Source organism: Dasypus novemcinctus, chromosome 27 (genome assembly GCF_030445035.2).
Source record: "Dasypus novemcinctus isolate mDasNov1 chromosome 27, mDasNov1.1.hap2, whole genome shotgun sequence".
NCBI lineage: Eukaryota > Metazoa > Chordata > Mammalia > Cingulata > Dasypodidae > Dasypus > Dasypus novemcinctus.
The window spans coordinates 2,324,222-2,468,400 of NC_080699.1; the positions used below are offsets into that span (position 1 = coordinate 2,324,222).

General features: G+C 41.5%; 2 protein-coding genes across 3 annotated transcripts in view; both read right to left on the minus strand.

The window, feature by feature from the left end:
• Positions 1-3,327: 3,327 nt before the first annotated feature.
• Positions 3,328-109,551, minus strand: MTMR2 (myotubularin related protein 2). 2 transcript variants are annotated; one of them, XM_023585967.3, is made up of 16 exons: positions 109,272-109,513; positions 98,864-98,934; positions 73,339-73,444; positions 54,888-54,963; positions 50,274-50,368; positions 49,990-50,100; positions 44,059-44,160; positions 42,924-43,007; positions 20,691-20,840; positions 19,720-19,908; positions 15,314-15,499; positions 12,918-13,124; positions 9,799-9,891; positions 7,052-7,165; positions 5,601-5,777; positions 3,328-3,738 (listed from the first exon to the last, which is right to left on the minus strand). In XM_023585967.3, the coding sequence occupies exons 4-16, from the start codon at positions 54,931-54,933 to the stop codon at positions 3,577-3,579; spliced, it is 1,716 nt and encodes a 571-aa protein (XP_023441735.2). In that variant the 5' UTR covers positions 54,934-54,963; positions 73,339-73,444; positions 98,864-98,934; positions 109,272-109,513; the 3' UTR covers positions 3,328-3,576. The 2 variants fall into 2 exon arrangements, with proteins under 2 accessions (XP_023441735.2, XP_023441736.2); XM_023585968.3 differs by lacking the exon at positions 98,864-98,934 and having other exon boundaries at positions 109,272-109,551.
• Positions 109,552-142,960: 33,409 nt separating this feature from the next.
• Positions 142,961-144,179, minus strand: part of MAML2 (mastermind like transcriptional coactivator 2) — a 309,818-nt gene continuing 308,599 nt past the window's right edge. The window contains exon 5 of the mRNA XM_058289121.2: positions 142,961-144,179. This exon is cut by the window's right edge and continues 1,971 nt beyond it. The gene's annotated coding sequence lies outside the window, so the exon portion shown is untranslated.

Genomic DNA, 144,179 nt, shown 5'->3' on the forward strand with positions numbered 1-144,179 from the left:
CCCACTGAAGCTTGTGACACCTTCAGGTAAGAACTGAAAGTGAAATGCTGCTTCAGTTCCTTATCTGGGATTTATAGCCAAAGACAGGTTGTCATCTATCCATTTCTGTTGTAGCAGAGATTTACTGTGATGCATTTCCAAGACACATCTTTGTATGTCTAAGATGCTAACAGGATGGTGGTAAACCTGAATTATTTCAGTACAGTGTTGAATGTAGTGGTCACAGTATGTGCACATCGCTATGAGACCACAGAGAAAGGAGGGAGCATGGTGGACTGGGGCATGATGAATCAGGGATTAGTTCCTGGGGAAGGAGGAGGAGGCCAAACTAGAGAACAGGAGTTAGCCCCAGTGAGAACATTTGTTCCAGGAAGACAAGACAGATCAACTTGAGCAGGGAGGTAGGAACCTGCCGTCTACATAGAAGGTGGGTGGCAGAGACCAGGTCACAGGAGGCCAAGGAGGTTGGACTTGATGCCACAGGTCTCCAAACTGCATCTCTGATCAAAAACATAATTGGGAACCAATATTTATAGAGGTACACATACAGGCATATCTCATTTTATTGTGCTTTGCAGGTAATTGGATGTTTTACAAATTGAAGGTTTGTGGCAACCCTACATTGAGCCAGTCTGTGGGCTCCATATTTCCAACAGCATGTGCCTACTTTGTGTGTCTGTGTTGCATTTTGCTAATTCTCACAATATTTCAGACTGTCATTATTATGTAAGATTACTGCTGTAATTGATTGGAGACACAATGAACCACACCCACGTATGGTGGTGAGCTTAGCTGATAGTGTGTTCTGACTGCTACATCAGCTGGCCTTTCCCCATCTCATTCTCTCTCCTCAGACCTATTTCCTGAGATAAAATGTTGAAGTTAGGCCAGTCAACCCTCCAGTGACCTCTAAGTGATCAAGGGAAGAGAGTCTTCATAAGGCTGTAGCTTATGATTGCTGAATGAATGAACAGACTGGTTGCTCTGATGGATCTGGACAAGTAAATTGAGAACCTCTGGAAAGGATTCACCATCCTAGATGCCACTAAGAACACTGGTGATTCATGGGGGAGGTCGAAACAGTAGTAACAAGAGTTTGGGAGAAGTGGATTCCAGCCCTCATGGATGGCGTTCAGGGATTCAAGAATTAGTGGAGAAAGTAACTCCAGATGTGGTGGAGAGAGCACAAGAGCTAGAACTAGAGGTGGAGCCGTAATCGCTGCAAGCTAATGATAAATAAAACCTGAATGTTTGCCGAGTTGCTTTTTATGAAAAATGTGGTTTCTTGAAGTGGAATCTACTGGTGAAGACACTGTGAACGCTGCTGAAATGAAAACAGGATTTAGAATATGACATCAACTTGGTTGATAAAGCAGGGGCAGAGTTTGAGAGGATAACTCCAATTTTGAAAGAAGGTCTGTGGGTAAAATGCTGTCAAGCACCATCACCTGCTACCGAGGAATGTGCTGGGGCAGGAAGAGTCAGCTGTACAGCAGGCTACACTGTCCTTTTACGAAATTGCTACGAGCTACCTCAACCTTCAGCAAAAAGATGACTCACTGAAGGATCAGCTGTGGTGGCATATTTTTTAATTGAGATAGGTTCGTTTTTCTTGTACATAATACACTGCACACTGAATACACAGTGTAGTGTGAGAACTTTTGTAGGCACTGGGAAACCAAGCGACCCGGGACGCACTGCATGGGCTGGGCTGGCCTGCAGTCTCCGAGCGTGCCTAGGTATGTGTGTATGCTACGAAACATCCAACTGTCACTCCAAAGGTTAGTTTTATTTATGTAAATATATAAAAAGTATGAATTTTCTCCGCTTCACACATCCCAAGGCATTGCCTGTACCCTATAGTGGAGACTCCTACAAGGTAAAGAGGTGTCCCAGGAAGGTTTTAAGCAGAGATGGGACAGACTTGCCTTAGATACTAGTTCTGGCCTTGGAATGGAATTTGATGTGGATGTGAAAGTATTAACACTGGAAGCTTTAAATTTTAAGGAGCTGGTTTTTCATTTCCTATTATCTTGACCAGTAGGCTTAAATGAGGACAATGGTGGAATGGAGAGGAGAGAATGAATTTGTGAACTAATTGAAGTAGGAAACTTTGGTCACTTAAGAAAACATTAATAGGGTACTTACCACAAATTTCAAGTAGCTAAATCATTTTATCACGTTTGCTAACATTGACTACTATTAGACAGGACTTTCTCTACAAGACCATGAGCAGGGCTACGGTTCAGATGACAGTGAATTAACTGAACAAAGAATACTATATTCTTGACTGCTGGATTTGGGCATTGGGGGAAAATGGCTTCAAACTGAGTATTTCATTTCTGGGTAGGGCGCCAGAGACATCTCTTTCCTCACAAAATTTCTAAACACTTCTGCAAAAGAAACTTAAGGCAAACAACTTAGGACAAAGTTTTAATTAAAGCCCCAAGGGACAAGAAGCTCCCTGGCTGTAGTACATTCTGTATGGCTCTTTATATGGAGGGAGTCAAAAGTTTACACCAATGCTGGGTCTTACTGGAGCAGACCAGCGAAGCAAGGTTTCCTTTACTGAGGTTGAGACTGACATCTTCATATGCAAGGTGTTCTTTGGTAGATAATCATTCAGTGGAATTAAAGAATTTGCAAAGGGGAAAAGTAGTAAAATAGTTCATGTAAAATAAGAGCATAGTACTTCTTCTTACCATACACTATTTATAGAGACCAGAAAAAAATCAATTCTAGTGAAATTTTTAAGTATTACCTCAAAATTTATCATTTAACTTCTATGGACAGAAAAAAATGTAAGTGAAATGAAATGGAATAGATGATGAGTTTCTTAAAATAGCTTAGATGACGTTTCCGATAACTGGACAATGGGAGCTAACGTGAAGGGTGAAAGCAGGATTCTCTGAGCTCCCGGGCGGCCTCCAGTCTCCCTTCACCCAGCACCACCTCCTAGAAGACGTCATTTTGGAACAGGTATCTAATGTGCCTTAAATACGTATATCAATACCAGCAATCATTCTTAACTACCACTACATGAAAATGTGAATGTTGGAAGTGATCAAAGGTAAGTGAGTTACAACATAAATTACAACAAAACAGCAAACCCCGTTATGGGGAAGGGGTACCAAGAGGCCCAACAGGTACGATACTACAGAATCTCAGTGTTGATGGTGCTGATTTGAACACTTGTGATTCTACTTCCTCTTTAATGACTGTCCTTTTAAGAGGTACATTTCAAAATAATTTGTATTTTAGCTTTACCAAGTGTCAAAATTTCTAAGACAGTATTTTTCTTTTAAAAAAAACTTGTTCCCACTCAGATCCAGGAATGAAGCATTTTAATATCCTTTGGGTGCCTTCTAAGGTTAGTGTTATAGTCATATAATTATATATCAGGTTATCTGACTTAAGCCACCTGCACTGCTACAATTAAACACATCCTAGAGAGATTTAAAATAAATAAAGTGACTGAACTCTCTCTCACAGATGGGTTCCAAGTCCAGAAGACTTTCTCCCAAAGCTGCCGCTGTCCTCGAGTCTGTAGGTGGCACGGCCCTGTCTAAAATGCTTTCAGACAACGGTCTGGACGGGAGCGGCACACTGTGCAGGGGAGCTGGCTCTTTCTGAGGATGAGGTCGAGCGGTTGGAAATCTCTCTCTGTAGTTCCTCTACTTTTTTTTGAAGTTCTGCACGTTTAGCAAGAAGTTCTTTATATCTGCTGTGAATGGGCTCCTAGAAGAGCAAAACGGCATGAAGTAGGTCAGGCAGTCATGAACAAATCCAAAGTCAAATCATTTTCTAAATGTTTCAGATGTTCTAATGTGTGTTTTCTCAGCTGTGGGGCCCAATACCCACATTTCCTGTGCACCGGTGGAAATTATTACGTTGGTGCAAAAGTAACTGCGGTTTTGCACTGTTTGATATTGCAAATACATTCTTAAATAAATGTGGTTGTTATACATCATTTTAATGTGCATTTCTCGCTTTCTTTTTTTGCTAATGACTTATTACTTGCTGTTTATTTTATATTTTAGACTATGGAAATGGTGTTAGACAAAAAGCAAATTCAAGAGATTTTCTTATTTCAGTTCAAAATGGGTCGTAAAGCAGCAGAGGCAACTCGCAACATCAACAATGCTTTTGGCCAGGAACTGCTAAGACGACGAGAGCCTTGAAGATGAGGAGCGAACTCGCTGGCCACTGGAAGTCAACAAGGCCAACCGAGAGCAATCATCGAAGCTGCTCCTCTTACACGACACGCGAAGTTGCCGAAGAGCTCAATGTCGATGTTAGGTATTTGAAGCAAATTGTAAGGCGAAAAAGCTTGGTAAGTGGGTGCCTCATGAGCTGACCGAAAATAAAAAAAATTGTCATTTTGAAGTGTCATCTTCTCTTCTATGCAACAACAATGAACCATTTCTCGATCGGACTGTGACATGCAATGAAAAGTGGATTTTACACGACAACCAGTGACGACCAGCTCAGTGGCTGGACTGAGAAGAAGCTCCAAAGCGCTTCCCAAAGCCAAACTTGCACCAAAAAAAGCTCGTGGTCCCTGCTGGGTGGGCTGCTGAGGTCTGAGCCGCTATGGCGTTCTGAATCCCAGGAAACTATTACATCTGAGAAGTAGGCTCAGCAGATCGATCAGCTGCACCCAAAACCGCAAAGCCTGCAGCCGGCATGGGTCAACAGAAAGGCCCAAGTCTCCACGACAATGCTCGACCGCACGTGTCACAACCATCGCTTCGAAAGGTGAATGAACTGGGCTACAAGGTTTTGCCTCATCTGCCGTATTCACCTGACCTCTCGCCACTGACCACCACTCCTTCAAGCATCATGACAACTTTTTGCAGGGAAAACGTTTCCACAGCCAGCAGGATGCAGAAAGTGCTTTCCAAGAGTTCATCAAATCCCAAAGCATGGATTTTTATGCTAAAGAAATAAACACACTTATTTCTCACTGGCAAAAATGTGTTGATTGTAATGGTTCCTATTTTGATTAATAAAGATGTGTTTGAGCCTAGTTATAATGATTTAAAATTCACGGCCCAAAACCGCAGTTCCTTTTGCACCAACCTAATAAATTCAGGGACTTACAGACTGTTGAGATCACATCTAGGTTATTGGTATTCCAATACCCCGAGGTATTTCCAGAGAAGGCAGGTATTAAACTAAGCTAACAAGGTAATTTAAAAGCTTATACCCAAAAATTCCCTCATTTAGTTGTACATTTTTTACTTTTAAATAAGTACACATTCTACAACATATTAATATTTCAAAATGGACCAGAATTGTGTGAGGCTTTTGACTACAACACAGTAAAATGACAAGACATCTAGAACTTATCCCATCCAATACCTTCATTTTACAGAGGAGGGGAGAGGAGATGCACTTTGTCCAAGCACAGACAAAGGAAAATGGTGTATACTGACATCCCATTGTGGGCGCTTTTTCTACTATACAATTTAATTTTTAAGGGGTACAGGGGAAAGTTTTAAATAAGCACACATCAACTTCCCAGCTGCTTTACAGGGGACAAACATAATTCTAAAGTTGCACTAATGAAACCTCCCTTTGTACACTGGAGAACGTACCTGCGGCTTCATCCGTGGATTCCACCGTATGTAATAGCCCACCCAGAGCTCTAGGTGGCGCATGCTGGCCACGGGGTAAAGGACGTGGCTGGAATAGCTCCCGTAGAGCGGGTTGGTGAAGTCTTCAAGGTGGCTGTTTATATATGACCACAGTGACACCGTCCTTTTGGGAAGATTCTGTAAGAAAAACTGGATGAGGATTCTCCCACACAAACCATATTTTAGAAACATCAAACAGTTTGTGATTATCAAAAATCTCTACCTGGAAGGACCTTTGCACTTTAGTGAGAGCCCTGCTTATATTAAAATTTGAATATCGGAAAACATTCTCCAGTTCCTCAAAAAATTAGACATAGAGTTACCACATGACACAGCAATGCCACTCCTAATTATATATCCAAAATAAGTGAAAAACGTTTAAACCTGTACCCGAATGTTCATAGCACAATCTATAATAGTCAAAAGGTAGAAACAACCCAAATATCCTGCAAGTGATGAATGGATAAACTGGTATAATAAACATTTTTCAGCCCTTGAAAGGAATGAAATATACATACTACAAATGGAGGAATCTTGAGAACAGTAGGTTAAATGAAAGAAGCTGAACAGAAAGGCCATGCGTTGAGTGATTCCATTTTTATGAAATCTGTGGAAGAGGCAAATCCATGCAAAGTAGAATGTTTACTGGGGGCTGGGGAAGGAGAGAATGGGGAGTGTCTGCTAGTGAGTGGGGGGCTTCTTAGTGGGGAGGGGCGGTCATGATGAAGATGTTCTGAAATCAGATCGTATTAGTGGGTGTATAATGGAAAATTCAGAGTCAATTTTATGGTATGTAAATATTTTTAAATTTTTTAGAATTCAGGATATAGCAAATTCCATTAAGGCATCTTAGCTACTATCTAACATTCAATAAAGTATCAGTGCCTACTATGCAACGAAATAATCATGGCGATACGAGGGATGAAAAGATGACTAGAAGGAGCTGATAGCCTAGGACACAGCTAATACCTGGCGCTACTTGTGTGCTGTGCAGTTCATCCTCACAGCAGTAGTACCACCAATCCTGTTTTAAGGAGGCAGAAGTTAACGTGCCTAAGGCGCAACCACATGACAGTTCCAAGACTTGAGCCTGTCTCTGGAACAAGCATTCTTTGCCACCATCTTGCAGAAAAATAGGAATGAGCTATTTTCTATCCACATTTTTTACAATGAAAATTGATCCCTAGCGGGAGACACCAATCCAGGGGACTCCATGCTCTAAATTCTCCGAAGCAGAGAAGGAAGATGGCCCATCTTCATCCATAAGAGACCAGCTTCAAGTGCACAGAAGGAAGCACGTGAAAGAAAACAGCAGGGAAGGACCAAGCTCGCCTGCGCAGCTGGGCCCCCGCGCAAGGCGCTCTAGGGGAAAGCCACGGGCGGAGGGGAGAGGCGCACGGCCCATTTCTTACCTCTCTTCCTCTCTGCTGCTCACTGTTGCAGAGGAACGTCCCAAATAAACAGCTATAGAGGTGGTCCAAAATAGTAATGAGAAAATAGTCATTGAATTCAAATGCTGTAGGAAACTGCAAATTGAACACCACAAAAACACAAAATTGAGACATTTTTTTCAAGTATGTGCATCCCTGTACATGGGCAGATCCTTTGTATAGTTCTTAAAATCAAGCTAAATGCTATGGAACCTACTTCTACGGCATGCCTGCATTGCCTGTTTGCTTTTCTGTTCAAAAACCTCTTTACCACTTTTGTAAGCACAATTTTCTCCCGCAATCTCTCTTTCACAGACAGCAAGGCTGTGCATGGTTTGGCCAGGCATTTCCATACCCTCTATCTGCTGGCCCTGAACTTGCAGGCCGCTAAGTTTATACCTGAGCAATTGTGGCAACTCTGGTCTCTCTGCCAAAAATGACCATAAACAACATAGTAAGATTTTTTTAAAACTTCCAACAGCACAGTTTTGTTCTCAGGAATTACCAAAAATAATGTTCCCAGAAAATGTCAGCAGTCCACTAACTATCCGTGGCAGATGTGCAGAATTAACAAGCTGGCCTCTGTGTCTTCACAGACCTTCCAGCCAAAGTGGACGGAGTCCCTTTGCCATCTAGAATCCTAACCAGAAGGAGATTCGCCCTCCCTGAACCCAGGAGAGCAGCTCGGCTGAGGGTCTTAATTTCACACCAACAGCCTGATACTGGCGACTCAGCAAAGGAAGACTTTCAGACCCAGAGAGGTGGAACCTCATCCATCCTCTCCAGCTAACGTGAAATGATTCAGAAGCTTCTGTGGAAGCGCGGACCACTTTAAGGGTTGTGAAAAGGAATTTCTGGATTGTAGACTGGGAAAATAAACATAGTTTTCAAGTATTTATTTCCTAAAAAAATGTTAACAGCATGAACTGCATGCAGAAGGGATAGAGATGAAAACAACCTGACCTTGAAAGTTACCTAACTTTTAGGAAGCCATAGGTGGGTAATACCAATTTGACAAATGGGTTGTTTAAGTCTCTATACTGGCATTCAATTATTTATAAAACTGGTCACTGCTAATTGTATGACTAATTTGTTCTATGTTCAGAGAGAAAATATAAAGAAAAACATAACTAGAAGACTGATCACTATAACCTATCTTAAGTACCATCAAACAAGTTAAACTAATTTTCTATTTAGTAATTTAAGCTTAAAATTAGGATTAAAAAATGAGTTTAGATATACAGCACTTAAAAAGTTAACACAATTACAATGGAAGAAAGGTATGTCACACACTCTTCTATGTAAACACTGAGTGTAATTGGTAAATGTGATCTAATATAATATAAGCACATTGTCCCCTTCAAGGAAGCACCTTACAAGAGAGTAGCCCATTGTTCCAAAGAACTGTCCTAGTCCTTTGATGACAGATTTCATTTTTTTCAGGAGGTACCAGAGATTGAACCCAGGACCTCGTACATGGGAAGCAGGTGCTCAACCACTGGCTACATCTACACCCAGCTTTGATTTTTAAAACCAAATATGGCAATTGTCAAAGGTGAATCCTAGTTTTGAACATATACCTGCCCCCCCCCCCCCAAAAAAATTCAGGGAACCTGTTACAGGCTCAAAGGCAATTGATTCCAAAGGAAAAGTCCCAATCTCCTCCAAGCAGTGAAAGTATTACTCATGCACCACCCTACACATCTCTCCCCTCTGCCCCACGCACACACCAGAGGCCTATTTTATAGAAACTGGTAGTATTTTCAGAACATTTGTTAAAATACCAGCTTCCGCACATGGTGGATATGTTTACTACATCATTTTGCTTAGCCTATCCGTTAGGATTTGGAATAATCCACCTACCCAGGGTCAAAAAAAAGACAAATATATAACTGGTATAACTGATGTACCTCATCTTGAGGATCAACACTTTCTTTTAATGAAACTGTCTAATTTTATTGAAGTAAAACGTAGTCCTAAAGCCAAATAGAGCCAGCATATGTCCTACTTTATAGTCAAGTGGCAGTCTTAAAGACAATAAATCGGACATCCCATTGTTTGAGGGTATTTAATTAACTTACATACCAATAAGTAGCAACCAACTTTTGGGTTTTGAGGTAACTTTTCTTGAGGAAAGTCATACTTTTAGGACACAGACCCCCTGCCTCCTTAGAGAATGACCCCAGAAGCTCCACCAGTATCTTTACAAAAGACTAAATTCATCTACATTAACATTTCAAATGCAGCAGAAAGCTGATAGAAGGTCTAAAAACAATAGTTCTCTCCTAGCCTAATAACAAGAACGGAATCTATTACATAATTTACTTGTCTAATTTCTACCTAAACACATTTTCCCTCTAAAATAATTAAAATTACATAAAATAGGATCTTATTTTGCTTGAGTTACCTAGGCAACTCATGTCTTTACCTCCCCTAAGGATCAATGTAAAGTTGAACTTCTAAAGCTGAGTGTGTTATTATTTAACATTAATTGCTGAAAACAAAGAACACTCTATTATCAATGCCACTCAGGTCGAACTGCTAAAGGGGTCAAATTATCAATTAATGCTACTCCCAAATAACGACCTTTAACTTAATTCACATTGTGACCATGAATGCAGCACCACTACCTGGAAACCTAACAAGAACTTCCACTTTAACTGAAATGTGGGGTAAGAGTGAGCACGCCTCCCGACTGAGCGCTGGGGCGCCGAGCCCCGCTGAGTTACCTGTCTCGTCATCTGCCAGACACAGTCGATGAACTGGAGGAAAACAGGAGACCGGTCTGCGTCTGCGTGATTCTTATCTCCATGACCGACTCTCTGAGGCAGAGAGAGCAAGATGTGAGCTTTGTTTCAAATACAACTAAACATTTTTATTTCCCAATGAAAAGAACATTTGTGCAATATAAAAAAAAGTCAGAAAAATGTTTAAAAACATTGCAAAGAAAGTAAAAGTATCCCATAATCCTATGGAGCAGAAATCTCTGAACATTTCGTCGTACACTGCCAGACGGTTTGACCTGAGATGTTACAGCAGAAATCACCACGCTGCTAATAAATGAAGCCAGGCCCTCGCAGGGCAGGAGCGGTCACGCCTGCGGTCAGGAAGTTGCCCCTGAGACTGAGCCCCGATACAGGAGCTGCCGCCGCCACAGGAAGACCCTCTCCTCAATACCCACGTGGGGCGTGAAGCCCTGGGCCACCTCCGCCCTGGATGCCTGCATCAGCAGGAGCCCAGACCTTCCAGACTCTAAAAAGCCTCTGGACATCGCCCTCCACAGGTGCTGGGACCTGCCCTCTCGGTTCTTTCCCACTCTGAGGACCTTTGTCCCAGGCTGAAGGGAGGGCCTGCCTTCTCCAGGTGAAGGAGCTGCACTCCCACCTTACCCTAAACGTGTGGCCCGTGGACCTCCCGGGGCAGGGCGGGGGCGGGGAAGGTCCACGAGGTCAGCGCTCCCACAATAATATTTAGACATTATCTGCCGTTTTCAGTATTTGGGCATTTGCACTGATGGTGCAAGTGATGAAAAGAGCCTCTGGCACTTGAGCACGGCTGAAGCCACTGTTTGCACAGATTATTTTTACTGGAAAGAACTAACAGATGAATTATGGTTAAGGACCTGGCTATCTGGCAGACTTTTTCTTTTTTAATGAACAAAGTGAACCTGTCACTTCAAGGAAAGGAATGGACAGTATTTGCTGCCAAATCATATTCAAGCTTTTGAGTGAAAAACAGACACATAAAGACCTGTCTGATAAAATCAGGAGACAGTAATGTGATTTTATGATATTGTATAAAAAAAACTTTTGAAATTATATAACTCAGTGAGCCAGTATTTTCTAAATAAGGAATACATGATGTTACAAAATCACACATGGGTAAAAAAATCTATTAAAATTGCAAGACAAACTAATGGAACATAAAGGAACAAAATACAAAAAAATTCATCAATTTGGTTTCAGATTTCATAATGTAACTAACCTCTAAGAAACTACTACTTGCCAAATTTTGGTGTAGTATCAAAGATATAAATATCCACAATTATATGAAAAAACTTGAAATATTCTTTCCTTTGCTACCTACTTATCACTGTGCAGTCAGCTTTTCTTCATATATGTGAACCAACAAAACATAGCATAGCAGACTGAATGCAGAAGCAGAAATGAAAATTCAGCTACCCTCCTTAAGGCAAAAATTAAAGAAATTTGAAAACTGTGAAACAATGTCACTGTTCTTTTTAAACTTTCTTTCTGTTTTGGGAAAGTTATTTCTCATTAAAATGTTAACATAACAGACTTATTTTAAGTTAATATTTAAATTTCTTTAAATTCTAATATGGCAAATATTGACAGGTATAAACTACATTAAGTTCCTTGGGATTGTAAACAATTGTTAAGGGTGTAAAGGGGTCCTGAAACCAAAAAGTTTGAGAAATCACTGCCCTATATTACCAATGAGAGCATAATCTTCTTATTGGATGCCCTTTAGTAATGAACAATCTGCTTTTAGATAAGTAGGGGAAGATTTGATTAGGTGATCACAATCAGCAACTTAGGAATCCACAGCAATTTCACACTACAACTGAAAATGTTTATGATTGTCACCATATTATATAAACATGTACAAGAGTGACTGACTTAAAATTTCTTTCTTTGAAGTAAGCATTTTTTTACTGGTCCTTTCATGATAAGAGCACTTTAAAATAAACTGAAAAATGTGAACCCTCAGAGCAGTTGGCACAGATTGCCAACTTTATTTAACAGTTCAAAAGAGCAGACCAACTCTAAGTGCCTGTGCCTTCCAGTTATTTATGAGCACTGCCCGTGCTCCCTGGAAACCACTGGAACTAGCGGACAGGGTCAGGGGCGTCGGCACTGCCCGTGCTCCCTGGAAACCGCCGGAACTAAAGGACAGGGTCAGGGGCGTCGGCACTACCCGTGCTCCTGGAACTCTGGTGCGAAGGCTGCCGTCACGGGTGGCACCTGTCCAACCTGTGTCGGAGGTTTTTCGCCAGCCTGGGAAGACGGCGGCTTGGAGCCCGCGACACTGTGCGCCCTCAGAACGACTCCTTAAACCCACCCCTCCCTCAGGTCTCCTCCTGCCATACTCATTCCCACCTGGAAATTCCATTCACTCCAGCCCTCGTTCCCGGGAGAACACTCCTACGCTTCGCTCCCACAGTTTTGGAATGAAAACACGCACAAGGGGTAACACGTATGAAGACAGAGCCACACGCCACTGTCTCCAAGTCTTCCGGTTCCAAGTTTAGTGTTCCATCCACTACTTAGCTTGGTGCGGCTGAAAACCACACGAGCATGGCTTAAGTTAAAAGCTCCATGAATCCAAAGTATTATTTAACTAAGAAGCAAATGCAGAAAGGATGTAACAGCCCTTCCTCGATTTATGAAACTGGGTGGTTCTGGGCACGACACCTGGAGAGAGCCTGGAAAAGTCCAGGTGACAACCGGACAGCCAGAGTCGTTCAGTCTAACGAGAAACGATCCCAGAGAAGGGGTGCTCACAGGGAGACCTGAAGGTTTTGGGTGGCGGGACCGACAGCCACTCTCAAACACAACCAGCCTGCAGTGAAGCTCCGAGAGCCTGGCCGTTCCAGGCCGTTCCCTCGAGTACCAGCCGTCGTTTGAGAACAGCCTCCTGCCGCCGGCCTCCCGGGCTGCCGGGTTACAGGAGAGCGGCCTGATGCGTTCCGAAGAGAGGGCCCCTGAGGAGTGGACTGCGCAAGGAGAACCGTCAGTTTTTGGAAGAACGTGTAATGCATACAAGGCGTCGTTCTCACGCCTCACGGGCGCTGCCCTGAGCCGCCAGGAGCAAGCGCTGTACTCACGAGCTGGAAGCGATGCCCGAAGCTCAGCCACTCCTTCTCCACCAGGACCTCGAAGCCGCGCACGGTGCGGTAGTGGCCGTCCAGCATGAGCATGGCCAGCGCGGTGAGCTGCGCCGTGCGGTCCCAGCCGTCGCTGCAGTGCACCACCACTGAGGTCTTCCCCGACTCCACCCTGTCGGCAATCCGGAGGGCGCCCGCAAGAATCAGCTGCAGAACGGGCAAGGGCGTTTAAAGGAATCCTGCCTCCTCCTTCAGAGGTCATTAACAGCGACTGCTCGGGGACAGCTGTCTTCAGTAACACGAGGGAAAAAAACTATCTGCCCCTTCCTGCTAGGAATTTGTATAAATGGTAGAAGTCATATAAATTTTGCTTTAAAACTGGAGAAAGATCCCATCAATGCTGACCCTGATGAATTTTAAAACTGAAATAAATGTACCTGGGCCCTCAACAAATTGACAGTATGAAGAGGAAAAAAGGGATTCCGTGCTAAGAGATCTGTCTCTAAGAATCTTCAACCATTCCAAAATCATCTAAATAAGAGTAATTGATATGCCAAGACCATCCTTATCTATTATGTCAAACAAAGCTTACTAACAAATTAGAAGAACCTGAAAGCAATAAGATTGAATCTCTTCTAAAATATTCCGTAGCATTTATTTTATTGTTCTAACCAAAGATGAAGTATGCACAGCCTATCTGCAAAACAACTTCTCTGAAAACGATCGTCAGTGAAACTAGACAAAATGAGATACACCCAAAAAAGAAACGAAAGGCTAACGTGCTATCGCACCCATCCTTCTGTGCGACGGCCAGCGCTTCCCCAAGACCGGTGCGCACCACGACACGGGTCAGGACAGAGGAAACGGCTACCCGGCCAGCGCTCCCAGGCGTGTCCCTGCGGTCCTCACTGCGGCATGCGCCGACGGTGGCTCTGAAGCGGCCTTGGCCCTGACTGGGTACCAGCCGCCTGCGAGCGCCACCGGAACAAGGCTGCCCGACTGGCTCCACTAACACAAGCTCCACGCAGGGCTCGGCGCAGATCCAGCCACCCAGAGGCTTAGAAGCCTTGCCTAGAGGGCCCGCAGATTGCGGGCTTCATTCATAAAGTGTGAAGGCGCTGCTGCTCCAGGTGCTGGAGGTATGGCAGTGAGCAGGACAGACAAGGCCCCTGTGCCGTGAACTTTTATGCTCTACCTGGGGGGCTGCCCCTACGCTCCCTCCCGGGCACGGGGGGCGTAGGACAGCCTTTTAGAGAGGGGCTGGGGAAGGCCTGCCTGAGCAGGTGCTGAGCAGGTGCTGAGCAGGTGGCTGAGCGGCTTGGAGGAGTGGGAGCAGCGCCGGAGGCTCAGCAGCCCTGCCCAGCCCTGACAACGTGGCCCTGCTGGGGAGCTGGCCTGGGGTCCTCAGGAGGGAAGGGGCAGGCTGAGCTGGCTCCAGGTCAGGCCCCGCACACCACGGCCTTGCACAGGTGGGCTGCAGGGCCGCGATCTCTACCTGAGGAGGCCCTAAGCTTGGGAAGATAAAGAGGAATAGAGACGGGCTACAGTCAGCGTTCTCATCAGTTCAGTCTGGTTTTCTCTTCAAATTCTGCCTGAATTTTAGAAATTTTAATGTAAGTCAGTTCCTGCCTAACATGAAAGATCCTATTTTCCACTATTTCAAAATATTTATATATATTGGTTACAAAAATCTACACATTGATAAGGTACATTATAGAAATTCAGACCACATCTGAAAACATCCCTAACTACACGAACTAAAGTAACATTTGATGTTCCAACATGACAGCACATAAGGCAAATTGGTGTCGGCCTGGGAGCCTCCAACGACGGGTGCAGCACTCCAAGGGCACCCCACATGAGCTTCCCCACCTCAACTCCCTGACCAGATGGCCTTAACTTCCCCAGTCAGGCAGCAGGCACTGACTGGGTGCCTATGTCATACATAAGATGTATCCTAGCTCCTGCAGGGGCATAAAAAACATGATTTCTCTCTTCTTGGTCTACAGGAGTTAAAATTACACAATTAAATGAAGTGCAGGGTAGTACCTGATGAAATGGGGGAAAAGTAAAGTGAAGGCGACAGAGAAAAAGGAAGTGGATGTGAGCTGGGAAGACTTCTGGGAGAAATGAGACATGGACCTGGATGTGACGGGCAGGTGGCACCCAGAGGACGGACAGCGGCAGGGAGAAGCACAGCAGAACCAAACGCACAGCACAGGAAACAAAATCATCTGAGCATCAAAATGCACACGTATTTCTAATTATCAAAGAAGTTATCCGTTTTTCACTTGTTTAGAAAGATACCTTCATGTTGACTACAAGCGTAGGCAAAGAGCCAGAACAAGTCCTTGTTTGCTATTCTCTGGTAGTATAAGAAACAGCAACATACACACCTTAATATGCTCCAGCCAATGAGTAGACTCCAGGTTAGACAACCAATGCGTTTCCTCAATGTTGGGGTACACGATCTCCTTCAGTTTCCGTAACGACTCTCTCATCACATGAATGTTGTGGATATCCAGAAAAACCAGCTCTGCATTTTGATAGGCATCTTCACTCTCATAACCACCGCCCTTTGCCTGGACAAAGCACACATCGCAGGAAATCACAAATGAAGGCACATCCACTGCATGTAAGGTATCCATGCAAAAGTGTCGTCAGTGCCCAGCAGGTGAAAGACGACCAGGAGAACGCTGTGGGAGGACAGGGACGGCGCAGGGCAACTCAGCACAGCCACTCTCCACCTCTGCTTCACTCTGACCCTCAGGTGGCTGTCAAAAACTCTTAGGAGCACACTTCAATTTTAAAGCGCTAAATTCTCCCTGCCCACACTTCGAATCTCACCCCCATCACATCCTGCTTTCTGGATTTGCCAGCGGCGGCTCCACTTGCAGGGACAGCTGGCTGGTTCACCGCTGGCCTGTGCTTCTTCACATCCCTTCCTCTACACTTCATCTTAATCTGAGTGTTTGCAGAATGCTTTGCAATCACAATGACTGGCTCTCTTTAACTACAGAATGCTTTTTAAATAAAAAGAACTATAAAAGCACACAATTCTATATTATACTGTTCTCCTCAAAGACTTAAATTTACAGAAGACAAAGATTTTAAAATATGAGTAATTATTTGGTGTCCAAAAATAAGCTCGGGGTGGAAAGGAGAACCTAATTATTTTTTCTATTTTATGAATAAAATACTGTCTTTACTTGCACTATAGATAAAACCACATTACCAACTATAATCCGTGCAGTGCAGCAGTGCTCCAAAACATATTCATCAAATGCAGTGAATGTGCCACAATGATGGAAAAGGCTGTTGATGTGGGAGGAGTGGGGGGTGTGGGGAGTGGGGCATATGGGAACCTCCTGTATTTTTTAATGTAACATTTTGTGTGATCTATGTATCTTTTAAAAATAAATAAAAAATATATTAAAACAAAACAAAAACACTAAGGGGGGGGTTGGAACAAGCATGTCACCTAAAGCATACTAGGAAGAAATTAAGAAAATACTGGTGCAGTCGCTGCAGTCACATAAAGTGATGATGTGACTCGCCCCTTGGAAAACAAAACTCAGCAACTCCCCAATGCCAAACGAACAGACGTTGGCTTCCTTTCTGATGATCCAGGGAATGGTTTGGATCGGGACTGGCACACTTATAAAACCAGCAGTGTCTCAGTGGATGCCTACTGACAATTATTTTTGAAGAAAGAGTAGGACAAATTAGGGGTGAAGGTATTTTCTACTCAAATCTACTGCAATCTGGAAAGACGGCAGCAGCAGCAGCCTCAAAGAACCTGTCACAAAACAAGGTGAAAATGCTCTGGAATTAAAACAGTGATGGTTCCTAAGTCTATGAATATACTGAAAACATGGATTTACACAGTTTGAAAGTATGAATTCTACAGCATGAGAATTCCTTCTCAAAGCTGTTATCAATAAAAAATTTTTTTTAAAAAGAGCCACTAGATAGTGACACAAAGCCCACTCACAGCCCTCATGTGAATGGAATGAAGTGGGCCAAGTGCCACCAAGCCAAAGCACCAGCAGGAGGGTGAGGCCCAAACCCAAGAGCCGTGGGCCTAAGGCTGGGTGTGGAGGAAGCAGAGGACAGCGCCGGCTCGGAGGGGCCTGGAGCAGTTTGATATGGTTATGATTCCAAAAGTAGACACTGGATTACGTCTGTAATCTTGTCTGTACCTGGGTGTGATTAAGTTATGATTAGGGCTTTGATTGGGCCACATCATTAGGGCGTTGAGTCCCCCCCCCTTGGTGGGTGGGGACGCACAGATAAAAGGCATGGCAAAGGACAGAGTTGAGGGTTTTTGACGTTGGAGTTTGATGCTGAAGCCTTAAGCTGGAGTCCCAGGAAGGAAGCTTGCAGAGGAAAGAGAAGCAAGCTCCAGGAAGAAAGGAACCCAGGAAGCCTGAACCCAGAGAGAAGCAAGACCCTGGAAGGGAAAAACCCCAGAAGCCTGAACCCCCACAGATGTCAGCAGCCATCTTGCTCCAACACGTGACAATAGACTTTGGTGAGGGAAGTAACTTATGCTTACGGCCTGGCATCTACCCCAAATACCCTCTAAAAACCAACCAATTCCTGGTATTTTGCATGAGCACCCCTTTGGCTGACTAACAACAGGGCCCAAGAGCACATATGGGAGATCTGCTGTCTCCTCAGCTTGCCCTTCTTCTTCCCCAGCTCCAGGAATGCCCAGCACAGCTGAGAGGGGCAGCTGGCCCGGGACGGGCTTGTCGTCCTCCCAGCCAGTGTGCCCAGGGCCCACGGCAGCCCTAAGGGGTGCAGTCAAACCTTTCTGAGCGCTCCTGCTGATCACCCAGGAGCAAGACCAAAACCAAGCACGGCAAGGACAGAGACAGAGAGAGGAGATCCAGATAAAAGTATTAATGGGGGCTGGGCCTCTGGGGAGAGATGAGATGGCCCAGGAAATCTCAGCAAGACCTCGCGACTTCTAAGGCTGATCATCTTCAGAAGAGAAGCGCAGGGAAGTCAGGACTCCTAACACATGAGCCCCACTTCCTAACTGAATCTGCATCCTTCTAAAAGTACAGGGAAATAATTCATGAAAAGATCAGATCCTGTATGAGCTATACTAAAATAAAAGAGAATAAGCAGCAGAATAACACCCCTACAGAACATGCCCCAAAACAGACAGAAACTAAAACCTACCTTCAAGCAAACTAAAAGACACTTTAAAAATACCAGGCGTTAAGACAAAAGAGAAATCAGAGTAAGAAAAACTCAGAAATAAAGTGATAGAACTCAGAAACAAACCAGAAATGAAGACTAAATTAGAAGGAGCAAAAGTACAAATAATACAACACGTAATAACTTAAAAGAAATGGCAGGTGACAAGGGAGACTTAAAAACCAAGGAGAAACTAAGACACAGAAAGCGTTCAAGGAGCCCTAACAAGGAAGCAGAACACTGGGAGTGAAAGAAAATGTCATAAAATTAAAGGAAAAAGGGGAAATTACAAGTGGAAAAAGCATCATGTGTACCTGAGAACACCCAGAACACCTACCATGAAAACAGATGCTGCCAAAACAAAGTGGACTTGAAAGAAAAAAAGAAAATCCTTTGGACAGCCAGGTAAAAAAGAGGCTTGTAAGGGAAATAAATAAAGATTATCATCAGAATTTTTAAAACTTTAGGCCAAAAGAAAATGAAGTTTTCCTTCCATTCCTAGTTTCCAAAGGGGAGGTTTCTGCGTCAGCTGAGATGGTCATGTGGCTTTCCCGTTTGCTCTGTTAATAAGGGTGGGTTACAGTAATTGATTTCCCTATATTCAACCACCCTTGCATTGCTGGGATAAATCCCAATTTACCATGGTATGAAAATCTTTTAATTAACGTGCTGTTGGATTTGGTCTGCTCATATTTTGTTGAGGATTTTTGTTTTTAAGGTACTGGGGACTGGAGATTGAACCCGGTACCTTGTATGTGGGAAGCCAGCGCTCAACCACTGAGCCACATTGGCTCCCCTAAGTTGGTCTTTTCGTTTGTTTGCTTGTTGTTTGTTTTTTTTTAGGAGCTTCCAGGAACCAAACCCGGGACCTCCCATGTGGGAAGCAGGCATTCAACCACTTGCGCCACGTTTGCTCCCTGATGAGGATTTTTGCACCTATATTCATAGGAGACATTGTTCTGTAATTTTCTTATGGTATCCTTATTTGACCTAAGTGTGAAGGTGATGTTGGCATTGTAGAATGAATCAGGGAGTATTTCCTCCTCTTTAATTTTTGGAAGAGTCTAGGTAGGACTGGTGTTAACTCTTCTTGGGGTGTTTGGTGAAATTCCCCAGTGAGGCCAACTGGCCCTGGGCTTCTCCTTTTTGGAAGGTTTTGATGAGTGATTCAACCTCTTCACTAGTTATTGGCTTACTGAGATCGTGTAAGTTTTCTTGGTCAGTGTGGGTAGCTGCTGTGTCTCTCTGCTGTGTCCGTCCACTCTTCGGGGTCTAAACTGTTGGTGGAGAGCTGTTTATAGACTCCTTCACTGCTTCTGTACGAGTGGGGAGCCTCGCCCACCTTCTCCAACGCCTTCTTCCTGGAACATCTATTTTTATTAGATGCTTTTCTGCCCCTAAAACAACCTATTGGCTATCATTATTCCTACCTTACAAACGAGAAAACTGAGACCTGAAAATTGAAACCACTCCAAGGCTCACAGGAGCAGGACAGCAATCTGCTCTACCCCACGACCCCGGCCTGACGGGCAGATTCTTCACATCAAACTGTTGGTAAAGTCTTAATTATCTGAAGGTGAGGCCATCTCACCTTATTGGCAATGGCATTGACACTTGGCCGGGCATCGAATATAAGGATCTTATGAGACTGGGCGTTGGAGTCCATGACGGCTTGGAGGTACTTCTCGTCCTCCTTGCTCCGCTTCCCACTCACGCCCACCATGGGCTGGCTGCACCGCGTGATCGTGGCTTGACTTTCAGGGTGAATCCAAGACAAAACCTGGACGGGGAAGAAATGGTGACACACTCTTTATATGCTTCTCTGTCTCTAATTCTCCTCAGTGACACTAGCCTATAACGCTTTGCTTTCTAAATGGATTCAAAGCCTGGCCACGAAGGGATACCTGAGGCTCCTACAAAATCAGGGCCTTTCTTTCAAGCCAATTCTGGCACATGGAAAACCTGGCCTTGATTTTGATTGCTACTGATAGATTCTCGGGAAGTGTTATCTCTAGAATGAAAACAAAACACATTAAAAGGGGGCCAGGTAAACTCTGCTTTTAAGTTTTATTAATCTATCAGCAAAACTGCCTGTTAGGTCTACAGAACCTAGGAATCTAGTACCTTAAATTAGTTGAGCTGATGTATCTAGAATCTAATCATTCATCAAAAATTTGCAAAGTTTCTTTCTAGGACTTAAAGGAAAAGAACATATATCACCAAAACTAAAGAATGCATAATAAAATAAATAAATAGTGACAAATGCACAAAGCCAACTTTGTTTTCCAGTTAAGAATCCTGCATTTCTCCATGGCATACTCTCCAGAAAGCTCTCTGACTTTCCTCAAGTTTCAGTTTTACTAAGTCTCAGTATCCAATATTCCCAATGAAAGAACTACTGCTGTATCTACTTTTACCCTGCAACCGTTTGTGCTTGCTTTCCATGTGAGCTCTCCATTCCTCCATTCATTAATCCCAATACAAAAATGTACAAAATGTACGAGAATGTCCTCATGTGCAGAGGGAAGCATGTGCAGTGTCTTGTCAGAGCTCCCTACTCACTGGGATCCGGCCCCTGGACCTGAATGATGCCACTCTCTTCAAGTCTTCATCAGGAATATTTGCTGGCACCACCAAGAGGGCAGGGTACGTGTCACACAGCTCGTATCGCTCGTTTATCTTAGTTATTCTCCAGCTTTCATTAGGAACTCCCTAATAAGAAATAAAGCATAAGACAAATTACTAGAAATTAAACCTAACTAGAAATTAAAGGCATCATAAGAGCAGCCATCCGCCTCGCCCCAGCCCAGCTCTGGAGCTGCTGGGAGAGCGGCTGCCTGCCTCTGGGGACCAGGCCGCAGCACGGGCCATTCTCCTGCAGGGCTCTCCGTGCTCACTCTGGCACCCAAGGCCACATTAACGGATGCAGTAACCATGAGGCACTGACTGAGTGTGGGGGCTGTGGAAGGCAGGGGCAGCGGGGAGGAACCCAAGCGCTCCCTCCTGGGGAAGGACGGCCTTCCTTGGTGTGAGGGGCTGGAGGTCTCCTCCGCGAGTCCCAGCAGAATGTGGCTGAGATCAGTCCACATGGGAGCCTTAATGAGGAGTCACCCAAACATGCCGGAAGACAGGAAGCCACGACAGGAGGAGACAGCAGGCAAGAGGAACACTAAGTTCTGAAACCCACCCGCCATTGAGCTCTCACGTGGTCCTCGCCTGCTGTTCACAGAGTTCTAACGCAGAGTGAGACACCTAAGTAAGACTCCTCCACTCCACAGCAGACAAAGCCATCACAGCAAATAAAATACATGTACATAATTCCTGAGGACGCAAAGCATGGAACTGAACAGAAAAAGACAGTTAAAAGAAACAAAATTATAATGAAAAATACACTTAATGAGCATCTGCTCAGGTTTCCGCAGTGTAGTGATTATCACGTGCGCCCAACGAGCATCTGCTATGTGTAGGCTCTATGCCACCCTTTCTACACATAACATTACTGTGTTCAGTTTTTACAAACTTCATTTAATAGACGAAGAAACCATGGCACAGACTCTAACTTAACCAAAGCTCTGCATTAGGAAGTGGAATAGGGAATTCCATATAAATCCCAAACCTATCCTTTTTATATAAAACTACACTGTTCCTCAAGAAAAATTACTATCTGGCTCACTTAAATTGTTACAAAAAGCTGAAATCAAAGGGTAGAATGCACTCTCCTTTAAAGCAGTATTTCCTAAGCTGTTGCCAGAATAGGAGGATATTAAAATTGAGAAAGAAGATTCCATCCAGAACCCATGTGGTAAATGTTACTAACAGTTTTCATTCTCTCCCTAACCTGTCTTCATTAGCACCTTCTATCCTACTTAGCCCATTTCTAGCCTGATCCCAAAATTGCCCCCATGACCTACACTTCTCCTTCCCTCTAGTTTATATAACTTTAGACCTCTTTGCAGGTAAGATCCCTGCTTATTTCCAGAAATTAGAAAGGTTTAGTTAAGAGGTTTAAAAATATACACACTTTTATTAAAACTACAATGAATTGGAAAGTTTAAAGAGGTGGTACTCAAGCAAGAGACTTAGATATCATCTTCAACTCTTCCCTCTCCTTTACCCCTAAATCCAGTCACTGGCCAATTTCCATGACTTTTATTCCACAAGTACCAGAGATACAAGTCTGCCCACTTCTCTCAGTACCTACCACCACTGCCCTTGCTCAAGCCGTCACCACGTCTTTCCCATCTCGTCTTGTCTCTCTGCAATTCATTCTTCATGCTGCCTCCACAGTAACCCTTCAAGAGTCAAAGTGACTGTGCCAGGCCACGATGGCATCAGAACAGCTCAGCAGGGTGTGGCTCTCTCGCAAAATAAGGAGACAGCATAGGGGCAGTCTGAGAGGGCCGCTCTGTGGGCCCTGCAGGCCAGGAGGGACTGGGGATGCAGAGATGGAGAGGCCAGAAGGAAAACTGCATGTTGATGGTGGCTGGAACGCCACACACCCTTACGCCAAGGCGAGCAACCTCGGCAGAGCCGGCTGAGCGGCCAACAGACAAGGGAAAGGGTAGACTCCTCCAATGGAAGAGGAGGGCGCAGCTGAGGGCAAAGTGTGGTTCAGAAGAGTGCATGGAAACTGAAGGGATGCCAAGGAGCACTGCTGCTGGCCGGCTGGGAAGGTGCAGGAAGATGCCTGGTCTCTCCCTTTCTTTCCCTGCCCGGTGGACCTGGTCGGGCCCCATTGGCGGCTGCCTGCCTCAGCTGTGATTACTTAAACAGGGCAATATTCAAGTTTTAGAAAAATTTAAAGTAAAAATCAAAAAAGCCATGAAATAAAACCACCGGGCAAGAAAGAGAAATGGATCAAAGAGCACAATCACCAACATAAGCAGATGCCCAGTATCAGCAAAATACAAGACCCACGTGAAGAAAGAGGAAGAGGTGGTCCAGCCAAAGGAACAAGCCAAGAATCTAGATGAGACTCAGGGTTTAAGACAGCTAGTAAAGATGTTCAAACAAACTTCCTGTACCAATTTAAAGAGATGAAGGAAAATATGACTAAGAGAGAAAGGATATTAAGGCAACACTGTGTGAATATAAAGAACAATTTGAAAGCCTACAGAAACAAAAAAACAGAAAAACTAACAGAGTTTATAGGACAATGGATGAAATTAAAAATACTTCAGAGGTATATAACAGCAGATTTGAAATGTCAGAAGACTGAATAAATGAATTCAAAGATAGAGCATTTAAAATTGAAAGGACAGGAGAAAGAATATTTGAGGAAATACCAAAAATTTTCCAACCCCTACAAAAGACATGAATATGACTATTCAGGAAGGACAACATACCCAAAACAGAATAAATCCTAACAGACCTCCTCTGAGACAGCTACTATTCAGAATGTCAAAGGCCAAAGACAGAGAGGATTCTTAAAGCAGCAAGAGAAAAGCAATGCACAAGGAGCCTCAATAAGGTGAAGTGCCCATCTCTCCTCAGAAACGATGGAGGCAAGAAGGCAGTGGTACAACATATTTAAGGTACTGGAAAAGAAGAACTGCCAGCCAAGAGTTTTTTAATCCAGCAAAACTAACCTTCAGAAATGAAGGCAAGTTTAAAGTCTTCACAGATAAACAAAAATTGAGAGTTTGTTACCAAGAGACTGAATCTACAAGCAATATTAAAGGGTATGTTACAGCCTGAAAAGAAAAGACAAGGGAGAGTCCTGTGGCAGAGTGTAGAATGAAGAACATATGTAAGAGAAATCAAAAGTGTTAAAAGACAATAGTCAGATATGACAACAGAAAGTCAAAGGATAAAATGAATGAAGTAAACAACTCTTTTATAGTAGTAACAATGAATGTTAATGGATTTAACTCCCCAATTGAAAGACAGCCTGATAGAATGGATGAAAAAACATGCACGATCTATTTGTTGTCTACAAGAGACTCACCTTAGATGTGAGGAAACAATCATGCTGAAAAGGAAAGGTTGGAAAAAGATATTTCTTGCCAATAGCAATAAAAAAAAAAGAGTGGGGATAAACAGATTTTAAATGTAATACTCTTATAAGAGATAAAGTAGGTTACTACATATTAATAAAAGTGACAATTTAGCAAAAAGAAATAATAATAAATATTTATGCACCTAACATAGATGCCCCAAAATACATAAGGCACACTGAAGGCAAAACTGAAGGGAAAAATAAATGTCTATAATAATAGTTGAAGACTTCAACACACCATACTCAGCATTAGATAGAACATCTGGACAGAGAATAAATAAGGAAACTGAGCACTTAAATAATATGATAAATGAACTAGATCTAACAGACATTTAAAGAGGATTACACACCAAAACAGCAGGATATACATTCTTCTCAAGTGCTCATGGATCCTTCTCCAGGATTAACCATATGCTGGGACTTAAGTTGGATATCAATAAATTTTAAAACATGATTATAGAAAACACTTTCTCCCACCATAATGGTATTAAGTTGGAAATTAATACCAAGCAGAAAAAGCAAAAACACACAAATATATGGAGTTTAAGAATACACTCTTAAATAATCAGTGGGCTAAAGAAGAAATTATAAGAGAAATCAGTAAATAGCTCAAGACAAATGAAAATGAGAACACAACATACCAAAATTAATGGAATATAGCAAAGGCACTGCTGACAGTGACATTTATAGTCCTCAATGCTTGTATTAAAGAAGAAAGAACTCTAATCAAAGACTTAATTCCACTTAGAGGAATGAGAAAAAGAACAGCAACCCAATCCCAAAGCAAGCAGAAAGAAATAATAAAGATTAGGACAGCAATTAATGAAACAGATAAAAAAGGCAACAGGGAAAAGTAACAGAACTAAAAGTTAGTTCTTTAAGATCAACAAAATCACCACACCTTTAGCTAGATTAACAAAGAAAAAAAAGGAGATGCAAATAAATAAAATCAGAAATGAGAAGGGTGACATTACCACTGACCCAACAGAAATAAGGGATCATAAGAGATCTGTATGCCAACAAACTAGAAAACATTGAATTCACAGGTGACTTCTACCATTTAAAGATTTAATACTAATCTTGCTCAACCTCTTCCAAAAAAATTGAACAAGAAGGAACACTACAGACTCACCGTATGAAGCTAACGTCACTCTAATACCAAAGCCAAATAAAGATAACATGAAAAAAGAAATTACAGACCAATTTCTTTAATGAATATGGATGTAAATATCTTCAACAAAATACTTGCTAAATGAAACCAAAAAACACATAAAAAAAATTAGACACCATGATCAAGTGGACTTTAGATCAGATATACAAGGCTCTCCAGCATAAGAAAATCAATCAGTGTAATATAACACATTAATAAATTGAAGAAAAATATCACATGCATTTCAACTGAAGCAGAAAAAGCATCTGAGAAAATAAAACATCCTTTCTTGATAAAAAATACTTCAGAAATAGGAAAAGGAAACTTTCTCAATATGATAAAATGCAAATATGAAAAACCCAAAGTTAACATTGATTGTACCTAATGGTGAAAGACCAAAACCTTTCACAGTGAGATCAAGACAAGACAAGGATGCCCACTCTAACCACTGTTATTCAATATTGTTCTAGAAATTCTAGCTAGAGCAATTAGACAAGAAAAAAAAATGAAAGGCACCCAAATAGGAAAGGAAGAAGCAAAACTTTTGTTATTTGCTGATGATATGATCCTATACTTAGGAAATACCAAAAATTCTACAACGAAACTATTAGAACTTACAGACAATTTCAGCAATGTGGCAGGATAAAAGATTAATATGCAAAAATCAATAGCATTTCTATACACTACTAATGATCAATCAGAGGAAGTCAGGAAAAAAATCCCATTTATGATAGCAACTAAATGAATCAAATATTTGGAAATAAATTTAACCAAGGACATTAAGGACCTGTATTCAGAAAACTATAGAACATTGCCAAAAGAAAGCCATGATGACTTAAATAAATGGAAGAATATTCCGTGTTCATGGGTTGGAAGCTAAATATCATTAAGATGCCAATTCTACCCAAAATGATCTACAGATTTAATGCAATCCCAATAAAAATTCCAATATCCTTCTTTGTAGAATTGGAAAAGCCAATTAATGAAAAGCCAATTATTAAATTTATTTGGAAGGGTAAGGCCCTCAAAGAGCCCAAAAATTTCTTTAAGAAGACAAATGAAGTGCGAAGACTCTCACTTCCAGATTTTAAAGCATATTATCTAGTTACAGTGATAAAAAATAGAACAGTACTGGCATAAAGACAGACAGACTGACCAATGGAATCAAATCAGGGTTCAGAAACAGACCCTCATATCTATGGCCAAGGGATTTTCAACAAAGCTGTCAAACCCATTCAGCTGGGTCAGAACAGCCTATTCAACAAATGGTGTGAGAATACTGGATATCCAAATCTAAAGAAAGAAAGAGACCCTTATTTCACACCTTATGCAAGGGTTAATTCAAAATGGATCAAGGGCCTAAATATAAAAACTAGAACCATAAAACTCTTAGAAGAAAATGAGGGGAAACATCTTCAAGATCTTGTGCTTGGTGATGGTTTCTTCAACCTTATACCTAAAGCAGTAGCAACAAAAGAAAAAATAGATAAATTCAACACTTTTGTTCTTCAAAAGACTTTGTCAAGAAGGGAAATAGGCAGCCTACCCAAATGGGAGAAAATATTTGGAAACCACATATCTGATATGGGTATGATGTCCATGTTATATAAAAAGATCGTTCGACTCAACAATAAAAAGACAAGCAACCCCATTAAAAAATGGGAAAAGAATTGAACAGACATTTTTCCAAAGTAGATATACAAATGGCCAAAAAACAGAAGAAACAATGTTCAACATCACTAGCTGGCAGGGAAATGCAGATCAATACTACAATGAGATATCATCTCACACCATACAGAATAGCCATTAATAAAAATAGAAAACCAAGTGCTAGAGAGGATATAGAGAAATAGGAACACTCCTTCACTGTTAATGGGATGTAAAATGGTGCCTCTATGGAAGACTATCTGGCATTTCCTCTGGAAACTAAATATAAAAGTGCCATATGATCTAGCAATCACACTACTAGGAATATATTTAGAAGAACTGAAAGCAAGGATGCAAACAGATATTTGCACACCAGTGTTCAAAGTGGCCTTATTAACAGTCGCTAAAAGATGGAAACAACCTAAGTGTCCGTCAACCAATGAATGGATAAACAAGATGTGGTATATTCATAAAATGGAATATTACTCAGCTGTAAGAAGAAATCAACTGGGGAAGCATATGATAACATGGAGGCACCTTGAGGATATTATGTTGAGTGAAAAAAGCCAGACACAAAAGGATACATATTTGTATGGTCTCACTGATATGAAGCAAATACAACAAGCAGACTTATGAAGTTGGGACTATGAAGTGTAGGTTGGTGGGAAATGGAATGTGGAATGAGAAGGGGGAGAAGATGCTGTACATATAAAGAATGTTTAATAAGGTGAAATGTAAGTGTGTGGAAATGATTTGACTTGATGGTAACACACTGTAATGTACTGAACAAACTTGATTTATGGATGTGATTGTGACTGAAATGAGGAGTTTAGGAAGATTAATGTTAGTTGGAAGACAGGTGGAGGATAATATTTGGAATGTATAACAAAGATTTTGGAAGTAGATGAGGGTTATGGTTAATATAAATACAGGAATGTTCTACTACTGTTAAGAATGTGGTGTTAAATGGGAAAAATATAACACAATTTATGGACTATCATTTGTTTTGTAGCAAAAGCAAAGTTGGTACTGTATTAATTCTAAAAGTAAAAGAATACAGGGTTTGGTTGTGACATATGAATATAAGCATTTTTTTCTCTCTCCAATTTTTTTCTTTAATAAGTAGGCCTTGACTATATCATTTAACGAATCTGTGTTCAACTGTATATCTTTCTGAGCACTAGAGGAACAACTGAGTTAGCAGCTGGAATTAGATTGAAAGTACCTGAAAAAGATCTTTTTGGAGCTGCCTTTTTCTGTTCTTTATTTCTGTGAATCTGAAATAAAGTTGCTAATTAAAAAAAAAAAAAAATTTAAGTGATCATGCAATTCCTCTGCCTAAAAACTACCGAAGGCTATCTATTGTATTTTACATAGAGTATAAAATCCTTTAAGGGACTTAGCAGGGCCCTTCACAATCCAGTTTCCTTCAGACCCATCTCTTGCTGCTCTATATGCTGGTCTAGTCCATACCAAGCTACTTTTAGTTCTCACGTGGCTTCCTGCTCTCATTTGACTACGTGCTCCATGAGAGCATTCATCACAGACTAGTGGAACTGTCAGTTTCCATGTTTGAATCATCCATTAAATATAAGCTCTTTTGGCACCAGGGCTGTGTCTGTTTCCATTTGAGCCCTAGTATTTAGTAGGTGTTTCATGAACAAATAAACAAACAAACGAATGAATATATGAATAAACCAGTGAATCACAAGGAAGCTTCCATAAGAAGCAAAGTGTGTTTCTAAAGTTTTCTTAGAAAAATTGAGTCAGTTCAGAGGGTCAGACGACCTGGGAAACATCCATCTCCTAGATCCCCATGTGCCATCTTCTACCCCAGGGAGGAACTCCCATTGCTTTCCCATCCACTTCCCATTCCCAAACTGCTACCATTAGGAATGTATCACATTCTTCAGGTATTTCTCTTTCTATATATAGTTCATTCATTTATTTTTTTTCCCCTTTTTGTTCTTTTTTCTGGACACAATTACATTATCTGCTTTGAACACTGCTAGGACAGCAATTTGCACCAGATTCCCAAAGACTGTATCTCATTTTTATAATTCTAAAGACTCTCAGAGGTTCTGGTTGCTTCCTCCCTTTCTCTGGCACTATATTAGCATAAACCTTGCAGCATTATTTGTTGACTCTTATTTTCAGTTGATTCGCATTTATTTTGAATACTGTTTCATATTTTATGAATTGATGGTATGATATAAATGAATGAAGAATTTTAAATTTTACTTTCCACGTGTGATTCTAGTAACAAAACAGCTTCAAAACATTTGGTTGTATTATAGTACTCTAATGGTAGTTTATTATTCTGCCTGGCTTTATGAAACAAACTTAAATTAGAAGATTTATAATTAAAATGCAAAGTTTAAGAAATCTAAATACAAAAGTCACAGTTTAAGGTGTTCATATCTGAAATCTAGAATAATTTGGATATCAAATCTAATGATTTCCAAGAAACAATGTGTCTGAAACTAAATTCCCAAAAAATAACAGTAAACCTGTTTTGATAGGGTTCAAGTTTTGCCATAAAGAGATTCATTGGAAAACGATGTACTGAAGGTGTATAGGAAAAGTAACACACTATAATCAGATTTAGAGATTTAATTCTGCTTTTGTCATGATGTAAGTGAAAAGGTTTTCTAATATTATAGCAAACCACCTTGGTCATGATGCATTATCCCTTTTGTATACTACTGAATTTGATTTGGCATTTCTAGAGATGCTCATAAGTAGAAATGACCTATAATTTTCCTGTCTCTAATTGTCCTTATAGAGTCTGGTCTTTTTGTTGTATGTTTGTTTGTTTTGTTGTACCGGGGCTGGGGATTGAACCTGGGACCTCGTATGTGGGAAGCCGGTGCTCAACCACTGAGCCACATCAGCATATCTCAGTTTGTTTTCTCATTTGTTTTTTCAGAAGGCACCAGGAACCGAATCCAAGACCTTCCATGTGGGAGGTAGGTGCTCAACCACTTGTGCTACATCTGCTCCCTCTCATAGAGTTAATGATTCAAGGATGCTGGACGCAAATGTTGAGAGAGGCAAAGTCCTTTTCCTGCTTGCTGAAAGAATTTATATACAATTTGAATTATTTCTTCCTAAAACGTTTGGTAGAGCCTGTCCCTGAAATCTGGGCATAGGTCTTTATGATAAGATTTTTATCCCAGATTCAATTTTTAAATGAATATAGAATTATACACGGTTGCTATTTCTTCTTGAATCAGTTTTGGCAATTTTTCTAAGTTACTATTCATTCCATTAAAAAATGTTAATTGGGGAAGTAGATTTGGCCCAACAGATAGGGCATCCGCCTACCACATGGGAGGTCCACGGTTCAAACCCAGGACCTCCTGACCGGTGTAGAACTGGCCCACACACAGTGCTGATGCGCGCAAGGAGTGCTGTGCCACGCAGGGCTGTCCCCCGTGTAGGGGAGCCCCACGCGCAAGGAGTGTGCCCCGTAAGGAGAGCCACCCAACATGAAAAAAGTGCAGCCTGCCCAGAAATAGCGCCGCACACACAAAGAGCTGACGCAGCAAAATAATGCAACAAAACGAGACATGGATTCTGGGTGCCGCTGACACAAGCAGACACAGAAGAACACACAGCGAATGGACACGAAGAGCAGAAAACCGGCGGGGGGGGGGGAGTAAATAAATAAATAAATCTTTTAAAAATTAAAATAAAAAAATGTTAACTGACAAATTGTTCATAATATCTTGACACTATCTTTAATGTCTAAAGCATCTATAATGCTACCCCATGTCCATTTCTAGTATTGGCTACTTGCACCATCTTTTTGTTTTCTGAAGTATCTCTAGAGGTTTGTTAATTTGTAATTTTTTGAAGAAACTGTTTTGTCTTTGTTGATCTTCATTGTATATTGTATACTGTATTTCTGCTCTTAATTTTATTTCCTTCTACTTTCTTTGGCTTTATTGTTCTTTTTGTAATTTAAGATGGACTTTAGCTCATTAATCTCCTGCCTTTCTTTTCTAACACATTCATTTACAGCTTTAAGTTATAACATGCAATCTTACCAGATTCTATCATTAATAAATATCTTCCCTTATCTTTCAGATACTCTAACGGCCTATAAACATTTTTACTTGGTTTAGCCCTTATGAAGTACATGCTCCTGGTGTCATATATTTTTATTTCATACGTTGTACATTACAGAAAACATTATTATTGTTTTATATAGCCAGTTTTCACATAGACTTACCACTCATTTACTACTATCTTTGCTCTCGGTTTGTTCTTTTCACTCTGAAGGCATCACCTTCCTTCTGCCTGAGGTTCGTCCTTTGGAATTTCCCTAGTGTTTACCCTCTTTGGTTTTGTTTGCCTTAAAACATTTCTATTTCACCTTCATTTCAGAAGGATATATTTACAGACTATAGAATCCCCAATGGCAGTTATTTTATTTCAACAAACTAACGATAAAACTACACTGTCCTCTTGCTTCCATAGATGCTTTTGATAAATAACCTAACAGTCTAACTTTTGATTCTTTGATGATAATGGCTATTTTTTCTTCCTTTGGCTGTTTCCCACTCACAGTGTCTTATTCTCTTGTATACCTGGTTATCTTACACATTGTGCTATTCTGATATTTGAGAACTTATTGATATAAATGATCTCAGGGCTAAGAAGTTTTAATTGATTGTTCCTGCTAAAGACCTAAGGATATTATTACCAGTATGGGCTCACTTTAGTCCAAGAGAAAGCCTTCAGTATACTAAAACATGCAGTAACACAAATCTAGACTTCACATGTGGTCAAGCTCTGCTGTAATTCCAGGTTACTCTTACCCTGAAGATCCAGCCCTTTGAAATCCTCTTTTAAATTATGAGGAGGGTGGTCTTCATATAGTCCCACCAAGGAAAAACTAGGCTTTATTTCTATCACCCTTGTCCTGAGACCAACGAAGGAATTCAATCTACTATCAACTCACTCACTGTAAGTATGACTCATGAGATTCCAAACTATCCTATGGTACACAATCTCCATGAAATGTAAATAGGATTTTTTAATATCCTCCTCATCTGTTATAATTATAGTCAATTTTAAAACTGTATTCTTCCAATTATCTGATTAATACAAACAAAACATATTTCCTAGTAACAGCTGCAATTCCTTACTATAGCTATAACGGACAATTTTCTTTACAAGAAATGACAGCCTCTCAGCAGCAGAAACCCAGAAGTCACGACTGAATTTGATACTGGGGAAAAGCCTGTAACGTGGTGGTGATGAGCATGGACACTGGAGACTGACGGCCTAGATTCAGATCCAGGTTCCCACACCTGATGCCTGTGTTACTGTGGGTAGGTCACTCGGTGTCCTGGCACCCGTTTATTCAAATGCAATGCAAATAATGAAAGTACCAACTCACAGAATTTTTATGAAGATTGAGTGAATTAATATATATGCACCAAATGAGTGTCTGTTATGTAAAACCTACAAATGCAGGGAAGTTGTTGGTTAAAATACTTACAGAACGCAGACCATGAGCATTACGCCCTCCTTTGCTTCAATCATTCATTCAACAGACAGACCTTGACTGCCTATTCTGTTATAGGCACTGTAATCACACAGCAGTAAGTAAACAGCTGTAGTATTTTCCCTCTAGGATCATGAAAAATACTAAAAAAATAAAAGAGATGATACCTCCAAAGACTGACAAACACTGGTGAAGAAATTACAACTCAAACAGAATGAAGTCATTCTTGCTGTAGGGATACAGCAGACATTCAATAAACATTCATCAAATTGAACTGAATCAAAGTAGGGTTGAGATTATGGGAAGAAAGCAGGAGTTAAGTTTTAGTCTGCATATAGAAGAGTATGACTGATATGATTTCATGTCAAAATGTAAAGGAGGTGTTCCTATAATGGTATAATGTTTATGGAACAAAATAAATCAATGCTGTCTGTGGCATAACTTAACAAAAGTATAGTGCATCTGCTGTCAAGACGTAAAACTTTCTAAACTTTATGTGGAGATAAATTATATACAGAACAAGTATTTTTAGAGGGCAAGAACAAAGTGGTGGAGTAGGAAGATTTATAAACCACTCCCTCTACTAGAAAAATGAATGAGCTGGAAAAAAGATGGGAAGTAACTATTAATAGCTGGTTACCCTGGAATAAAAAAGAACATTTAGAATTACTAAGGAGTGCCAGAGGAAGCAAGAGGCTGCTGAGAGTTTTCTGGTGTAGGTGAAAGCATGAGCCAGTGCCCAGACACCATCCCTTCGCCATGCAGCAGCTGCTGCAGAGGCTGGTGCAACGCAGCCAGGATTCTCTGCGTGGCCACTGGAGGACAGACCTGGCAGAGAAGACTTCCTCCTCCACAAGTCAGGGCTGATGGATCCCTGAGGGACCAGTGCAGACGCTGGCCTCAGCTCCAGACCTGAGTGGCGCTTCCAGCCACCAGCAGCACCCACCAGCAGCACCCACCAGGCCGTGAAGAGCTGGTGCACGTGGCGCAGGCTTCTGTGGAATATGAAGTGTTCATCTTGTCATAGTGTGTTATCTCAGTGGGTGGAGATCCACACAAACAACAAAATATTGACCTCCCATCCTTGAGAGTCCTGCTATGTTCTCAAATAGAGGGGCAAGAATCTCTAGAGTACATAGATAGTGCCTAATAAAAGAAAACAGGCCAGGATGTCCAGCCCACAATATGAACGCATGTAGCTATGAAGCTTATGCCTGACAAACTGAAACTAAGTGGTTACCACGGCTCTGAGGGGAGCAAAGGGAAGAAGAGGTGGAACACAGGGCATCTTTAGGACACTGGAATTGTGTAACTGATTTTGCAGTGACAGATACAGGCCATTATACATTTTGTCAAAACCTATAAAATTGCATGGTGCAAAATATAAACCTTAATGTAAACCAGACCATGGTTAGTAGCAATGCTTCAATATTTATTCATCAATTGTAAGAAATGTACCATATTCATGTGAGCTGTTATTAATAGGGAAAAATGTGAGAGAGGAAGGGGATAGGGAATATGGGAAGTCCCTGTACTTTCAATGTAACTTTTCTGTAACCTAAAGTTTCTTTGAAAATAAAGTGGAAAAAACAAAAAAATACACTGGGGAAACATAAAGAGAAAAAACTGTAAACATACATAAAAGATAACAGACATTACAGTGAAGAAAGGCATGAAATGCAAGAAATTTGGGGGGTTGTGTTTTGGGGGAGGTTTTGGAGTAACAATGATTATAAGAGGGAAGGATCACTGCTTCAGGGTGTCAGTGGTGGAGTGAGTGTAGGGAAGGATGCACCTGGGGCACGCCTCAATGGAATATGTGTTCATGTGGTCATGGGCTATTATCTCAGTGGGTGGAGAGCTACACAATAACCAACAAAATATTAAATTCCCATCCCAGGGAGTCCTGCTACATTCTCTAAAAGAATGGCAAGACTCTCTAAAGTACAAATGCAGTGCCTAGCAAAAGACCGATAAGCCAAACCCTTGATATTAATGCTTGTACTTAGGAACCTTGTTCTTAAAAATTGAAACTTAGCCAAGTAATACATATTGCCTAAGATTTACCTCCTTAGAGCCTCCTCATTACTCAAATGTGGCCTCTCTCTAACCCAAACTCAGCATATAAACTCACTGCCTTCCCCAAGGCGTGGGACATGACTCCCAGGGATGACCCTACATGGTACCAAAGGGACTATTACCAAGCACCAACTAGTGATGCATTTGAAAAAAGACCTTGATGAAAAGGGGGAAATAATATATACACGAGAGTTTTTACAGCTAAGAGATTTCAAAGTGAGTTGAGAGGTAATTTCAGAGGTTACACTTATACACGTCTCAGGAGGATCTCACTGACTGCCACAGTAAACAATGCCTCAAACAGGGGTGCTCCTGAGGGCCCTAGAGACATCTGAAACTAAGCAGGGCAGACAACCCCAGGAAATTGGCACCCCATCAGTGGGCCTTACCTAGGAATATACGTTAACCTATTTTCCCAGTGTAACAGAATTAGACTTATTTATAATTTCCCCACACACGGTTCTTCTGTCCCTCGTATTTGAACTTATAATTAGCACAATACCATTAAATATAAGTTCCAGAAACTTAAATCTTTGATCTCTTCATATGCCAATTGAGCCCTGAATTTCAGCAGAGTTGTAGTCAATAGCCGCTCTCCAGTTCATCTGACTCACCCAGGACAACTAACAAAATGATGATGATGGACAATGCCCATCCCAAAAAACAGACAGCAAGCAAGACAGTCCCTTCCATCTGCCCCCTTGGGATCTAAGACCCCTCAATTGGAAGCAGAGTAGACATCACCATCTCAAGATCCTCAAGATGGCAGAATGACCAAACAAAAGGGGGAATGCAACTATGGACTAAAGTAGACTTATTATTCTAGCAATGGAAGAACATGTAACATTGATATAAAGATATTGGTCACCAGAGGTTCTGAGGGGAGAGGGAGAGAAGAACAGGTATAATGGGGTATTTGGGGACACTGGAATTATTCTACATGAAATTGCAAAGATGGATATAGGCCATTATACATTTTGTCAAAACCTATACAATTGTACAGTGCAAAGTATAAACCATAATGTAAACCACAAACCATAGTTAGTAGCAATGCTTCAATATTTGCTCATTGTAACAAATGTACCACATCAATGACAGATGCTATTAATAGGGGAAAATGTGAGAGGAGGAGGGGGTGGGGCATAAGAGAATCCCCTATATTTTTTATGTAAACTAAAACTTCTTTAAAAATAAAGTTAAAAATAAATATTTTTTATTTTAAAAAGAGCTAGTACACCTTTTGAGCTGGTTTTCTTTTTTTTCCCCACTTTTTCTGTGTGTGGGCATTTCCTGGTAGGCAGGTACCAGCAGGCCCAGCACAGAGGCTGCCTGTTTAACGCCTTCTCAGAGGCAGCAGTAGGGGCTTCCGGGCTCAAGCAGCAACTAAACAACCAGTGCACCATTTTATTGCTTGGGCTTCTTTCTCTTTCTTATGTTGTCTACTCTGGCAGATCCCTAAAGGCTCAGTGCAGATGTTAACTTTGGTTTCCACTGGCAGCAGCATCTTCTGGTCTTACACCAACATCTACTAGGACATAAAGAGGCAATGCACCTCTTTTTCTTTTCTTTTTTTTTTTTGGCTGGTTGGTTTTTAGTTTCTCTCTTTTATGTTTTTGGACTTGGTAGATCCCTGAGGGATGAGCAGGGATACTGGCTTGTTTTTGGCCTCAACAGCAGTAGCTTCAGCATCCCACTGGCACATAAAAAGACATTTAGGAAGCAAATGTACCTCATTTTTTTCCTCTACTTCTTTTTGCCCATTGGTGCATGCGTGTGTGTGTCTGTGGGTGCATGCATGAGAGTGTTTTATCTGTTAACTTTTTTTTCATTTCTGCTTCCTTTCTTTCTTTTTTCCCTTCTTTTGGTCCAGAAGACAGAAAAGCAGGAGAACTACATGTCCAGAGTGACCACAACATAATTCCAGAATGCCTAGTCCTCAAAAAAAAAAACAAAACTGGAAACTTTTAAGAAGAAAAGTATGACACAGCCATAGGAGAAAAGATTGAAAATATTTCAAAGGAAGCTTAGTCTCTGGAATTACTAATCAAATTGTATATAAGATCTCTTCAAGATGTTATATCATGCAAGGTGTAACCCAGTTAACTCAAGCTGGACTTCAGTCTGGATTACTAGAGTCCAAATGAGCAGAGCAAAAGTCAGAAGAAGAGTGAAGTTAAGGAACCATGGAAAAGAACAAAGCAGACATTGCATGTGCACTGCAAGAACACAAAAGACTGCCAGCGAGCAAGATTACACCAACCCCGGAGGAAGCAAGCATTCTAGCTTCTGAAACTATGAGCCAATAAAGTACTATTGTTAAAAAGAACCAAATGGAAATTCTAGAATTCAGTAGTACAACAGTTGAAGTGAATACTTCAATAGGTTTCAAAAGATTAGAGGGAGCAAAGAAACCATCAGTGAATTTGAAGATGAAACGATTTAAATTGTCCAGGTTGATTAGTATAAAGAAAAAAAGAATGGGGGAAAAAAAAGAACAGTGCCTGAGGAAGTTGTGCGACACCATCAACCATACCAATATACACACAATAGGAGTCCCAGAAGCAGAAGTAGAGATAAATGGACAGAAGAAATATTTATGAAATAACGGCAGACAACTTCCCAAATTTGATGAAAGATAAAAATACATAAATCCAAGATACTCAATGAATGCCAAGCCAGATGAACCTAAACAGATATACAAAAACTTACATTATAGAAAGATCTCATTCCCAATATAAGAATCAAACCAAAATGGATCAAAGACCTAAACATAAAAGCCAGGATCATAAAACTACTAGAAGAAAATGTAGGGAAACATCTCTAAGACCTTGTAGTAGGTGGTGATTTCTTGGACCTTACACACAAAATGCTTAACAAAAGAAAAAAGAAATGGGACCTCCTCAAAATTAAACACTTTTGTATCTCACAGGACTTTGTCAAAAGGGTGAGAAGTATATTTGGAAATCACATGTCTGATAAGGGTTTAATATCCAGGATATATAGAGATGTTGTAACTCAACAATAAAAAAACAACCCAATTAAAATATGGGCAAAAAAGACCTGAATAGATATTTGTCCAAAGAAGAAATACAAATGGCAAAAAACAAAACAAAACAAAACAAAAAAACACATGAAAAAATGCTCGATATCACTAATGATTGGGGAAATATAAATCAAAACTACAATGAGATATCATTTCACACCTATCAGAATGGCCACTATTAAAAAGACAGCAAACTACACTTACTCACTGTTGGTGGGAATGCAGGATGGTACAGCCACTGTGGAGGACAGTTTGGCAGTTCCTAAAGAAGGTGAATATAGACTTGCCATGTGACCCTGCAATATCACTACTGGGTATATACCCAGAGAAACTGAGAGCAGTGACATTAACAGAAATCTGTGCACCAAGGTTCACAGCATTATTCACAATTGCCAAAAGCTGGAAACAAACCAGGTATCCATCAACCAATGAATGGATAAACAAACTGTGGTGTATTCACATGATGGATATTATGCAGCTGTGAGAAAAAATGAAGTCATCAGGCGTTTGACAACATGGATGAACCTGGAGGACATTATGTTGAATAAAGCAAGCCAAACACAAAAGGACAAATACTGTATGATTGTGTTACTGTGAACCAAATATATTGTGTAACATATTGCATGATGCAAAAAATTTTATATGTATCCAGTACATTTAATTGAGGAATGTATGTTTTTATTCAACTGTATTTTCTTTTTTAGTTTTAAATTATTGTTTATATTTTCAATTATTAGGTGTACAAATAAAGTTTAAAAAAAAGAATTACACAGGCAAAAAATATATATATATACATTATAAATGACCCGCTGAACACCAAAGACAAAGACAAAATCTGGAAACAACAAAAGAGAAGTGGCATGTCACATAAAAGAGATCCTTAATAAGATTAACATCAATTTCTCAAAAGAATTCATGGAGGACAGAATGCAGTAGAAGCCTTACATAAAATGCTGAAAGAAAAAAAAACTTATCTAAGAATAATACTCCAGAGTAAAGCTATCTTTCAAAAATGAGGGGAAAATTAACATTTTCAGACAAACAAAAACTGAAGGAGCTCATTACCACTAGACAGGCCACCCAGGAAATGCAAAAGAGAATCCTTCAGGGTGAAAGGAAAGGACACTAATAGGAACTTGATGCTGTAGGATGAAATAAAGACCTCCGCTATAAGTAACAATATGGAAAAATATAAATGCCACTATTATTTCATTTTTCATTTGTAACATAGTCTTTTACCTGTTACAAGACTAAAAATCCAACTGCAATTTTTGTTACTCAGCATACAATGCATAAAGATGTAATGTGTGAGAAGAACATAAAAGGGAGAGACAGTAGGATATAGGTATAGTGTATGTGTAGGCAATTGAAGTCAAATTGAAATCACCACAAATGACACTATAATAGATTTAGGATTCTAAATGTACTCCCCATGGTAACCATAAAAAAAAAATCTTAAAAAACTACCCAGAAGGAAAAGATAAGTAATTCAACATAGCTCATTATAAAAGACCATCTAAACAAAAAGGAAGATAATAATGGAGGAAAGGAGAGACAAAAAGTGTTAAGACTTACAAAAAATAATTCATAAAATAGCAGAAGTAAATTTTGCCTTGTCAGTAATAACCTTAAATGTAAATGCATCAAACTCTTCAATCAAAAGGCAGAGACTGGCAAAATGGACAAAGAACATGACCCAATTACATGCTGTTTATAAGAGACTCAGCTGAGATCCATAGACAGAAAGAGGTTGAATGTGAAAGAATTGAAAAAAAATATTACATGCAAAGAGTAATCAAAAGGGACCTGGGGTGACTAACATCAGATAAGACAGACTTTAAATCAAAAACCATTACAAGAGATAAAAGAAAGGTGTCATGTGTCAATAAAATACTTAACAATTATAAACATCTATGCAAACAGCAGGATGCTAAAATATACCCAACAAAAACTGACAGACTGAAAGGAGAAACAGACAATTCAATCATAGTTGAATATTCCAATACAACACTTTCAATACTGGATAAAACACATAAACAGAAGATCAATAAGGAAAGAGAAAACTTGAAAAACACCATGAATAAAAGCAACTAGATCTAACCAACATATATAAACACTTCACACACAATTAACAACAAAATACAGATTCTTTTCAAGAGCACATGGATCATTCTCTAGGACTGGTCATATGTGAGGGCAAAGAGAAGTCTCAGCAAAACTTAAAACACTGAAGTTATAAAATGTAACTTCTCTGACCACAATGTCATTAACCTAGAAGCCAACAGCAGATAAACAACTGGAAAATTTACAAATATATGTAAATTAAATAGCACATTCTTAAACCACCAGTGGGTTAAAGAAGAAATAAGATGGGAAATTTAAGCATTCTCAGAAACAAAGGAAAAAAAGAAACAACATATGAAAACTATAGCGTACAGTGAAGACAATGTTCAGAGGGAAATCTATAGTTATGAATGACTATATTTAAAAAGAAAATTTCAAGTTAATAACTTAACATCACTTCTTGAGAAACTAGAAAAACAAGAGCAAAGTAAACCCAAACAGCACAGGAAAGGAAATAAATTAGAGTAGAGATAGAGGAAATAGAGAACAGAAAAGAGAATAAACAAAACAAATGTTGGTTCTTGTAAAAATTATCAATAAAACTGACGAACCATTAGCTAGACTTAAAAGAAAAAAAAAGAGAAGAGATAAATCAATAAAATCAGAAAGGAAAATAGTGATATTACTAATGACATTACAGTACTAAAAAGGATTATCAGAGAATATTATGAACAATTGCATGCCAACAAACTAGATAATTTAGAAGAAATGGAAAAACTCCTAGAAATACACCAATTATCAAAATTGACCCAAGAAGACACAGAAAACCTCAAAAAATTATATTTGAAACAACATAACCTTATATATAAAAAATCCAAAGGAATCCACAAGAAAAGTATTATAGCTAAAAGACTTCAGCAAAGTGGCAAGGCACAAGATCAACATACAAAAACAACTGTGGGGAAGTGGCTGTGGCTCAATCTACCATATGAGCCTCCCGTCTACCATATGGGAGGCCCAGCGTCCGCACACCGGGGCCTCCTTGTGAAGGCAGGCTCGCCCACAAGCGCCACAGAGAGCCGACTCAGCAAGGTGATGCAACAGCAACAAAAAAGGAAAACAAGTAAAAATGCAAAAGAGCGTGCAACGAATGGACACAGAGAGCAGACGATAAGCAAGCCGCAAGCAGGGGAGAGAAATAAATAAAAAATAAATACAGACACACAGAAGAACGCATAGTGAATGGACACAAAGAGCAGACAGTAAGCAAACTACAAGGGGAGGGGGGATTTTTAAAAAAAAGTGTGTTCCTATACATATGAATGAAAAAGCCAAAGGAAATTAAGAAAACCATTCCATTTATAATAACATCAGAAAGAATAAAATATCTAGGAACAAATTTAACCAAGGATACACAAGAGTTATATATTAAAAGCTAAAAAACACAGCTGAAAAAAGTAAATACAACTAAATAAATGGCAAGACATCCCATGTTCATGGATTCAAAGAGTTAATACTGTTAACATGTCAATATTTCCCAAAGCAATACATAAATTCAATGCAATTCCAATCAAAACCCCAGCAGCCTTTTTTTCAGAAGTGAAAAAAAAAACAAACCAATCCTCAAATTCATATGAAACTGCAAGGGGCTCCAAATAGTCAAAACAATTTTGAAAAAGAAGATCAGGATTGAAGGATTCACATTTTCCACTGTCAAACTGTACTGCAAAGTGATTCAAAACAGTGTGGTACTGGCACAAAGACAGCCAGGTCAGTGGAACAGAAGAGAAAGAGACTCAACATCATTAGCCATTGGGAAAAATGAAAATAATGAATTAGCACTTCATAACCACTAGAATGGCTATTATTAACTTTTTAAAAGACAGAAAATAAAAAGTGCTGACAAGGACGCAGAGAAACAAGAACCCTGTACATTGTTGGTAGGAATGTAAAATGGTGTAGCTGGTGCGAAAAATAGCCTGGCGGTTCCTCAGACTGTTGAGTACAGAATTACCATGTGACTTGGCAATCCTAATTCTAGATACAGAGCCAGAAAAATTGAAAGCAGGGACTTGAACAGATATTAATACACAATGTTCAATGCAGCCTAGTCAGAATAACCAAATTTCAAAAGAAACCAAAGGTCTCTCAGCAAATGAATGGATAAACAAAATGTGGTTAAAATGGAAGAGTACTCAGCTTTAAAAAGGAATGAATGAAGTTCCAACAATGCCACTACATGGGTGAACTTGAAGACATTATGTTGCATGAAGTAAGACAAAGGGCAGATACCGTATGGGCTCACTTAGACGAAATAGGTACAATATGCAAATTCATAGACAGAAAACAGAGTACATGTTACCAGTGGTGGGGGGCAGTGGGAATGCAGAGTTAATGTATAACTGGTGTTTGGGGTGATGGGAAAGTTCTGGTAATGGACGGTGGTGAGGGTCCATCACTCCCACTGAATGGTATGCTTGGGAGTAGTTGAGATGGGAAAGTTTATGTTGTATGTATGTTGCCACAATTTACAAAAAAAATTAAAAGCAATTAGAGAAAATTACAATTAAACGCAATACATGATCCTGGCCTGGATGTATTAATGGAGAAGAAAACGCCCAAGGACATTTTGGAGACTTATGAAAAACCTACACCTTGACAACTGTACTTAATGGGATTACATAGGTGAATATCCTTGTTCTTAGGAAATGCACATGGAAGTATTGTACAATCTAGGAGAATATGAATACAACCTACTCTCAAATGTTTAGAAAATTGATAGACACACAGATGGACTGAGCGATGGATTGATAGGAGGATATAGTGAAGGTGGCAAACTGTTAAAATTGATGTATTTGGGGTGGGTGGAGAACCAGGGATGGAGTTCTCTGTATGGGTTTTGTGTTATTTTATCAACTATCCTGTAAGTTGAAAATTATTTCAAAATAAAAAGTTCAAGAAAAAAAATCTAAGTGAAAAATGCTGAATGGCACATAAGAACATTAAAACTTAAGTACACTTACCATTATATATATTTCTTTAAATATTAAATGTTTTTAAACTGTTATACCTGTAAACTCTTAGATAAGTAAAGATTCATAAAAGACCATTAACATATTCTGAAAAGTAGTTTGAAAGAAACTGAAAGGCAGCCAAATAACTAGGACTGGCCTTCATTAAAACACACACACAGACGCACACACACAACAGAAAAGTTGGAAATTGCTACCCATGAAGTTTCATTGTGGAAAAAAAAAAAAAGAATATGCTGAAATTCAAAGTAAAGAAGTACATACCTGCCTTCTGTACTCTACAAGAGGATCATATAGCTTCCACCCATTTTCAGGGAATACTTCTTTGTATTCAAAAGCAAAGAGGGGCTACAAAAAAGCAAAAAGAGTTCATTGCTGAAAAAGAGATTTAAGGAGGTAATGAATCAAAAATACCCTATCATACCCAAAGTTTTGATTTATTTATTTGCAAAAGTATTTTGTATTGATGTCCTTTTTATACATTGTTTTAGTTTTTGTCTTATTATTTTTCTATATTGTTCAAACAAATGGAAAAGTACAGAAACCCATCATCAAGGTTCATCAAATGTTAAAATATTTCCAACAGATATCTTTGGTAGCTGCTGTAAGTTTACTTCTAAATAATGAAAAATATTATAAAACAAAGACATCTTCTGACATAATTAACTACTTTGACATCACACATATTACAAATAACTTCAAGGTTTGATGTTTATGTTACATTTTCTGAAATTTACAACCTTTTAATTCTTTGGCATGCAATTACTGCTCTGGGTACAAAAAAAACCATTTAATTATCATTTTTATACACATAATGACAGAAACAACTATAATAAAAGAATGAAACTGGAATTAGAAGACCAGTGTTAATTTTAAATTATATCCCCTACTAGCTATGCCTTTGAATTAACTGTTTACTCTTTTCCTACTTTCATCTCTAAAATGGAGATAAATAAGACCTACCCCCAAAAAGGGGACTGTGGAAGTTGAATGATATAACATAAATGAGGGAATTTAATACTGTTGGTAGCACACAACAGGGACTAAGAGTTTGCCCCTTCTTCATTCTCAAAATTGCTAGTCTTAACTCCCAGCTCCAAATTATGGAGGAGATTTTAAATCCTAATGAAGACTACATACACCTTTTCATCACAGAAACACCCTGCATAGAAAAATAACAGAATTACAGAACGTTAATGCTGAAATGGACTCAAAAATCAGCTAATCCAGCTTTGTCATTTTATACCTGAAGAAACTGGTCCAACAAATTAGATTAAACCTACATTATACGTCTGGTTAAAAGGCAAACCAGGGACATAAATGTAAAGATCCTAGAGAGTCTAGATAAGTTTCTTTACACCAACAATTACATATTTTTCAAAAATAAGATTCATTTTACCAGGTTATTAGAGACAGGGAATGCATATTTCATTAGATTCTCAAATATGGATCTTCTTGTTCGCCCCTCAGGTTTATGAGCAAACCGTAAATTCCGGATATCCTACAAAATATTTAGCATCCAAGTCAATCACTGTTCACTTTTTATTTAATGAATTAACAATGCTACTTAGAATTATCATGTAAAAGATTAAGATCTGCAGGATACAAAGATAAATCAGACAACAGATGCTGAAAGCAGGGACTTATAATGCTTTATTTGAAGAACTATAAAGAAATAAAACGCACTCTAATATAAGACAGAATTCAAACAGTAGAAAATTTTTCTCTGCTTAAGGACTCAAGATAGGCCAGTGAAGGAGGCAGCACTTGATGCAGGCACTAGAGGTTAACAGTTTCATATCTGAAAAGGTTAGCAGTTTCATATTCACTAATGTATGATCAACACATACTAACAGCATATGTCTTTTCCCTGTGGAAGCCCATTTTCTGTCATGAATTTCCCTATTAAAAATCTGTACCTAAAATACACAGGGTTCCTACTTGGAATGATGGAAATGATTTGAAAATAGATAGTGGTGATGTCAGCACAATGTTATGAAAGCACTGAACTGTGTACTGGAACATGATCAAGAAGAAATGTTAGACTGCATACATGGTCACTGTATTTCACATGTGAATTCCTTCCCATTACGCCTGATGATTACTTTCCTGCCTATTATCCCTCCCCCAGACTCACTTCCATTGGACGTCTGAGTCATCAGTCCCTTATGTGAAACTGACAGAGCCAATCCCTGCCTAAAGGTCTCCCTCCACTCCATGTCCATGTTCTTCAGCCATCTACAGCAGGTGAATTCTGAATAGTTTAGTTGATATCACCCAGACTTTAAGGTCAAGTCTTAACAACAAGACTCCCTTTCATTATTGGTCTGCTAGCAATTTTCTATGCTCAGGCTGAATGCAAATATCTATATTTAGGTTTAATGGCATCTTAACAGCATTGAGAAAAAATGTGAGTTTGAAAATAATTCCAAGAATACCCACTTTATTTAAATGTTTAACCTAGGCAGAATTCCAAATAGTTTTATTATACCCCACGCTATAAAATTGAACAAAGGGCTGCTCCACTGCTCATGGCAATTTTTTTTTTAATATGGGTACTATGTTCTAACTTAAGACTATATTCTTGGTGGCAGACTTGGCCCAGTGGATGGGGCATCCGTCTACCACATGGGAGGTCCGCGGTTCAAATCCCGGGCCTCCTTGACCCGTGTGGAGCTGGCCCATGCACAGTGCTGATGCATGCAAGGAGTGCCATGCCACGCAGGGGTGTCCCCCATATAGGGGAGTCCCACGTGCAAGGAGTGCACCTCGTAAGGAGAGCCACCCAGCACGAAGGAAAGTGCAGCCTGCCCAGGAATGGTGCTGTACACACGGAGAGCTGACACAGCAAGATGACGCAACAAAAAGAAACACAGATTCCTATGCCGCTGACAACAACAGAAGTGGACAAAGAAGAAGATGTAGCAAATAGACATAGATAACAGACACCAGGGGGTAAAGGGGAGGGAAATAAATAAATAAATATTTAAAAAAAAAAAAAGATGTCAATTCAACACAATCCTAATAAAAATCCAAACAGCCTTTTTGCAGAAATGGAAAAGCCAATTATCAAGTTTATTTGGAAGGGTAAGGGCCCCCAAATGGCCAAAATGTCTTTTTAAAGTAGAACAAAGTTGGAGGGTTCTCAGTTTTTGACCTTTAAGCATATTGCTTAGCTACTGTGGTGAAAAAAAAAACAATATGGTATTGGCATAAAGATAGACAGATCGACCAATGGAACGGAACTGAGAACTCAGAAATGTATTCTCACATCTATGGTCAGGTGATTTTTGACAAGGCCGCCAAGCTCTCCCAGCTGGGCCAGGACAGTCCATTCAATAAATGGTGCTGGAAGAACTGGTTATCCATAGCCAAAAGAAAGAAAGACCCCATCTCACACCTGATACAAAAACTAACTAAAAATGAATCAAGGACCTAAATGTAAAAGCGCAACGATATAACTCCTAAAAGAAATTGTTGGAAAAATTCTTCAAGATCTTGTGGTAGGTGGTAGTTTATTACACCTTAAACCCAAAGCAGTAGCAACAAAAGAAAAAATAGATAAATGGAGCCTCCTCAAAATTAAACACGTTTTTTCTTCAAAAGACTTTGTCAAGAAAATAAAAAGGCAACCTACTCAATGGGAGAAAACATTTGGAGACCACATATCCTGTAAGGCCTTGATTTTCACATTATATAAAGAGATTTTACTCTTCAAAGAGAAAAAGACATGTAACCCAATTAAAAAACGGGTAAAAGACTTGAAAAGGCAATTGTCCAAAGAAGAAACACAAATGGGGAATAAATAAATGTAAAAATCTTCAACAATTAGGAAAATGCAAATGAAAACCACAATGAGATATCATTTCACAACTACTTGAATGGCCACTATTAAAAAGTCAGAAAACTACAAGCGTTGAAAAGGATGTGTAGAGATAGGAATGCTTCTTCACGTTGGTGGGAATGCAGAAAAGCCACTGTGGAGGACTGTTTGGCAGTTCCTAAAGAAGTTGAATATAGACTTTCCAAGTGACCATGCTATAAATATACTGGGTATATACCCAGAGAAACTGAGAGCAGTGCCAAGAACAGACAACCGCACAGCAATGTTCAGAGCGGCATTATTCATGATTGCCAAAAGATGGAAACACCCAGGTGCCCATCAACTGATGAATGGATAAACAAATTGTGGTGCATGCACACGATAGAATACTATTCATCAATAAGAAGAAATGAAGTCGTGACGCATATGAGACAACAGGGATGAACCTGGAGAACATTATGCTGAATGAAGTAAGCCAGACAAATAAGGACAAATACTTATGGTTGCACTATTATGAGCTAAATACATTGTGCAAACTCATGGAGTTTAATAGGTCATTTGTAAATAGACTGAGGATAGGGAATGGAAAGCTGAGAGTTAATCTGTGCAGAATTAGTACAAAGGTTGTTTATAAATCTTTGGAAATGAATAGAAATGGTGAAAGCACCAACAGTATGTAACTAGCAGAGCTATTACATGGGTATGACAGTGTTCAAAAGGGAAAGTCTAAGGTCATATATATTACTAGAAAGAAGGCTAAAAACTGTAACATGGAACTGTATAACATAGTGAAACCTCACATGAAATACGAATATGGGTGATAAAGCATATATATGTAAGACTCTTTTGACAAAATATAAATACAAATAGACTACAGAGATGGAAACAGAATAGCAACTATATATGGCAGGGGAAGCAAAGAGAGACTGAGAGGTGATGAGGTTTTTTGTTGTTTTTATTGTTATTATTATTGGATTAATGAAAATGCTCTAATAATAACTGAAGTGATGAATGCACAATTATGTGATTGTGCCAAATACCACTGTTTGTCCACCTTGGGTGGATTTGTGCTTTACTAATACGTATCAATAAAATTGGTTTGTTAAAATTATATATACGACTGCCAATATGTCAAAAACAAATAACTGATATCTTCCAAGAGAATATTTATCTTACAGGAATAAGAGTAAAAACACCAAAATTTCACACTAATCCTATCAATGGATAAAAATGTCAGCCTATGTAGGTTCACTGGACAAAGGGAGCTGCTGCACCAGTAGTGCATGAACAAAGCAAAGTATCGCTTCATAAATCTGATCCAAAATTACAATGCTATCTTTGATATCTTTTAAAGCATGTGAGAAAACTGAAGCTGGTGCTTGTTTTTTTCCTCAGTAAATCTCTCAACAACCAGTAGTGATTCAGAATCCCTCTGCTAACCAGAATCTTCCTGAAAGTACCACAGTAAGGGCCCTACAAATGTTCGGGTTGGTTGGCAATGGTCTTGTTTCATGGAAAAAGTTACATTTAAAAAATCAGTATTTTAGGTCACTCTCTCACTCACGTCCCCGTAATATTCTAAGCTCTATTTACTACTATGCTAAAGAAAAGTGATTAGGAGACACTCATCAGGGTCCTCTGACTGTAATGTTAAAGTATAAAATAATTGTGAAGTCATTAGCTTTAATACCAGATTCACAAAACTTCTAAGATTAGCATAAGAAAGCATCTTGAATTATGCATGAACTGTTGCATTTACATTTGGCACTGGTAGAACAGCAAATGAAAAAAAAAATTATCAGAATTGAGGTTTGTATGGGTGTTAATTAAGTCATAGTATGAACGATGACCTGTAAAAGTGGTACATGGTATTAAATATGTGATTTAGTGGTAAAAATGTAACAAATACAATCTAAGTTCATACAAATATTAATGCATTTAAACAATGCTAGTGGATAAGAAAACAGCAAAGGTCTATATTATCAAGTTTTCCCATCATTGTTTCAGTAGGAAAATTAGAAATAGAAAAGATAGGTGATGATGAATATATATCTAGTTCTTCCACAACAAAGTAGTATAACTTAACTGTTCAGAGCTTGAAATACTGTCTACCTCACAGGATTTTTATGGGTCTTAAAGTGAAATAATGAATGTGAAAGTCCTCTGTATCTTATTTACAGTGTATTATAAATGTACTATGCACATTTAAGATGGCCATTATGAAAATCAGATGCCATGAATTTGTAAACATACTGTGATGGTTGATTTTAAGTGTCAACGTGGTGAGGTTCGGGTGTCAGTGTTTGGTTGAACAGGGGACTAGACATTCCTGTGGAGATACTCTAGATGAGATTTGCATCCAGAGGCAGTTGACTTCAGGTAAAGGAGATGACCATCCACAATGTGAGTGAGCCTCATCCAATCAGTTGGAGGTCTTAAATGAAAAGAGGTTCTGAGGAAAAGATGGAATTCCACTTCAAGACTGCACTCTCTAATTGTCCCTTAGTTCCAGCCTGTGGGCTTCCCTTAAGAAATTCAGACTCAAGATTTCAACACCACTCTTACCAGAATTTCCAGTCTCTGGCCTGCCCTACAGAATTCAGACTTGTCAGCCTCCACCATCAGGTGAACCAATGCCTTCCAATAAATCTATTTATTTATTTATAGACATACAGAGATATACACATATCCTGTTGGTTCTTTTTCCCTAGATTTTGGTACCAGTAGTGGTTCTAAAGGAATAGAATTTAAGGATGGGTTTTCTGAATTGGTTCTAGGGTTTTTGGGAACTGGTTCTTTAATGTGATTACAATGAAAGGCACAATTGTCTCATTTCCAATGGTAAAGAGGACACTAATAGTCCACAGCATGCTGTGGTAGCAGGGTACCCAATATATCACCACTGAATACTTCTAATCAAACACTTGTATGAGGCAAGGTTCTGAGTGAGTGTGCATCTGACACCTTAGAACATCTGTGTCAAACTACCAAGTATAGTGAGACTAGCTTGTTGCTCCTAAATACGCTAGAGGAAGTAGAAGGAAAGGAGAAGCACAGGGCTTCAAATTCCTAAAGTGCCACATAAATGACACCTAAGTGTTCATGTGTGCCTTGGAAGAAACTGTTACCTCCTGTAGCCACAGAATTTAGATTTCTGAAAACCAAACTGAGTCTCCAAGTCTGAGCAGCTATTACAATGCAGATACAGAGTATGTGCTGTTAAAGTGAAGGCACTAATTGGGAAAGAGTAGGATCCTGAAAATTGGTAGGGATACATACAAGAAAATCTCAAAATAGACTGAATTGGGCCCAAAAGAGTTCAACATGAATTCATGACACATAACATTTAGGAGATCTATATTATTTCTAAATGTTGTTTTCTACTAGGAATGATGCTTTTAGTATGGATTGATTTTATATTTTTGAAACCAGTTTCCAAATACAGTCTCTATTTAAAAGAAAACTTTTTCAAATCAAATAAAATCACATACATATTATAAAATTTACCTTGCACACAGTTTCTAGTCCATAAGAATTTTCACCTCGACTGGAAGCACCACCAATTTTTTCTACTCTACTTATGACACCAAGAGAAGCATCTAAAACAAAAGGAGGGTCCTAAAGGAAGGAAAGAAAAATCAATTAAAATTGAGCAATTGATACTACATAATATAGCTGAGAAAAATCTCAATCGGAAATCCTTTAATTTAGAAATGATCAAAAATGAAAAAAACTGGCTGCAAATCACACACACACGTACATACAAACTCTAATGCAGTAATAAGCCTTACCCGTTCCATGCTTTTGAAATACAGCCTATAATTTGTGACGGTCAGAGTTCCTCGTACAGCACCAGTGAATGGGCAGATATAAGTTACATCTTTGGCTGAAAAGAAAGAGTCCACATCTTTACTACACATTGGGCATTATTAAAAACTGCATTCCCATCTTTCACAAATAAAACTGAAGAGAATTCTGATAGCTAGTCAATACGGGATAGTCTAATAACAGAATCGGTGATTTAAGGAGACCTCAGAAGCCTGATCTAAGTTTTCAATCATGAGGAACTATACGGGGAAGGAGTGCAAAAAGAAGTGGGAAGAATTAAGAGAAGGCAGGTGTCTCTGCCTCCGGGGCAGCACAGAAGGAAAGAGATACCACTATTTCTTGGATAAGAAGGTGTGGTATGAGAGGGCTCAGAAAGGGGGCTGGTAGGCATGGTGGCAACAGGAAACGGTCTCAAGGCAGAGCTGCACTCATCCTATCAGGTTCGAGGCCCACTCACCAACCTACTTGTCTTCCTCTGGTCACAGTCTAAGATGGTCAACATTCCTCTAAAAGTGCAAAATCCAAAACACCTAATACCAGAAACTCCTAATCATATAGACTGTACTTCTGAGAAAAGTATTGTAGGGGAAATGAAATGTATATGAAAAGGGTTTTCTTGGAGAAAGACTATAATAAGAGGGTAATATATTCCTTCCTACACAAACGATGTCCAACTTTGTAGAGGAATAACCACAAGCATTATTTTATTACAAGATAAATGAACCTAAACAGTAGAGCACTATGTTTTTTTTTTTAGTATTATGCTTTTTAAAGCATGCACTGACTGATTAAACAAGTTAATTCAGCTATCACTAGCTCAAAATAGCATTTGATATGGCAGAGCTCATAATGCCCAATACAAACTTTCAATAACTTTAAATATTCATAAATTCCTGTAACGTCATTATTGCAGCAACAGCAGATAAAGGAATATCTTCATCATTCCAAGGAAGTAAGGTGCGCTTCTTTGGTATGACAAATTTCTAAGAACTTTTAAGGGGCTTCCGGGAAAACTTAGGGCCATGAAAAATATGTTTTATAAGGCACTGGAACTTCCTAACGCTGCTTCCTAGTCATCACTTTGAAAGACTGATTGCTTTGTATGGAATTTGCAATGAGACTGATCTTTAACAAACATTTCTAACCTTCAAAACAGTTCCTCTGGGAATGTTCAAGTATGAGTTTCCTAATTTTAAATGCTTGTTTCTAATGGATGGTTAGGTAGAAGGAAGCTTTAAAATCAAATAAACCCATCGTTAGATAAAGATGCACAAACTTGCCTTGCTCACATTTTGTAACCACAACTAGGGAAGCTTTATTCAATTTACTAAAAACATTTCTGGATTCCTTCCACAGACAGTTTTCTTATTCGGTCAAGAAAATCAGTCCTATTATTCGCTAGTGTCGCCTTCCCCTTCTGAGGTTTATGCGACAGTACTCAGGGAAGTGCATCATTTAAAGCACCGCAGACCCTCCGTGGTGACCTGGTGACCTGTCCTCAGGGACCCTGGCTTGCTCCTCCCACCCCGCCCCCTCCTTAGGAGGTGGGGATGCTTGCAGGAGTTGTATCAAGAAAGGGACTTTACCAGAGGAGGGACACACCTTCCACCTGAGCACCCACTTAACCCTCCTACCACCCTGAAAGCGACCAGCTACACACACCTACAGTTTCAGGTGAGACTACTAGGGCTGAGAGAAAGGAAACGGACATGGATGGCTGGGAGCAGTAACTGCTAGGACGGAGGCTGAAGTCCAGCTCCCCGACTGCAGGTTCGGATCTCCTTCCCCTGCGCCGTGCTGCCTCTGCTGCATCCAGGGGGAGGCTGAAGACCCCGGGCAGGGCTGCTCTCCCTGAAGGAGGCCACGTCACCATATCTGAGACCGTTCCTTCCCTGCAGCATTCAGTCACTGGTCCTGCCACCTTAACTTCTGAAGACACTTCTAAACTGCAGACTTACATTATGCCCTCTAAAAATCCAAGGCCTTTTTCACAAAATGTGCAAGGTTACCCTAGCCTTACACTTTACATAATCTCTATTAAGTTTGTTTTGGACAGCAATCAAGTCTATGCAGATGATTTTGAATCAGGATATTTTATTTAATAGATTAGTATTACTCTAAATTTTACTGTAATACTGCCTAGTGGTACCAAAAGATCTTATAATTACTCTTCCTGTCAACTTTTCAAAAGTTTATCAAGGAAGAAGCCATAGTGGATTCTGTGAGGTATAAAAAAGTGAGCTAGGAGGAGGACATAAATAAATACAAATAAATGTAATATATGAGCACGTGACCTGTGTAGAACGAGAAGCACAAACACATCCTCCAAGCAACACGGGGATGGGAAAGGCCATCTGCCCATGGGCCAGAGGTGTGGGCAAGCAGCCTGGGAGCTGCGCCCACGGGCCAGGGGCGTGAGCGAGGACTAGCCTGGGACCTGTGCCCACGGCAGTTCTGCCACGCACGGTGGAGATGGGGAGGCAGCACAAAATACAAAAGGAAAGCCTTCTCCAGGGTACAGATGTGGGAAAATGGAGAGGAGAAAACAAGTTCAAGAAATTCTTAGGGACTGTAAGTCTGATATTATTGATGAATTCCAAAACAGAAATATTGGATTATGTTTGTAATCTGATCTTTACCTGGGCATGACTGAGTTATGATTAGGGTAGGTGGGGACTCACAGATAAAAGGCATGGCAAAGGACAGAGCTGAGGGTTTCTGATGGAGTTTTGATGCTGAAGACTTAAGCTGGAGCCCCATGAAGTAAGCTCCCAGAGGAAAGAGAAGCCAGCCCCAGAAGGAAGGAACCTTGAACCCAGAGAAAAGCAAGCCCCAGGAACGTAGGAAGCCTGAACCCTCGCAGACGTCGGCAGCCATCTTGTTCCAAATAGACTTTGGTGAGGGAAGTAACTTATGCTTTGTGGCCTGGTATCTGTAAGCTCCTACTACCCAAATAAATACCCTTTATAAAAAGCAACCAATTTCTGGTATTTTGCATCAGCACCCCTTTGGCTGACTAATACAGGGACTGACTCAGACCTGAAAACTACGTGGATATGAGAGTCAGGAAAGAAGAGCAGCCTACAACGATGCCCAGGTTTCTGACATCAGTACTGGAAAGCTGGTCCTGCTATTAACTGAGATACAGAGTGGAGGAAAGGAGATTTGGGATTATGGGGAACTTACAGTTTTAGAAATGCTGGATATAAGGTTCCTATGGGACACCCAAAGGCATGTGTTTTAGAGGCATTTGCTTATGTGTCAGAGCATGAAAACACAACTTTTGGGCTCACTGACATATATGTGGTAGGGGAAGCTACTAATTTAGATATGGCCCATCAAACAAAGCCTACCGTAGGAAAAAGGGTCATGGATGAACTCCTAGGGAGTGCTGATACTGAAAGGACAAGGAGCCCAAAGAGCCTGAGTGCTAACTTGAGAGTCCTTTGTTCCATAACTGATTATAATGGAAATAACAGGGACTTTAGGTTCGAAGGAGGAAAACAAATGATCAGTGCTAGCTCTAACTTTACTAAGGAGCCCTATGAGTCTATGCCTTAGTTTCCTCATCTACAAAATGAGTTTAACATCTTCCCTAGAAGATTCCCATGAGGATGATTAAATGAGACAGTCAGCAAGCACACAGAAGTGATAACTAGCGCTGTATAGAACACAATAGAACGCAGTAAGTAGGTGAGTGGGACTGGAGGATGAGTGGGGTAAAAAAAGTTCGGGAAGTTATTTAATCAAGGTCAAGAGGAAGAAGAGATAAATACCATACTAAGTGCTAAGAAATTAAATTTACTATAGATAATAACAAGTCATTTAAAAGGTGGCACCACCCCTTTGGCTTGCTTATTTATTCACAAGGAAATGATACCTAGCCAGGGAAAATTTAGCTTTAAGTTATTTTTTAAAATTATGATTTATAATAAAATAAAAGATGGTATCTACTTTGGCTAAGAAACCATCTATTTATTCTTCTGGTATATTACTTTATTTCTCAAATTCTATAAGATGAAATAAAGTAAAAGCATAAAACCAAAAATAGTTTAAATGTTAACTTCCAGCTTCTACTCCATAATAATATAAGTAAATGTTTAACTCTGTAGGCCAGACAGAGAAAGACACATACATCAAACTGCTTGCCTAGCAATATTTTCATCCAAATATTGACCCAAGTTTATTAAAGTAGAAAAAAATAAAGTAAGCAAATGAGAGAGTGTGCCTTTAAAAAAATTACTTGTATGAAGTAACATTTCAATGTTTTTATCTAGACAACCCAATATTTGAATACAGTCATTCAAATTAATGTATTTTTGTGCACATAAAAAAGCCATGTACTTCAAAGAAAGCAAAGCAAACTGGAGGCGGACTATGATTCAAGGTGCATGTTTCCAATAGTGCAAAAGAACACACAAGCAGGTGCAGGCCCAGGCTTGGAGCGAGCGAGGATGCCGGGAGGCTGCAGGCCGTGAGAGCTGCCACAGCCGGCGGCCAGCCCAGCGCCCACACGCAGCACCGCACGTTCCAGCAGGAGAGGGGAGATGAAGTTGACAAAAAGCACCGTTACAGACCCATGTCTTTAATATTTTCTCCTGGAAGCAAGGGCGGTTCTTCCATTTCTGCTAATTTGTTAGACTCTCTCAGGACCTGGATTAGAAGGGGCCAAGAAAAGAAACATTAATTCAAAGATTGATTTTTCACTCTATTTCAGCTAAGTACACTTGCTCTTTTCTAAAGTTCTAACATCGTATTTTACATGACTTTAAATCAAATGCCAAACTGCAGTGTTGGCATGCATAGTGAGGGTGTTATTCTAGGAAGCATTTACTCATTTGTAGCAGGTACTATACAAAACACTTCATGCATTTTCTTATTGAATCCTATAACAGCCCCTAAAAGAGAGGGGTTATTCCATTTCACAGCTCAGGAAAAAGAGGCCGAAAGCGGCAAATAATTTGTTCAAGATCACATAGCTAAAAAGTACCAGGGTGATGATTTGAGTGATACTTCTGTTTGACTTCAACGCCCTTTGTCTTTCCATTCGCTAAGCTGAACAGCCACAGAACAGTTAAACTTTGATAAAATGCAAGCCCTTATGTGGATCTAACATCTGTTTGGAGATGATGTTGTTAAAGAATCTATGCTTGTTGAATACCAGTAAATGCACTCTAATCCATATTTTATTCCTCCATCCTATGGACCCTGGGTTGGTGATGTCCACTCCACCACTACATCGAGAGGGGGCTTAGACCCCATATGGTTGATGGATGTGATTCTCCTGCTTGCACTTGTAGGCACTCTCGGTTCCCTGGTATGGTGGTTGACGATCTTCACCTCCCTGTTAGTCAACTTGTGCAGTGCAGCAGTGCTCCAAAATGTATTCACCAAATGCAATGAATGTGCCACAATGATGAAAGAGGTTGTTGATGTGGGAGGAGTGGGGGGTGGAGGGTGGGGTATGTGGGAACCTTATATTATTTAATGTAACATTTTTTGTGATCTATGTATGGTTTAAAAAAAATTTTTTTTAAAGTCTATGCTTGTTGAAAAGGGCTACTAACTAAATTACAATCATGATCAACAACTGTTACAGAGTAGTTGCCTTATGCATGATGCTGCACTAGAATCCAAGGATGCAAAGCTACAGACCCCACAGGGTTCTAAAGAAGGTCAGCCAAGAGAAGACACACACACCCACACTGTATGCTAAATGGACCCCCCTCTAGCTACCAAAAGCCTGCCCACCATCGCCTTCGCTGGCAAGGGAGCCTGCACTGTCTCCAGTCCTTTGTCCTCCCTTAATTCTTCAGCTTACAGCCATCTGCCTTTGCCTCCTCCCCAAACACCTTGCAGGGAACCTGCTCTCCCTAGTATCCTCCCAATTGTTAAAGACAATGGACAATATTCATTATTTATTTGCTACAATCACTGTCATCTGCCTGCCTCTTGAAAGCACACCATCCTGATGAAACTCTTCCCTCTGACCACTCTTCCTCAATGACCCTAACATTCCTTTTCCGTTACCCTCTGTTCTTGAGGGGTTTTTACTAGACCCATTTCTCACTCTACTCACCTCCTGAGTTCAACCAACTTCAATCTTTACTGCCAGTCGAGATTTCCTTGAGCTCTAGTTTCGTACATCCAAGTGGTTAACGTTAATCCCTATCTGGACGTCACAGAGACACCTAGAACTCAGTAGACCTAAAACTTAACTTTGTTCCATATTTAGATATCCATTTAGCTGTCTAAGCCAGCATTTGGCAGAAAGGCACAGAGCAATGGTCTCTGTGAGCAGACCTTGATTTGATTCATTAGACTAATAACCAAAACCACTAGAAAAAACTCTCCAAAATAATTTTTCATTAGCTTTTGACTTTTAATTCCTTATATTCAAAAGGTAGACTTAAAGACCTCAAAAGAAGGCAAAAAGGAATTAAAAACTAGGTTAATGCCACTGGCTTAAAGGTCATCTTCTGAAGCCCCCAGCCCTGAGCACGCCTCCCTCCTTCCATTCATGAGTGCCCCTATGGAACTGAGCACACAACCGAGGCGTAAAGAAGCGTCACCTCCTACACATGACTGAGGAGCCAACGGAAATATAACGTAGGCCACAAATATGAGCAACAGATGTAGTTTTTAATTAAAAAGAAACAGATGAAACTGAATTAATAATATATTTTATTTATTCCAATATATAGAAAATATATATATGTACCCGACTTAAATTAATGATATATTTTATATTCCTGGTTTCATACCAGGTCTTTGAAATCCAGTATATGTTTTACAGGTATTGCACATCTGAATCCAGGTGAGCCAAATTTCAAGTGTTCAATAGCCACATCTAGTGACTCCCATGCTGGGCAGCACAAATCTAAAGCATCTAATTCTCCATCATGACCATGTCATTCCCCAGTATAAGTCAGGGGTTCTATTAGCCAGGGTTCTCCAGGGAAATGGCTCACAAGACTGTGAGGATGGGCAAGTCCAAATTCCACAGGACAGGCTGCAAGCTGGAACTCCAATGAAGAATTCGATGATTTCCCTAGAAGAAGCTGGCTGAAAGGGAGATGGAAATCCTTCCTTCTACTGCTGACATCATCAGTTCCTTTTCCAAGGCCTTCAACTGATTGGAAGCGCCTTCTCTCACTCTTGCAAACAACCTCCTCAGCTGATTTAGACGTAAACAGCCACAGATGCAATCAATTTACTGATGATGAAAATCCATGAAATATCTGCACAAGAACCATCAGGCCAGTGCTTGCTTGACCAAGCAAGTGGACACCATAATCCAACAAAGCTGGCACATGAACTTAACCATCACAGGGTAAAGAGAGGAATAAACACTGTTGCCATAACCCAATGCTCACCTAAGGCCAATAAACTAAAAATAAACAACAACTAGCTTTAATACATTTGCAATCTAGACAATTACATACTTGTAAAAGTACAACAATTTGTTTCAGAAAGTAACTTTAATGTAACACCTGAAGTGTAACAAATGTACCACACTAATAAAAGATGTTAATAGGAGTGGGAGGGGGAGAAGGGGGGGGGCACGTGGGAATCCCCTGTATCTTCAATGTGACATGTAATTTAAAGTTTCTTTCAAAATAATATATACAAAATGTAATACCTAAAGAACTAGAATATATACACATATATAGATTTTTTTTTACATGCCTCATTCTAAACCTCAAAAAAAGATCAGTGATTTGAATGACATCTATGATGGAGTCCTCATAGAGAAAGAGAGAAGGGAAGGAAAAAGGAAGGAGGGCGGAAGGGAAAGAGGGTAGGATGGGAGGGAAGGAGAGAAAGGAGGAAAGGATGGAAGAGATACATGCTTATGAAGTTGCAGAAAAACAGGATACAAACTTACAGCACTGTAATATACAAAAATACAGACTTCCTGGGTTCAAATCCTAGCTGTGTCACATGCTAGCTAGGTACCCAAAAGCAAGGTGCTCACCTTCTCCACGCCTCATTTTCCCCATTATAAAATAGGAATAATAGTAGCTCATAATCAGACTGTTGTAAAAATCAAATCACTTAATACATTTAAAGCTTTTATGTCAGTGCTGAAAACATGTAATTACTAAGTGTTATCTATTAATAATTCATTCAAACAACTGACTGCCAGAACCTGATAAAGTTTTCTACTATTTATTAAAAAGAACAATAGAATCAGGGAAGCAGATGTAGCTCAAGTGGCTGAGTTCTTGCTCCCATGTACAAGGTCCCAGGTGCAATCTGTTACATCCTAAAAACAAATGAAAAAACCAACTCTCATTGGGGAGCAGATGTAGCTCAGTGGTTGAGTGCCTGCTTCTCATGTACGAGGTCCTGGGTTCAATTCCCAGTACCTCCTAAAAACAGCAACAACAACAAACAATAAATCAGATTGAAAGATTCAAACAATAACAAATACACAGTATACTGCAAAATATGACGCTATGCACATGAAAAATCATGGAAAGAGAGATGCTTTATAATTTCCCCACTATCTACTACCTGACTCAAAAATACAAAGATCAGCCCACTGGCAAGGCTGAGCGTGGGTCCTCTGCTCTACAGCCGTATGTTTCTGGAAAGTAGCACAGTTTAAGAAATGCCCCTCACACCGTGAAGAGCCCCCTTCCCCACCTGACTTAGACGAGACTCACGGATGCCCCTTGCTGACTGAGGACAAGGCCAGACGCACACCCTCCAAATCCCCATTCTTTGCCTCATAAATGTTTAATCAGAACAAACTGTTATTAACCAAACGGGTTAACTTTCTCTCCTACCTCCCAGAAAGCAGGCTGCTTTAGCATAAAACAGTCTCTGATCTCCCTGCTGACGTCATGCTTTCACCCCACCTCCCACACCTGCTTCCTTCCACTTCTCTGTAAAGGAAAACCCCCGTGAGTCTGACACACTTACAGACCTCTGTTCAGGGCTTCTCCCTTTGCAACTGTCCCCTCCCTCTATTCCAACAGTCCCTTCTCCCCCTTAAAATACTTGTTTCGAGCAGTCTCTTTCCCAAGTCCGGATTTGTTTTCCTTTTGCCGTCAGTACAGCTTCTTGGGGCTGCTACAGTGCTGTCCCCATGACCTCCTCTTTCTGCAGTTCTGCATCAGAAGGAAATGGAAAACTCCAGAAAGAAACAAGGCAAAGACAGGTGTGCTGTATGGAATACTATATAGTTGTAAGAAGAACACCCTAGAATGGCTATTATTAAAACACACACACACACACAAAATAACAAGAATTGGTGAGGATGTAGAGAAATTAGAGCCTTTTGATTAAGCATCAAAAGGCTTCTGATTAAGCCTTTTGATTAAGCATCAGCTCTATGCCCAATACTATTACAGCAGACAATAACTAGACATCAGCAGAGCTTTGAAGGAAACGGTGTAATAGGCCTCATATACTAGACAGCAACAGCAGTCATTCTCAGATAAGCCATGTATTAGGAAATGTAACCCATGTGCCCTTCTTCTGAAGAAGGGGAAACAATTACCTGATCTGAAAGTCATCTGAAAGACTGGAATCAAAATCAACACTTAAATATTAGGAATATGTGGTGTATTCTTTTTCTCATTAAAACAAAACCTGGCCAAGACTTAAATTTCATATCCTAACTATCCTTCCCACAAAAGCCACATTCACCACTAACCTCTCTGGGTCTTAGTTTCATCATTTATGTAAAGATAATACTAATATCCAGCTTTCTGGTTTGCGTGGATGAACTGAAATAATGCATCATGAAGGGATTCGCAAGCTACTATTAAAATGTTAACGGCTTGCTCGGAAGCGGCTGTGGCTCAATCGACTGGGCTCCCGTCTACCATACGGGAGGCCCTGGGTTCGCGTCCCGGGGCCTCCTTGTGAAGGCGGGCTCGCCCATACCCGTGGACAGCTGATGGCCTGCACCTGCGGAGAGCTGGTGCAGCAAGATGACACAACAAAGGGAGACAAGCAGACACAGAAGAACACATAGTGAATGGACACAGAGAGCAGACAGCATGCAAGCCGCAAGCGGGGGGGAGGATAAATTTTTAAAAATTCTGAGAAGGGAAAAAAGAAAAAAATTATTGAAAAAAAAAAAAAAAGCAACGGCTTGCCTTAGAGCCACAACCGCCATCTTGCAGTAATTCACGAAAATGCCACACCCAGAGGTAAAGAGGAGACGCGTCCGCTGTGTTTACTAGGCCTTTTAGAAAACACGGGGTTGGTCCTTTGGCCACATATGAGACTCTACAGGAAAGGCACTCTCGTGGACATCAAGCGAACAGGCGTTGTTCAAAAAGGAATGCCACAAACGTTACCACAGCAAAACCGGAAGAGTCTACGGTGTTCCCAGGTGCTGCCAGTGTTGCCACGGCAAAACCGGAAGAGTCTACAGTGTTCCCAGGTGCTGCCAGTGTTGCCACGGCAAAACCGGAAGAGTCTACAGTGTTCCCAGGTGCTGCCAGTGTTGCCACGGCAAAACCGGAAGAGTCTACAGTGTTCACAGGTGCTGCCAGTGTTACCACGGCACAACCGGAAGAGTCTACGGTGTTCCCAGGTGCTGCCAGTGTTGCCACGGCAAAACCGGAAGAGTCTACGGTGTTCCCAGGTGCTGCCAGTGTTGCCACGGCAAAACCGGAAGAGTCTACGGTGTTCCCAGGTGCTGCCAGTGTTGCCACGGCAAAACCGGAAGAGTCTACGGTGTTCCCAGGTGCTGCCAGTGTTGCCACGGCAAAACCGGAAGAGTCTACGGTGTTCACAGGTGCTGTCAGTGTTACCACGGCAAAACCGGAAGAGTCTACGGTGTTCCCAGGTGCTGCCAGTGTTGCCACGGCAAAACCGGAAGAGTCTACGGTGTTCCCAGGTGCTGCCAGTGTTGCCACAGCAAAACCGGAAGAGTCTACAGTGTTCCCAGCGTGCTGCCAGTGTTACCACGGCAAAACCGGAAGGGTCTACGGTGTTCCCAGGTGCTGCCAGTGTTACCACGGCAAAACCGGAGGAGTCTACAGTGTTCCCAGGTGCTGCCAGTGTTGCCACGGCAAAACCGGAAGAGTCTACGGTGTTCCCAGGTGCTGCCAGTGTTGCCACGGCAAAACCGGAAGAGTCTACGGTGTTCCCAGGTGCTGCCAGTGTTGCCACGGCAAAACCGGAAGAGTCTACGGTGTTCCCAGGTGCTGCCAGTGTTGCCACGGCAAAACCGGAAGAGTCTACGGTGTTCCCAGGTGCTGCCAGTGTTGCCACGGCAAAACCGGAAGAGTCTACTTTGTTCTCAGGTGCTGCCAGTGTTGCCACGGCAAAACCGGAAGAGTCTACAGTGTTCCCAGGTGCTGCCAGTGTTGCCACGGCAAAACCGGAAGAGTCTACGGTGTTAACAGGTGCTGCCAGTGTTGCCACGGCAAAACCGGAAGAGTCTACGGTGTTCCCAGGTGCTGCCAGTGTTACCACGGCAAAACCGGAGGAGTCTACGGTGTTCCCAGGTGCTGCCAGTGTTGCCACGGCAAAACCGGAAGAGTCTACGGTGTTCCCAGGTGCTGCCAGTGTTGCCACGGCAAAACCGGAAGAGTCTACGGTGTTCCCAGGTGCTGCAGTGTTGCCACGGCAAAACCGGAGGAGTCTACGGTGTTCCCAGGTGCTGCCAGTGTTGCCACGGCAAAACCGGAAGAGTCTACGGTGTTGCCAGGTGCTGCCAGTGTTACCACGGCAAAACCGGAGGAGTCTACGGTGTTCCCAGGTGCTGCCAGTGTTGCCACGGCAAAACCGGAAGAGTCTACGGTGTTCCCAGGTGCTGCCAGTGTTGCCACGGCAAAACCGGAAGAGTCTACGGTGTTCCCAGGTGCTGCCAGTGTTGCCACGGCAAAACCGGAAGAGTCTACGGTGTTCCCAGGTGCTGCCAGTGTTGCCACGGCAAAACCGGAAGAGTCTACGGTGTTGCCAGGTGCTGCCAGTGTTGCCACGGCAAAACCGGAAGAGTCTACGGTGTTGCCAGGTGCTGCCAGTGTTGCCACGGCAAAACCGGAAGAGTCTACGGTGTTCCCAGGTGCTGCCAGTGTTGCCACGGCAAAACCGGAAGAGTCTACGGTGTTCCCAGGTGCTGCCAGTGTTGCCACGGCAAAACCGGAAGAGTCTACGGTGTTCCCAGGTGCTGCCAGTGTTGCCACGGCAAAACCGGAAGAGTCTACGGTGTTCCCAGGTGCTGCCAGTGTTGCCACGGCAAAACCGGAAGAGTCTACGGTGTTCCCAGGTGCTGCCAGTGTTGCCACGGCAAAACCGGAAGAGTCTACGGTGTTCCCAGGTGCTGCCAGTGTTGCCACGGCAAAACCGGAAGAGTCTACGGTGTTCCCAGGTGCTGCCAGTGTTGCCACGGCAAAACCGGAAGAGTCTACGGTGTTCCCAGGTGCTGCCAGTGTTGCCACGGCAAAACCGGAAGAGTCTACGGTGTTCACAGGTGCTGTCAGTGTTACCACGGCAAAACCGGAAGAGTCTACGGTGTTCCCAGGTGCTGCCAGTGTTGCCACGGCAAAACCGGAAGAGTCTACGGTGTTCACAGGTGCTGTCAGTGTTACCACGGCAAAACCGGAAGAGTCTACGGTGTTCCCAGGTGCTGCCAGTGTTGCCACAGCAAAACCGGAAGAGTCTACAGTGTTCCCAGCGTGCTGCCAGTGTTACCACGGCAAAACCGGAAGGGTCTACGGTGTTCCCAGGTGCTGCCAGTGTTGCCACGGCAAAACCGGAAGAGTCTACGGTGTTGCCAGGTGCTGCCAGTGTTACCACGGCAAAACCGGAAGAGTCTACGGTGTTCCCAGCGTGCTGCTGGTATTGTGGTAAATAAACAGGCTGAGGCAAAGATACTTGCCAAGGGAATTAATGTGTGTACTGAGCAGATTAAGCCCTCTAACAGCCCAGACAGCTTCCTAATGGTAGGAAAAGCCCCTGTGGTCCACACCCCCCCGTGTGGTGTGGAGCCACCTGGCTCCCACAGGGTCCCTGGCCCTGTTCCAGAGGGGGCAGTTACCCCCCCATGAACGAAGGCGTGCTTGTATGGGCTGCCAAGCCACCAGGCGGGCTGGCAGCCTCCAAGTCTGAACCAGGACACCAGTCTCAGGCTCTCTCTCTGAGCACTTGTCCTGCAAGCAAAAGCACCTTGCTGACAGCTAAGGCAGTGTGAAAACAATTAAGCCAAAGCAGCCTGGAGCAAAGGTGGCCTGCTCTCACTCACTGCGCGAGGCCCAGGAGGGAGAGGGTTTCCAGGCAGTGGAAGAGGCACTGGCTCCTGCAAATGGGGAAATCCCTTAAAGGCCGTGAGCAAGCACAAGCCCAGGACGTTCACTCAGACTGACTTTCTTGACAGGAAGGCCAAACTCTGGAGGAGAAAACCAGCTGACACAGAGCCAACCGTGAAGGTATTTTTTACATTGGTTTGTTTGCTTTTGTTAGCTCCTGAACTCAAGGACACCTCTGTCATATCACTACCTAGCACAACTCAGGGAGCAGCTCAGGCACCAAATCCTAGAGTTAACACTTTAAAATACTGAAATGTGTAGTGTGCAAGAAAAAAACACAAGACAAAGCAACAGGAAATGATGGCGCATCCAAAGGAACAAGACAAAAATCCAGAAACCATCAATAAGGACGGCCATACTTAGGACATACCAAACAAAACTTAAAAAAAAAGCTCCAAATGCTCAGAGGTAAAGGATTGTAAGAGGATACTATGAACAACTGTACAGCAACAAATTAGATAACCTAAATGAAAATGACATTTCTACAAAGATAGACAAATGGCCAAAAAGCACATGAAAATATGCTCAACATCAATAGTCATTAGGGAAATGCAAATCAAAACCACAAAGGACACTATGTCCCACCCATTTAAAAAAAAAACAGAAAATAAGTGTCGGAGAAGACGTGGAGAAACAGGAACTTGTTCATTATGGGTAGCAATGGAAAACGGTACAGCTTTGTAGCAGTTTGATATTGTTTATGAATTCCAAAAATTGATATTATCTTATGTTTGTAAACTGGTCTGTTCCTCTGGGCATATTAGATTCTGTTGGATTCAGAGTTTTCACTTTTACTTGATTAAATAATGATTGAGGCTTTGATTGGGCCACATCAGTAGGATGTTGAATTCCCATCCCCTTGGTAGGTGGGAACTCACTGAGAAACCGCAACGCAGAGAAGGAAGGTTGGAGTTTTGATGCTGGAGCCCAGGAAGTAAGCAACAGAGGAGCAGATTGGTGAGGAAGGAGAGAAACCTCCGTTAGACACGGCAGAGGCCTGGGAAGAAAGATGAGCCATTTGCCTGACAGTCTACAGCTGGCCTTGTGGTGAGAGCGGAGCAGCAGAGCCTGGACAGAAACGAGCCCTGGGAGAGAGATGAGACCTATCCCAGCCTACAGTTGATACTGGAAGAAGCTGGGACCACAGAGCCTTAAGAGGAAGAGGAAGGCTGAGCCCTGGCAGACGTCGGCAGCCATCTTGCTTCAACACAAGGCAACAGACTTTGGTGAGGAAAGTAACTTATACCTTACGGCCTGGTAACTGTAAGCTTCTACCCCAAATAAATAAGCTTTACAAAAAAACAAACAAATTCTGGTATTTTGCAGCAGCATCCTTTGGCTGACTAATATAAGCTTCTATAGAAAACTGCCTGACATTTCCTCAGAAACTGAGATATGGACTCACCACATGACCCAGCCAGCCTGCTTCTAGGTGTATACCCAAAAGAATTGAAAGCACAAAAATATCTGTTTGCAACAGATATTTGCAAACAGATGTTCACAGTGACATTATTCACAATTCCCAGAAGATAGAAGCAACCCAAGCATCCATTAAGAGATGACTCGATAAACAAATTGTTCTCTGTTTCAAAATAGATCAAAACTTACTTTAACTTTTTAAAGTATTCTCCCAACTTTTTTGGTATCTCTTTGGCTACAGAAATTACATGCCCTATGAAACATGACTGCATATACCTAAGGACGCCAAATTCCTCGGTTCAAGTTCAGCTAATGCATAAGTTGAATTATTTTGACTGACACTTCCCAAAAATGTTATTCTTAGGCAAACCACCAAGAGGCAGACAAAAAAGCCTGCTACTTAACTGCACTAGAAACATCTTAAAATGTTTTGCTTTCTCTTGCTCTCCCAGATACACCCCTCACTTTCCCTTTTCAGGGGAGGACTAATGGATAACAGTAGTTTCTTTACACTGGGGGGTGGGGGGAAGGCACATAAAAACATTTCATTGCATGTAAATGCCTATAAACAATTGTAGTACAGTTTTGCATGTCTACAGACATAGCTGATAGAGACCATTCTGTCACAGAATACACAATTAATAGATCCATTTAACAACTGACTGACACAGTCATGTACACAAGAATTTGTGCAATGAAGATCCTTGCTCATCTTCTAGGATAAATATAAGTGGAACTTCTAGGATATAGAAGAGTGAGCTTTAGGAGGATATTGCGATATTCTTCTCCAAAGTGGTTATATTAATTCATTCTACCACTCTCATTTTCTAAACATGAGTTGTTATCTTACTTTTAAATTTCTGCCAATCTAATGGATGTGAAATGGTTTCTCTGGTTCTTTAAAAATGACATATCCCAAATAATAATGAGATTTAGCAATTTTTAATACATTGATTAACCATTTGCATATACTTTTCCTTGAATTTCTTGTTCACAGTCTTTCTCAGCTTTTCTATTAGATTGCCTTTCTTCATATTAACATACACATACTTTCTATACTCTGGATACTAATCTTCTGTCAGTTACATGTATGCTTTTGCATGTACACTGTCCTGAAATGTGGCCTAACTTTACATAGTTTTATGATTTTATCATAAAGTTGTTAATTTTTAATACAATAGAATTTAAGGTCTTTTAATTAACACTTTCAGGTCTTGCTTAAAAATCCCTTCTTTCCTCAAAGTCATAAAGATATCAGCATATATTTGCTTCTAAGATTTTTAAGTTTGATTTTCAATTTTAAGGCTTTTAAACTAATGAATTAGACTTCTGTGTATATGTGAGGTAGAAACCCCACTTCCTTTTTATTTCAATATGGCTAACCCAGCATAAATTTCCACGTATTCCATTCTACCCCCAATGTTCTGTTACATCAACTCTCTCCTGTGGAGCTCAGTCTATTCCTATGCTAATTCAACTGTTCTAATTATGTTAGCTTTATATCTGATTCGGTGAAATCCCCTATTTCATTTTTCCTCTTAGGTAATCTTAACCTTTTATTCTTCCACACAAATTTCAGGATCAACTTGCCAAGTTCTGCAAAACAAATTTGTTGAATTTGTTTGAAGTCATACTGAATTAACTGAGTTGAAATTATTTGACATTTCTGGACTAATGGCTCTACTAATGCATTTACTTATTATTCTTTTAGGTTAAGTGAAGTTTTAAACTTTCTCTATAAAGCTCTTGTACATCTTTTTTAGTGTTATTCCTAAGTAATGTAGAAAGTGTGCTCTTTTGATCTGTTTTATATCACATTTTCTATACATTTTTTAGAAGGACAGAAGCACTACTTATTTCTTAAACGTTATCTTAATCCAGCAACAGTGCCGAATTATCTTATTAGGTCTGGTAGTTTGCATAAAAATTTTCTTAGATTTTCTATATAAATAACCATACAGTGTTTGAACCCTGACAAGGTACAGAAGAGGAAACAAAGTAGCACACCTCTAACCTAAACCATGTGGAGGCTTGCAAGTTCCAAATCATAAAGTGACCCGAAATGCCATAGTTTATCTAGGTGGGTTGGTGAGAGGGAAGGGGGGGGGAGGTTAATAGTAATCATTATCACGTTTCTAAGTTTATAGACATTTCACTATTAAACATGAGGCTTACTGTATAGTTTTGATAGATATTTTACATATTAATAGCTACAGTTGTTGTTTTTAATTCCGGTCCTTAAAAGTTGATACTAGAAGCAGGGTGTGTGTTAATCATGAGTAAGTGCTGACGTCAACCAACATTTTTCTTCACGTACTGAAATGGAGAAGGTTAAGAGGTTTATTACAAAACCCTCTGTTTCTGAGTATTTAGAAAAGTAACTCTCATTTATTAAAAATACTGAAATCCAGTATTTCCACACCCAAAAAAGTTGTATAAAAGATATTCTTAAGAGAGTCTCAGGAAGTGGACATGGGTCGAGCTGTTGGGCACCTGCCTACCACAGGGGAGGTCCCGGGTTTGGTTCCCATGCCTCCTAAAGAAGACGAGCAAGACAGCGAACTGACACAATGAGGAAACACAATGAGAGGCACAACAAGCAGAGAGCAGAGGTGGCTCAAGCCAATGGGCGCCTCCCTTCCACATACATAGAAGGTCCTGGGTTTGGTTCCTAGTACCTCCTACAAAGATGAACAGACAGAGGAAGCAGACAGTTAGCACAAATGAGGTAGGGGTAGAAATAAATAAAAAATAAAATAAATCTTAAGAAGTCTCTCTGAGCATTTGGAAAACCTACCAGCAAACTCAAGTGAGTGTAGTCTCTCGAGGTAGCAAGATGCACAGGAGTATGGCTGGCCTGCGGTCAGACAAGGGCTACACCGTGCTTTAATCACATGACCTAATTCATCCCTTCTGAACATTAGGTTTCCCACAAATCTACTGGAGGTAGTAACACTGTGTCACAGGATTGTTGTGAAAAGTAGTTGAGACAAGGCAGGTAAAAACGTCTGTCACAACAGCAGGCTGAACGTCTTTCAGTCATTAGAAGCACACTGCTCTCCCCCATCTCCAAAACACACACGCATATAAGTAAAATCAGGTTGCATCTTTAAAATGATAGTAACATTTAATGTAATTTTTCACTGCTCCCCCATTCACAACTGAAAAAAAGACTGTAGCTCAAGTAAAAATATACCTAAAAATCAAGATATTTTAAAAATGAGGAAATAGAATAAGAGCAAGTCTAAACATAAATAATTTTTCCCTCGGCCCCTCTGGGCACTCTACTTTGGAAAGGACTGTTAACCTTTGTTGCCTGAAACTATCTTTTCCTTTATTTAACAGTTAACAAATGTCTGTTCATTCATCTAATAAAAATTCTCTGAAGGCTCATAAAGTTCTGAAAGATGAATTAATAAGGCACTATAAAAAAGACAAAAAAATAAATTAAAAATATATAAAATAAAATAAAAAATAAGGCACGGTGGCAGATACACAAACAATTCCTACAATAATAGAGTTGTTGTAGAAATGTATTCAGCATATTCCCTTTGTTCTCTACTGCTAAGGTAGTCATATAATTTACTAACAAATCAGGATACCTTTGTCCAGGATGAACGCTGAGCCTACAGAGACAACAGGCATAAAGCAGGTCTAACACAGACAAACTTGCAAACATGATCAGTCTATCCAAACAGGTCATGTGCAAGATGATCTCTCAGCTTCAGAAAGAAAATAAAAGCAGTTAGTTATTTTTGGGGGGAGAGGGGACCTGAAAAAAATAAGACCATGACCTTACCTAGCACCCAGCTCTTAATACCTAACACTCAAGCTCCCATGCAGAAGAATTCCAAAAATTTATGTAGAGACCCTGCCCTCAAGGAGACGGGGCGTAACAGAGCGCTCCTTCAATGTGGGCTGCACGTGACGTGCCACCAGAAAGCACAGAATGGAAAACCGGAACAGAAAGTAACTTCACAGCGGGGGACCCAGCAAACACTGCTTCAGCCAGGGATCCAAGTCAGCGTCCCGCTGATCGTGTGCCCTGAAATGAAGTGATGAAAGTGGCGTTCGTCCTCTTGCCCAAGGCACATGACCCCAGTCTAACCAGGCACAACAGCAACACTCCACAGAACACCTGACAAGTACTCTTCAAAATCATCAAGTCATCAAACACAAGCAAAGTCTAATCAACTGTCACAGCCAAAAGGCGCTTACACACGACTGCTAAATGAAATACAGTATCCTGGATGAGGACCATGGAGCAATAAGGAGGTCCTTAGGGAAAAACTCAGGAAAGCTGAAAGGACTTAAGTTAACAATGTATCAATTATGTTAGTAATAGAGCACACTAATATAAGATGTTCCTAATGGGGTGAAACTGGGTGTGAGTATATGGGAACTCTCTGAACTATCTCTGCAACCCTTCTGTAAATCTCAAACTGGTCTAAGTTTAAAGTTTACTTGATAAGTAATAAAGTTGCTAATTTTCATATACGGATTAGCAGCAGGACCCCTCACCTTCCCAAGTGCAGGCCACACACTAGTTAGTAAGGCACATGTGTGGTGCTGAGGAAATGAAGGGGCGCTGCGGGGGACAGTGAGCGCGCACACAGAGGGGTACTGCAGTCAAAGGTACGCTCAGTTATGGGGGCACAGGGACACCGACAGGCAAACACAGAGGGCCTGAAATAGGGCAGCCGAGAAGCAGCAGGCGGAGCGTGCTAACAATGCAAGCACAGGCAAACGGCAGAAGGGACACTCCTCCCATTCCTAGTATGAGGTGGGATTTTTAATGTTTTTTTTGTTTGTTTCCTTAAAGAAGATTTAGGTTACATATATGTTACCAAAACACAGGAGATTCCCATATATCCATTCCTACACTTCCTACACTTCTACACTTTCCCCCATTAACAACATCTTTCACTAGTGTGCTACATTTGTTACAATTGATGAACACAGATTGAAACATTGCTACTATAACCATGGACTATCGCTTACATTACAGTTCACACTTTGCCCCGTGCAATTTTACAGGTTTTGACAAATTGTACAGTGGCCTGTATCTGTCATTGCAACATCACACAGGACAATTCCCATGTCCTGAAAATGCCCCATGTTCCACCTCTTCTTCCCTCTCCCTCCCCTCAGAACCTCTGGCAGCCACTGCCTTTATAGCAATGGTACAAGTTCTTACACTGCAAGAATAATAAGTCTATAATAGAATGATAGTAATAATAAGTCTGCTTAGTCCATTGTTCATTCCCCAATCCTGAGGATTCTGGGATGGTGACGCCCACTCTGCCTCTAACTGAGAGGGGGCTTAGATCCCATGGGGCAGATGGATGCAACTGTCTGCCTTGAAGATGCAGACACTCTGCTCCTTGGGATGGGCATTGTCCTTCGTCATCTCGTTAGGTGTCCTGAGTGGGTCTGATGAACTGGAGAGCAGGTGCTGCAACTCTGCTGAGAGTCAGGGCTCAACCAGCACATTAACAGACCAAAGGTTTAAGTCTCTGGGACATATATTTAACAAGGAGAGTGCTAATTATAGGTCCAAATAAAAGGGGCAGAAGAGCCATGTGTAAGGAAACTATAAATGAGTCTAACTCTGTCACACTGGGGGGCATAAATTCCAAAGTAGGGCCCACGGGCAGGGTGCCAAGCCCCTGAGCAGTCTGCCCTGCCTGTAGTGTCTGGACGTCTCCAGAGCTCTCAGGAGCCCTGCTATCTGAGGTAATATTTACTGTGGCAGTCAATGAGATCCTGCAGAGACGTGTGTAAGCGTAACTTCTGGAACATCTCCCAACTCACTTTGAAATCTCTTGGCCATAACAACTCATTTGTATTTAAAGAAGTAGCTGTAGCTCAGTGGTTGAGCTACTGCTTCCCACACACGAGGTCCCAGGTTCAACCCTTGATACCTCTCTAAAAACAAACCAAAAAAACCTTCCTTGTATTTAATATTCCTCCCTTTTGGTCAAGGTCTTTTCCCAGGTGCAAGGCCATTGTTGGTGGGGGCTCATCCCTGGGAGTCACGCCCCACGCTGGGGGAAGGCCGTGCATCTACATGCTGAGCTGGGCTTAGAGAGGCCACGTTTGAGCAACACGGAGGCTCTCAGGAGGTCACACTTAGGCAACAGACAATACTAGAGTAAGTTCCAGTTTCATAAGAAAAGTCCTAGTATGAGTTCTTTATCCTTCACAATGTGAAGTTAAAAACAATAAGTTTGTAAGATCTGATCAGAAGTAGACCGTCAAATTTCAGACGACTATAGGCCATTAGTGGATTTTTATTAAACTGATGAATAAAGTTTTTTATATATGTGTGTGTATATATAAATGTGTTTTAAACATTAACAAATTAAGAAAGGGCAACGATGGATTTATATCCACCATTGTTAATAATGAACCTGCCTTAAATGCATGTTATGCCTTGAAGTAAGAGCCGATATTATGAAGCCTTCATCATTAATAAAAAATAAACTGGGACGCGGACTTGGCTCAATGGTTAGAGCGACCACCTACCACATGGGAGGTCCACAGTTCAAACCCAGGGCCTCCTTGACGCGTGTGGAGCTGGCCCATGCTCAGTGCTGATGCGTGCCACAGGGGTGTCCCCCACATAGGGGAGCCCCACGTGTGAGGAGTGCGCCCCGTAAGGAGAGCCGCCCAGAGTGAAAGAAAGTTCAGCCTGCCCAGTAGTGGCACTGCACACATGCACACATGCAACAGAAAGAGACACAGATTCCCAGTGCCGCTGACAAGAATAGAAGCAGTCACAGAAGAACACACAGCAAATGGCCACAGAGAAGAGACAACTGGGGTGGGGGGAAGGGGAGAGAAATAAATAAAAATAAATCTTTAAAAAATATATATACACACCCAGATTATTCAGATAAAAGCCATGACAAATTTTAGTGGTTTAAAATCATGCTATACTCAATCTAGTATTTTATAAAATTTTAGTAAACTAAGTACAACTATGCAGAAGCCTTTACAGATATTTATAACCAGCCTCAGTTTGAGTTGGACTCTGCTTTGAAAATGAAATAGATGAAAAAGATATGCTCAACAGCAAAGGACTTCATCAATGAAAACAATGTTTTAGTTAAAATTGGGTAAGTGTAACTTAAATGAACAATTCTTTCTGCTAAGCAACAGTTTATGGATGAGCTTTTACACATGGAATTTCCACTAGCATGGCTAAGGATCATCCTGAACAAGATGCAGGAAGACAGGGAGGAGGAGAAAAAAGCAGCGGCAAGTCCTATACCACTCTCATTAGCTGATTCACTCAGGTTCAGTGAAAACCAAATGAAATCAAAGAACTGGATTACTGTAACATTTAAATGGGTCTTTTTGTTATCAACAAAGGTTAAACACAGTTTGCCCAGGGGAAGCACATCTTAGGAGATAAAAGGTCTGAAGTACCCTGGAATTTACTGAGCAACTTGTTTGTAACAATTGTAGTTAATTATTGCATTTTCTTACAAAATATATTTTGGAAAATTATATACTGTCAAAGTGCTTTTGTGTTTTTTGCTTTTTTTAAATAAAATAAAAACAAGAAACTTTGTAAGTGTGACCAGTGAGAAAACAGCCATTTGGTTGGAATAAAAAGTTTGTGAAGTAAGGTTAGAGGGTTAACATCATACATGAAATTCATTTTCTCCATCATTAACAGGCAAACATTATAGAAAAGCAGATGAATCCAGAAATGCACAAAATGCTATAGGTGATCACTGATGGAATTATCAAAAACAAGATCTTTACTAAGGAATACTTAGAAACTCTAGATGTGGAGGCACTATTGAGCACAGTATGTGAGTGCTTGGCTCCAGAACTGGGCCATGCTGATACAACGTCTTAGCTACGAGATCTTGAACACATTACTTAATCTCTCCGTGAGTCACCATCTGTCAAATGGTGACAATGATAGTAGTACCTCACAGGATTGGTAGGAGTATTACAAGAGCAAATTCATGCACAGCACTTAGAGCAATGCTTGGCACAGGGTAATATTAGCTATTATTGGCCATTACTGTGGGAATAATCATTAAAATCTTTTATGTCACAAAGAAGTTTTACTAATTCTCTCTTGGTAAAGAACATGGATTAGCAAACTTAGAGATGCGTTACACATTTTTCTTTTACAAATAAGTAAGAACTCCATATTTGCTGGCTTTTTCTAAGATATTTTATAAGGACTCTGATCTCTGAGACTACTCCATCAATATTTCCTGCTCAAGTGAAGGTTATATTGATAGTGTTGGCCAAAAGTAGCTAACACAAATATTTCATCAAAACTTAAAAACAGTATACATACCCTCAAATCAGGAGAAAAGTTCTCTGCAGAGGTTGAAATGGAATCTGATGATATGACAGAAGCTGATTTTGTATGCACTGAATTCTCTGAATGAGAAGTGGAGGCACTACAAAACACGAAAGCACAGTACATGTGAAAATGGGGACTTTAAAGACTAATTTCAGAAGAGTTACTTTTCATATAACCCCATTATTTATTGAAACTCCCAACTGCCAACTAGTCTGACTTTGCTTATTCAAGCTCATCTCCAAATACTAATAAATTCCTACGGGTTGAAGTGTTCTTACCATCCACGGTCCCTATGGACAGACTAGAAGGGTCTCATGAATACACCCGGGAGAGAGCCACCCTCTACCTGCCCATCCACTCATCCATCCACTCACACATCTAAGAAGGCCTCCTCTACCTGCCCATCCACTCATCCATCCACTCACACATCTAAGAAGGCCTCCTCTACCTGCCCATCCACTCATCCATCCACTCACACATCTAAGAAGGCCTCTTCTACCTGCCCATCCACTCATCCATCTGCTCACACATCTAAGAAGGCCTCCTCTACCTGTCCATCCACCCATCCATCAGTTCATGCACCTAAGAACAGCTCCCTTTTACCTGTCCATCCACTCATCCATCTGTTCACACAGTCAAGTAGTCCAATATGCAAAACAGTGCAACAGGCACAATAATTTGGAGAAAAATATGACACAGACCTCATGCTAATGGAGTTCACAAGCTTCTGGCAGAAAGAGATAAGTAAATAAATAATACAATGTGATAAATGGCTCTAAAAGAAGAATCAACAAGGTGCCACACAGGGAATGGAAGGAGGCACCTAGCTCTGCCTGGGAATGCCAAGAAGAGTTCCCAAGGGAGATGACGTATGAACCAATTCTTGAAAGACAAACAGCAAATTGTCAGACTTATATACAAGTAAGGGGACTCTAAAAACAAACAAAAAGCACTCCAAAGGTATGGGAGTATCAGAGCAAGAAACACTGGAGAAACTACAAATAGTTCAGCAGGGCTTGATGAGCGAAAGAAGAGAAGGATGGAAACATGGGCCTTTGTACCTACAATGTACCTTTCCACCAAATTCACTTCTAACAAGCCTCTTTAAATATCCACTTCTTCCATTTTACTGTCTAAGTAACCACAATTTACAATTACTTTTACTTTCTTAAAATTCCTATAAAAGTTTTGGTGCCTGATCACATACTGCCTTTTATTGTTTACTGATTCATATATATTTTTTCCCACCAACTAAAATTTAAGTCTCCCAAGAGCAAGGATTATGTTTACTTTTTTTTTGTTTTCTACAAAATCTACTTCAGTGCCTACATATATTGTTAATAAGGATTATGTTTAATTCAAAAGCAAAATGACAACATACCTATGCCACAAACTGAATAGTTTACATAATTTCCTTTTATCAGTAAAAAAGTAAAAATTATTCAAAAAAAAATCAGTGGTGGAAAAACCATAAAGACAGAACTGAAGCCCAGTGTCTATATTAAAAAAAAGAGCATTCCCAACATATTAAATATCTTCTTTAAGCCAAAAATTAAAATTTTTGTCATTAGATTTTGGTTAAATCTTGGAGTGACAATAATATTTAAGAACCACATTTTAGTTTTCAAATAAATTTGTCCACTATAAACATGCCTTTAACAATAACTAACTTATTTAAAGAAATTGTCACTTCATTAAGTAGATGAAAAACTCTATTCCAGTACATACATTTCAAAATAGTTTTTTCAAATCAAACATCCCTTTATTTACTATTTCAAAGTATGATCGTGGTTGTTTATAATCAAGAAACTATAATATTATAAAAAGGACATGTTGTAAGAAATTGTCCTATCTAGTTTTAGAATATAGGGAAAGAAAAACTGATAGACTGGTAGCCAATTTCTGATTAATTAATGCCACCTGCATTAAAATAAAAGGCACAATCAGCCTTAGCCAGGGCTGCGACTTCCCCGCCTGGCGTGCTGGGGGCAGGCAGCGGCACCCGCTTCCAGTCCCCAGATGGCTAGGAAAGCCATGTGACACCGTGTGGACCAGCGAAGCTTAGGGTAGGTCTCTTAGAGGTGTGAGCACCTTCTATTTTCTTAATAACGGGAGGAGAGATGGCAGGGCAGCCTTCATCCCTCCCACTTCCTCTTGCCAGAATGTGAACACAAGGCCTAGAGCTGCTGCAGCCATCCTGTAACATGAGCAACACGCCACGCCAGCCTGCTAAGCATGGGAAGCCTACAAGACCCCCCAAAAAGCGCAGGCTCAACACCACTGGGCAGCTGCAGCCATGCCAGCAACTCTCCACCTCTGAAACTCTTTGTTTCTAAAACAAATTAACTCCAATTTGCAAATGTACTGTAAAGACATTCTCTATTCTGTACAGCCAAACACAAGCTGTTACAGCAATCAACCTCATAAAGTCTATTCTGGACAGATTCAAACTGCAATACTCTATATGCAGATGACCTGAGAGAAATGAAAAAACTCTTAAAAGGCAATAAAACATAGCTTGAAAGTTTGGGCAGTGTAGTCTCTAGAAAAATGATGCTGACAGAGAAAACACTGTAGCAAGTACCACTAAGAAACCAACTGTGTCCTTGGAGTCAAAACACAAAGTAAGTAAATCTAAGAGAAACAAAACAGCAACAAAACCAGGGTCTACAAGTAATACTTCTCAGTCACAGATTCACAGTAAGTCTTCCAAACAAAAGTGTGGCAAAATAGCCTTTAATTATTAACTTCTGTTTTCAGACATGCATAAACATGGATAGATATTAGAGTCAAGGACGTATGTTTCAACGTGTGTTTCAAGAGAACCAGTTTACAAAGACTTTAAACTCCAGGTAATTCCAAAAACAGTCTACTTCATCTCCTAAATAGCTCTCAAATAGCCAAAGCCCACGTATCAGTCTTACAGAGCTCTAGTCAGTGTATACAAACCATTCTCTTGCCTTCAGGCTTGATAAACAATAATGCTTATTGAGTCAACAAACCCTGACTCTCCCATCTATGACTGGTGTTGAAGAAACAGGAAGACTCAGATTCCTTCCTGCCCTCGGAGGACTTCCAGTCTAGTGGGGTGACAGAAAACTTACCAATTGCTTTTTCTGGGACATGTGCTATGCTAGAGCCCACAGAAGAGCAACAAATCATCAGACAGAGGGGTGTGTGGACAGACGTCCAAGGTCCTGAAGGGTGGCTAAGGGAGCCAAGGGGAGGGGAAGTTGAGATGAGACAGTCCAGAGGAGACACAGGGCATGTTCAAGGAACCAGGAGGCATTAGGGCGGCTGGAGGCTAGGATCGGAGGAGCCTGGGAAGTTGCCAACGGCCAGATCACTGTCCTATGTGCCACATCACAGAGACCTCTACAAACTGCAGGTAATGAGAATAGAATACATGGAAGGCATCCAAACATGTTCAGCTCTGGATGCGAAAAAGGTCTCTGTGTGCACCTAACAACAGAGCCCCAAATGAATAGATCAAAGAGGGATAAGATAAAAAGGAAATGAACACTTGAATGGCACTATAAACTAACTAAACCTAACAGACATCTACAGAACACTCCACCCACCCACCCACAGAACACACATTCTTCTCCAGTGTCTGTGGAGCACTCCACAGGACATACCACAAGCTATGCAATAAAACAAACCTCAATCAATTTAAAAGGACTGAAATCAAAATATAAAACAATAATAATAATAAATACATAAACTCCAGGTGAGCAAATAAGGGGCTACAGGGGGACTGGGATAGGGTTATATGATAGTAGTCATCTTGTGATTATTATAGACAAACACCCTGTCCCTCAACTGAAAGGCACAGGATTCTGTGAAAATTTACAAACTTATGTTTATTATACTGTACTATTAATGAAATAATGTATAATTCAGGAAACTGCATGAATATACATACTCTTCATAAATCCTCTAGAAAAACAAACATGATAACTATAAGAGGAATTATATTCCCTTACATCACAAACACAACAAAAATACATTATAATTTGGTATGCTGTATAAAATACTATCCACTGACACTATGGAAAATGTTTGTGTGGAATATAAAGTATCAGGAGAAAAAGTAAACAAGTTTCACATGAAGAAGTTTTAAAACATTATTTCCTAGTATGATAGAGTTGGACTCAAGTGACCTCTCCACACGTGCCTCTTCTGTCACTTTTACTGAACCTGTGGTTGGCTCTGGGGTTGGTGTACACTCAGGAGACTTGAATCTCTGGACTGGCCATGTGCCAGCTGTGCCCTGAGCCTCAGCAGAGTGGTGACTCCTACTCTCTGGTTTGTTGGACTTACCCAGGTCAGCTAAAAGGGAGATGAAGATGGTCAGCCACTGCACCAGGGAACCGAGAGCACCTACAACTGCAAGCAGGAGAATTGCATCCATCAGCCATGTGGGATCTAAGCCCCCTCTTGATATAGAGGGGGAGCGGACATCACCATCCCAGGGTCCACAGGATGGAGGAATAAAATATGGATTAGAGTGGGCTTACTAATATTCTATTACAGAACTATTGAGACTAGTAATAGAAGAAATTGTAGCACTGATGTGGAGGAAGTGGCCACGGTAGTTGCTGAGGGCAGGGAGAGGGAAGAAGAGAGGTAATGTGAGGTCATTTTCGGGACTTGGAGTTGTCCTAAATGACATTGCAGGGACAGATGCTGGATATTATATATCCTGCCAAAACCCACTGAATGTACTGGGGGAGAGTGTAAACTACAATGTAAAATCTAATCCCTGTGGGTGCAGCAGTGCTCCAAAATATATTCACCAAATGCAATGAATGTGCCACACTGATGAAAGAGGTTGTTCATGTTGGAGGAGTGGGGGGGCGGGTTGTGGGGTATATGGGAGCCTCTGATATTTTTTAATGTAACATTTTTTTGTGATCTATGTATCTTCAAAAATATACAATTAAAAAAATGATGGGGTGGGGGAGTGGAAAGTGCGGTATATGGGAACTTAAGTTTTTTAATGTCAGGTTTTGTGTGATCTATTAATTTCAAAAAAAAGATAATTAAAAAATAAAATTAAAAAAACAAAAACATTATTTCCACAGTTAAACTAGCTATAAATGATAAAGTCCAGACCTAAAAGTCTCCAGGAAAAAAATGGTTTTGAGGTTTGCAAGATTTCTGCAACGAGGACTGGCTGTTGCGTGCAGGAAAGAGTAGTTTCTTAGAATCAAAGGGCATGATGACAAATCCATAAGAGTTCCATCCACATTAGTGAGGCCGGGGTATTAATACAATTCCTTGTGTGACTTGAGAAAGTCAGTAAGCACTTTTCCCTTTTTCTCCCAAAGTCCATAACAGGAGACAAGGAGAAATGGGGAAGCAGGGTGTTTCATTTTCCCAGGCTGCTTAGAGCAACAGCACAGCATGGTGCAGCTTGAACAACTGGAACTGTATTAGCTTAGTTTTGAGGCTGAGAAAAGGTCCAAATCCGGCATCTTCCCCCTCGCCTTCCCCCCAGCACTTGCACTCATTATGCTGAAGGCGCTTACAGGGACCCCGAAGGCCTGTGACTCAGACTAAGCCCATAACCCAGGCTCAGAACGCCAAGGCGCTCTGCCAGGGAGCCGCCACCCGACAGCACGAGCACACGCTTAGGGACTCCAGCTAGGCAAACCTGTCCCTGCCACTGGCGGGGGTACCAGACTCCTCCCACATACTTTTTTTTTTTTGAGGTACTAGGAGCAGGGGTTTGAAGCTGGGACCTCATATGTGGTAAGCTGGCACTCAGCCACTGAGCCACGTGGGCTTCCCTGAGCTGGTTTCCTCGTTTCTTTTTGTTTTCAGGAGGCATGGGGAACCAAACCAGGACCTCCCATGTGGAAGGCGGGTGCTCAACTACTTGAGCCACATCCCCACACCCACTCCCTCTATCATTTTCTAACATGGACATCTGATTTCGTCCCACACTGTCTCTGTTCTGACTAACTATTGTCTTTGCCACCAAAAGCCTCTATGGAGGCTCAATTTCCACAGGAAACCAATCCTAAGGTACTCCTCTTGCTTTCTTCCAATGCTTCTGGTAATTCTAAAAGCCTCAGCATTTTTATTCAGTTATAGCTATGTTTACCACTGATTCAGTATGTCGATACTGATTCCTTATTGCTTACACTGATTTTTTATGCAGTTCGTATATTCCAATCTTTAACAATTACACACCCTTACTATGTACAAAACGTTGAGTTATGGACCAGCCTCTGCACTTGCAATTCTAACCTCAAAGGAGACGTTGCAGCACATCAGTACCTTGACAAGACTGGCTGGGGACTCAAAGGGCAGGGCAGGGCTGTGCGCAGGATGACAAGAAGTCAAGTGCGCTAAGTCAGACCACTTGAAATGGCTGTTTTTGTAGGTCAGATGGTCAAATATCAACAATTTCATAAGGCCCAGCCTGACAGAATGCAGGAGAAAGAAGAAACTGAGCCGAGCCTCTAAGGACTGCGAGGCACAGGTGGAGGCTTTACAGTCACAAGCACACAGGCAAGAGGAAAGGAAGAAAGACGACGCTGAAGAGCCTGAGAAGCACAGGCACGTTTTGTGAGAAGTACCTTTTTCAAACGAATGGACTGAAGCCTAGAAAGGCAGCCTGCGCCTAGTCGCTGCGCACCTACATGCCAGGTATAAAGGCCTCGCTAGGAAAAGGCCGGAGACGGGGACAGCACTTCACACCCCCGGGTCAGGCAACAGCAAGGTGTGGTAAGGATTTGAAGAAGGTGAAGTTCTGCTGCTGGTGGGGAAATATAATGGTATAGCCACTTTGAGAAACAGTCTGCAGTTCTCAAAAGGCTACACACAGATTTACCATATGACCCAGCAATCCCACCTCAGGGACATACCCAAGAGAAATGAAAACATACATCCACACAATATTTGCACATGACATTCATGGCAGCATTATGCATAACAGCCAAAAGGTGCAGACAATTCATGTCATTCCCTGCTTAAAAGCTTTCAAGGTTCCCCCTGTTCCCAAGGACATGGTCAACACGACTGACCACAGCCTGCGGTCCTTCCGTGATCTGCTCTCCGCCTCCTTCCCCGGCGGCATCTTGTGGACCTCTCTCTCCCCTTGCTCGCTCCTGTCCAGCTACACTGTTCTAAACCAAGCTGACCCTGCTGAACCTCCTCAAGGAAACCTGACTTGGGTGCCCCAGACAAAACCAGTGCCCCCAGTAGCCACGTTCACGGCACTGTGTGCTTTTCTTTCTTTCCACTTAACCAAGGTCAGTTCTTACATATCTGTGCAAAGGTCTCATCACTACACAGGCCCCCTGAAACTGCAAGCTTCAGGAAGGAAGGGACCACGTCCTTTCTCCCACTGTTCTACTGCCAGGCCCTCGCACGGTGCCTGGCATAAAGCAATCGGTGAATATTTGCTGAGTGAATGAATGAATGAATGGGTGAGTGACCAAAAGATGACATGACTCCAGTCCTAATCAGAGGCCAGGGCTAGAAAATCTGCAAGGGAGGTGTGGGTGAGACTGAAGAAGGTGCTCAACACGCTGGTGTTCAGTCAGCAGGGAGGAGCCACTGGAAGTTCCTGTGTTTCCAAGGAGGATTGTTTTAACAACAGGTCAAAGAACGGATAAGAACACGAAAATCTGTAGGAAACTATTATAATATTCAAGTCAGAGTTACTGCGGGCCTGGACTAGCAGCAAAAATTAAATAGGAGTGGATGCAAAGGACACTGAGGAGACAGAATCAACAGAACTTGACCACTGACTTGACATGAATGGTTCCCATGGACTTGTATTCTTACTTCAATAGTATCTCCTCAGGAATGCTCAGTGTCTGTGCAACCTCCTGTTAAGCTTGTTTGGGTGTCTAGTCTTCTTTATCCACTTACCCCCATATGAGAGTTTTGTAAAATAGGAACACGTGCTCTACCTCCATCTCAGGACTGGCTTGGGACATCGAGACCATGTCTCAAAGCTGTTCCTAAATGTTAAGGCCTTATTTTTTTTATTACATTTGAGTTATGGCATGTGTGCAAACTTTAAAAATAAACGCATACTTAAAACACAAAAACAAAAAACAAAAAACACATCACAAGTTTTGCTGACTGAGGAACTAGTAATGCCAAATTAGGGGTAAAGAAGAAAAGGGGTAGTTTGGGGAGGGTAATGAGTTATCCTGGAATTTTTAAGATTGAGAAGGAAGGAATGTCATCCATATGGCAACATGTAGCACAAACTGTACTAGTAAACCACAGCATTTAAGATTTTACCTGATGATTCATTCGGGCAATGCTGATTTACTGCTTACTCTGTGTGCACAGTGAAGACATGTGATATAGTGATTCTCCCAAGTTATAGTCCCACAGGAGATGTCTATTTGGCTATCTGTGAATGTGCTATCAAAATGATAAAAAACCAAAAGACTATAGGAGCACAGAGGAGGAAAAGATTAAATGTGACTGGGAAAGGTTGGGGAAGACTTGAAAGATGTGTTATCTTTGCTAGACACTGGCCTACTAGTAGAATTATAGATTGAGTGGGGGAGTGAAAACATTCCAGACAGAGAAGAGCATAAGTAAATAAAAGATTATCTGGGGAAACCTCCTGTCACTGGGCCTTGTGATTCACGGCACAAAGGTGGAGGACAAGAATTCAGATTTTATTCTGTAGGCAAAAGAGAACTAACAAACATTTCTGAGCAAGTGTCTGTAATTAGTTCTATATGCAGAGAGACATTCTGTTCAATTTATGGAGCAAGGACTGGGGGTAAAAATTCTAGAGGAAGTCAGATCAGATAATAGGCTTCTGTAATAGGAAATCAAATCACTTGAAAGGCAACTGGAATTGACCACTTAATGACAAAGATGGGAAATACAGAAGATGAGCAGATTTGAATGGGGTATGTGGAAATAATGCAGTAGGGTTTTTTTTGTCTGGCTTTTTGGCAATAGATTTGGATGTCCTTGAAACTGAGGTGCTTGCAAAACAACCAAGTGGAACTCGTCATCAGGCTGCTGAAAGTTCAGTTTTGACACTCCTCAAAGAGATTACAGCTAGCTGACATCTAAATCCATGAAAGTAAATCATGTAGCCCAGGGAAAGGCTAAAAAGAAGAAAAGAGTTGAGATATAGAAAATGAAACTATGTCCATTTGCATAGAACCTGGAGATAGAGAAGTGTAGGAAAATCGGTCAAAGGGATGAGCGAATCAAGGGAAAAGTTCAGTGACAGCCAAGAAGAGTATTTCAAAATAGGTGTTTAACAGTACTTAACACTACAAAGCAATCAAGGAAAATAAAAGAAAACCCAGTGGATTTACTTATAAGATATGATAAATCTATCACCATGTTAACACTGTCTTGTAACACTCATCTCATATGAAAAAACTGTTATTTCTTGTCACTCTCTCAGCACACAAATACATCCACACCCACTTTTCCTTCCTTCTTAGATGATACGCACTTTCCCAGGTTTCAGGCCAGTCCTTCCTCCTGTGCTCCTGATTCATTCTGTCCCATCCACTGTCCTTTGGAAGAAGTCTTTATGTAGATGAGTGTGTTTGTGTGTGTCCAGTGTGTTCTGTACATGGGCATGCACAAGCTTTACACAACACTGGATTTTCAGTATGTGCCCAATAGCGACTACCTGAATCTGTATCTGAATCTAACACCATTTATATGGAATTCTACCCTCAACTACGCTACGGACACTGCTTTCTGGATGTCATTAATGACCCTTAACAAATCCTGGCGTCTTGTTTTTCTTAATTCTCACCCCCCTGATTCTCTTTCCAATAGTTAATACTACTGTCACTGTCTACTCCCAATTCTTTTTTCTCTAAGCTTTCAAGTCATCAAAATTTACTGCCTTTCATATACATTCTCCTTCTCTGGGTTCTTTTCTCCCACTTGCCCTCCAAATGCAGATCATCTTGCAAGGTCTGACCTTGGCTGTTTAAGACACCTTCATTTCCTTCTACTCCACTGCTCAGGAGCCACATGACCTTGGGCAGGACGCTCTACCTCTCCGAGCCACGCTTTCTTTCCATGTAACATGGACGTAACATCTACCTCACATAATTGGTAACTTACTCAGCTCCATGTGCTCCAGATGAAACCACCCATTTACCCCAACACCTAGCCCCCTCCAGGAGCCACAAGAGCATCCAGACTCCAGGTGCTCAGGAGGAGGAGCGCCCCTCCGTCTCTGCCTGGCCTTCCCAACACCACTGGCGAGGATGAAGAGAAGTCCCAGAGCAGACAGCGCTCCTCGTAAGACCTCCCCTCTCCTCCCCATCACTGTCCAAAGCCTCACAATAAACTGTCTTAAAACTATAAGGTCTAATTCAACATGCCCTTTACCTCTGTTTTCAGAGATGCCACAAGGAGTTTGGAACATCCAGGTCATCCTTTACCGTCTTAATCTCCTTTTCTAATCCCAACTCCCATTCATTCCCAACTACTATGCTTCTGGATTTTGAAGTCAGTCGTCAGCAAAATGTCCAAAATGTCCCAACTGCTTCTTTAAACAGTCTCCTTACCTTGCTCTGATGGAAACCTTGTTCTCCCCTGCAGATATAGCTCCCCCTCCAGTCCTCTCAAATGGAGGTTATCTTCTCTCCTATACCCCTCCCCCAAGACTGGGTATGGAAATTGGACCTTGTTTCTCACTGTCACTTTGAACCTATTCTTCTCCCTCCCTAAAAACCCGAAGCTGTGAATCTCAGTTCACCTGACTATACCACCCAGTTGGCTCCTTGTTGAACTCATCTACAAATCTCTAAATCGCTTTCCCTCATTCCCTGAAGATTTAGCTTAGGGTCACCATTTTGCTTTCCAATAACACAAACTGCCTTAATTCTTACAGATTTCAATATCCATACAAACGTGCATTTCTGCCGCTCTTCTTCTCCAATGGTCCTGTCCTTCACTCTACCTCAGCCAGACCTCTCTATGACCAAACCCTAAGCACTGGCATTACCAGTTATCAGAAAACCTCCATAAATTAAATTTCAAGCATTCTACTCTCTGACCTCCATTCAGCCATGCCTCTCCTCTTCTGCTATCATCATCATCTCCACTATCATCTCCCTCCTGGATGATTCCAATTGCTTATAAACCAGTCCCTTCATTTCTGCTCCCCAGTCTATTCTCAACACAGATGCCAAAGTGATCCTTTTATATTCTCCAGTACCCCAGGCACCTGTAACTGTTCAATCCTACCAGAACCTCCACTATTCCTATTCACTTTCATTGTCTCCACTGCATGTCCTCACCCCTCTCTTTACTCTGCCTATTAAATGTCTCTTTATTATAATTACTCCCTTACTCTTGCTTTCTTCATGGTACTAAGGTGGTAACATTCAAAGGTTGGCTAAAGTCAACTTTCTACCTACCCCAGACCTGCACCCATACAGCTGTACGAGTCTAAAGAAAAACACACAGTCTTACAGCCTGCACTCACTTTGAATTCATCACCATTTAACTCAACTAGGCCCTTAATACTGCCCAGTAATCAGTCTAGAGCTCCCTAGTTCATACATTCCCCCATGCTTCTAAACAACTATTTCATATCTTCCTTTCTTTCTCCACCTTCCATCAACCTTTTTCTTCACCTTCCATCAAACTTCATCCTGAATCTTAGAAGATGACTTAGCTTCCTATATCACTGACAAAAAATAGAAAAAGACCTTCCATGAGCTCACCAAACTTTGACCTATGTGCATTTGTGCATATATACTGTACCTTCCCTTCTCTTACTATGGAGAAATTATCCATTCTCTTTACTAAAGCCAGTCCCTCCATTAGCCACCATCCACTCTTGTCTACTCAAGAAAATCTCTCTAGCAATTCATCCCTTTGGCTCCTCCATCATAAAATTTTCCCTCTGCACTCAATCATTCCTAACAGCATAAAAACATGTTATTGTTTCTCTCCATGGAACCCCTCCAGGTTCCAGTTCATTTCTGTAAACTTTATAGCAAAACTCCTTGAAATAGATGTCTATATGCATTGCTTCCAATTCTTTTTTTTTAAAAAGATTTATTTATTTATTCATTTCTCTCCCCTTTCCCCCGCCCCACACCAGTTGTCTGTTCTCTGTGTCTACTCGCTGCGTCGTCTTCTCTGCCCGCTTCTGTTGTTGTCAGCAGCACGGGAATCTGTGTTTCTTTTTGTTGCGTCATGTTGCTGTGTCAGCTCTCCGTGTGTGCGGTGCCATTCCTGGGCAGGCTGCACTTTCTTTCGCGCTGGGCAGCTCTCCTTACGGGGCACACTCCTTGCACGTGGTATTCCCCTATGCGGGGGACACCCCTGCACGGCACTCCTTGCGCACATCAGCACCGCGCATGGGCCAGCTGCACATGGGTCAAGGAGGCCCAGGGTTTGAACCGTGGACCTCCCATGTGGTAGATGGACGCCCTAACCACTAGGCCAAGTCCGCTGCCCTGCTTCCAATTCTTCATCGCTCATTCTCTCCTGAACCCACTTCAGTCAAGCTTTTGGTTTCATCATGACAACAAAATTGCTCATCAAGGTCCTCAATAATCTCTACTCTGTTAAATCCCACTGTTGATACTTAGTCCTCATTCAGCACCAGCATCTGACATACTTGAATACTTGTTTTTCAGAACCCACATTCTTACAGTTTTTCTCCTGTCTCACTGGCCACTTGTTCTCTCAGGTCTCCAGTTATGATTTCTTCTTACCTTCTTAACCTCGTAATATTGGAGTGCCCCTGAATGCTTGGTCCTTATACCTTTTGTCTTCTCTACATATACCACCCCTCCTTAACAATCTCATCCAGAATCTCAGCTTTAAATATACCATCTCTAAGTTAATGAGCCCAAATTTACAGTTCTATCCCAGACTTCTCTCTTGAACTCCTGATTCCAACAACCTATTTAACATCTTCAGGTGGACATCCAATACACCAAAAACCAAACTCTGGGCTCTTCTCCCTGAAACCAGCTCCAACAATAGTCTCCCCCATCTCAGTCAATGATAATTCTACTCCTCTTCTTTCTTGGGCCAAAAACTTGAGTCACCTTTGACTCTTCTATTGCACTCCACATTCAACCAGTCAGGACATCCTCCTGGCTGCACTGTGAGAACACGCCCAGCATTCAGTCATGCCTCTCCTCTTCTGCTATCGCCATCATCTCTACTACCAGCTCCCTCCTGGATGATTCCAACTGCTTATAAACCAGTCCCTTTGCTTCTCAACACAGAAGCCAAAGTGATCCTTTTATTTTTAAAGATTTTTATTATTTATTTATCCCTGCCCACACACCCCCCCCCTTGTTTGTGCTCACTGTGTGCTCTCTGTCTGCTCATCTTCTCTTTAAGAGGCACGAGGAACCAAATCTGGGACCTCCATGTGGGAGAAAGGTGCTCAATTAGTTGAGCCACCTCTGCTCTCTGCTTTGTTGTGTCTCTCACTGTGTTTCCTCTTTGTGTCATCTTGTCGCATCAGCTCACCGCGCCAGCCCATCGTGCCAGCTTGCTGTCTTGCTCATCTTTTCCAGGAGGCACTGGTAACCAAACCCAGGACCTCCCATGTGGTAGTCTTAACTGCTTGAGCCACATCTACTTCCCCAAAGTGATCCTTTCTAAAACATCTCTTCATGGTCACTCCTCTGCTCAAAACCTTCCAATGCCTTCCACTGTTACTCAGAATAAAAGTCAAAGTCCTTAAATCAGCCTACAAGACCTTCACAATACACCTGCCACTCCTTACCTCCCTTACCTCATCTACTACTCTCCCTCTTGCTCCCCTATATTCTAGACACAGGCCTACTTTCTGTGCCTCAAACATTCCAGGCAAATTCTTTGACTTCAGGACTTTTACACCTTCAGTTATCTCTGCCTATAACTTCTCCCAAAGAGACCCATATTTTCCTTTTCACTTCTTTCATCTGTTTTTTTTTTTCCCAAATGCCAGCTTCTTAGGGAGCTCTTCTGCAGGCCATTTTATTTAAAATTGTAAATAGTTTCAAACCTACCCCTCATTCTTTATCTCCTTCCCTTCATTATTTCTCCCAGAGTACTTACTGCTATCCCATATACTTTTTGTTTCATTTTATTCTCTGTCTCCCTTTCTTCCCTTAAAATATAAGCTCTTGGGAGTGGATGTAGCTCAAGTGGTTGAGCATCTGCTTCCCATGTACAATGTTCCAAGTTCAATCCCTGATAAATCCTAAAAATATATAAATACATATATGTATATACATATGTATGTGTGTGTATATATATAAACCCTGTTAGGGTTTGAAGTTTTGTCTGTTTTGTTCACTACTGTTCAATATTATATCCCCAATGTCTAGACCATACATTCTCAATGGGAGGGATACTGCCTCAAGGGGGCAAAAACTGGGCATTTAACTGAAAGTATGCAAAGAGAAAGCAAAATTAGGTCTCATAAGTCATGGACAGCCATTTAGCACCCCCCCAAAAAAAATTCAATTTCATGGGGACAAAAATACCTGCTCTACTTATCTCATTGGTAGTTATAAGTACCAAGTGAAAATTCTGTGATAATGCTTTATAAACTCTGCTTTTACATATAAATACCACTACTAAAAAGGGGGGGGGGGGTGACAGTACCCTGCAACTGACAATGTGTAAAAAGTAGAAAATAAAGTTGTGATTAAATTGCTGAAGCCTTCGGTTTAGAGCTATAAACAAAAGGAATCTTCTAGAAGACAAAGGGGGTAACATGGCTCCTCGTGGGCGCCACCTGGAGGCATGCCCTCCCACATTCCTCTTCAAATCACGGCCATTTTTAACTGGTTCTTCCCTAATGTTTGCAGGTACATTTTTTGTTTTGTTTTGTTTTTATTTTAATTTTTAAAGATTAGATTACATAAATGTTACATAAAAAATATGAAGGTGCAGGTAAGTTTTTGTTTTCTAGTTTGGAAAGGGCACAAACTCAGTAAAGCTTGTTTACTATGACAGCATCCTACTTACAAGTAAGAACTCTTTTAGAGATTAGAATTTACAACACAGCCATTATCACTACGAAATGGGGACAGATGTAGTTCAGAGCAGCTGTGCTTCTGAGAGGCCCTGGACCGCCTTAAAAACAACAACAAAACAGCAACAAAATAGCAGGCCAGAGCTATTCATACCAAGATAATTTAAAGGGATACTGATTTATAGGGAAAACACAAGAAGTAATGGAATATTTCAGAAGATCAGATCTTTCATTACAAAGAATAAAAGACGTGGAAAAGTCACAAAATGTCAAAAGAAATCATGTCATCTACTATAGCCTGTGCATAAATTCAAAATTGTTTCCAAGTGTACCTAGTCTCTAGAAATCCAAATAAGTAATAAAGGCCCTACAGTCTTTAAATGTTCAGAAAGGATGTAAGACTGAATGTGTATTCAAGGTTGCATCCAGAAGAAACGTGGAGGATATGCTAAATTCAAGCTGGCTTGGAATGTGGGGAATATGTGTTAAATCAAGCTTACCTGGAAGAAATAACCTATCTACTACTCAGATAAAACACCTGAAGAAACTAACAAAAAGTCTTTTTGCATACAAGCACCGTTTGTCTCCCTACTCTTATTTCCTCTGTATAAAAGGGACCGAAAAATTCTATTTGGGGCTCGGTTTTTATTAGGACAAGAGTGCGCCGAGTCCGGCCGGTTGAAATAAATCAATTTCCTTCTCAGAGTTCTCGTGTCCTGGCCTTCGATACTGCGCACACCCAACTTCTTTCCAACAATCTCATTTTTGACAAAAGTCAAATTGGATAGAATGTGAGAGCAAAAATGAAAAGACACATAAAAGTTCCTGGGTTCATGATTCAAATACATATTTTCACTTTTTTAAAGAGGTCCTTAATTTCATAACAATTTCAAATGGTAGAGATGAAAAGCATGATGCTACTATTCAAATTAAGGGAAGTCCATCCGACAGCATCTGCTTTAAGATACCCCCACCCCAAATTAGAGTTTTTCTCAGTGCTTCCTAAGCAGTCATTCTCCAATATCCACCACCCACTTAACTGAGAGGTTGGACAGACCCACTCCTAGATTCTAAAGACTTCTTTTCAGCCTGCGCAGGCCCTGAAAGGAAGTGGGCAGTGCTGAGCAGTGAGGGCCTTTCCATGGTGACACTCCATCACGCCCAGGAGTAGGACTTACAGGAGGAGGGGCACACAGGCGCTCCAAGTTCAAATCTGAATCCTAGTACCACACAAGAACTGAAGAGTTAAACACTGGAAACATATGCTGTCCTGGAGTTGACCCCTTAATATCGCTATCATCTCGTGATAGTCAAAATGCCCCCAAGCGCCCCCCCACACAGCTGTAGCACTTGAATATGTGAGTCAAAGACTCATTCCTCACCATCGTGTCCTGGTTTTGCTGTGAACTTCCCCACAGAAAGGCTCTCTCCAGTGCAGCAGCAGGGGACTTTGTTCCTGACCCCAGCTGCATGGGTGCTTCTACTGCCCACACATTTCACCAGAACAGGTACTTAAAAAATAAATTCAGTTACAATCATGATCCCTTCTGTTCCCATAAATCCTTTAATGAAGTCACAAAAGAGCACTGGCATAGCTCAAATTTCTAAATCATAAATAGAGAGAGAGTTTCCAGGCCCTGGATAATACGCAAGAAATAAGATTCAGAATAATTCAGAGTTAAATGTACTTCGGAACAAAAGCAATTACAGTATTCCACAAGGAGGCAAAACATAATCCCTACCCTCAAAAGCATCTTTATCCAGACGAGTCAAGTGTGCTCTGTCAAAAAATATTATAAGTAAAACATAATACTGTAAATGAATGAAGTTATTTTAAAGAGAACAGTTTTCGAAGCAACAAATTTGATCGGAGTAAAGTGGGCACTCTGGAATACTCTCGCTAATAATTTCAATTTTACTTTACCTGTGCACTTACTCATGTTTACATAGGATCCTTTACCCAAAACGCTCAAAATACCTCTTAAAATAAAACCACAACTATATTCTACTAAAATTATTCTAATGTATTAAATCTGATTCATTATCTACTCTTAGCAAAAACAGACATTTTTTTTTGTGAACTGACATTCACAAATAACTGCATACAAATTCACAGAGCCATGGCCTTGTAAATGGGAAGTCACTCTCATTAAATACTGCCCCTCCTTTACCCATTCATTCCACCTTAAACTATATTATTCTCTTTATTTCTAATGAAACTTCTGGTTCTAAAAAACAACCAAATAAATACAAACATGCACACAAGCTTGCCCTATCTCAGTGAGAGTAACAAGAGTTTTCCTGCCACCACAAGATCAAAACAAAATACCATCATCTGACTCTTAGTCATTCCCACGTTTACTGTTATGCTGTTACTAGGACAGAATGCCTTTTTCCTTTGCTACACTAGCTAAGAGCAATGCTCCCCCCTTCTGGTCTCAAAACTTCCATTTCAAAGTGTAGCATTTAGGTGAGCAGAGTTATACAAACTAATTATTGGGGGAAGGGGGGAAAGGAATTAGTTCTCTATATGCTTTTCAAAACAGTATCCTTAAATAAGATAGCACTCTCCATTTTCCTATGTTTTGTTTCATTTAGATTTGGGGTTTTTTCTTTTAGTTATACTCATGCCTGAGAATAAATCAGGGTAAATACTTGAAAATTAAGAAAATTATGTATAAACAAACAAATCTGGCATCTACCACAAAGTACTCCTTGACTCAATATTGCTGGACCTGCTAATGCTATGACAGCAGAGAAATCTGTCTCCAGAAGGCAGGGGCTCACTTATCCCTCCCAAATATTCCCAGCTGCAAAGCACTACCTGAGTGTCCTTGAAAGGCTGCAGACAAAGGACTTGCACTTCAAACAACAGGTCTCCTAGCCATCTTCCTTCCTCCTTTTCCCACTCTTGTCCTCCATTTGGGGAGCGGGAACCTCCGAAATCTCTTTCCTACCCTCCCCTCCCTTTCACAAACATTTACTAATATCACAATGCACTAGGAAGAGTCGAAAACAGATCCACTGCTTCAAGGGACTGAGAGTCTAATAAATGCCAGATACATAATATCTCAGAATAGTTCTGTGTGAGAAAGAATACAATGGGAACTCAGAAGAGAACACAGAATGAGCCAAGCGCTTTGTGGTGAAAAACAGGGGCTTTAGAGTCACACAGACTCAGCTCCACCACTTACCAAATGATAATTCAGGCAAGTTACTTAATCAAAGTTCTTTCTAAATCTCTAAAATTAGGATAATGATACCTGATAGGATTGTAAAAAGGATCAAATAAGATGATTTGTGGAAAGTACTTAGCTGATAGAAAGTGTTCAACAAGCAGCACCGTGGAAATAAAACAGCATCCTCTTTTAGAAGGTATTACGGTAGGATAAAATCAGAAATAAAGATCTCTTTTTAAGAAGGAATCTACTAATTAAAACGAAGGAGGGAAGCGGATGTGGCTCAAGTGACTGGGCTCCTGCCTACCATATGGGAGATCCGTGGTTCAACTCCTGGTGCCTTCTGAAGGAGAGCTGGGGTGACAGGCAGGTGCAGCAAGCTGATACAAGAGACACAACAAGAAAAGCATAGTGAGAGACACAACAAAGCAGGGAGCAGAGGTTCCCGGTGCCTCCTAGAGAGAACGAGCATGACAGCAAACCTGAGCAATGGGCAGGTGCAGCAAGCGGACGCAACAAGAGACACAAGAAGAAAAAACATAGAGAGACATGACAAAGCAGGGAATGGAGGTGGCTCAAGCGATGAGGCGCCTCCCTCCCACATCGGAGGTCCGGGTTCAGTTCCCAGTGCCTTCTAAAGAAACAAGGAAGACAAAAAGACACAGCAAGTGCAAACAATGAAGGGGTAGGGAAAAATAAATAAATAAAATATATCTTTAAAGAAAAAAAGTGAAGCAAAAACACTTGGTTATAAAATTACTTTTCAGGGAAGCAAATGTGGCTCAAGTGATAGGGCTTCTGCCTACCATATGGGAGGACCCAAGTTCAATCCCTGAGGTCTCCTGGTAAAAAAGAAAAAGGAAAAGCATGGCTGCAAGGGGAGCCAGTGCCCGTGCGGCAAGCTGAGTGCCTGCACAGTGAGCCAGTGCCTGCGTGGCGAGTCATGCAGGAAGGTGATGCAACAAAGGAGAGACAAAGAGGTGAAGTGCAGCAGAAACCAGGAACTGAGGTGGTGCAAATGACAGGGAAACTCTCTCCATATCAGAGGTCTCAAGGATCAAATCCCAGTGAATCCTGGAGGAGAGAAAATGAGAAAAGAAGACAAAACGAGAAACAGATATATAGCAAATGGACACAGACAGCAAAAGCGGGGGGGAATAATAAAAAAGACAACCCAATTTTTTTAAAAAGTATTTTAAACTCGAATTTGTACTGTAAAACATCTTTGTTTGCACTAAGAAATCTAAATATATAAACTTCTGAATTTAAAAAAAAAGTTTTAATTAACAATTCACCACTTAAAGCACAAACATTAGAGGGAAAAAAACAAATATGTACACGTGCGTCTATATGCACATACACACATACTACATATATATATATACATTACTTCTATATTCAAGCAGAAGATCGACCCAAAGCTTCAATCACACAACCAATCCCACCAGCACTTTTCAGCATAACCTTCAGCACTGAGCTTCTCTGGCTCCACTGACTTGCCGGAGTAGTCATGGGTTGCTGGACTGTTACTAGAATAACCACACTTTGCTGTCCATCACACTGATATTTGGAGGCATTTCACAATAAAAAACAGAAAATAAAGTCCAAGCGTTAGATGCCAAAAAATGTTATTTATATTCCTTTTATGCCTTCTGACCTAGTATCTCAAAATCCCCTGAGAACATCCTGGGGGGCCAGTGTGCACCAGCCCGGGCTCCCCGTCCCCCGAAAGGGTGACTCGGCCACAGCAGCAGCCGGTGCACACCAGGCGCCCGTTCAAAGGGGCAGGCCCTCGGAGGAGCGCGCCGCAGGGCGGGAGCCAGGCCGCGCAGGCCTCCCACCGCAGGCCGGCCGCTGACCCGGGCCGGGCTCTGCGAGGAGGCGTCGGGACCCTGGCCCTCGCTTTCCCGCCTCGGTGGCGCCGCTCCCACTCTTCCGCCCCCTCTGCTGCAGCCCCTGCCTGTCGGCCAGGCCCAGTACAAAAAGCTCACGTCTGACCCCTGCCGAGCGCTGCCCTGGTCCTGAGGTCTGCCCTGAGCTGGGCTGGAACACATTTCTCGCAAAAGTGAAAATTTCTGAAAAGATGCAGATAAACACGGAACAGTACTATAATTTCTTTTTACAAAAAACCTGGGAACAATCAATTATCTTTTCATGTATCCTAGTACACAAATGCCTCTGGAGGGTTTGGGAGAGTGCATTTCTCCTGACTTCCAGTCATTATCAGGACAGCCATTACAACGTGACCTAAACCACTTGCCGTATTTAAACTGTGTCATTCCTACTGCCAATTCAATTGCCCTTCAGTAGTTCATGGAAAGACACGGTCTTTTTCAATAACTATTTTCTTATAAGTACTGTCCTAAGCACATGTATAGCAACTGCCCAAGGACAGCAAAGAATGTCCTCTATATTTTGATTGTAAGCAAGCTTTTCTATAAAAGTGCAAATTTTGCTCTCAATACTTACACAATGGACTAGTGTTATAAGCACTGCTCATGCTCTACTAGGCATTCTGTTACAGATTTTATTTAAAAGAAAATAAAAGGCCTGCAGTGTTCATAAAGCCTTTTAGACACAAAAGACTTGTCAGAATATACACAGGGCCCCCCAAAGTGGGAAACAACCCTAATGACAAATTTATTCACAGTTTATAGTTATTTTTTAAAATGCAATGCCCTGTATTTTTAACTTAATAAATGTAGAAGATAAATGAGATAGCATAAATGGTTTATCATCCGAGCATGAGTTAAAAGATTCAGTAGGAAAAGAAAAGTCTCTTTCTCTAACCCAAAAATGTTAAATCAAAAATCTAATGGATAGGTCTCACTCCAAGATTCATACCCGCCACAGGCTTCCCTCCGTGATTCTGAATACTGACTGCTCCCTATTTACCAGATTCACTGAGTGTTAGAAATCATGAATCACAAAGATAGGATTGCAGGGTTTGTTTTTTTTTGCTTGTTATTTTCTTTTTCTACTTCTCTACGTGATAAGGATGAAGAAAACCTTTTTTTTTTTAAGTTTTGAAATAATATTTTACATCAGCATTGTCCTTTACAATGTCAAAGTGTTATCATTCACATTATATTCCAAACATATTACCAACTCTGAGGCTGGCCACCTATTCCTGAATTCTGGCTCCAATACCTACCAGCTGTATTGCCCTGAGAAAGTTAACTTTTCTGTGGATCATTTTCCTCATCTATAAAAAGGGATGAAGATAATTCTTACAGCTCACAGGATTGTTATGAAGATTAAATAAAAATATATAAAACACTTAAAACAGTGCTTAGCACATGCCAAACACAACATAGGGGTTAACTATTGCTCTTATATTATCATCATCAATTACTGTATTTGCATTTCACAACAATCCCGTAAAAGTACGACAATGGTATCATTTTTTCCTTTTTCAAGATGAAGGAACCAAGGCTCAGAGAAATGAAATGTCTAATCCAGACTCACAGTTAGGAAGCAAAATCAGAACTAGGAAATAATCAGAACTTTTCATTACATAGTCATATCACATAGCATATTTTTCAGTTTATACAGTTGAATACAATTCTAAAGACCAGAGTGACTACTGTTTTAAATAATTAACCACTCAAATAATTTTAGGAAGCACATGCTGGAAGCCATGCTGAGAACACATCCTTTTACCCAAATGATACCTGTGTCTCTTTTAAAGAGAGCAGAAGGGGTCAGACTTTTGAAAAGAAACAGGGTCTAAACAATTAGGCTGCATGGACAACTTTCCAATAGCTAGAATTTGGCTCAAATAACAAAAGGTACACTCCATAACACTTTTACCACTTCCATATTGTGATCTATGTTGGCACTTAGAGTCCAAGTATGAACTTTAGCTAGAGCTCTTACAAGCAGGGGAGCCTGAAAACTGGCACCTCTCTGTGTCTCAGTTACCCATCTGTCAAGTGAGGCTCTGCAATGCTGTGGCAGACAGAGATGATTTCATGAATCCCAAAAGAGAAAGATTACATTTGTAGACTGATGTATTTCTCGAGGTGTGATACCCTTTGATTGCACTAAATTTAGCTGTGCGGGCCTTTGATTAGATTACTTGATAAGATAGCTTTAGGGCCTTGACTTGGACTATGTCAGTGACTCAGGATGAGTCTCCACCTTCATGCTGGGTCTGATATAAATAGAAACACAGAGAGAGACTGAGACAGACATGGGAAGAGGGAGCTCTGGCATTTTTTGATCCTGCCATGTACAGAAAGAGGGCTCCCACAGCAGAGGCCCCGGCGAGCATGGAGCTAGTTGCCTGGTAGCTCACAGCTGAGACTGGGAGGGAAGCAGGCCAGCCCAGACTGAGCTAGGAGGCCCGGAAAGAAGCAAGCACTAGGCCAGGAGAGAGAGGACTCCAGGGTCGCTGAAGCACGAAGCCCAAGAGGCTGGGCCCACAGAGCAGCACAAGAGGAAAGGGGAGCCCCGAGGGAAGGAGGAAACCTCACAGAGCGCAGCGGCCATGTGGCTTCACACCAAGATCAACAGTAGCTGCCTTCGGTGAGGAAGCATTTCTGACAGTGCCTCGGGTTGGACTTTCCATGGCCTTCAAACTGTACGCTTCTGCCCCAAACATATTCCCATTATAAAAGCCAACAGATTCTGGTACTTTGCTTTGGCAGGGTTGTTGTGAGAAACAACTGAGATGACATATGTGAAACAGCTTTGTAATTCTAGGATGTAGACCAAAATAGGTTAACATTACCATTATCTTCTTTGATTACATTGAGGAATAATACTGGACATTCATGTTGACTCATTCACCATTTTCTTCCATAGAATATTACTGACAGTCTTCCAACATAGAAATAATATGCTGAGTACTTTGTGTAACTATGCAATCTGGACTAGCACAAAGAGAAATTTAGGTAACCTGTACCATGCCCTTAGAGACGCCAATAAAATCTGAGCACAAGAAATGAGAGAATAGACCAAGTGATAAGCATATGGATGTTTTTTGATTTTAAATTAAAGAGGAAATTTTATTATTTAAATCATAAGGAAACTCAGTGGACATAACATAGCAGTAACAATAAAACTTTACATTTGTGTGGCACTTCACAGTTTTAAAAGCATTTCATACATATCATCATAGAAGTATAATACATTTCACTGTTTGCTCATAAGTTTGTTAACATTTCTAAAACTTCCACCCATAGGCAAGTTCCTTGACCTTAGTGTCCCAACATCAAAAAATGAGATAATTAGATACAAAATCGCTAAGATTCTGAGTTAAGGTTACAAAAAGAATAAAAAAATATTTAATGGAAAGAAAATTTATAATTACAAAATAAAATAAGCTTATTAGAAACTAAAAAGTTATTTAAAGACGTCATTTATTTTATTCTTACAATTAAAATGTGTCCCAAAATTGGGTAATGGCATTTGTGGTAATATGTACTAGTAATTTAAAAACTGCACAGTACTACAAATAAATCAGGATAAGCACATTTAATAATGTATGGTTACAATTCAGTAACAACCCATATAACATACCTAATACAATAGAAAATATACACAATACTAAAATTAATTCAAACTCTTTCGGTTATGAAATTACTTCAGAATCTCACTCCCTCAGATACTGTGACTATCAGTTATCAAACTGTGTATAACTGACTCAGTATATGCAACACCAGACTCTGTACAAAGCAAATAAAACCACTTCTAAAGGTACAACTCATAGAATCCAAAGGAAAAGCCAAACTTTTTAAAAGTAAACTGTTCATTGTAGAGTTTATCAAGTACAACTATTTATAAAATACTATTCTAGCTACATCATTCAAAAATTTCAGGTAGGGAGGGAGCTATGGAGACCAAAAAACAAAACAAAACAAATGTTTTTTCCTCTACCTGAGCTACCAGTTCCCCTCCCACCCACCAGTGATTTCAATATCAGACTCAGTCCTACATCTGACTAAAGATGAAGAAACAGTACAGGTTTTTCATACACATAACTCCAGTGTGCTTTTTAGGTATTTTTCCTAAGGTAATGGACTGGTTATGATTTTATATGTGTTGTCTGGAGAGGGATCTACAGACATGAAACACACTGGAGCTGTCTAGCCCAACAGAAGTCATGAAAGCCTGGTAAAGTCTAGAACTGGGACTGGAGGCCAGCTCGGGTACTAAAGGCTCTGTGCCCTCGGAGGAAAAGAAACCGCCTTTCCCGGCCTTCTGCACTGACTGTCTCTGGTAAGCTTTGACCTCCTCTAGGCCTGTTCCCACATGTGCAAACTCAGAGCTGTCGAGCAGCTCAAGCATTAGGCACAGATTCCTGGGCCACTCCCAGGGATTCGGAACGTCAGGGCTGGGACCAAGGAAGCTCAATTCTGACTAAGCACCCAAGTGACTGAAGGGGTCCTTGGCCATAGCCGAGAAACACTAATTAGACCATCTCCAGTGCCCCTAATAGTACAAAAAGATGCTACGATATATGATGTGAGGGCATTTTCAGGACTTGGAGTTGTCCTGGGTGGTGCTGCAGGGACAGATGCTAGACATTGTATGTCCTGCCATGGCCCACTGGGTGGACTGGGGGAGAGTGTAAACAACAATGTAAATCACTATCCATGCGGTGCAGCAGTGCTCCAAAATGTATTCACCAAATGCAATGAATGTGCCACGATGATGAAAGAGGTTGTTGATGTAGGAGGAGTGGGGTAAGGGGGGTGGGGAGTATATGGGGACCTCATATTTTTTTAACCTAACATTAAAAAAAAAATGCTATGACTGGTCTCCACACAAAGCTCTTAGGAAATCAGGATCCAGTGTAATGTGCAGGGTGGAGCTGAGGCTAAACAAATATTTATAAAGAAGGAAGGAAGGAAGGAAGGGAGGGGGACAGAGAGGTAAGGAAGAAAGGAGAGGATGAGGGGAGGGGGATGGCTGTTAGCTGGCCAAGCACCGTTCTTATGACAAACACACAAAACTGTAGCAAAGTTAAAACTAGCTAAAATATGTCACGTGCATCAGCAGCTGGAAAATGAAGACCTTGGTCTCTATATAATTTTAAATATAGCATGATCACTCACCACCCTCCTCCCAAGCCAAACTGCAAAATATAAGGAGGAAAAGGAAAAAAATGGTGAGTGGAAGCCAAAAGAATTCTAATGGAAAATTACCAGATGAATAAAATTTAGTGACTGCTGTCTGCAATAGAAGAGAACACAGAATTTCAAGGACTGGGACTTGGAGTTAGGACTGAAGTTTGGAGTCACTGATTAATAAAATACTTAAATTTCATTGGGGATAATATATGGATTCCAGAAATATTGTTGGCAATATTAACTTTTGTCCATGTTTTAATTCCATTTTCCCATTCACTTACATTGTAATTTTTGAGATGTTTTATCTTCACTTCTGATGATCTTCAAATGTCAATGGCTCTTAACACATTAACTGTAAACAAACACAAAGGAACTTAGGGGAATTCAGATATACAAGGAATCCTACAATAAATTATTCTAAATTGTTCCGTAAACCTGGTGGTGAGGTGAGGTCGGGGTGGGGGCCTTGACAGCATGTTTACTTCATAATTTATTAGATCGTCAAAATGTAAAACTGTTTTTTTGAATGAAAATACTAACCCTCTTAATCACTAGACAAAGAAAAAAGTATCCTGCCTTCTGTCAGAAAAAGAAAACATTCAAAGCAAGAGAAAAATCACCTCCCTAAGTGGACGCTCTCGATGTCCTAACGTGCTGTCTTTCTCAGCCCTTCCCAGCTGAGCAGGGCAGCCGTCCAGGGAAAGCACGTTTCCATCAACCGCCCCGCCAGGCTGTGCTGGGAATGCCCCCCAACTCCCCAGCCTCGGCCTAGGCCTGGGAGCCAGATTTTCAGGCAGCATTGGCTCCTTACAGCATGTGGACTCTGAAGTCAAACAACCTAGGTTCAAATGCCAAACTGCTCTCTCTAATCTTCAGATTCCGTGTCTGCAACGTGGAAAAAATAATGCTGTTTACTTTACATACTTGTGAGGAGAATTATATGAGAAAATGCATATGTGGGATTAAGCACCATACCAGCAGATTTAAGCACTCACTAAATAGGAAATATTATTGTGGTTATTAATAATATTAATACTGTTTACTATTTTGGAGAGCAAAACTCCAATACAGGACCCCCATATATTTAACATTCATTCTTATGTTTTTTATGTCAAGGACATAAAAACCAACACAAAATACTGACAAATCATTCATTACGAGCTTGGCCTAAAACAGCCAGCTTTGTTATCCTTAAGGAGACCCACACCCTTAGAATTGAAATGAGAGAAAATACCTAAATAGAACCCGATGCAATATTTGGGGGCGTGGGAGTGGAGAGAGATAAAAACCCATGGATATTTGGCTTAAAAATGTTCTCCGTACTGGAGAGGAGGAGGCAGGGCAGGCAGGCCATCATCCTCATCACCATACCACTTTACCATCCGACTCCTTGAGTGCATCAAATTAAATAAGAAAGCAAATAGCTCCACTGACCATTCTTCATTTGATGTCTATTTGCCCTTCAATGACTGATCTAGCCATTATTAAATGTATCGTTTTCATTTTATGGCCCTAAATTAGGATACCCAAAAAGGTAGAAAATTTTAAAAATTAGAGTTTAGAGTATTTCAAGATACAGTTCTCTTTTTTGGTCTGCTACAGTATATCCCCCACCCCCACCCCCAGTATATTTTCTATTTTGTTCACTGCATTTGCAAATCTAAGAGTGTCTCTAGCATTCACGAAGTATTGCTAACTTTAACTGGAAAATGTCTTTCAAATGATTCAGTTATATACTGTGGGAGAAGCTGCTGGTGGTCTCCAGGGTCCCTTCTCGCCTTATTCCTTAATGACAATACGTCCCACTCTTAGCACCGTACAATGCCCACCAGAAAAGACTACGTATCCAAGCCTTCTATGTGGCTAGTGTGGCCATGGGTCTACGTTTCATTTTCTAAGTTAGAAAACGGTACAGGACTTCTAAAAAAGTGTCCTTTAAAGAGGCGGAGTATGTCCTTTCTCCCTTCCTCTTCCTTTCTGACTGGAATGAATATGCAATGGCCAGAGATTCAACAGCACGTTTGGTTCATACGGTAACCTTAGGAACGGACGAGAACTTAGTCAGAAAGAGTCTGCTTCAGATCCACAGAGACCTACAGTGACTTTCTCTGGGATTTTTGTGGGGAAAATAAAATAAAATACCTTGTTTGAAACCACTGTTAGTTTAGATTTTCTGTTTTACCCTACTTAACCTAAACCCTAAGTTTAAAAAAATTAAAGAGAAGGATTTTCCAAACATCAGGATTTAGATTTTTTTTTTGAAGCATATAAATTAAAACATATTTTAAGTTAATTTATTTTATTATATTTAAACATAATAACTACCCTTATTTAATCTAGACCAAAAAAAGTATTTAAAGATTATAAGAGTCAATCACTTCAAATACTCTCAAAAGAGTCTCTGAAAGAAGGAAAATTCATCAGCAATTACCTATCACCCATGGGTCCTATTTACTTGGGTTGGGGAAGATTTATGAAGCTTGCTTATTAATGGTCTACAGTGATGATAATATTGGTACATGTACAGAAACACATTAGGAGGGATAAGCACAATTACTTCTATAATAAGCTATAGGAAAGGGAATTGAGGTTATTTTCATTAGGAGGGCTTCTTCCAAAGTCCCTTTTATTTTAATAGCTTTGTATCAATTATTTTCCACCTTTTTTTTAGTTTCATTCTTAACCTGGTTTCCTGTGGAAAGCAGGCTTATAAAAATCACTCCTTATCCTTGACTATCATCCCTCTAACAGTTTTTAATTTTATCCACTAACTAAGCATTACATACAGTAGGCACAAGAATAAGTTATGCTCTACATATTCAAACCAATTTCTTTAAAAAAGGAAACTATTCCTCACTAAAATCTGGAGGATTTCCACTGGTTACAGGTAACCTTTGGCACTACTGATTTCAATACAAAAGCACTAACTTGGCAGCTTTCCAAAGTAGACATACTACTCTCTGGACATCTGGAACCCGGTTATTTCCTTCCTTTGGGTATAATCAAGGTGTTATTGGTTCAGGTGACTGTCTCCTGGAATTTCTCCTTTATAGCACTTTCTCTAAAAAAAAAAAAATGCATGCCACCACTCATGTATCTTACCTAGGTTCCATTATTAAGAAAAAGTCTAAAATAAGTATTTTTTTAAATTTATTTTAAAGAAACCTCAGATTATATAAATGGTACATTAAAAATGTAGGGGATTACCATATGCCCCACTCCCTCCCCCTCCCACACTTTCTCACATTAACAACATCCTTCATTAGTGTGGTACATTTGCTACAACTGATGAACACATACTGAGGCACTGCCACTAAGTGTGGATTATAGTTTACATTATAGTTTACACTCTGTCCTGCACAATTTTATAAGTTTTGACAAAATATACAATGGCCCATATCCATCATTTCAACATCATGCAGGACAATTCCAATGTCCCAAAAATAACTCCATATTTTACCTATTTTTCCTTCTCCCTCCCCTCAGAACCACCGGTAGCCACTGCCACCACATCAATGATAAAAGTTCTTCCATTGCTAGAATAACAGTAAGTCTATAGTAGAATAATAGTAAATCTACTTTAGTCCATTGTCCATTCTCCAATCTTGAGGATTTGGGGATGAATGGTGATTCTCCTATGCCTCTAACTGAAAGGAGGCTTAGATCACAAGGGGCAGATAGATGGAACTCTCTTCCTTGCAGCTGCAGACTCTCTGTGTTCCTTGGGATGGGTGTTGTCCATCATCATCTCCTTGTTAGTTGTTCTGGATGAGTCCAAGAACTGGAGAGTAGGTTCTGTGACTCTGCTGAGATTCAGTGCCCAACTGGCACATGGATGGACCAAAGATTTAAGTCTCTTGGACATACACCTATCAAGTATAGTCCTAACTATAGGCTCGAATAGAAGGAGCAGAAGAGCCATGTGTAGGGAAACCACAAATGGGTCCAACTCTGTCACTGGGGAGCACAAGTTCCAAGGAAAGGCTCACCGGCAGGGCATCAAAATCCTGAGCTGTCTGCTCTGCCTATAGGGTATTTTTCTAGAGCTGTCAAGAGACCCACCATTTGACGCAATATTTACTGTGGCAGTGGATGAGATCTTGCTGAGACATGCATAAGTGTAACCTCTGGAATGACCTCCTGACTCACTTTGACATCTCTTAGCCATAAGAACTCATTTGTATTTACCATTTCCCCCTTCCAGTCAAGGTCTTTTTCCAGGTGCACTGCTAGTTGGCACTTGGTAATAGTCCCTTGGTGCCAGGGAGGCTCATCCCCATGAGTCGTGCCCCATGCCTGGGTGTAGTGCATTTATATGCTGACTACAGCTTTGAGAGAGGCCACATTTGAACAACAAGGAGGCCCTCAGGAGGTAACTCTTAGGCAACATATAATACTAGGCTAAGTTTCAATTTCAAAAGAAAAGGTTCATATGTACAATCATCAATATCAAGGGCCTGGGGCCAGGCTTCTACTATGTCTGTCCTCCTTCACTAGGCACTGCCCCTGTACTAGCGGGATTCTTGCTGTTCCATTGGAGAATGTAACAGAGCTCCCCAGGATGGGAATTCAGTATTCTTTCAGTCATTGTGTAGATCTCCACCCACTGTATATGTATTCTTGATTTGTGTTACTCATGTCTGAAAAAGAGAAGGCTTCAAAAATTTTCCCAAAAATCAGATATAATAAATCTGCAAGAGATGACTTTTACCTCCTTCTCAACATTTTCACAAAAATGCTATCAAATAATAGGATTCTAGTAGCTCTAGCATTGATCTTACTTTTAGCCTAGACCATTTCACTAACTTTGATGGAGTTTCTAGGAGGCACCAATTAGCACAAGATCCAAGGCAGTGGTTCTCAAACTTTAGCATGATCAGGATCACCTGTAGGGCTTGTTAAAACAAAAACTATCAGCTCTACCCCCATACCTTTTATTAGGTTGGGTCTAAAATAGGGCCCAATAATTTGCATTTTCAACCAGTTCCCAAGAGATGCTAACGCTGCTGGTCTAGGGGTCACAATGAGAACCAGTGATCTATGTTAACAGAAGACCACTAATGACAGCACGAGGAGGAAAACAGAAACACTACACAGGACCCAAACTCAGCTTCAATACTCATCTGCATCCTTCTCATTAGTAATTACCCTCTTTAAATGTTTTTCCTGAAAAATCTAGATAATATCACAGATTAGTTCACAATAATGTTGAGACTTGTCTACTAGAGCTTGAAAGTTCTTTTAGGATCCTGGAATAATGGTAGTAATTTTCAGTCTATCAATATTCAACATCTCATGCGAGACACTAATAAGGCCAAAGCTAAATCCTCAATGTTAGCTTCACTTTGTTCCACCACTATAGCTTCTACCATTCATCTTGGCCAACTGCCTCAGGAGCAGGCCAAGAGTCACAAGGGAAATGGGTAGGAATGTGTCATTGGTCACAAATCCATCCCTGCTGCTGGAAAAACAGCCCAAATACAATTTCCTAGGACATACCTTACAGTGACCTTGAGGCTAAAACTATAGATGAGACATTGCAACAAAATGTGTTTTGGAAACCCTGGAAACTCTTCAACCTCTTCTGACTAAGTATCATCAAAAATCATGGAAAAAGAAATCCAGGATTAGCTGTTTTCAAATAATGATAATTTGAGGAAAACATGCAATTTTATTTGGGTACTACTTTGCTTGAATATATTAGATGGACCTCTCTTTGATTTTCTTTAATATAAACTAAATGTAAATATACAAAGCTAATATATTTATGGACTAGAAATCAATTGATAAAACCAAAATAATCCAGGACAAATAAGTGGTGCCTAAAATAACTACAGCATGAATATATATGAAAAATGAAAGAAATACACATTGAATAAAATGAATGACAAGGTAAGTTAGAGGGAAAGGGACCAAAGTAATCAAGAGTAGCAGCTGGAGAAACGGGTAGACGAAGGGAACATAATATCTTCAAGATACTAGGACTGGGTCCAGAAAAGATAGTGCAGTCTATAAATTATATCTAAGGGTGTAAAGTAAGAATAACCAGCTTGAATCTGAAGATTGTGACTGGGCAGGCCAAATTCAACAGAGGAAAATCTTTTTTAATCCTTTGATTGAGAACAAAAATTTTAAAGCTGTCAACCTTTCTTTATTCAAATATTCACTGACACCTAATCGCCATTAGATATCTTAGCATTTGATTATACATAGTCAAAGTGATCAATGAAACCCACTCAAACAGAACATTCAGACTAAGAAGACAGAACAGTACCAAAACAGAGTCAAATTCTGCTATATAATTTATTACAGTTTTGAGGCTCAGACCTACCATAGCTGTCACATCTAGCATAGAGTATTATTTTATCTATATCCCATATAAGTCATACTTACATCAAGCAGAGCAAGACCAAGATGAACAAAGTTGTGGAATATAACCAGATTATCAGCACAATGAAGTGAATTTTTATTTACAGCTCTCTCTGCAGGGCTAGACACGTGTGAAGAATGAACAATAAATAGCAAGATACACAAAAGCTGCTAAGCAAGTCACTGAAGCAGGACTCGCTAAAAAGAACTGCCTTTTTTTTTAAGGACACAACATGAGATAACTATAGGTGATAGGGAAACTGCTGCCTGAGTATCATACAAAGAATGAAATTGCTCTTTTGGGACCACCGGCATCAGGCCTATCATAACCTACAAGGCAAAGCTAATAGCAAGAGCAACTGTGAAGTGACCACGGACATACATCAAGGGTCAACATTTGTTTAGTGTGAACTACAGCTGTCACAGCAGTTTTCATCCAACTTTAAAAGTGTGTCATTTTCAAAAACAATGGACATTGCAGCAAATGTACCACACTAATGCAATGTTAATAATAAGGTGGTATGCGGGAACTCTGTATTTTATACATGATTTTCCTATAAACCTACTTCTCTAATAAAAAAATAAAAACAATGGGAAACAATATGGACTTACGCATTATTTTTCAGATTTATATCCTTCCTGCTTCCCAGAAGGGCTTAAGGCAAATTTACAAAGAACACCTTTATACATAACACATAATATTTAAACTGAGCTCATCTAATAGAAGTACCTGCAGAAACTAGAGATGAGTAGATTACAAGCTTCAGCTATAAATCTGAATTTCTTTACTAAACTAAAGAGATGTCATTACATAATTTTCATTTTCTAACAAACAGGAAGCATACATAATTTTTCATATCAACATTTTCCTTGGAGCTAAGCTCAGCAGAAATTTAGGTCAATTTACTATGTAAAAGACATTCTGTAACATAGTGAATAGTATTAGTAACCATTATTTTGCAGAAGATATCGAAACAAATTCTTAAGGCAATTTCCTAATCAAGCCTCTGTATAAAAACAAAGCAAAAAAAATAAACTATAATTTAAGGATGGCATTTCTGCAGAAGGCTCAGACAATACAGTTCAAACATTTATATTCTGCTTTTTCATAGGCTAGCCAAAGTAAAAAATCTAGAGATACTTAAAACATATTAGAACCATAGAGCTCAACCCTGATCATGTATAATAATCACCTCTGGTTTAAACACTTTCTATGTATCAACTTTCTATGATCAGCTATTCTCCATTGTTAATTAAAGATTGTGGGAAGCAGACGTGGCTCAACTGATAGAGCATCTGTCTACCATACGGAGGGTCCAGGGTTTGATCCCCAGGGCCTCCTGACCAGTGTGGTAAGTTGGCCCACATGCAGGGCTGCCGCGCAAGAAATGCCGTGCCACACAGGGGCACCTCCACATAAGGGAGCCCCACGCGTAAGGAGGGTGCCCTGTAAGGAAAGCCACCCTGCGTGAAAAAAGCACAGCCCGCCCAGGAGAGGTGCTGCACACACCGAGAGCTGACGCAGCAAGATGACACAACAAAAAGGAAACGCAGTTTCCCAGTGCCGCTGGATAATGCAAGCGGACGCAGAAGAATACACAGCAAATGGACACAGAGCGCATACAACGGGGGGAAGGGGAGAGAAATAAATAAATGAATCTTAAAAACAAAAACATTGTGCCACAAATGAATGTGATGATCAATGAAAAAAGGCTGTGAAAGGATTTAGCAGAATAACTTCTATAGCAGACATTCAATAAGTGTTATTTTTCTACCTTCCAGAAAAAGAAAAGCTGGCATTCCCCTGTGGAAAACAGGGAGTCAATCTTATTAAATTTTTGTCCAGAAAGAATGAGACTAGTTTACTCTAGTCAAAATCCTTTCAAAATGTTTGAATTTTCTCAAATTCATGTCAGTAACAATTTTGTATTAGGAAGTTAAAATAGATATATAAGCTTCTATCTAAAGTTGCTGCGCTGTTTCTTTTTTTTAGGAAATAAACATGTTAAAGTGGCAAAGTCAGATAGGTACATTAGTCTATTATAATATTAAACAACACTTATTGACCATAATTTCAAAAACTTATGACAAAGGTTATTTGTAAAGGCAGTATCTAATTGTGAGAATGCATTCATCTTAATAAGTACTATCATTAAGACAAAATGATAGCATTTTAGAACTGCAAAGGGTTTTGCAGATTTTCTAGACTGACTGCCTTATTCTGAAAGACAAGGAAACTGTAGACTAGAAAGGTGAAGTGATACAGGCACACAGTTAGCTAGGTCAGAGCCTCAGAGCTGGAACCTCCAGACTTCCAGAACTCCCGTTCTGACACACTGTGCTGCCTCCTGTGGTTCCAAGGGCTCCCCTGAAGGACACCACAGGATGCCTCATTTGTTTTCTTTATATATATATTCTATTCTGAACCAGAGTTGTCATTTGTAACCTCCCCATAAAAGTATACTTTTCCAACTTGTTTTCTGAAGGACTTTACAACTTAGCATGTAAATCCTAGGCTTTCTAAATTTTATAGTAATAAACATAGAATTCAAAAAAATAAGTGCGCAACCTACATAATCAAACACAAAAAAGAAATTCTTCTCTACAAATTCAAAACACCACTTACTGTGCACCTTCGACCTGCAGGGTCCATGTTAAGTGCTGAAGATATGAAAATGATTAAGGTCCTTGCCTTCAAGGAGCTTATAGCCTAGTAGGCAAGACAATTAAACCAACATTGCAGTGTGCTTGTTAAGGACTCTGGGGAAAAATGGTGGGAAGGGGGCTATGAGTGCTTACAGGAAGAGAATCTAATTTAGAATAATGGGATCAGTTACTGATACCCCATGGGGGTTGTGCGTCAACTCTGCCAGGTAATTGTGACCAGTTGTTGAGTCAAGTAAGCACTGGGCTAATTGTAATACAAGGGCATTTATAAAAATTTTGTCACCAATGACTTTACTGCATAGATAGCTGATTACAATTACATCAATCAGGGAGATTGCCATTAGCAGTGAGTGAGGCTTTATCCAATCAGCTGAATGCCTTAAAAGTGGAAGTGATTCCAGCACTCAGGAAGAATTTCCCAGCTAGTCTTTGGACAGCCATCATCTCCCAGAAACTCATCAAGGACCTTCAATAGATTTTCATCGGAGCCCCTGGTTCCTGCCTGCAGAACCTGGACTTGTGCACGCCCATGGTCACGTGAGAGACTCTGATAAGATCTCTTACTATTGACAGATATTTCTTGTTGATTCTGTTTCCCTAGAGAACCCTAATACAGAGGTATTTAGAAAAATATTTAGAAAAAATATGGGAGGTCCACCCATTTTGAGGAGCTTCCAAACTGAATTAAAAAACAGAGCAACTTCAATTTACTCAAGAGAAAGAAAGAAAGAAAATTGTATTTTTTTCACATGGCAGTCTAGTAATCGATTAACCCTCTAAAAACAATTAGCCTACTTTTCAGTGGAAAAGAACCTGATTTCATTGTGGCTGTATCATAATTACAAGTCTTCTATTACTGCTTAATAAAATTTAAAATCACTATTTTAAAATCAAAGAAAAAGCATCCAAAACATGTCTACCTAATATTCATAAAAGCTTTCTGCAGAGCTGCATAAACTAAAGTCCTGCTCAAAATTCCAGGATAAAAAATTCCAACTGGTACAACAGAAATGACAACCTGGAGAACCGGTAGCCCAGAAGGAAGAAAACTAACACTCAATTTCCTTTCTTAAACCAATCCCTTACAAATAAGGAATACTCAGATTGCATGAAACTGACTTTCAGCGGCGGCATTTAGAAAAGAGAAGCACATTTAAATATGGTTGGGAAGAGAAGAAAATCAGAGTGAAGGGAAAAGAGTGAAAGAAGTTAAGGAAGTAAAAAGAATCGAGAGAATACATTTAGGCAAGAAGCCCAAAACGGAAGAACTAAGGGATGGAATAAGCAAGACTAGATGATGGAACTGGAAAGATTGGCAAAGATGAGAAAGGCAGGGAAGAAATTGGGGGGGGGGGGGGGTGGTAGGGGGGGAAGGGCTGTCCACAAAAAGATTTGAGAAAGAGATGTAAAGAAGAAACTGGGACTACCTCCACGCGGAATAAAATTAGACCGAAATACTAATGGTAGAGCGCCGGGAAAGCAGCAGGGAATGCTGACGTCCCTTTTCCTGTCTCTGCGGCCCGGAGCGGGGGGCAGCAGTGGTTCCCGCGTCCCCGGGAAGGGACTGCGGCGCCGCCTTCAGAAGCGGGCATCTGCGAGTGGGAGGCCCCCGGCCGGCCCCCGCCCGCCTGCAGCCCCGCGGAGGACGGTTACCTGGACAGGGAGTCCACGCTGGGCGGCCGCGCCGCCGCCGCCGGCTGGGAGCCGAGACTCTCGCAACTCGAGCTCTTCTCCATGGCGCGGCGAGGCGGCGGGAGCGAGAGGCCGGCCGGCCTCAGCTGCCGGCGGGAGGAGCGCGGGGCGGGGTGCGCCGGGCCGCGGCCGCTGTCAGGAGGGCGCCGGCCCGAGGGGGAGACCGGAAGCGGCCATGTTCCCCCAGGCTGCACCGCGCGGCCGCCGCGCGCCCGGATGCCCGCACCCCCGGGGGCTGGGGGCGCGCGGGCACGTGCCCGGGGGCGCGCCGGGGGCGCCGAGGGCGCGGGTGGCCGTGCCTGTGAGGGAAGCCTGGGCCGCTGAGGCGTGCGGGGCACGGGCGGCGGGGCCGGGACGCCGGAGGCGCGTGTGGGGGGTCGGGAATGAGGGGCGCGGGGTGACGGAGCGAAGGGCCCTGAGGAACCGGGGGGGAGCGACTGGAGGGGTCCTGAGGGGTGCGGCTACGGAGAGGGCGGGAGGTCCCCCGGGGCGGAGAGTAGTGATGGGGCGAGGAAGGAGCCGGGGGCCCTGCCGGCGCCCGCGGGGGACGGCGCGGGGCCAGGCCGCCCTCCTGTAAGCACGACTGTGGCCCAGCCCGCCGGGAAGGCGGCGCGCCCCGGACGCTGCCGAGCGCGCGCCGCTGCCGCTGCCGCCGCCTGGGGCTGCGGGAGGGAGGGGTCGCGGGCCGCCCCCCAGGCCGCTCGAGGCCCGCTGCTGTGCGGAGGGAGCGGCCAAGTAGGAAATGGCTGGTGGGGAAGGGGTCAAGGGCAGGGCAGACCCCAGGCAGCCTGCCTCCCGGCCCAGCCTCGGGGACCAGGACCTGGAGAAGCGGCCCGGACTTAGTGCTCCGGATCTGCGCGGAGGGGTCCGCGGAGGAGAACCTCGTGGGCAGTGGCCCGCTGTCCACGCCGAGAGCAGTGGAAGAGGAAACGGGGAGGGGTCTGCCAAGTGCGCAGAAAGCGTTAGGCTCGCCTGCTGCTGAGCGCGGAGATGGTGGAGGACGGTTTTGTAGTGCTCTTTCCCCGCCCTCAGGAATTCCTGTGCAGAGCAGGAAGGACGGTGGGGAGATGGAAAGGTGATAAGAGCAGGAATTGGGTAAAGGGGAAATGCTTTGGCAGTGATTTTCTCTTAGGATACAGGAAGGACATGGAAAGGACCCCAAAAGGGAATTTCTCTGATTGAAACTAAATCCCAATCACCTCATGGCTGGGGTGTGAAATTATGCAAAGGTTATTTCTGTAAAAAATTAGACAATGAAGTCCTTTAATACCCCTTCCTTGGATAAAGAAGTATCACATTTCTTTTTTTTTAAATTTATTGTGTTTATCCAACCCCCCCCCCCCAGTTGTTTGTGCTTGCTGTCTGCTCTCTATGTCTGTTCATTGAGTGCTTTCTCTGTCTGCTCAGCCTCTTTTTAGGAGGCATCAGGAACGGAACCCAGGACCTCCCATGTGGGAGGGAGATGCTCAATTGTTTGAGTCACCTCCTTTCCCTGCTTGTATCTCTTATTGTATTTCCTTGTTGTGTCCCTTTGTTGCATCATTTCGCAGCAGCAGCCTGTCACGTCAGGTTGCTCTCTTGTTGTCTTCTTTAGGAGGCACCGGGAACCAAATCCAGGACCTTCCGCATGGTAGGCGGGCACCCAACTGCTGGTCACATCCACTTCCCTATCATATTTCTTTAAATTAGATTTAATCTACACTAAACAATTCACGTTTTTAAGGAAATCTTAAAGTATATAGGACGAGCAATCACAGTATTAACATGCAAGTACTTTCCCATAACAGCCTGGCATAGTTGTGCTCAGTGTAAACTAGAGGTTATTTTTTTAGTTCATTCCTTTTTTTTTTTTAAGATTTATTTTTCTCCCCTCCCACCCCCCCCCCCCCCCGCGCCCCCAGTTGTCTGCTCTCTGTGTCCATTTGCTGTGTGTTCTCTGTGACTGCTTCTATCCTTATCAGCGCTACCTATCCTATCCTTATCAGCGGCACCTGGAACCTGTTTCTTTTTTTTTTGTTGCGTCATCTTGTTGTGTCAGCTCTCCGTGTGTGCAGCACCATTCCTGGGCAGGCTGCACTTTCTTTTGCGCTGGGCGGCTCTCCTTACGGGGTGCACTTCTTGTATGTGGGGCTCCCCTATGCAGGGACATCCCTGCGTGGCAGGGCACTCCTTGTGCACGTCAGCACTGCACGTGGGCCAGCTCCACACAGGTCAGGGAGGCCCGGGGTTTGAACCACAGACCTCCCATGTGGTAGGTGGATGCCCTATCCATTGGGCCATATCTGCTTTCCTAGAGTACTTATTAACGAATGTGTGTTTAAACCCAGAGGCTTATCCTTTCCTGTTTTCCAGCTTGGCAGGGACAGGATGGCCATCAGTCATTTTTATATCTATGCTTTTCAGTGAGACCTTAACTGTACCTCTCTGATAAGCAAAGAGATTAGATAGCCAGAAAGAAACACTCGACAAACATAAACATCTGCAATGGTTCAGAAAATAATTTGCTTATTTCTTCCCCGTCTCTGTCTTCTAAAATCATCACTTGGGGTGATGAATGCATAAACGTGATTACACCAAATACCGTTGATTATACTCTTTGGATGGATTTATCCTTTATTAATAGGTATCAATGAAACTGAAAAAAAAAAGACACAAAAGGACACCAGGCTCAGAGCCTGCAGCAGGCAACAATGTCTAGCCTGGATTTAACAAGCTGTTTTGTTCCCACTAATCTCGTTCTTACAGTCACCTTTTATTTGTGGCAAATAATCTTGGTTTTCCATTTATGATGGTTATATCAAATGTCCTTTTAAAGGAAATTATTTAAGTTTAAAAAGTGAGCAGATTATGAAATGCTTATGTCACAAAAGTCTGTGATATGCAAAAAAGACAAAAAATGTGAATGTACTTTGCAAATAATGACTAAAGTTGAGTGGAAACTGTATCAGGCAACCAAATGGAAATACTCACATTTTCACCTTTCAAATAAAATTTCTGGTGCAGAAAAAAAAAATTGATCACTCACTATCACCTGGTACTTTGACTTAGATTTACGAAGCTAGGTATACAGACTGATGAATCCTCAGTGGCCTACGTGCTCCTTCCTCCCCAGCTCAGCTCTAGCGCTGTTAGCAGAGCCCTTGGAACCATCTGCCAGTGGAATAATAATTTGTACATGGGTCTAACTGATTGACTGGCAACCAGACAAACTTACATTGGAATCCTGATTCTGTCATGTCTTTTGCTCTGTGACTTTGATTTAAGTTGCTTATCAGTTTTCTTCTCTCTAAAACAGGAATAAAAAAGCCTACATAGTATATTGCCTCTGTGCAGAGTGTTTCATAATAGGCACTCAGTAAATGGGTGTATTGCTATTATCACTTGTTCTTCCACAGAACTTACTGCATCATGACTTCTAACTTAAATGGTAAGACATAAATTCTTAGAGTGAAAAACAAGCAAAATAGATTTTAATCTCAGCTGAAAGTTAAATTAGTACTGAATTCCTTTTCTTATGTGTTGGCTACTATGCCAAATACCCAAGAGAAATCAACTTGATTAGGACTTTCTGCACCTTATTTTTTTCATTTTTTAAAAGAACATTTTAACCAATCCTAGGTCATACATGAACTGTTTCTACACTCAAATTACAGTCTAGGCTGTAAATGGTTAAATTGAAGTCTTCCTAAAAATGATTTTCTCATTTGTAATTTAGGCTAATATTTCTCAAACTATTTTGTCTTGTTTTATAAATTTTAATTTCTAAAATGTCACCAATACTTTTTTAAAATATAAGAAAAGCTAATTGATAGAAAAATTGATTTTTAAAAAAGCAAAACCTTGCAAAATACAAGGCTATTTTTTCAGTAAATTTAAAATATGTGAAATTACTTTGTAAAGGTTGCAGAAAAGTTCCTGTCCTTACCTAATCATGGACTGGCAACATATAGTTCATAGACTGGTACTGGCTGGTGGATCATAATTGGAATACCACTGATTTGGATCTATGGGTTTGCTTCCAATTAGCTTATCAGACTGCTTATTAGAAGATCTGAATCATAATAAGGAAATGAACTTCTCTTGAGATAGTAAAGTGGTAAGTTATGAGTTATGAATGGACAAGTAGAGGGATACCCCTGCTTCTCTTAAAACTCATATGCCAAAAGCATGATCCTTAGAAGCTTCAGGCATGCATGAACCTTATAATTGTTTATATCCAAAAATGTAATTTTTAAAAATTTCTTTGGTTTTGGGACTTCTAGTATGGAGGAGTAAGCATCTGACGGACTGACCTTTTCACAGATAACAACTATAAACTCTAGACAAGATACAAAAGGCAAGTACCTGAGAGCTCTGGAGAGTGAACAAAAGCAGGCATGTTTGGGAAAGGAGACAAAATTTGGAGAAAGCAACCAGCACAGAGTTCCCTATATTGGGTGACTTTAACCTAACAGGCAGGCCAAAATCACAGTGCAGTGCAGCATGGTATGAACCCTCATAGAAAGCCTGCTAGATTTTCAGGACTGAGAAACCAGAAAAGGCAGCCCAGGGCAGCTAGAAAGAAAGGCAGGAATCGCAAAAAAAAGTGCCTGGGAAGGGGACCCCCACATTCTGTATATTAATTCTGCCTGAATCACTGCCTAAACTTTACTTAGATTTGAATAGCATGGAGACAGAGATAAAATACAGCCAAGATAAAAAATCCAGAGTAGCCCAGATCAAAGAACTAAAGTGATATTTGAATTGTTGCCCACTATAAGCAATGAAGAGTTTTTATTTTGTTTCTTTGTTGTTGTTGTTGTTTTTTAAAGATCTATTTTTTTTTATTTATTTCTCTCCCCTTCCCCCCCCACCCCAGTTGTCTGTTCTCTGTATCTATTTGCTGCGTATTCTTTGTCCCCTTCTGTTGTTGTCAGTGCGGGAATCTGTGTTTCTTTTTGTTGCGTCATCTTGTGTGTCAGCTCTCCGTGTGTGCGGCGCCATTCTTGGGCAGGTTGCACTTTTTTTTCGCGCTGGGTGGCTCTCCCTATGGGGTGCACTCCTTGTGCTTGGGGCTCCCCTACGCAGGGACTCCCCTGCCTGGCAGGGCACTCCTTGCGTGCATCAGCACTGCGCATGGGCCAGTTCCACATGGGTCAAGGAGACCGGGGATTTGAATTGCGGACCTCCGATGTGGTAGACGGACGCCCTAACTACTGGGCCAACTCCGCCGCCCTTGTTGTTGTTTTTATTTTGTTTCTAACAAGGTAAATTTCCTGCTAAACAAATTTCCTGCTAAACAAATTTCCTGCAAAGATTTACAGAGGAACATACCAAAATCCAGACACTTAACATAACATTCATAACATTCAAGACACAATCCAAAATTAGTTGATACATAGAGTACCAAGAAAAGGGGACCACTGAACTATACCTGCTTCTTAGTTGTTGTTGTTATGCTTTTTTTAAAGGAGGTATTGGTGATTGAACCCAGGACCTCATATGTGTGAAACAGGTGCTCAACCACTGAGCTACACCCATTCCCCACAAGATGTTAGAGAGGAAAAGAAAATTATGCTAAGTGAAAGAAATCAGACATAAAGTACTACATATTGCTTGATTCCATTTATATAAAATGTAAATATAAATGAATTTATCAGGTTGATATCAGATTAGGGGTTATGTAGGGCTGGGGAAGGATAGAGGGCTTGAGAGATGATTGCTAAGGGATGTGGAGCTTTTCCTTTTGGAGTAATGAAATTGTTCTTTTTGTGGTGATGAATACACCACATTGTGATTATACCAAAAGCCATTGATTATACTTTGGATAGATTGATGCTATGTGAATATATTTTGATAAAACTACTTTTAAATAAGTAAATAAATAAGCAAGAATAGCCAGAAATAACAGCTGTGTACAGCAGGAGAAGCATAGGGAGATTCAGAGGTAATGAATTTTTTGCTTTGTCTGTTTTTTGGTTTTTGTTGTTGTTATTGAAATAATGAAAATGCTCTAATAATGATTGAAGTGCTGAATGCACAACTATGTGATCATGCCAAATATCATGGATTGTATATTTTGCATCGATTGTATGCTTTATTAAAATGTATCAATAAAATTGATTTGTTTAAAAAAGGGGGGGAGGGGAGAAGATGATCACCAGAGGTTAAACTTCAATGACCCAGATGTTAGAATTACCAGACAATGACTCTGAAGTAACTAATCTAATCATGTTCAGTGAGTTAGAGGTGAATACGTTGTAATCAATGAAAAGGTAGTAAACTTGGAAGAGAAAACAAACATAAAAAGACACAAGGATTGTGGAAGCACCAGGTTTTCGTCTCTCCGCAGAATAACTCTTAAACAACCAAGAACTGTCTGAAACGACTATTTTGGCACAGAGGCCAGTAGAGCACTGGACAGCACCCAGGGACGGGCAGGGGGAGGAGGCTGGTCACTATGGTAAAGACAGGTAAGCTGCTCTCTGCCCTGCAGTCCCTGGCACCCATGCCCTGTGCTCGCAGGAGGCTGCCATGGGGTTCAGCCCCTAGCTAACACACTGTGACAGAAGAGGACATAGAAATCCTCTTCCCCAAGGCCAGGGACGGGCACGGCCAGTTGCTGGCCATGGCTTTTGATAAGCGACTTTGGCCCACAGGGGTCCTGGCTCCGCAGGCAGCCGCTGTCCCAGCCCCTGACAAAGGCGATGGTGGAGGAGCTGAAGGACGCTCCCTTCCTCAGGGCTGCAGGAGGCAAGCTCTAGGGCTGCACGTGCTGGGACGGTCAGAAAAGCTCAGCTCTGGGATCCCTGGAAGGACCCCCTGGCGCAACTTCCTGACCCCTCTCCAGCGTAGTATGGGGTCAGGCAAGCCCCTTTCATGGGCCCTGGCCCCATTTTATCTGGGAAAGCCTGACTTGGGAAAGTCCTTTCTGGCAGAATTTGCAGAATTTGTCCTCTAAGCCAAAGTAGCTTGAGACAAAGAAAGGAAAATAAGAAACAACAGCCTGGGCAAAGTCCTGCCCACTTCAAACACCAAGGCAAGGGATGCCTCCCGGGTAAAAGAGAGTACTCAAACTCCTGTAAACAGGGGAACTCCAAAACAACTGACGAGCGCAAGCCCAGGATGAGACACAAGCCCAGAAGACAAGGAGAACCCTCCATTCTTATATTTGCCTTGGGCAGACCTCCCTAGTAGGAAGGCTGAAGCTCAAGAAAATCTGTATTATCTCCAGCTGGTTTTAAAAAATCAAGAACAGACATCTCAGGGAATAAATCCCATAAGTAACATTAAAAAATATTAAAAAGAACAATGTGCAACAAAAAGGTATAAGACAGGGGAGCATATGTGGCTCAAGCAGTTGGGCACCCACCTCCCACATGGAATGTTCCAGGGTCGGTTTCCAGTGTCTCCAAAAAGAAGACAAACAACAAGCGAGCAGACATAGAGCAAAAACAACAAGCAGACAAGTAAAAACAAGCAGACAAGCAAATAATAAGCAGACAGTGAACAAAAACAAACAAGCAGAGAGCAAATGTGGCTCGAACAGTTGAACGCCTACTTCCCACATGTGAGGTCCTGGTTTCAGTTCCTGGTGCCCCCTAAAAAAAAAAACCAAACAAACAACAAGCAGAAAATGAGCAAAAACCAATGAGCAGACAACAAGCAAAAAACAACAAGCAAACAGATGAGGAAGCCATCTGCGGAGGGGCCGGGGGGGAGGTATAAGACAAAGAATCAGGAAATGATCCATCCAAAGCAAGAGGATAAAAATCCAGAAAATACAAACAAATGAGACAGAATATGGACATACCAAAGACTTTTAAAAAGTAATCTTAAGCATGCTCAAAGAGATGAAGGAAAACACAGAGAAAGAACTAAAGGAAAACATGAATGAACAATATAAGAATCTTAGTAAAGCAATTAAAATTTTAAAAAGGAACCATACAGAAATAACTACTGGAGATCAAGACCACAATAACTGAAATGAAAAAGTCAACAGCAGATTGGAGCTGTCAGAAGAAAGATTAAGCAAACTCAAAGACAATTGAAATGAGTCAAGCTGAGGAGCAGAAAGAAAAAATAATTATAAAAAGTGAAAATAACCTAAGACACCTTGGGACCACCATCAAGCATACCAATAAACACATAATGGGAGTCCTGGAAGGAAAAGAATGAGAGAAAAGGGCTGAAGGAGTAGTCAAAGACTTAACGACAGAGAACTTCCCAAACCTAGCAAACAATATGGCCCCTGAATCCCTGCTCTCCAGCTCTTCCATCCCGCCCTGGACAACAACAAAATGATGGTGATGGACCAGCCCCAGCCCAAAGGAAGGAGTGTCTTCACCTGTGAGCAAAAACGATTCCATCCCTCTGCCCCAAAATATCTACGTCCCTTCTCAGCCTGAGCAGTCACAGTGGACATTGTACCAAATCCCACAAGACTGAAAAATGAACAAAAACAAAGGGGGAGCATAACTGCTGACTAAGCAGGTTCAGTGTTATGGCAGTTTTGCCTTGTGTTAACTGAGTAACATGTAACATTGATTTGAAATAATGATTTTAAAAAGGAGAAAAAATGAGGGAGAGATTGAGACATTCCCAGATAAACACAAGCTGGGTGAGTTCATCACCAGTAGACCTGCCCACAAGCAAGCTAGAGGGAGCTACTCAGGCTGAAAGGAAAGCGCACTAGACAGCGGTTCAGAGAGACTCTGTGGTGGTTTGAAGCCATATGTACCCCCAGAAAAATCATGTTCTGAAGCTCATCTACTGTTGTGGGTGCAAACCTATGTCATTAGAACTTTCCCTATGTGGCTTGAGATAGAAATCTAACTTTATGTTTCTCACAATGGATAGTAAAAGTACTAGAAGAAAATATAGGAGGCTATATTTTATAATTATTGGATGGGAGAGACCTTCTTAGGCAGGCCAGAAACCCCAGAGACTAAAATGGAAAAGACTAACAGACTTGACTATAGAAACATACAAAGCTTTGGTCTGGTGAATGATACATAAACCAACACAAAAGACAGGTGATGGACTGGAAGAAAATGTTTGCTACACATAAAATAAAAGGAGGGAAAATGGCCATAATATCTAAAGAGTGCTTACAAACCATATCAGCCACAACCCAAAAGGAAAATGGGCAGAGAACATAAAAAGACATTTCATGGACAAATAAGTGCAATTGACCAGTAAGATGCATGTTAAGCCAGGTCAGACCTCACTGGTAGTAGGAAAGATGACAATTAAAATAGCAATGGCACTTTTTCACTCACTGGATTGGCAAAATGGTCTTATGGTTGATAATTAGTATTTGTAAGAAACTAACTCACACACTGTTGGAGGGTGTATAATCTGGCATTGCCTCATTTGGAGGTATTTTTTATATTACCTATGAAAATTAACAATATTCTCTTTGATCCAGTTATTCACTGCTAGGAATCTAGCTCAAAATTTGCTTATGTGTGCATGAAGATACATAAGCAAAGTTGTTCTTTATAGCCACACATACAAAAATAGGAAGTAGTTTATTATAAAGGACCACTCCACAACTATTCAAGATCGCTAAGAAAGGTTTTAACAAAAACAAACAACAAATGTTAGATTCATAAATATTAAGAGAAAATTAAATCCATTTAAATGTATAAAATGCATACTGCAAGAACAAGTATCAAATAGTAATTATGGGGAATGGATGCAGTTCAAGTAGTTGAGTGCCTGCTTCCCATGTATGAGGTCCCAGGTTCGATCCCTGGTACCTCCTTAAAAAAAAAAATAGAATCATTATTACCTCTTGGAAGGGAAAGTTATTTGGATTGAGGAAGATGAGAATAAAGTGGAATTTTAACTTTCTATTCTATATATTTTGGGGCTTTATAAACCTTTAAGAACAAGCAGATATTTATGTAAATTGAAAAGCAATGAAAATCAAAAAACAATTGTATAAAGGTATCCAAAATTGATATTTAACAATAATAATTAATGTAAAATATTATGGCAAGCAATTTTCACACCTCTTTTATAAGCACAGTATTATCACTATCTTTACAGTAATCCTGTGAATTAGGTAAGTAGGTATTATTACCCCCATTTTACAGCTAAGGAAACACTCAGAGACTTAAGTAATCTGCCATCGTTTGTATTGCTGTATTTACTGAAAATGCGATTTCATTCTTCATCAAGAGATAAAGGCCACCATAAGGCGCTTGTCTCGTAGGTGTCGAGCGGGAACGTTCACACTCAGAAGGCGGGTTCGTGGCTTTGGTCATTCTGCAGAGGTCGCAGAGCCAGTGGTCACAGCAGCACCACAGACTGGCCATTCTGAGGAAGACCAAGGTTGTCAAAACTGTCGTAGGGTCGTGGTATAATCAAACGATGTGTGAATGTACTTTATGAGCAAAATGCTGTGCAAATAGTTATCCTAGTGGCCGCTGTCAAGCCCTGAGCAGAATCCCGGTTCTAAGACTTCCTGGGGGGCAGTCATTTAACCTCAAGGGCGGCTGGAAACTGACCAGCTGACACCTTCTTACACCACAGGCGCACAGCTGCCCAAGCACACATACCATGCGAATTGCATGTGAGGGTTGAGATAGCACTTGTAAAAGAGCCCAGGGCAGTGCCTGGCACGACACGTGTGCCTTGTGAGGGCTAGTCCTCCACCGCACTCGTTAGAAGAGCCGCAGAGGCACATGGGAAAAGGACAAAAGGATGGACAGCTGAGATTACTAAAATTTTGGTGGTGACTGAAGGTCACAGCTACTAGTTTTTTTCTTTCCTGTCCTCAGGGATACGTTAAACAATGTCAACTGACAGAGCTATCTGAAATAGTTTTTTTTTTAAACTTTCTCTGTTTGAATCTATTAACTTTCACCTACTCAGGTAGGATGATCTCCACGATTGTAATTTAATCTATCAATTGTCATTTTGCATTGCGTGTGTTCATTTGTCTCAGTTTGATCACAGGTCTTAAACTACAAAGGTGTGGACATGTTGCCTTCCTTCTCTGATTCATTAAAATTGTTTTCACATTCATAGCATTTTCATGACTGCTTGATATATTGCTCTAGGCATTGGGAAGCAGATAAAAGATTTTTGGCATCTTGGAAAGGTTGAATTTTGTCTTGAAAGAGATTACATCTTGATGTATTGTTATTGAATCTCCTGGAAAGTGTTATGAACTGTCAAGCTTTGGTACCTCAGTTTTCAGTGTCTCCTGTTGAGTATCTAATGCATATCGTGTTTATGTGGTGTGAACTGCTCATACTCCAAGGTCACATACTGCAGTTCTGTTACAAGGCATGAGAGCTAACAGGGGTGGGAGGCAGCCCCTCTCCTTGATCTGAAATGAAGCTTATGTTTTGGACTGGAAAAAAAAAAACAAAAAAACCCACGTATCGGCACTTAGAGTTGCAATCACTTTGAAACATTCAGAATTGAAGATAAAATTGAATCAAAATGACTTGAAAAGCTGCTTTTGGTTCCTTCTCTCTTGTCACAGCCAAATGATTATGATATATCCTTACTAACGACTTTTCTAGCCTAATATTAATGCTCTCATACCTCCTTCAAATCCTTGCTCAAATGTCTCCTTCTAGAGGTCTACCTTGAACATCCTATTTAAAATTGCACATACACCTCTCACCTCCTTATCTTCCTCTAATTTTTTTTGTGTGATTTACTTACTTATCACACCTGTTGTTTATTATCTGTCACCCCAGTTGGAAGTTAGCTCCATAAAAGGATCCTTGTCTGTTTTGCCCACTGACATGTCTTAAACATCTAGAAGAGTTTGGGCACAAAGTAGACATTGAATACATGTACATTTGATTGAATGAATGCTATGTCTCATAGCTGCCACCAGGAAAATTCTTGACCGGCTTGGTGGTGCTCCTGAGAACACTTCCTAAGCCATGGGAAAGTGGTATTCGTGCACGATGCTTGGGTGAGCAACGATTTCCTGAAGAATGTGTTGTTCTCTTAGCAGAATATGTCACATTCTTTCCCTTTCCAGGCAATCTGTTCATGACCAGGCTTAGTTCTAAAAGGCATGCTCTTTATTTCAGTGCTTTCACTTAATTTGTGATTTATAATACCCTGGTAGTTCAAAATATAGCATCTGTGTAGAAGGACAAAAATGAAAAAATTAACAGCATTCTTTGTATTACCACACAGAGATCTTTGAATCTCTCTATAATAGAGATATTTGGATCTCTGTGTTTAAATTCCGTTGTCTCAATGCTATGTTGTTAAAAGATCTTCAGACACTCTGAAGATCTTAGGGTGAATTAATAATGATTTTTTTTTTAACCGAGAAGGGAAGAAGAAATCAAAATAAAACAGTGACATGCTTAGCAAATAATTTAAAGGTAAAGAAGAAACATGAGCAAAAATGTTTCTTTTTTTTCTTCTTCCCTATTCTAGGTTTATAGTTTCATAGAATTTACCTATGTGTTTCAGGGTCAGCAAGGTTTACAAAAAGGAAACTTGTAGAGGGAAATGAAGGGGAATAAAAGAGATAAGTGCAAACAACTCTGAAGGAGGTTGATTGTGAAGTGCCATTTACAGGAGTGGTAGAAGGCAAGATCTGTATAATTAGACCCTTAGAATATAATTTAAAGTTTAATAAGTTCAGCTCTTACCTAATCAGAAATATTCAAACAGGTCTAAACTGATGCAACAGACTCAAAAAGCAAAGAACCAAACTAAACTAGGAAAACAGAGATTTTTACTTAATAATCCATGTTTGCTCTAGTGTAAAGAAATTCCCTAAACTGTAGCCCTCTTCACTTAAATTTCATTTTTGTAAATGTTTATGGAAGCTCTACATTTTCCACAAAGGATTTGAGGTGTTTTGTAACAAAAGATACATGAAAAAAGCATTTTTTTAAAAAAGGACCATGAGAAAAGTATACAAATAGGACTTCGTATAATTAAAAGAAACAAATTGCATTGAGTCTCCTGGCAGCCATATCTAAAATAAAAAACATAATCAGTTACATTGTTCTCATTGTCGAAAAGGAGGGAACATGAATTTCTCAGAAGAAAATCTTTCTCTAGCACTGAATTATACAAGAAATTTCTCACTGGAATTTTATATGAAGGATATAGAAAAAGACATTCTCAATAACATTTTTTATAGCAAAATGTTATGGTCGTTTCTCGCAACAATTTTAAAATGAAAACTGAGGCTGTGATCAGGAATAAGTACAGAGTTCCTTGGGAGAATGGCACAGGCATGACCAGCTCAACACAGGGGCTGCTTATGGAAGAGGTAACACCTGAATTTGAGGTGCATGAGTTAGCCAGATGGGGGAGGTTGGCAGGGGCTCTGCAGGCAGAGCAGACAGTGTGTCTCTGCCTTGCTCTGATGTTCAAGTCGATTTGACATTGTTACGCCACTTTGGTTTCTTATATGCATAATCCAGCAAACGGTACAATCAACACCATTCTCAAGACCTCAGTTGAATAATCCTATCTTGGTTTTGTTCCCATGAGAACAGATGGAAATTGGGGCAAACTAATTGCAGGTAACACAATTTAACCTCTCTAAAGAGCTCATGGCTGCCCCTCAAAACCCACAATATTTCTAAGACGTAAAAATGCTCTGGAGTGGGTCTAGGAAAACATGGATTTGTCAGAAGGACACTGAGGGGTTGGAATTTCAGCTACAAGGAGTAGGGGAATTATAAATTGGATTGGACTGGGGCTACCATGCTTTTTACCTTCCATCCCATAAGGCTGGGGGAGTAATTTGGGGCCATCTCCTAGGTTTTCATACTCAGCCTTGGTAGTCTAGGATAATTAAACATAGCCAAGACGATTTCCAGAATAAGGAAAGCGTGAATGAGTAGTTCAGGCTGACTCTGTTCCAGGCCTTAGAGAAAAGCAAAAGATATAGAGGGAGCGGATGTGGCTCAAGTGGTTGAGCACCCGCCTCCCACATGGGAGGTCCTGGTTCGGCTCCCGGTGCCTCCTGAAGAAACAAAACAAACAACAAGCAAAACAAGTGAAAAAAACCACCTCAGGGAAGCTGATGTGGCTCAGTTGAGCACCGGCTTCCCGCATTTGAGGTCCCGGCTCATTCCCCAGCCCCTGGTACCCAAAACAAGGATATAGACAATGCCAAGATGTCTGCCAGCCTTTCAGTAGTGTGGATGATGAAACGGAGACAGGACGCCGATACTCCAGCTGTAAAGAAGGGACATTCTCCTAGATTGTCATCTGTACCCTGGATTGCTTGGTCAACTAGTACAATGGGCAGAGGAGGCAGAGCAGAACTTAGAAAATGGGGCTCAAGAACACACAGGACTAATAATTTTATACTCAATAATCCTCTTTTTTTAAAATTTGGCTGTTTATTCGTACATATGATCTTTTTAAATTTTTTTAAATTTTTTAATTGAAGTTAATAGATCACAAGGAATGTTACATTAAAAAACATAGAAAAACAAAAAACATAAGAGGTTCCCATATAACCCACTCCTCACCCCCCACCACATTATTTTTTGTAAATTGTATTTTTTCGAAGATATATACATCACACAAAAAATGTTACACTAAAAAATATAAGAGGTGCCTGTATACTCCCCTCCTCCCCCACCCCACTCCACCCACACCAACAACCTCCACCATCATTGTGGCACACTCATCGCACTTGGTGAACACATTTTGGGGCACTGCTGCACTATATAGATTGTAGTTTACCCTGTAGTTCACACTCTCCCCCAGTACATTCAGTGGGTTATGGCAGGATATATAAAGTCCAGCATCTGACCCTGCAATAACATTAAGGCAACTCAAAATCCCCAAAATGCCCCCACATCACATCTCTTCTACCCTGTCCCTGCCCTCAGCAACTACTGTGGCCATTTTCTCTATCTCGGTGCTAAAATTTCTTCTATTACTCATCACAATAGTTTTATAGTAGAATATCAGTAAGTCCACTCTAGTTCATATTTTTGGACTCTGGGATGGCGATGTCCCCTTCACCTCTAGTTCAAGAGGAGGTTTAGATTCCACATGGATGATGGATACAATTCCTCTGTTTACAGTTGTAGGCACTCTTGATTCCCTGGTGTGGTGGTTGACCATCTTCACCTCCCTGTTAGCTGACCTGGGTAAGACCAACGAACCAGAGAGTAGGAGTTGCCACTCTGCTGAGGCTTAGGGCCCAGCTGGCACGTGGGCAGTCCAGAGAGTCAAGTCTCCTGAGTATGGACCATCCCTAGCGCCAGTCAGAGGTTCGGTAAAAGTGACAGAAGAGGCATGTGTAGAAAAGTCCCATCTGAATCCAGCTAAATCAACTCAGGAGCACAAACTCCAGAGTAGGGCCCTCTGACATGGCACAGAGCTCCAAACCCATCTGCCATGACCATATACCCTGTGGATCTCTGTAGCCTTCAGGAGAACCATACCTAGGATTGTATCTACTTTGGCTTTTTCTGGGGTACTGCTGAGGTGTGCGTAAGCACAACCCCTCTAATGACCTCCCAATTCTTTTTGAAAGACTCTTAGCCATATCAACTCATTTGTCTTTGCCATTTCTCCCTTTTATTCAAGGTCAAAGAGCAGTTTTTAACACTTGATCCAACATGTAGGCTGAGATATTCTGCTGGTCTGAGTTGACCCTTTTATTCAAACTCTCTTTCAAGTTGCATCACCAGTTAGTGATTGGTAGTAATCCCTCAGTGCCAGGGAGGCTCATCCCTGGGAGTCATGTCCCATGCTGGGGGGAAGATAATGCATTTACATGCTGAGTTTGGCTTAGAGATTGGCCACATGTGAGCAACATGGAGGCTCTCAGGAGGTAACTCTTAGGCACCCTACAGCTCTAAACCTAGTTCGTATTTCAGGCGCACAGGCTCCTAAGCATAGTCATCAGTATCAAGGGCTCATTATTGGACCTCTTTTACATTGTCTTCAACTGCGGTAAATCAGAGACATTTGGAAGCAGATTGATAAAAGAATTTTTGAAGTCTAGCTTTTGACATAGAAATGTGTCTTCTTAATTAAAGACATGTCCTGGAGGCTTAAAACCATCTTGTTAATGGCCAAAATTAACCCCGATGAGTTAGCTACCGGTACCACCCTGGCGAACTCACCTCTCTTTGCTTCATTTCCTGCTTCTATTTGTAGGAGACAATAATATCCTTCTTGTAGAGGTTATGGTGGGTTTTTCTGAGCACTAAATGAGTTGGAATAAGGCAAATGCTTCTAGCACATAGAGATAACTTCTTAGGTATTCATCGTTGTTGACAGTATAGTTGTTACTGTAGAGGGACCTTCTGAAAATACACCTGTATTAGTCAGCCAAAGGGGTGCTGAAGCAAAATACCAGAAATTGGTTGGTTTTATAAAGGGTATTTATTTGGGGTAGAAGCTCAGTGTTACTAGGCCATAAAGCATAAGTTACCTCTCTCACCAGTCTTTCGCCATGCTTTGAAGCAAGACGGCTGCCGATGTCGCCAGGGTTCAGGCTTCCTGGGTTCCTCTCTTCCCGGGATTCATTTCTCTCTGGGCTCAGCTTCTCTGTTTTCTCCACAAGGCCAGCTGTAGACTATCAGGTGACCGGCTCTGGGTCTCTCCCTGGGGCTTCTGCCGTGTCCAAGGAGCTGTCTCCATTTGCCTGTGTTCTTCTCCTGTGTGTTCACTTCCTGGGCTCCAGCTCAATACTCCAACATCAAAACTGAAACTCTGTCCTTCGCCATGTCTTTATCTTCTGATGTGGTCCAATCAAAGCCCTAATCATAATTTAACCATGCCCAGGTACAGACCATTTTACAAACATAATCCAATATCTATATTTGGAATTTATGAACCATATCAAACTGCTACAAAGCCTGTTCTCCCCCTTCCCTCACCTTTGTGTGGGAATCTGGCTACTGTGGAATCTGAAGACTGTAATCTCCGTAAAGAGAAGACGCAGCTCACTGCTGTACCTGAACACAAGACACAGAAGATGCTCAAGGAATTGCCAACTAAAAATGAATTTTTAGTTGCAATCATCTTACTTTAATTAAAGTACCCTTTTCAGTGTTCAGCTGGATTTTCTATGGGCAGATATTAGTTAGTTTCTAGATTCAAGGAATTTAATACCGAAGGGAATGGGCAGGAGGTGGGAGGCTCTCAGGTGAGGTTGTAGGGGCTGGGCAGGGCCACCTGGAGACAAAAGCCCCCAGGCCACAGCTGTCCTCACAGCTTCCTCCCTGATGTCGGTTGTGTGGCTTTCTGTGTGCGTGTGAAGATAACCTTATTTTTTTTTAATGGTAATCTTTTTTTTTTAATTTCTCTCCCCTTCCCCGCCCCACCCTTGTCTGTTTTCTCTACCTCTTTGCTGTGTGTTCTTCTGTGTCCATTTGTGTTCTTGTCAGCGGCACGCAGAATCTGTGTCTCTTCTTGTTGCGTCATCTTGCTGTGTCAGCTCTCTTTGTGTGTGTGGCGCCATTCCTGGACAGGCTGCATTTTTTTTTCATGTGGGGCGGCTCTCCTTATGGGGCGTGCTCCTTGTGTGTGGGGCTCCCCAATGTGGGGGACACCCCTGCATGGCAGGGCACTCCTTGTGCACATCAGCATTGTACGTGGATGAGCTCACCACACGGGTCAGGAGGGCCTGGGTTTGAACCCTGGACCTCCCATGTGGTAGGCGGATGCTCCGTCAGTTGAGCCAAATCTGCTTCCCTTATTTTTATTCTTTTTTTTCTTCATTTTCTTTTAAATGTTACATTTAAAAAAATGAGGTCCCCATTTACCCCCCCACCTCCCTTTCCCCACTCCTCCCACATCAACAACCTCTTGCATCATCATGGCACATTCACTGCACCTGGTGAATACATTTTGGAGCACTGCTGCACAGCATGGACAGTGGTCTACGTTGTAGTCTACACTCTCCCCTATTCCACCCAGTGGGCCATGGCAGGACACACAATGTCCAGCATCTGTCCCTGCTGCACCACCCAGGACAACTCCAAATCCTGAAAATGCCCCCACATCATATCTCTTCTTCCCTCTCCCTACCATCGGCAGCTACCATGGCCACTTTCTCCACATCAATATTACAATTTCTTCCATTACTAATCACAATAGTTCCCCAGCAGAACACCAGTAAGTCTACTCTAGTCTATAGTCCTCCATCCTGTGGACCCTGGGATGGTGATGTCCGCTCCCCCTCTACATCAGGAGGGGGCTTAGATTCCACATGGATGATGGATGCGATTCTCCTGCTTGTAGGCGCTCTTGGCTCTCTGGTGTGGTGGTTGATCTTCCTCACCTCCCTATTAGCTGGCCAGGGAAAGTCTAATAAACCAGAGGGTAGGAGTTATTTTTATTCTTATTATAAAACAGTACATGCTCATTTTAAAAAATCAGTAAAGCAAAAATAAAAATTGAAAAACACCAATAAGCCCATCAATCCAGAAATAATTACCAGCCAGTGTTAAAATTTTGCATACCTTTGAGATATATCACACATGCTGTTTTATAACATTTTTTCACTTAAACTGTATATTGGAAATGCCTTTCTATGTAAATAAATGTGCTTCTGAATTTATAAATAAATTCTTATTTATAAATTAACCTATTTAAAAGTGTTTTAAGTACTTTTAATAAATACTTAAAGAAATAACATGTAATACACTAATCGATTAAAAGATGTATGCTAAAATAATTTTAAACATTTATTAAATAAAACTTTCATGTCATATATAACTAGAGACTAAGAACAATAAAACTAGATGATAAAATGGAATGAAAGAAAAAAATGGAAAGAAGAATAAAGGATTAACCATTATTCATATACAACAAAATAATTACAACTAAGCACTAAAAGATAAAAAGAGTTAAAATAATAAAACAAGCTGAAAATGGTATGAATGTACCACTAATGTAAGGTTTTAGGTAAGCTGATAAAGAACTAGAAACCAAACACATTAAAAAGAGAGAAATAAATCAGCAGTAGTAGTTAAAAGGCAGCTGGGGGTAGGAGGCCGATGTGGCTCAAGGGCTGGGCTCCCTCCTACACCATGGGAGACCCCAGGTCTGGTTCCTGGTACCTCCAAACAAGAAGACAAGCAGACAGTGATCGCAAAATAACGAAAGGAGAGAGAAACAAACAAATAAATAAATAATACATCTTAAAAAAATATAATAAAGGCAACCAGGGGTTTCAAACAAAAGTAGATTTAGGGAGCAGATGTAGCTCAAGTGGTTGAGCACCTGCTTCCCATGTATGAGGTCCTGGGTTCAATTCCCGGTACCTCCTAAAACAAAACGAAAACTCTTAAATAGTTTGAACACACTTCTCTGAAATGAAATATGATTAAATGTGTTTTGAATCTTTGTGATAAAGGCAAACAAATACACATACATAATGTTTAATTTGCTTAATAACTCACATCCAGAATCAGTTAAATTTGGACATCCAAAGCTTTGTACATTTTTTTTTTAGATTATCAGTTTTTCTCTATGCCACATAAAAACCTCATGTCACTGGACAAGTACAAATAACTTCTTCAGAAAAGAAAGACTGTTATGAAACATGCCAAAATTTCGTGCCCTGGCAGAGACATCTGCGAACACAATTGACATTCAGAACTTGCTGGCACACATTCTTTTAGAAAAGTCTTTGCATATTTAGCTTTCAAACCCCATTATTACTGTATTTAAAAGAAGTGAAACATCTTTCTTCAAATATTATCCACTTTGAAATGTTAAAGTGAGAGTCTGTGAAGTGATTTTTGGAAAAAATCTTGAATAATCCACATCTTCCTAGACACAAAACCCTCAATGAATTCATGCAGTCTCTGCGCTGTAACAGCTGGGCTCGTATCATCTTTCACTTCCATATTTGTAACTGTATTATAATGCAGCCATAATGCCTTCTTTATAGATGTACTTTCTGGATTAGCTAAGGGGTGCAGAATATTTTTCCATAATAAAGTAGTCATCTGGATTGAATTGTCAAAATCTAATCCTCACAACACTGCTTTTATTCAGTTTTGTGAAACGAACAAAGACCTCTACTTTGGCATACTCAGAGCAGGATTAAGACACCCTTCCAACCTCTGATCCTGCCAGAGATGAGCAAAAATGTCCTGCTAACTGTAACCAGAAGAGCAGATGAAGACGGTCTTCTCGTTTTCCAGTAAGTGTTGAAAGGCAGAATAATACACATGGAGACACACATTATATAGAAAAGGTGGATGGAGATATATATATATATTTATACACACTTTTTCTGCAGAGTTTTGGAAAGTGACATGTTGCTTTCAAGTTAGTATATGAAAGAATAATGAATAAAAACTATTTTGAAGATTATTTAATCTTGTAGTCATTCATATTAGCGATAATCTTTCTTAATGTTTAAATATTTATGGTTTGGTTTGATACCTCACAAGGTAGATGCTAAGACAAGAGAATTGGGTACAAACTACTTATTAGGGGCCATGATCACAGGAAGCACTGCGAAGGAGGGAGGAAGGAGGACTGGAAGAAAGGAAATCCATGGAGGGTCTCTTGATGGGCAGGCTGAAGCTGAAAGCAATGGACTCACTCCTGCTAGGTACTCTGAAAATGTGAGGCACATAGCAGTGGCCCACTGAGGGAGGAGCGGCTGTGGGACTTATCCCCCAACTTCTGTCCCACGTTGGCTGAAGACCAGCCCTGGGGCATCAATTCCCAACGCTTTGCTGCCGCAGCTGGAGAACAGGCCGAGGGCGTGGGAAGCCATCAGCTTCCACGAGAGCTGTCCAGAAGAGGTGGAACGTGGCGCAGCCCTCGAGGATCTGCTACAGTCCCCTCTGTGCCCATGCAGAGCCAGTCAAGGTCCACACCATGCTCACTCTATACTGTCACTCATTCCTGACGGTTCAAGGCACGGTTTCCCCTAAAGGAGGAAAAGAATAAAAGTCTTGACAGTAGGTGGGTCAATGGACAAGCTCCAGTCCCCGCTGCTGTGGGGGGGCTGGTGGTCTCCAACCTTCACCACCCTTTCTAGATTTCCCTCAGCCAGAACTTCTCTTAGATGCTTGTTCTTCATTTTTGAGGGAACTGAGTCCTTGCGTACCTTGCTTTTTTCAAGTTGCTGCACTTGCCCAGGTACTATTATCATTGGGTATGGAAACACCAAGAGGTACCCTGGTAAATTCCTCTGAGTTGGAGAAAGTTGGTGAATTTATAATATAGAATTTTCCTTCTAAGGGCTTGGTCTTTATTCTGTTTATTTGGACTTTTTAAATGTTGTTTTATTAGAATTTTATTAGTCATGTAGGGCTTGTTATACCCATGTGTATGTGTGTGTATTTCCTAGATGCTTTATGCTTTTTATGTTCTTTTGAATATGTTTTTCAAGTTATACTTTGTAATAGTTGGTGAGGTGTAAAAATGACTTTTGCATATTGATTTAGTATCTGAAAACTTGTTAGATTCTCTGGGGATTTTATTATTTAAGATTTTTTTTCTCCCCCTTGCCCTCCCCCCAGTTGTCTGCTCTCTTTGTCCATTTGCTGTGTGTTCTTCTTTGTCCCCTTGCATTCTTGTCAGCGGCACCAGGAATCTGTGTCTCTTTTTGTTGCATCATCTTGCTGCGTCAGCTCTCTGTGTGTGCGGTGCCATTTCTGGGCAGGCTGCACTTTTTTCGGTGGGGCAGCGCTCTTTGCAGGGTGCACTCCTTGCATGTGGTGTTCCCCTACGTGGGGGACACCCCTACATAGCACGGCACTCCTTGCGCGCATCAGCACTGCACGTGGGCCAGCTCCACACGGGTCAGGAGGCCCTGGGTTTGAACCCTGGACCTCCCAGAGGGTAGGCAGATGGTCTATCAGTCGAGCCAAATCCACTTCCTCTGGGGGTTTTAAAATAGATGGTTATCTGCAAATAATGATGACTTTGTTTTCTTTCTTTGATAAAAAATTTTTTTGTATTTTGTGTCTTTTTTTCTGATTCTACTCCATTGACTGGGATTTCCAATAGAAGATTGGGTAGGAATAATAATAGAGGACATCTTTCTCTTGTTTCTATCAATTTTAAAAATATTAAACTAAATTTGTATTCCTGGGAGAAAACCAACCTGGTCATAATGCATTATGTTTCAATATACTACTGGATTGTGTTGGCTAAAATTATCTAGGATTTTGGAAACTATACACGAGAGTGGCTAATTTGTCATTTCCTATCATACGCCATCCATGTATTGTTTTAGTATTAAAGTTATGCCAACTTCAAAAAGTGAATTGAAGATTATCTGTTCTTTTAAAAATCCTCTGAGAAAATTCATATTTTCTCAGAAGGTTGGACTTCACAATTCTTTGATTATGTAGTAAAATGCTTCTGCTAAGCTACCTTGTCCTGATATTTTCCTTGTGGTAAAATTTTCAACTATCCCAATTGCTTTTAATAGTTATCAAATTACCCAAGTTCTCAACTTTTTCTTAAATCAGTTTGGTGAGTTGCATTTTATATTAATTCATTCATTACCTCTAAATTTTCAAATTTATTGCCATAAATTTGTTCATAAAACCTAATATTATCTGTTTAATATGTGCAGTTTCAATAGCTATGCTCCTTTTTAATTCCAAAAATTGTTTCTTGTTCTTCCTTTTCCTTGATTGGATTCTCAATAGTTTGTTATTTTCTTAGTGTCTTTAAAGAGCCAAATTTTGGCTTTGTTAATCCTCTCTATTATATGCTTGTTTTTATCATTTTTGTTTGTTTTGTTTTTAGGAGGTATCAGTATTGAACCTAGGTCCTCATACATGGGAAGCAGGCGCTCAACCACTGAGCTACATCCCCTCCCCAGTGAGAGTTGGTTTTTTATTTGCTTTATTTTGTTTTTGTAGGAGGTACAAGGGATCGAAACTGGGACCTCATACATGGGAAGCAGGCACTTAGTCACTTGAGCTACCTCTGCTCCTGTTTTTATCTTAGTAACTGCATTTTCCTATTTTCATTATTTCCTTCTACTTTCTTTAGCTTTAGCCTACCTTCTTTTTCTAACTACTTAAGTTGGATGCTTTTCATTCATTTTCAGCCTTCTATTCTAACATAAACTATTATGGTAAATCCAGGAACTCCTTCTGCAACATACATATTCTATTATTGTTTCATTATAAGTATTTTCTATATTTTAATGTTTTTTTAAAATTGACCTATGAGTTGTCTAGATGAAGTGTTTTTCCTTTTTTTAATTTCCAAGTGAATGGGGCTTTCCAAGTTATCTTTGTAAATTCATTTCTATATAATACCAATCTTTTGAAATTTTATGAGGCTATTTCATGGCTATAAAGGTATCAGTTTTCATGACTGTTCATTTCACACAAGCTTAAAAAAGAATGTTTATTCCCCAATCACTAGATGGAATTTTCAACTCATGCTGATATTTTTAGTTTCTACTTTATTTCTTTAAATATATTAAACAGAGAAGCGTGTTTCCATTATTTTCAGTAGTCGAGGCTTCGGGAGTCTTCTTCTATGGCCTGCTGTTTATGTGGGTTCTTACTCATAACACTTTGTTTATTTATTGTATTAATCAGTCAAAGGAGTGCTGATGCAAAATACCAGAAATTGGTTGGTTTTTATGGAGGGAACTTATTTGGAGTAGGAGTTTACAGATGCCAGGCCATAAAGCATAAGTTACTTCCCTCACCAAAGTCTATTCCCATGTGTTGGAGCAAGATGGCCGCCGACGTCTGCGAGGGCTCAGGCTTCCTGGGTTCCTCTCTTCCCAGCGCTCCAGATTAAGGCTTCAGCATCAAACTCCAGCATAAAAAAACCCTTAACTCTGTCCTTTACCATGCCTCTTACCTGTGAGTCCCTACCCACCGAAGGGTGGGAAATCAACACCCTACTGGCACAAGAGATTTACATAATTACTTAATCAAGTAAACCTATGAATCCAATATAATCTAATATGCCCAGAGGAAAAGATCAGTTTACAAACATAATCCAATATTTCTTTTTGGAATTCATCAATAATATCAAACTGCTACACTTAATGTATTTTTGAAATTTTTGATAATGGATCTGATGCTGATTTTCTTTGAAACTTTGTGGGAATTTTTCTAAGCCTCCTGAGAGGATTTGCATTTGTTTCTGCCTATTTTTTTTTTTTAAAGATTTATTCCTCCCTCTCCCATTGTCTGTTCTCTGTGTCCACTTGCTGTGTGTTCTTCTGTGTCCGCTTGCACCCTTGGTGGCACCGGGAAACCGCGCCTATTTTTTATTTTACGTCATCTTGTCCTGTCAGTTCTCCATGTGTGCAGTGCCGCTCCTGGGCGGGCTGTGCTTTTTTTCATGCAGGGCAGCTCTCCTTGTGGGGCGCACTCCCTGCGTGTGGGGCACCTCCACAGCGTGGCATGGCACTCTTGCACGTGGCAGCTCTGCACGTGGGCCAGTTCACAACACGGTCAGGAGGTCCTGGGGTTCGAACCCTGGACCCTCCATATGGTAGGCAGATGCTCTATCAATTGAGCTGTGTCCACTTTCCTCTGCCTGTTTCTTTTCTTTTCTTTTTTTTTAAAGATTTATTTTTATTTATTTATTTCCCCTCCCCTCCCCCAGTTGTCTGTTCTCTATGTCTTTTTGCTGCGTCTTGTTTCTTTGTCCGCTTCTGTTGTCGTCAGCGGCACGGGAAGTGTGGGCGGCGCCATTCCTCGGCAGGCTGCTCCCTCCTTAGCGCTGGGCGGCTCTCCTTATGGATGCACTCCTTGTGCGAGGGGCTACCCTACGCGGGGGACACCCCTGCGTGGCACTCCTTGCGCGCATCAGCACTGCACATGGGCCAGCTCCACGCGGGTCAAGGAGGCCGGGGGCTTGAACCTCGGGCCTCCCATGTGGTAGACGGACGCCCTAACCACTGGGCCAAAGTCCGTTTCCCTGCCTGTTTCTTAATGATGCATCAGCTGGGATACTTCAAATAAAATTGTACACTTGGGTTTTCCTCTCCCCTCCCCTCCCCTCCCCTCCCCTCCTCTCCTCCTCCTTTTTTTTGACACACACATTTCATAAGTACAGACCAAATCCCATTTGAATGTTCTCTTGTGATTATAGATTTTCAGGTGGAGGATTTTTCCCTTTGTGCAGTATAAAGGTTGAGATAAACACAGCAGGATTTAGGTCATTTTCATCCTTACTCTGTGTTCGTATCCTTCTTTGTAGGGGATCTTTTAATTATAATCTACCGTAAGCAGGGCCCAGCCTGTGTAGCCTGTCCCCCAAACCCTCTGCAGTTGCCAAAGCAAGTTTCAGGTCTCCAGAATTCAGCAGAAACCGTCAGGGTGAAAGTTAGCTCTCACGCTTGCTTATGTCCCAGGACTGCCAAACGTATTTCATTTCAGGGCTTGGCATATGGGTTGCTTTGGTGGTAACCTGATCTACTTTTTAAATGCCTCTTTTAATTTTTTCCCTTTTTAAGAATAGCTTTATAGAAATATAAATAATATACCATAAACTTTACCCCTCAAAGTGTACATTTCAATGGGTTTTAGCACTTTCAGAGTTGTGCAATCATCACCATTACCTGATATTTTAGTGTTTTCGCCACCCCAAAGAAACCCTGTGCACCACTCCCCACTTCCTGCCACCTGGCCCTGGGCAATCACGGGTTTACTGTCTATGTCTATGACTTTGCCTCTTCAGGACACTTCATATAAATGCCATAATATGATATTTATGTTATAATGTGATATAATGTATTGCTTAATAATATTCCACTGTAAGAACACACCACAGTTTGTTCATCCATTCACCAGTTGGCGCACACTGGCCTGTTTCCACTTTGGGCTGTTATGCATAATGCTCCAGGGGTGGCTGAGACCTACGTACCCCAGAAAGACATGGTCGTAAACGTAATGCATTCCTGCGGGTGGGCCCGTTTAAATAGGACCACTCGATGAGGTGACTTCAGTTAAGATGTGGCTCAGCTGAATCAAGATGGCCTTAATCCCATTACTGGAAGCCCTAAGAGAAGGCCTCACAGGAGAAAGACAGAAGCAGGAAGACAACCGAACCTGGAAGAGAAAGGAGAAGTCAGGAGAGGCCACCACGTGCACAGCCGTGTGACAGGAGAGTCACAGCCAGCCAGCCCCAGAATAGCAGTCTTCTGGGGGAAAGAGCCACCTGACGCCTTCCTTTCGAACTTCCCAGCCTCAAAATTGGGAGCTAATAAGTTCCCGTTGTCTAAGCCGACCCATTGCAGGGCATTTGCTTTAGCAGCCAGGAAGCTAACGCAGCTCCTATGAACACTCATGCACGAGTTTTTTGCATGGACATGTTCTCGTTTCTCTGGGGCATATACCTAAGAGTGGAACTGCTGGGTTACGTGGTAACTCTATGTGTAACACTTTGAGGAACCACCGCACTGTTTTCCAAAGGGGCGTCGCCGTTTTACATACCCACCAGCAGTATATGAAGATTCCCATTTGCACTTTTCTGATGACTAACGATGTTACACATCTTTTTGTGTGCTCTTGGCAATATGCATATCTTCTTCGAAAAATGTCTATTCAGATCCGTTGCCTTTTTTTTTTTGTTTGGGTTGTCTTTTTATTCTTTATGTTGTAAGAGTCCTTCATATTTTTTGGATATTAGTCCTTTATTAGATACATGGTTTACAAGTATTTTTCTCCCCTTCGTGGGCTGTCTTTGCATTTTCTTGATAGTGGCTTTAAAACACAAAAGTTTTTAATTTTGATGAAGTTCAATTTATCTGTTTTTTTCTTTTGCTACTTGTGCATTTGGTGTCATAAATAAGAAACCATTGCCTAATCCAAGGCCATGATTTAAACATATTTTTTCTTTTATAGTTTTATAGTTTTAGTGCTTACAAATTAGGTCTGTGGAACATTCCGAGGTAAATTTTATATGTCGTGTGAGATAGGGGTACAACATCATTCTTTCGCATGTGGATCTCTAGTTGTCCCCAAATCATCTATTCTTTCTTCCATTAAATTTTCTTGGCATCCTTGACCAATTGACCATAAAGGTGAGGGTTTATTTCTAGATTCACAATTCTGTTCCACAGATCTATACATTTATTCTTATGCCAGCATCTCACTGTTTTGATTCCTGTAGCTTTGTAGTAAGTTTTGAAATCCTCCTTTTATTTTTAAATTCAGCATTTCAGTTATTTTAGTCAGGAGAGCCTTTTAGGGTATCTTATCTACGTACTCCCAGAAACCTAAATTAATAACTTCTTAGTTATACATTTATTGATAGCAAAATGCCTTCAGGGAGACTTGCCAATGATTTAATTAAGTTTTCTTTACATTTCTAATAAAACTATTTCAGATAAAGAAAAACATGTAGAAAACAAACTAGCATTGTTGTAGCCACCATTCAGCTTGGAAAATAATATAATACAATTACAGTTGAAGTGTACCTCTTCCCAATCACATTTTTCTCTATTCCCTCAAAGATAACCAGCATCTTTGATTTTTGCTTATCCCCCCCATGCATGCCTTTGTCCTTTTACTTGCCATCCATTTCCAAATACTTGTTCCTTGCTCCCCTCTATTTACCAGGTCAATGAACACTTCAGAGCCCTGTTGGATGACACAAATGCTGTATTTCATCAGATCTGTGATGCCATTGATTATAAGACACACCATTATTCTACATACCACGAGGGAAAAAAATGCTGACAATTATACAATAGCACAGTGCTTTCTTGATGTAACAATTGTAAATGACAATCCCATTTCAGATAAGAAAAATGTGTTTCTTAGAGTCAGTGGAACGCAAAACAATGTTCTCTGTGTGTCACTGTGGCCAAGATGCACAGGTTCAGGCATAGCAGAAACTTCCAGCAAATGATCCCTTTCTCACCTACACTACAAAGAGTCCAGAAGGACAGATGACCTCGGTGTCACTCAAAGCCCAGAGCGCAGATGAGCAGGGGAAGAAGTCCCATTGTGGACCGTCTCCGAGCGGACCAAAGCGCTCCGGGTCTGGTGGATGGACACAGCCCCTGCGCCCGCCGCGGGCTGGAGGAAGGAGGCAGGCCAGTCCCAGTGTCGTGGCACCCGCTCGGTGAGGGCCTGCCCAAGAGGCACCCTGCTGACCTGCGGCCCCTCTCTGGGCGTAAGGCTGGCCTGTCCGGTAGACTCACGTCTCCCCATGGCTGGAGTGGCCCGTGGTAGAAAAGGAGGTGGGGAGCGAAGGCTGGCAGGGGCCTGCGATGTCCTTGACATCAGCATCGGTTAAGTTTGCAAATACTTCCAGGTGAATTGTTTCCTAACTGATGTTGTTCTACAATAAAGAGACAATTTTAGATTAAAGTTAGTGCACATGAAAGCAGAGAGGGAAGGAAATTGGGCTTTGCTAGGAAAGGTGCTTCTACCCTAGGTCGACAAGATGACTGAGTCACCAGAAGGTGTCGTAGTGATGGATTGAGCTGTGTCCTCCCGAGTTTACATCCACCTGGCAGCTCAGATGTGACATTGTATAGGGTCCTTGCAGGTGGAGTTAAGGTGCGAATCAGGAGGAGATCATTCTAGATTAGGATGGGCCCAAACGCCAATGGGAGGGGCCTGCAGGAGGCAGAAAGGACACACAGACACAGAGGAAGGCACTGTTAGGATGGAGGCAGAGAAGGAGCGGCGCATCTACAGGCCTGGAAGCATCGGGGATTGCAGGCAAGCCCTGGAAGCTGGGAGGGAGGGAGCACCGCATCTACAGGCCGAGGAGCGGCGCATCTACAGGCCAGGGAGCACTGAGGATTGCGGGCAAGCCCTGGAAGCTGGGAGGGAGGGAGCACCGCATCTATAGGCCGGGGAGCATCGGGGATTGCAGGCAAGCACCAGAAGCAGGAGAGATGCCTCCGGAAGGAAGCAGCCCTGCCAACACCTTACTTCCTATGTCTGTTCCAGAACTGTGAGGACCCATTTCTGTTGTCTGAGGCCAAGCGGCTTTGGGCATTGGCTGGGGCAGCGTGGACGCTGTGCCCGCCCTGGCCCTGGCTGGCAGCCCGCCCCGGGCCCGTCTGGCCTGGTCTGCGCAGGGCTCCCTCCTGCAGGGCGGCTCCAGTGGGCAGCGGGAGGCCCAGCGCCCACGGGCGGCAGAGGCAGGGCTGTCCTCCTCGTTGGCCGCAGGTGCCTCGCTGCCCAGTGGTCCCGGCGCCGCGTCCTCCTGCCCCGCCCTGAGGGCACAGGGGGCACCTGCCTGGCTCGGTGCTGGGTGGCCACCCAGACCCAGGGTCGTCCCAGCTCGGCCGTCGCCCGCGCCCAATGCCCGACTCTGCAGTCACGCTGCTGCTTGGAACAAAGTGCTTTGGTTTCCCTGGTGAGAAATCAGCTGATAGTTTTGAGAAGCTGTCTGTGACCTCAAGTGAAAGTCAGTGCCCAGGGAGTCAGGGGTGGGCCTCGCTGCAGGGGGTCTGCCCGGCTGGGGAGGGACGGCCCCTGTCCAGGTGGAGCTGGGCCTGGCCCCAGGGCACGGGGAGTTTGGAGCCTCCCGTCAGGGCTGACCGCAGAGCAGCACGGCCTCCCCCCTCAGGACGGCCTCCCCTCAGGACGGCCTCCCCCCTCAGGCTGGCCTCTTACCTCAGGCTGGCCTCCCCCCTCAGGCCAGCCTCCCCTTAGGACAGCCTCCCCTCAGGACGGCCTCCCCGGTCAGGCTGGCCTCCCCTTCTCAGGATGGCCTCCCCCGTCAGGCTGGCCTCCCCCCTCAGGACGGCCTCTCCCGTCAGGCTGGCCTCCCCTTCTCAGGCCGGCCTCCCCCCTCAGGCCGGCCTCCCACATCCGACCCGGCCCGCTCACCCGCAGCTGGACTGGGTGGTGCGGGGGGTGCCTCCCGCCTTCTGGGCTTGGGGGCTGCTCTGCCTGGACCTGGCCTGGAGCTGGCGCCCGAGGGGGTGAGACTGGCGCACTCCCCGTGGGGAGGAGGGTGCTGGGGACAGCGGGGGAGCCTGTGGCCTGAGGGGGGAGCTGTAGGAATAGGGCAGCGGGCGGGGGGCGTGGGCCCCTCCCAGACCCCAGGGGCCGTCGCCACGTCGGCCCGGCTCTCCCTGGGGCATGTCCGCGTCGGTGGGGGGGTGGGGGGGCTGGCTGCCCAATCCCACGACCGAAGGAGATGATGCGGGCGGCACGCGGGCTGGTCCCTCTCCTTGACCACCTCGAGGGGGCGCAGCTGAGCCTGGGGCTCACGCCATGGCAGGGCAGGCGCCAGGGCCCCTGCGTGCCTCGGTTTCCCCCACTCGCCCTCCCAGCCACCACTGCTGGTGGGGATTTAAGGAAGGGGGCTTTCTGGGGTGCGCTGTGGCACCCCTTGTGCAAACCGGGGTTGGCTTGGGGCGGCTGTGGCGGTCACCAGGACCTGGGGGTGCACTCTGGATTCCAGAACTTGCGCAACTCGTGGGGCCTGGCAGAACAGTGAGGGTGGGGACCCCCAAGCTCAGGTCGAGGACGGTTCACGGGGCCCCCCTGCTCTGGAGATTCTGAGGCTGGGCTGCTTCTGGAATCCTCCTTGTGACCCTTGGAGCAACCAGCAGGCTGTCCAGCCGTAGGGGCGGGCAGGGGTGCAGGGACAGTCGGGCCGGCTGGGCGGTTTTTATATCGTGTCTTTGTACAGTCACTTTTTTAGACCATTTTCCCCACTGTTCCTTTTTTTTCCACCCTAATTTTGCTTTTGTGTTTTGTGTTTTTTCTCTTCGCAAACATGACATTCAGCCTTTCATTGTTGACATGTGACTTCTCTGGGGCTTGTGAGTGGTGTGGAGACCAGGACTGAACTCAGGTAAAAGGAAAAAAGAAAATAAAGTCCCCCAAAAAGGCAACAGCCACAGTCTGCCTCTGTCCGAGTCCAGCCTGTTGCACCCTGGCTGCGGCCAGGTGGCCAGGGACAATTTCACTTTTTGCAGAACATAAACGTATTAAAAGGGGGAAAAGTAATAATTTAAAAAGGGGCAAAAAGACCATAAAAAGAGACGAAAAAAGGTGTGATTCTGAGCTTTAAAAGAAGACTGAAAGTTTACATCCTTTAACGTTATTATGCAGATTGTATTTAAACTTCAGAAATATTTAAGGCAATTGTAATCCTGTAAAGTTGATGTGGTAATTAAAATAAGACAAAACACTTCTGATTTTAACTGGAAAAAAAAGTACTAAAGTGGGCATTTGTGGTTTTATTTTACAACCGTTCCCCTTTTTCTGACAGTAACAGCCTGCTTTTCCTCTGGAGAATCATCTCAGTCCAGCTGGTTTCGGTGGAGGGGGCACCACCGGGCCCCAGGGACAGGGGTCTGACAAAGACTTGGCCAATCGGAAGAGCGCATCTCTCTGACCAAGGCCACGGTTCAAGGACAGCGCGTGACCTTTTGATTCACTGCACATGCTGGACTTGGGGTTGTACAGGCGAGTCTGGAGTGTTTGGCAATGGTCTTAGAAAGCCTGCTGGACAAGCCAAGGTGAGGGGCAGCGATAGACCAATTCTTTATGCCACCACCGAGCTGCGACTCAGGCTTGCCGAAGCCCAGAGCCGCCTCCTAGAATTTTTAGGCAGGTTAACCTGGAAGAGCCTTTCTTTAAGTCAGCGTGAGGTGTGCTCTTTCCTTGCCTCTCCCTCCCTTCCTTCTTCTCTCTTTTCCTAAAAGAATCCCGTAAGAAGCTTCTACATATTTATACAGATCCTTCTACATATTTTTTCTCCCTCTCCTTCCAAACTTTTCTCCCTCCCATTTGCCGAATGAATCCTAAGTGTTATAAAAAGTATCTATAAATATATTTCCTGCAGATCCTGGAGCTGAAGATGAATTAAATTTGGTAGAAGCAACCTACAAATGCTATTTATATAAAAAATAAAACAAAACAAAATTAAAAAAAAAAAAAACCTTTTTAATATTACCCTGTGCAGGTTTAAGGCACACAGCATTCGGATTTAAAAATCCGAGGTCAATATGCCTTCTTCAGTCTCATGGTATAGTTTCCAGTCACACTCTTGTTACTTCTGAGGTTGCCATCAGGCTCTCCCATCACTTCATCTAGTACAGGAACTCGAGAAGCAGATTTAAAAGATGTTACACTCCCATTTACAACTCACAAGAGTTCTTTAAAACTTTTAGTGTGCCACACTCCTCAAAGTATTGGTTTTCTCCCTCCTGGCAGGCAATTATTTTTTTTATGAATTCCGTGAGTGTGTAGGAAAATGACCATTTACTATACCACATTCCAGCTTTAATTTTCAGGGCTTGATTTGCATCTCGCCTGCAAGCACCTCCATCTACGTTGCTATTCCGTTGTCTACAGTCCGGCTTTCACCTACTGAACGCTTGTCTTCAAATGACTTATCCCTTCAAATACAGGGGATGGCTGCTGTGATAAATAAAGTCAACCGACAAGTTTAAAATTTTCAAGAGGGTCAGCGATGCGATTATTTTTAAAATTACGCTACTGAGTTTTTAAAATTAATTTTCCACTCAGTTTTGGAAAAAATTAATCATGGAGTTTTGGCGTTGGAAAGCAACATGCAGATAGTTCAGCAGCAAACCCTCCTGTCTGGGTGAGAAAACAGAGTATAAAATGGAAATTGTGGACGGAAAGTTTGGCAACCGCAGAGCAGGAGCTGTTTTCTCTCTTCTGTGCTCACATTTGTACACTCTTATTTCTGTGTCCGTGGGCACATCTAGAATTCCTAAACATTTCTCTTAATTTGTGTGTATTTTATTTATTCCTTATTGATGCTGGTTTTGTTTACTACCCAGCCTTCCAGGCTCCCTGGGCAAGGACCCTATAAAAATGCCAATTTTATTCTTGCTCCGTTAGTAACACTAGTGAAAGGATAATGCCACACACTTGTGGGCAGAGGCGACAGGGACAGGGGGGCACTAGCAACATATTTAGAGAGCGGGGCAGGAGAATTTGGTTAGAATGGTTGCTCTCGCGACCCTGAAAAGCTCCTCTTTCTCCTTCCCCTTGGTTCTCGAGGGGGCTGCGTACGGGGGCTCAGGCGGCTCGTTACCTGGCCCTGCGCCCTTACCTGGCCCCAGCCAGGTCACACGGGGCAGCTGGGCACCTGCCCACAGGGCCTGATGATGAAGCAGCGTCCCCAAGGGTTCAGTGGGAGCTGCACGCACAGGAGCGGACCCAGAGAAGAGCGACAAGGCGGCTTCCACCAGCCCTGGGACTTTCCCAGAGAAAAAGGCTGTGTTTAAATACCCAAGTTCTGTCATGAACAGTAATGCCTGGAGCTGAACATGTGATTCCATACAAGAGGAGCACTCCTGAATTTTATAAACTGTTTTTTTTTAAACACATGGAAATACACACAGTACAAAATACTTGTTTTACAAGTTGAAATCTTTACAGTTATGAGTATGGCTACAGTAATGCAAATAATATTAGTGCATTCACTTAGAGCAGAGTTATTTGTTTTCATCAGGCTTACAACAAAGCCAAGCATGAATCATTTGCTTAAATTGCTTCCTAGTTTTGAAATTAAAAACAAAACAAAAAAAGAAAACTTACTTGTATCTGCGATATAATATGTCAGGATGATAAACAATGCCAACGATTAAGTAGTCTGGTATTTCTATAAATGGGAGATTGTATTCCAATAGCTCTCAATGTTGTAAACCCTAAGGTTTCAGCTAAATACGTCTATAAAATTGTCATTATCTCAGCTTTCAGGAAAATTACGTCATCTTTGGTATTAGGCTGCCAACAAACACACTATAGACTACACCATTTTTCCAAAGAATCCTGTATTTTAATGAATAGCTGAATAAATAGACATTAATTATGAAATTCACATTAAGATAGAAGAAATTCCAAACATTCTGATTGCTTTATCTCTCTTAAATTTGATAACTACTGTAAAACATACTATTTATGTTAGGGCAAAAAGTTAGCTGAATCACAGGATTGTAACTGGGCAGTGCTGGCAGATATATACAGTGATATGGAGGAGCCATAAAATAAAGAATAAAGGTGCTCGTATGTACATTCTTTTCTTTCTTTCTTTTTGCATGGAGAAATATTGTATCATAAAATGGGAAAACAAATGTAGATCACATACCATGGAGACCGATACAATGTGCATGGCAGAATAATCAAATGATAAGAGCTAAGGGTTTAAAAAGGAATTTTAAAAGCAAGAAAAAAAAAAAAGAAAAGAGAAAAGATTGAAACCTGGAATGCTTTCTTATTGAGGCTTCAGGATACAAATTTATCTAATAAGCCTCTTGATAATTTTTTAAAATTCCCACTCAGCCACCTGTGAAGTATAGAGTTAAAAATAAACCATCATATTATACAAAACTTTGTATATTAGCATACAAAAGGTAACCATTTACTTTTTGTATCAAATATAACTTTGATAGTATATTTATTTCACATATGTATAAATATAACCCAGAGAATATGTTTTAAGTATTTCTACCAAAATATTCTTTACAAAAGTTTACAAAACAAGTAATTTATTTATATTTACAACCTAGCACAGAAAAGATTCTGGGCCAGTGATGTTGGCATTGTGTGAAAGGAGAGTGCAGAGTGCTGGGCTTACTAAAGAGTGGGAGAATGTTTTACAGAATTTGCAAAATGTGTTCCTTTTTTGAACAGATATTTAGCAACTCGGTTCTCAAACAGCTTCAGTTAAATGACATTTGCTGTCTAAATTGGTAGGTGTCTAACCAAAAGCCTGAAGATAACTGTTGCTTCTCTGAAACAGAGAAAAGGATGCTTTGCATCCACCCTAAATCTGCACGTGCATCTCCCACTTTACAGGTGAAGTGTATTGGGCACCGAGGCTAAATGGCTCAAGAAAGTTCTCTCCATGCTCACCCCTGAGGGAGAAACCTGGACGTGAAGGAGACACCAGGGACAGAAAATGAATAACAGATTGCTCCTAACAGAAACATTCTACCAGCTCTTGACCCCAAAATATGTCGAGGGAAAGACGGCT

Bases quoted from the DNA above. Each gene is read 5' to 3' on its own strand.
- MTMR2 (XM_023585968.3), bottom strand. From the start codon at position 109,354: ATGGAGAAGAGCTCGAGTTGCGAGAGTCTCGGCTCCCAGCCGGCGGCG. The intron at 9,892-12,917 runs GTGAGTACAGCG...TCTCTGCCTCAG, and splicing joins TCGGGCATCGCTTCCAGCTC to AGAGTCGGTCATGGAGATAA. The intron at 5,778-7,051 runs GTAAGAAATGGG...TTTTTCTTACAG, and splicing joins AGCAGCAGAGAGGAAGAGAG to AATCTTCCCAAAAGGACGGT.